This window comes from Peromyscus maniculatus, chromosome 4 (assembly GCF_049852395.1).
Source record: "Peromyscus maniculatus bairdii isolate BWxNUB_F1_BW_parent chromosome 4, HU_Pman_BW_mat_3.1, whole genome shotgun sequence".
Classification (NCBI taxonomy): domain Eukaryota; kingdom Metazoa; phylum Chordata; class Mammalia; order Rodentia; family Cricetidae; genus Peromyscus; species Peromyscus maniculatus.
Genome location: NC_134855.1, coordinates 39429729 through 39537408, shown reverse-complemented (window position 1 = coordinate 39537408; position 107680 = coordinate 39429729). Strand labels below are relative to the sequence as shown.

Here is a 107680-nt window from a genome sequence, read left to right as displayed (position 1 = left end):
AGCTGCAGGGCCGTCACAGACAGGGAAGACCAACTGGAGCCACGTGCAACCTTTAGCGGGAGAGCACATTTGGTCTCTCAGAATGTGCCTCCTTCGAGCAGGAGCTCATCCTGCTTTGCTTTCTTCTTCTTCTTCTTCTTCTTCTTCTTCTTCTTCTTCTTCCTTAAGGGGACTCCAACCCCCGGTTCAGAATTCAGATTCGCAGAGGTTAGCATCGTGGTTGGGGAGTCACGGTGTGGGTTAACTGAGCATTTTAGAGGCACAAATCCTTTGTATGGTCTGTCCTTCCTGAAGCATCTCAAATGATAAAGGTTCATTCCGATACTTTATGCTCGTCCGAGCCAACCTGAGAAACGCTCACCACTCAGCCATGACGGCGCCTCCCTTCCAGCAGAGAGACACGGAGGCCCTTGCAGGGTGGTGGCTACCCCTGCAGGGTGGTGGCTAACTCTCAATACAATACTCGCAACACCTGGACAGCAAACCTCACCCTACTGCCAGGCTCTCCACCCTACTCACTACAACTGGCTCAATTGTCAGTGTCTTTGAACCAGAAGTCTGTGGGATGGATTTAGCTTCTTTATGAAACTCAGTATAAAGTCAGGGGAAGTATACTTTGTGTATGTTTGTGTGTGCGCAGATGAGAGGGATTTTATGGAAAAAAGATCATAGCTTGACGGTCTAGAGAGCCTTGGTTGGAGTTCTAGCTAATTTAAGTGCCTTTGAGAGACTCATTTATTCTCTTTGGGTATAGTTTCCCCCATCTCTGACACCAAGAAAATTGAATTGGGCCATCTTTTAGGCATTGTTAATGTGAAAACAATTTTGAATTAAGTGACAACATCATTTACATACTCTTTCCAGACAATATCAGTAAGTTAGTTTTTCAGTGTATTCATTATAGAGCCTTTAATAAGAAAGGACACACACTCCAGATTATCTAGGCTTTCTAGATGGCAAGGGGACATACTCAAATGGAAGTGTGTGTGTGTGTGTGTGTGTGCGCGCGTGTGCGTGCGCGCGCGCGCGATTGTGGCCCCAGTTATCTATGAAGGGATTCCACAGTGAGGTGCCGAGTCTCTGAAGAGGTGTGAATGACTTAAAGACTTCCACCTTTCGCAGATATAGACATGCCCTAGATCTTACCTTCCTCCTAGTGTTGATCCAAGGCCCGTGGAAGGAGACTGTAATGAACCAAGAGCTAAAGCTAGGTAGTAAAAAGACATGGCGCCGTCATTCTGAACATTTGGGCATTTGGTGCACTTTGGAGTGTATGAATTCATCTAAGGGGCGTTCTGAGGCTGGAGGAAGTAGGCAGTACTGTTTGTATCAGTGGTGTTAGGTGATGTCTCTTTTCATTTGAGGCCTTTCTTGAACCACAATCTCCCCGATAGTCTTTCCCTAAACAGACTTCATTCACATTCTGAATCTGGTTTTTGTCTCACACATACTAAATTTTACAAAACAGAAAGAAACAATAGAGCTTATTAGGAAAAACTTGTCTTGAATAGTAAATTAAGCATAATGGAAACAGGCACATGTTTTAGCACGGTGCCCCCCTTTCCTACCAATCGAACATTTACATCTTTTTCAGTGCCGTGATTTTCCCCTGAAGTCTTAAGCTGGCACCACACACTTGCAGAGAAGGAGACTTACATCATTTGTATCTACAGAGAGAAATCTTTGTAAGACTGTATCCCAAGGGCAGGGCCTTCCAAAAGGAGTTTTCTGCACTCACCCCTACCCTGCATTAATCATCCTAGTGGTGGCTTTCTAAGAACCTACAGAACTAACTCAATTTGAAGACTGTAAATCAGCTGTCAGTGATAACTGGATTTAAAGTATGCCTTGCTCGCCAAGACCTGTAAATTCCGAGGTACACCTGACTACATGCTTTGTTATTAAAAGATATGCCCCAGGTGGAGGCATCTTCGAAACCAATATATTTTCCTTATAACTGGTGTCAAATTGATGTATATATTAAAAAAATCTTGGAAAATGATCTCAAAAAGGAAGTAACAGCCCAATGAGCCATATGTTCAGGGAAGCTATCAGGTTTCCATTGGGACCAAATTTCACTTCACCTTTCTGTCCTTCTGTGCAAATAAAAACTTATCTGTAAATATGCCATTCAAACAGCCATGCAAATTTGTGAGGTCTAGGGGCTGAGAGGAAACTATCCTCGGTCCATAAAACCCAAGCCGATGGAAGGTAAATAATTTTGTTAGCTATTTGATATGCATAAGGCAACAGGGAATTGAACTACATAAATTCACACTTTCTGATGCAATGCTTCTAGAGAGCTAGTTAACGAAGAAAAGGCCGATAAATAGTTAATAAATAAATTTTGATGTCGATGGAACCGCTGAGCCCAGGTTTACATTAATAAATGTAATTTTTCCCCTTGCTGTTAGATGGATTGCTATTTTAACAGATTCACGGATTTTTCCAAACGCAGGCTAACAGTTCAGCACTGCAGTCTGTGATGGGCGAAGGGCAGAGGTCTGTTCCATAGTTTTCTACAGGAGAAACCGAAAGTATTTCTACTTACTAACACAGAATACTTTATACAACTCTTTGTAAGAATTTTCAGTTTTCTACTTTTCAGCATTTTAGTTGATCCTAATAATTTTGCACTCATTAATTTATTGATATATCCGGGCGTACTCTAAAGGGTAAATGACTTATATTGAGCTCTTGCGTAGCTTTCCACATGATTAGAATCAATGAGAATTGAAAAACACCAAGATTCACTGAAGCCGTTTGATTTTATATTTATGTACTTTTATTATGAGACATTCCAATTGAAGGGGAAAGGCAATAATAGAAAGGGAATCTTGTGTATGCAATAAGCCTACGCGCAATTGTTTGTGTCAAGTTATGCCAGTTAGTAGAAAGTTAGTAGAAAAATAAAGTTATACTGCGTGGGTTATCTTTCAGAGGCTTTACTTTCATTTACCACCTATGGTTAGAGGAAAGTTTTATCATGTTAATTTAGGCACCTGGTTAGCAAACTAGCGCGGCGCTTTAGGAGAAACTGCCTTCGCATTCAGCTCTTTGTTTCTGGGTTCCGGCTAAGCCACTTCAGCCAGAGGGACATCAACGGGTTTAATCCTAAGAATAGTTGATGAAATGGTAGTTTAAGTGTTTTTCTGCTCAACCATCAACTCTGCGGGTCAAAGGAACCGCTCTGAACCCTCCGCTGGCTTCCCAGCGGGCCTCAACAGGTATGGCTTACTTCAGCCCGGTCTCGGTTTATGGTGGATTCTTAGGAGCTGCTGTTTAAGCCCAGATTCTCACAAGCCAGAATACTGGGCCAACCGACCAAGGAGGGACATAGTGCACCAGCTATGTCCAGGCCCCAGTCATCGGGTGCCTGGGGTCGGGGTCGGGTGGCGGCCTTTGAAAAGCTTGCGTCGTCCCCACTACGGTCCTAGGTGGTTCTTTCCGGGGGATTTGGCACAGAAGCCCCTTTAGCCTAGTCTTGGGGTCAGGAGGTCAGGCCTTGAAAGCACAACTCGTTGTAAGGCCCTCTCCGCCTTATGAAAGCGCACTTTCACAGTCGTGCGCAGGGCCGGGTGCTGGGGTGCGAGGGTCACAATCCGCAGCCTTTTGGGGGGGGGGGGCTTGACCTCTGCAACAGCTCAGGCGAGCGGGGCGTGGTAGCTCGCACCAGGCCTGGAAAGCCTGTAGGGTGAAGGTTCAGCTCGGGCCGGGGAACTTGGGCGGGGCGGGGGTGGGGTGGGGTGGGGGACTGGGGCTGGCTTGGCTTTGCTGGCTCTTTCTTCCACCCGGGGTGTCCCTGGGCCACGGACTTTGCTCCGGCCCCCTCGCGGCCCTGCGTGTCCGCTCCCCCGCAGGCAGGCCCGGCAGGCGTGCTCGGCGAACCTGGGTCCCAGGCGCCCCATGCGGGCTGCGCCGGGCCGGCCAACCCGGGTGAGGCTCGCCAGCGGCGGGGAGGACGCGCGGGAAAGCCAGGGAGCGGGAAGCGGGCGGCGGCGGGCCCGCTGGAAAGGAGGGAGCGCCGCAGGCGGGAGGACGACGCGCGGAGGAGGGAGCGGGAGGAAGGAGGGAGCGCGGCAGGCAGGCGGAGGGAGGGCTGATTAGCATGCAGCAGCGCTCGCGCGCCCGGCTCCATTGTTTTAACACCTCCCCTCTCCTCCGCGCCAATCTGTCACCGTTCAGCAGGCGAACGCTGCTGCCTCAAATGCTGCTCTTCTCAAATGAGACGGATAATTAGTTGCCCCGCACGAATGCCGCACTCTTCTCACCCCTGATTGCTATCACCTTCTTGCTCCTGGCAGTTTTGACACCTCGTAATCAGCCTGCTGCTTTTCTCTTTTCTTCCCGACTTCTGCTTCCCTCCCCCCTTCCTTCCTAGTTGATTTATTTATTTATTATTATCATTTTAAATGCAATCTCGGTGCCTATTTGGACGAGTGCTCCGCCGAGTTAACCTTGCGTATACGTGTGTGCCTATATATGCATATGTAAACTAGGGTGTGTGTGTGCGTGAGCAGGGGGCGGGCTGGCAGTTTTGCGGGGAAACACTGCTTCCACGAGGAGAGAATTTTCTCCTAAAGATATTTTTGGGACGGGAGGAGTTGGGGAGAGGGACGGGAGGAGTTGGGGAGAGGGACGGGAGGGAAGAGTTGGGGAGACCTCAATTAATGCTTTAAAGATCTCTTAGAAATTAACAAACTGGGGAGTCTCGGAATCTGCTGTCAGAAGCGTGTTTTCCCCTCTCCTCTAACAAGCACTGACAGTCTAATTACTGTAGCTACAAGCAGCTGTCGAGGCAGCAGCCCGGGAGCGGAGGCGCCACGGGATGAGCGCTCACCGCCGGCCCCAGCGCCGGGCCGGCCGAACCCGCCGAACCTTCTTCGCGCCGGCCCGACTCCGGAGGATGGCGAGGAGCGCGAGGCCGGCCCCCGGCAGCCCAGCCAGTCCTGCCAGCCCACGGCGGGCCTGCGAGCCAGCAGACTCCTTTATTGTCTCATATTTATAAAGTCTTTACCTTGAAGGTTAAAAGATGTGAAGAAGAAAGGAGGGGATTCGGGGCGGGGGGGAGTGGGAAGAAAATCTTTTAAGCTTCCATCCATCCCTTTTCTACCTCCAGCTCTCCCTCCCCCGGTGTTGGTAAAATAACCACGCAACCCGGGGCTGAGGGGGCGGGGTGAGCCAGGCTGGAGTGTAAGAAAGCAGATGTCCCCGCTGGCAGCAGCCTCAGCCTCCGGGGAAAGCTGCACGGGGGGGTGGGGGGGGGCATCCCGAGGACATTCACCTCCCACTTCTCAGGCTTCCCGCTCACAACTGCCTCGCCTCGGCAGGGGTGGGTTTTTTTTTCTTCTTCTTCTTCAGACTCATCGTTTTGAGCTTTCTTACCTGAGAGCTGTTCTTACCCGGCCACACTTAGTGGAAGCCTAGAGGCAGCCCTGGCACCAGCTCAGCGAGAAGACAGAGGGACAGACCTGGCGGGTGTCCATTCTACCTTTCGAGCTGCGGCTCCTGTCAACCTCTGCAGAGCAGGACAGAAGCCCCCTCTCTGGCGGCCCAATAGGGACTCTGCCCTAAGAAGCTGCAGCTTGGGGTACTGCTGGAATCATAAACTCCCATCTCTTACTGAAGTGGTGAGGACAGGCTGGCCTGAGAAGGGGGTAGTGGTCCACTCTGAGTCACTTTCTGGGATACAGAGGTTCTTAGCAAAGCCAGTAAGATGTCCACAGTGTGAGGGGAGAGGGGAAAAAAATCCTTTCTGATAGGTAGTGGGGTATGTATATCCTGACTGGTACATACAGGGAAGTTTTAATTGTGTGAGTGTAGTGAGGGGAGGCTAGGAGGATTGAGGGTAGGGGAAGAGAAGAGTCTTGGGATAATTGTCTAGGCATTTCCATTCAGCCTAGTGGCAACAGAAAAGATGTACATGCCTCAGAACCCTTCACAGTGAATACCTAATAACCGCCGTGTCACCTTGGTGAGGAAGATGTCAATGTGATGTGCTTGGCACCTTGAAAAGTCGAGCTTCCACTCTCATTCTTCCACTGGGCACAGAGGCCTGCTCAAATTCCCCCGAGCTAAACCTTCCAGTATGAGACATTGCTCAAGGACAGTTACATTTCTGTTGAAAGCTACAAGTCAATGCTTACTTCATAAAATGGAAACCGCGTCTCAACCATTTTTAAAAATTGGGGATGCAGCGGGGGAGGGGAGAGAAGCCCAAACGGCAAGAATCGTGAAGAATGAAAGGGAAGTCTCATTTTGAACAGTTTTCCAGCACTGCAGACTTGGTACCCCCTCTCAGACGTCTGGAGACCAGTGGCCATCAATCAGGCTGCTAACAATGAATAGCAAATCTCTCAACATGAATTTGAACATTTCTAATCTAAATTAATAAATATGGATTCTCCTTACAGGCTTTTGCATTTGTTCTCAATAAAAGGAAAAAAAATTTAGAATGCTTAGCTTGAAAGATCGTTTTAAAATTTAAAGTGACCTATTAATGTGTAATAAATGCTATGAGACATGAATTTTATGAACGTTCCCCAAATGTCATTTATTTATTTACCTCAGAAAAAGAGAACACTTTTAATTATCACAACATATGTAAATTTTAATATTTAACTCATTTAATCATGCATCTATACACATAGTAAAAATTAAAACCATGTGTATTATTTAAAAATGATCTAAAATGTTTAAATAATTTTCACTGGGTAACTAATGTCCGATTCGCTATTTAGATGATTATATTGTCTGCTATTCTCTATAAATTATATTATGTATTTTAAAAGAACATTAGCTGTAGCATAAATAATTTAAAAATTCAAGTGAAATCCTATACACAATACCCTATAAACATTTGGTATTACCAAATTTAATAGATGTCATGAGTCAAACAATAAGCGTAGGGATTTGAGACACAAATTATGATTATGTAACTCTAAGTCACATGCATAATTTTGAATTATTATAATAATAGTGTAAACATGAATATAATGAATTAGTTTTGTACAAAATGATCTCTTAAAAGATAAAATAACAAGTTTAGAAAAAAATTCAAATAATTGTGACACTGAATTTCTTTTATAAACCATCTTAAATTTAGCTTACAAGCAAGCATTCTCGAGCATTACGAATCCAGAATCATCACAGAGAACGTGATAGGTCTGTTTTCAAATGTGACTTAAGTCTCCCCATTAAAGTGTGAATTAAGATGCCGTAGGAAATCCCCCCTGGATGTAATGGACGGTGGGAAAAGCTCTTGACAGAATTCACACACTTGAGGTTTAAGGCGTTCCGAGTCTGTACCAGTTAGTACCACTAAGTCAGTGTCTTGGTTAAGAAAGGGCTTCCAAAAGGGCTGCAGGAAACAAACAAAAACATCTTTTGTTACTTGTATTTAAAATCAACTTGCATCAAATTTCAAATCCAAATATTTGAATGACTTTTGTATGAGCTTACATCTGAAATTCCCTATCTAATATGAAAGCAGATTTATTTTTCAGAGTGGTCATGACTTAACCACATACTCTTGAATTATATCTTTACATTTTTAAAAATACTGCAGCTTAACAGCAGCCATTAATATTCAGTTATCTCAATGGCAATAGTTTTGAAACACTGGCCAATACTTTAGATTTTATTAAGTTCTATGTTTTGTACTTTATAATAGGAACCTTAAATTGTAATAATACATGTACAAGCACACTTTTATTAAAGGCAATTCAAAATACAAATAAACAAATTACATATAATCAGCATTTTGGTTTCTTCAAAAAGTTTCTTTTAAACTACTATACAAATCCCATTTGCCAGTTTAAAAAATTCAAATGTTAAATCACTCAACAAACTTGAACCTGAGACACAGTCTCTTGATTTCTTACTTTGCTTGTTTTATTGTTTGGCCTCACTCTTTCTTGCAGCTAATAAAATAAAAACCTATCAATAGGTGTCCAAGTAAAGAACTATGGAAAACTGTAAATAAAAAGAACCACCTCCATTGTACTTATTAGCAAATAAAAACTTGTAAATATCTTTTTAAGAACCCTAGAATAATACTATGTAGGAATTAGTTTAATAGTAGGTACTTAATAAAAATGACATTGACAAAAATATCTTACTTTCCTGAACTGTGTAAGCCAGATTATTAAAAACTGATTCTTACCTTGACACAGCTAAATTAAGAGTCACTTCATAAAACCATTTAAAGAGACTCCTTTGTGCTCCAATTACTAATAATGTTTTCAATGAGACACAGGTTTCAGCACCTGACAGTTTTTACGCCTTTGACTTCACTCATCTAGTTAGCTAAGTACTGATATAAACAGCACTGTTAACTGAAGTAGCTGGGTTTCAAGGCATCACTATCTAATAGTGAGTACTGCAGGACAGCTGTGTACAGCGGTTTTAATATGTAAGCTCTGTTGAGGTAGGAAGATACATTCAAGAGTTAGAACAAACATCTTAGGATGTGGACTCAATCTATTTTCATGGGAAGTTATTGTTGACACAAAACTAACAATATTTAAAATAAATGTCATAAAATTTGGGGCAAAGTAATTTTTTGTTGGAAAATTTCCCTGATGAGAGAAAAGCAGTAATAATTATAAGTGGAAATTAGTTAAGAGTTAATTAGATTCAAATGTTACTGGCTGTAGTTTAATGAAAAAGTAAAAAAACACTCTAATGCAAAACTGTTGTGGCTAGTAATGAACTTATTACTTTAAATATATTTTTTATTAAGAATTATAAAACAGCAAGAAATTAGCTTAAAAGTGAGCCAGTTCCTAAATTTGGTAAGCCAATCTTCCAGTGACAATTTACTTTTGAAATCTGACAGTAGCTTTTGGTTCAGACTGGATCTGTTCTTGGAATTTAATTGGAACCCCAATTACTGACTCAGCAAAAGTAAAAAAAGAAAATCACACAGAACAAAAATAAGCTGATACATATTTTAGTCTTTGCTCTGAAAGCTTAAGTGAAAAATACTTATTTGGTAGTAATGATTAATATAAAGTAAAAACAAAGTATGGAACCAAAACTTCCTTTCTTACTATCTGTGGACCACTCAAGAACTGTACCCATGAGCCTCATTAATACAAGAGAGTAATGTTTAAAAAGACTCATTTAAATAAATATTTTTGCAAACTAAAACTGTAACGTGGCCTTTAAATCAAACCAATTTCTTTGCTTTTTCTGCCAAAATATCAATTATCTAACCTTATGCCCCATGTCTTGTGACAACTCAACACCAATTCCCTTGCATTTTTAAAGCTGAATACTTTTCCACCAAGTTGTAATCACATACCAGCTGTTTCCCTTGCTGCACTATGGAAAGTAAATGTACAATGCAGGGTGCCATCTACTGAAACATGAGTGCACAGACTGACTAGGAAAAGAACAAGCAAGAGAGAATGGAGGGGAATAACAAGCATTAGAATTGATGCAGTTCACAGCTCCACAGGAATTCCACTTGCAATAAATGAAATTGTTTAATTGTTTCATTTGGTAGCAACTATAGCTGAGACCATGATGTGAAATAAGTACAGGGCAGAACACAGAGAGTTAATAATTAAGACTTGTCAGACCCTAGTTTTACCTAGTACTGAAGCATACTCCAGTCTGACTGTTGCTTCCTACACGCTGTTTAAAGGCCTGGAACTAAGAATTCTTAAAGCCAAAGGAATTTTTTTCTATGAAAGAAAATCAAATGTTTGAAAGTTCTAATGGGGAATTTTTTTTTTCAGAAGCTTCTGTGTATTTTAACACTTATATACTTTTCATTTGCCTTCAGGAATTAAACAAAACTTATTTTTCTCCCTTTCTGTTAAAAGAACCTCAATCTGAGAAACAGGGTGGTAGGATTAGACTCATGGGCTACATAGTCTTCCTGCTTCACAAACAGGAAATAGACATTGATTAACTCAGCCAGGAGTCATTTCAAATAACTCATTACTGGAAAAATGTATAAGGATATCTGTTTATGTCAGGTTAGCAACCACACTACACCTTGCAGACCTATGCACTACTGTAACTGAGAAGGTAGCAAGTAGGCCGAATGACAGTTTATTTTGAATATTTGCTGCAAATATCTACTTATGGAAAATTACACACTATTATGTGTACATGTACAAGTTTTTAATATTTGATGAGTTTAATAAAGCATCCACTAGAATACTGATATAAATAAGTTGTGATTGAGGGAACAAGCATGTAAAGCCATGCCATAAATCTTGACAGAGTTTTATCATATTCATATTTAAAATTCATGTCCTTTATTACAGAATTTACATATTTTACTGAAAGCCTCAACTATGGATAGTCATTAATCTAAAATGGATGTCTGATAACTTAAAAGAGATTCGTATCTGTTCATGTATGACAAAATGTGTGTTCACACATAATAAAATATTTGTTAATGCAAAACAGTTACCTGCTGTGGTCCTCGGACAGCTTTTCCCGGGGAGTCCAATGAGGGAAAAGGTGCACCAGGCGGGTCCTGCAGTGGGAATGTATTTACATAGAACACATTATGCTCTCCAGCTGGCAAACACGGAGCTCTAAGAGTTGAGGATTTTGTTTTGTCAGTTGTTTTAAGGTTCTGTATAGCTGAAGTTATGGGGTCAATTCCCCGAATTTCAAATAGAGTTTCCTCTGTTTTACCAAAGTTTCCTGGGTTGTCTCTGACTTCCATATTAAATTTGTCCTGGCACATTGCCTCAGATATGGCAGGAGTAAGGATGCTCGGTGTCTCTGGAGTGCTGTGTAAGAAAGTAGAGTCACTGTCCATAGGTGGAAACTTGACATTCAACTTAGAAAGTGATTCCAAAGAGGTGTCCTCCTCTTCTCGGCCCAGTCCTCTTGGCGTAACAGATGCGATACACGGCATCCCTCTGTTTATATCATCTTTAGCCTGGGGCTCAAACAGTGCTGCTTGTTGATCTGTTTTATCAGTGCACTGGATAGGCACAGAGCACTGTGTGTCTGCGGGAAGAGGGATACAGGGGAACAGTCACACTCCAATCACTGAAAACACAAAGCTGAAACAGCTTTCGCAGAGGACTATTGTTTTCCTCTTGGTTTCTCTACCAACTGAAGACAACCGGTATTTTTATGTTCACTCCCATCTTCCTCGAGGATAACAGCGGTCCCCTGCAGGTGAACTGAACACAGCATACAGGCTGCAACTGGACTGCTTTGTCTTCTCCTATGTCTTCTGTTATAAGCTTTGCATCCTGTTCTCAGCTACACCGCTTCACACTTACAAAAATGCTTGTAGTGTATAGACTTACTTTGTAACAGAAGCTACAACTGTAAGCTTAAATATACATGTATACATATATACATACATACACATGTATATATAAATTAGAGCATTTATTATTTACTACATGAATTAGCTAATTCATTTCCCCTAATATCAGTGTGTTATTAAGTATAACTAACTGTCTACACTCAGTGGTGTCAGGGTCAGGAAAAAAGAAGACAGTGGAGGCAGAAGAGGTTGACATCCTGGGATGCACTTTAAGGAATTACATGTAAATATGGCTGGGTGTGGTGTTGCACACCTTCAGTCTCAGCAGTTAGAAGGCAGTGGATCTCTGAATTCCAGGCCAGCCTGATCTACATAGGACAGACAGGGCTATATGGCAAGACCCTGCCTCAAAAAGAGAAAACAAAACTATGTGTATATGTCATTTTCTCGGGGTTAGAAAGGCCTCTTTAACTAACAAGCAGATGTGAGGTAGGCAGCAGAGCTGCTTTAGTCCATCCATCTAGAAGCGATTTCTCCAACAAGATCTCTAGGCTACAGTCAGATGCTGGCAAGGAGAACTGAGGAACCAGTCAGAGTGACAGGGATCACAGCAAATTAAATGGAGATATGAGCTGCTAAGGGAAGAAAGAAGTCAGCAAATGCTGGCAGTATGGGAGGAGGCAAGCAAAACAGAAATGCAGACTTATGAATTCAGAAAACACCATAGAACTGAGCTGAAAAGATGGCTCAGTGGTAAGAGTACACATGTCCTTCCAGAGGACTGGAGTTCAGTTCCCAGAACGCACACTGGTGGCTCACAACCACCTGTAACTCCAGTTCCAGGGGACCCTACTTCTCTGGCCTTCACAGGCACCCACATTCATGCACATACCCACATACACATGATTAAAATTAAATCTTAAAAAACAAACCAACAAAGGCCACAGTGTAACAAAGGACCAGCAAGAGCTGTATTTCACAGTAGCAAAGCAAACCAAAACCCACCCAACAACTATCAAAGCACAGCCCATGTTCATGATCCTGACACACTGGAAAAACAAAACTAGCTCCACAAGGCCACTTCAAGAAGCCAATGAGCTTTGTAGTGTATTTGTTGTTTGTTTTTGTCTTCCAGACAGGGTCTCCTGAAGCTTGGGCTGGCCTGGAATTTCCGATGTAGCTGAGGTTAGCTCTGGATTCCTGACCCTCCTGACTCCTCTACCCGAGGGTTGGAATTACAAGTGTGCAGTACTATGTGTGCAGCCATGTATTTTATACAATGGATGAGTATTCATTAGTGAAGTCATACATTCACAAATGAAGACTTTATCAATGAAGCAGGCACAGAGTATAGAGCATACAAAGCACCTTTCACTCTGTTTATGTTAGTAGGCATTCAACAAATGCCAATTTCTTTATATTTCTTTGATCTTTGGGGTATTACGACACTTAACTGTTGCCGTAGCACATTCCAACACAAAAGCCTTCTGTTTGGATATGGTGTGCAGTACAATGCCTCCACCTTCTTTAGTTCATTCTGCAGCATTACCTACACACCTACATATCTCCCCCTTCCTCTCCCTTAGACTGCCTCATTATGGCACCCAGGGTTACCCCCAACTCTCAGTCCTCCAGCCCCAGCCTTGCCAGTACTATGGCTATAGGCATTACCATGCGTAGCTCTTTGCCTAACTCTGACTTGTCCTTCCCAGCTTGACCTCGACACTGATTCTCTGGGTGGCTCTCCCATGATGCTTAGGTGCTCTCAGGACTGAACACTCTTATGTTTGCAGGTAGACTTCCCTTCCCCCATTAAAGCAGGTTTCTATGACATCTGAAAGCATGTTCTGCTCCCTATTTACCCAGGTGTCCACCTACTGCCCAGCACACATATGATACTGCATTCTTTTCCTCACAGGACCTAGATTATAACCCACGTTTACTAGATACTCTGGCTGTGACTCATTGAGACCAAACTCAATTGTTTGGCTGTATTTCTTTGACCTTTGAGGTTGATAAAGTCCATTCACTCTCAAGTAGTCACTTGTCTTGGTTGCAGACTTGAGGGTGGCAGGAAATGCTAGGAAATAGGAATAAAATTCTGCAATACCTGAGGAGGAATATCTTCTCCAATGATTTTCAGGAGAACAAGGTAAATGCTTTAGACTCTGCAGCTGCTGCTAATGGCAACGACTATTAACACTGCTAGCACTTCCATGTGCCATGCACTAACTGTGGTATGTACATTAATTCACTTAATACTCAAAGTAACGCCAACTCAGGCACTATTATTATCTCTAATTTACATGTGAAGGAATGGATATGGAGAGGTTAATTCTATGGCTACCTTTAAGGTTGTGCAGCCAGTGAGTGCTAAATCTGGCACTAGGACCCAGGTAGTTAACTCCAGAGTGTTCTAGAATCATTATGTTAAACTGAACATGCTGGTTTCTACACAGAGAGGATCAAGCTGACAAAGCTGTGCTTGGCCTGACTTTCTTAACGGCTGACCTAATCCCCCTTCAAAGAAAATAGGGAAACAACAATCAGCTGTAATAAGAAGGCAGATATTTTCTTTTGGAATAGCTAGCTGGTATATGAGCTTAGCTACTTTAAAGTAATTTGAGTTGATTTGTACACGTGGTAAGAGGAGGATTCTAAGATTCCTATGACTATTAGAACTCTGAGCTTAGATAAAAATCAAACAAAGTCCATGAAAACACCTGTCACCCTAAGAGTCACACACTGAGAGACACAAGCCAGTGAGCATGTAGCATTTACAATTTGTTTCAATAACACTTACTTTTGCAAGGAAAACGAGTAAAATGAAAAACTTTAGATTTCCAAATTTACATATAGGCTGTTTAGACTGCCTTTGCAAATTATGAATATTGACAAAAGAGCCAATGATTGTCTATATCCCTAATCCTGTATTCTTCTTATCTAATAGCCAATGAAATAAGACCCTGCTTTTAGACTAATAACTCTCCCCTAGAAAATATTTCCTTAAACATACAGTTCTATCTTTATCTTTTCTCAAGGTTACTGCCCTGAGTGAATGACCAAAAGAGACATAGTAATGACATGTGTCAGAAACCCTGCACAGGTGTATGCAGTAATGACACATGTCGGAAACCCTCCACAGGTGTGTGCGGTAATGACACATGTGTTGGAAACCCTGCACAGGTGTGCGCAGTAATGACACATGTGTTAGAAACCCTGCACAGGTGTGCACGGTAATGACACGCGTGTCGGAAACCCTGCACAGGTGTGCACGGTAATGACACATGTGTTGGAAACCCTGCACAGGTGTGCGAGGTAATGACACGCGTGTCAGAAACCCTGCACAGGTGTGCGCAGTAATGACACACATGTCGGAAACCCTGCACAGGTGTGCACGGTAATGACACACGTGTCGGAAACCTTGCACAGGTAGGTGTATGTTCTAAACTGTGTCTGTACTCTCTCCTCTCTAATACACAGCAGTAGACAGTGGAGAGCTAGCTATACTGTAGGGCATAATATTTAACATTTTGTGTTTTGTTTGGCTTTACTCAATTTTGTTTGAGGCTTTACTCAATTTAATACAGATGTAAAACATTTCAAGAGTAATGTTTTACATATTATTTCTGACACAGTTAATATAAAGCATAAGAATAATGTTAAGCAGCTTTCATGAGGAAGAAATGGAAGTTAAACACTCAGTGTTCAGGTTGACAGATACATACTAAGAGCTAGACTTACACAATTTAAAAATGGTCAAAGTATTAAATAATTGATAATGGGTTATGTTCTCTGCATAACAAAGAATATATCACTATTACAATGTTTTGATAAGATGTTGATGTTCAAAGAGCATGCTTATGAATTCTAGATACAGCTAGCCTATTTTAAGTAAAACTGTTTATTTCTAGTGTCTTTAGTCTGTGTAAAAGAAACATTTCTCCTGAACATTACAGAATTAAGATGGAGAAATGAAGAGTTCCTTTTGAGAAGACAGAAGACGTGGGGACACACAGATTATCTCTATACACAAAGGTTGCCTTCCGCCCCCTCACCATTCACTGGAAATCAAGGCTGCTATGGCAAAAGCTATCAGTGATTTCAAGTGCTATGACGTGAGAGCCACAGAACAATGGGACCTTCAATTAAGGACAGACTCGTCATCACTGTTGCAACATCTCTCAGAGTGAAAACTGTAATCACACTGCTAGGGAACTGTCTATAGAATACCCCAAATTACAAGGGTAAAAAGAGAATCTATCATTCTCAATGATCATTCTACTTTCCTTTTGTTTACTGAAGTGTCTGGATGCTAGACTTAATTTCTGTTATTTTGTTATTAGTTTAACTACGGAAGCAACTACCAAAATGCCAGTCTAGAGCTTTAAAAAAAAGAAAAGAAACCTAAAAATCCAAAACACACACACACACACACACACACACACACACACACACACACACACACACACACACACAGAGGCGTGTGGCTCATGCCTACAATTCCAACACTTGGGGACTGCCAGGTGGATTCCTGCAAGTTTGAGGCCAGCCCAGTAGACATGGCAGGTTCCATGCCAGCCAGGTGGCAGGCTGAGACCCTACCTCAATAAAAACAAAAAACTAACACGTGTGCAAAACAGATGTTCCTAAGCGGCATTTTATATTTTTATTTTATTGAATTTTTATTCTGTGCTGCCAAAAGAACTGGTTCTGAGGAAATGTACACTGCACATTTTTATTCTTGAACTAGATTATCAGAAACTATAAGTAGTGTTTAATGACATCTGAGGCAGAATTTAGTTATAAACAAATGTGATGTTATAATTTTAGCTAGCTAAGTAGTTAGTAGTGTTGCTTTGAGGTCACTTACTGATGAGTTAATGTTTAATATGACCCCAAATAAAAGATATAGAGATGTATCTTACATTTTCAAGATAGTACTTCTCATTAAGTGGATTCAATTCAGTTAAACCTATACAGCACCATATACAATGAATATAGTAAAAAAGCAAGAATTCTATAATGTACAGCATAGAATTTAATAGCATATATTTGTTCAACCACAAGAGGCAAGATGCAGATTATTAGCCTTTCATAAGCATTTGGAAGTATTTTTATATTAAAAGTGAAATAAATTTCAACCAGTACAATTAAAATTACTATAAGATAATTGAATCTTACCAGTTGCAATGTCTGGTATGTGAAGTTTGCTTAAGTGGTCTTTCTGGGCTTTCGCCAGCAAGCAAATCCTATGAAATTCTTCCTTAAGGTCCCAGAAAGTCTTCTCTATATTATCCCTAAAAACAAATCAATATTTTAAAATGTAAGTTATAACTTCAAGTAATTTTTTTCATTGTAATTAAATATATACAGCGTAGTTTTTATGGGCTACAGAATTATGGAAAAGTTAAATGTTAAAAAAAATAGAGTTTAAATTTGTAGAAAATATCCTAAAAACAATTCTAGTATTTGAAAAGCTAGGCACAAAGCAAATGATAAAAGTGCTAGTTCATAAGTGCACTGCACAGTAGTTCATCTTATTCATATGTCACACTTATGTTCTCTGTAAACATATGAGTATTAATTATTCTTCACTCGGGTTCATATCAGGATTCATCCATGTCAAACAAAATGGCCACAATACAGGGCTTGCTGAAACAGGGTCCTGGTAGAGAATTCAGCTGTTTAGGTCCAGTTCCATTTGTAACTATGTGATGTGGTTAGGTCAGCTCACATGGGGGTCCACTCCAGTGGTTAACAGTCAACTAGTTGTTTTTTTTTAACAATTGTTAAACATTTCAAAAATATACAAAATGCTGTTTTAACATTCATAAGTCTGAAGTTGGCAAAGAAGGCTCTAGAACCACCTTTCCTGATGTGAAGGGCTGCTGAGGTCCTCTGAGGGGTCTTTTCCAGAAGAACCTTCTTGTCTTCTTACCTGAGATTAAACAAAAAATGATCACACTTTACACGCTTCCACACTCAAATGACAAAACACAACATTCACCTAATGAAAACCAATCACAGTAATGCGTGTTTTCTCTCTCACACACAGTACAAGAGGCTTTATTATACATAAAAAATACAATGGGTCTTTTTTTTTCTTTAAATGAGATCAAGGAAAATGAAAATAAAAAGCATGAAGTATTTTCAGTAATTTCTTTGATTACTGTCTATACTAATGGTAACTAAAGAAAATTTTCATATTCAGTTAATCAAAATTGCTACTCTGATCACCAAGCACCTCTATGCCCAGAAATTTAGGGGCAAAATATTTCTGACACTTTGTCCTTTGAGATTAACTAATAAATGCCTATATGTGTAAATCAATGCCCCTGTCTTTTGTTAGATTTTTTTAAAATAAGAAATGCAACTGTGACACAAGAATAACCAAACTACAGCTCCTGCTTATTTAATAAGCATCTAAAAGGTTTATAAAAGAAGATGCATTATGTATTTGGGCTGTTTGGATACAAGTCCTTGCCTTTCACTCCCACCTTGTGGCCTATACTGGTATTACACATATTCTGACACTGAAAACTGATATCCGCAGACCATATTGTAGTCATGTATTCTATGGCTCAGAGTTAAAAATACACAAAACCTCATATCTGGTAGGTTCTTTGTGCTTTCTGAAGCCATAAGCCAACAAATTCCTAAATCTGAAGAAGTCTTAATATTATATACTCATAAATTATACTGTAGCCCAAACTGTATAATTCCTAAATTCAAATTCAAGCCATTTTTACATTTATTTATTTTATGTGTGCATGCAGGAACAACTGGCAGGGGTCTGTTCTCTCCCTGCCATCTGGGTCCTGGGAAATGAATTCAGGTCTGCATACTTAGCAGCAAGTGCGTGTACTCACTGGGCCATACTGTCAGCGCAATCCTGAGTAACTTTTGGTTTTATTCAATTAATGTCACTGCTAGCTATTAGTGAAATAAAGATTCATTTTCATTATATTTAATTATGTGTAGGTGAGTGTGTGTATCTGTGCACATAAGTGCAGGTGCCCAGGGAGGCTGGATGCCTCAGATCTCCTGAAGAAGAGCAAGTGCTCTTAACTGTTCTTCAGCCCTCTCTACCAAAACTTGCACGAGATTATCAAATGTAATAACCAAGTCAAAGAAGAGGTACATTATGATAACAAAAATGCTTGATTATTTAATATTAAAATATAAAAAGGGATTATAATTAATGGAACAATTTCCTTTTAAAGATTGCCACCAGAGATCTGCAGTAACTATTTTACTAGGACCTAGAAAGAACCAAGAACGATGTTTAGCCAAGAACTGAAGGTGAATTACAGAAGTGGTAATGACAACACTGGACTTTCCAAACTCTGGTCTTTACATAACTAAGGGCGACTGGTTCTCAAGTTAGAAGAGGATTAAAAGCCAACTGCGACTGACTGGGAAAGAGGAAAAGAAAAGGTAATAAAACAATGATAAATTTTTGTTTGGCTTAGAAAATTATTGGTGCCAACCTTCTGTGATGTCTAGATTTGATAAAGTGAAAAAAAAAAATCACTGGGTGTACTGGCAGGGACAAATGGGGTACTCAGGTAACTCAGGGATTTCTATTAAATACCTAAAAATGAAAATCTTTTAGTTTAGGATAAAAAAATACAGCTTTTCTTAGTTTTGTTTTTAACTACTATTAAATAAAAAGCATTACTACATCAAGCAGTACACTGCAGTTTCTACCATTCATACTACATCTGTTACTACGTGGCAAGTGAACATTTTTCTCTTTGAGAAAAGCCTGTGTACTTTTGTGAAGTCACTGTGTAGTCTATGAGATCATCCTGTGTTAGCCTCCAGAGTGCTAGGGTCACAGTTGTGTACTGCCACCTCCAGCCATCATCTGAAAACTTTAGGATCCCTAGCACTGGATGAAGAATTTTAAAAAAGGGACCCTAGACCCTCAACATACTAGCTGGAAAATAAAAATGCACATGGGTTGCTGAAGATGTTCTGCGGTAGGGTTTAGTTAGAACGGGTTTAACATGCTAATGCCATTTCCCACTGTAACAATATGACACAACTCTCTCAAGATAATCATTATTTCTGAAAGGCTTTGGGACTAATGTAGCCGATGGCAACTTCAACACTTTCCTCAACACAGACTTTTCAATGTTCTCTCCCTCCTGCCAGCTCCCTCTATCTGACAGGGTTGTCTTATGTACCTTAGTTTGTCTCAGCCTCTCAACTACAGGATTGTATGTATGTATGTACCAGCACATCTTGCCTTCATGTTATCTTTCTTCATTGACTATTGTTTGCTGTATAGAGAGGAAGTTAACACCAGAAAGATAGAACATTTTTCCCTTGATTCTCAAATATTACTAAGTGGGTTTTACACTGTAGGAAGCTGAAATTATCTTAATTTCAAGTAAGAAAGCAAGAGAAATATGAACATTTTAAGACATTTTTATGTGTCAAGTCATTCAACAAATGGATTTATTTAAGACATAAAATACACAACAGCATGAACTACTGCAAGTCGTGTGTAACTAGTAAAGTGAGTGCTGAAGTGAGGTGCACATGTCTTACTCACTCTCCATGGGGATAAGCCCTCATACTGAATCCATTACAACAAACCCACCTGAAAGCTGAAATGTGAAGTGTTCTGAATACTTCCTGTGTGTGAACTTGGATAATCTTAGTGTTGGCCAATTAGTTTTTCATAGGTAAGTATCAAGTAAAAGCATGCATGTCAGAGCCAGAGTATTTGGTGATCCTTAAAGTGGAAAAAGAAAACAGCAGCTGCTATTCCATTAGTCCAAGACCCAGTTTACTCTTCATATAGGGATAACGGAAAGTTGGCTAGGCATGTGGCTCAAAGACAGAGCAATTGCCTGACATGCCCAAGACCCGAGGTGTGTCCCTAACACTGTCAAAAAGACAACGAGAATTGAAAATGGTTTTGTGTTGCCTTTCAGAAAGTACTACCTATCAATCCCTCTAAGAAAGAAATGTAAACTGAGCCATGCCTATAATCCTAGCACTTGGGAAGCTGAGGCAGGAGGATCTGGATTCAAAGCTAACCTAGGCCATGTACAGAGAGACCCCAGAGTAACATGACAGGCATTGCTAAGTATGCCACTGAGAACTTACCAAGATTCTCCTGCCTCAGCTTCCCAAGTGCTAGGATTTAGGCATGCCTCAGTTTACATTTTTAGACAAAGTCGTATCTTTGTTATCGCTGGTATAAAAAGTGGAAGTATTTGCATATTCTCTTATATTTAAGTAACCTAAACCTTAACAGGCTAATTTTATTTTTACTAATTTATTGTTGGGGATTGAGCCTATGACTCAAAACATTCCAGGCAAGTACTTTACCACCAGTGAGCTACATCTCCAGCCCTAGAAAACTAATTTTAAATAAAGAGTATAAGTTCTTAGTGACATACATAGCAATACCTGCCATGTTATGCCAGTTTTGCACGAAGTATTCCCTCTAAACTTAGTTGGGATCTTCACATGCAAAAATAATGTTTACTGTTAGGTGCTTGGGCAACTCAGTGGAATCAATACTAATTCATATAATTTCTGGATTATGTTCAAGAAGATTGTTCTTTTAAAACAGAAAAAAGAGAACTACACTTTTTTTTTTTTGGTGGTTTTTCAAGACAGGGTTTCTCTATAGACCAGGCTGACCTTTAACTTGCAGAGATCTCTACCTACCTCCACCTTCTCAGTTCTGAGATTAAAGGCATGAGCTACCATGCCCATGCCTGATCTTTTTTTTTTTTTTTTTTTTTTTTTTAAAGAGAAAGGCCAACTAGGAATTGGCTGTATAGACCAGGCTGGTCTTCAATTCTGCCTTAGCCTCCTGAGTACAGGTCCATGCTAAAAAACTACTTTCACTTTGAGCAATGTAAATCAAGAAACATGCCAAAAGGGAGGGAAGAGTTGACAAAGGGTGAAAAACTGTGAAGCTATGAATGTGAGCTGGGTAAAACTCAGCACAGAAAAAGGAAACCTGAGTAGTGGAAAAAGAAACAGAAAACAAGAGATTGCCTTTCATGTAGATTTCTTAGAATTTAAAGAATTAAATATGAAAAGACCAACTGAGGCTGGATATTTCCATATGAGTTTCAGATATAGTGAAACAAAATTCATGGAGACGACAAGTATCAGATTTAACTGAACTAAGGAAAAAGCAAAAACAAGAGAATTAAGACCCACAAAATAGGACCAGAAAAAAAAATACAGAAAGAAATGAGATAATATAAGTATAGAAATAGGGGAATTGTAATTGATCTGCACAAATCTATGTACATGTAAAATCTATGGTTCTTTCACCCTCATTAAAATTCCTGGAAATACAGCACATAAGAGGAGCAAAATACTAGGAGCTTGGTCTGCTGTACACGAGACAGTGTGCGAGGCAAACCCACTGCCAGTGTGGGAACAACTCCAGGGCAAAACGGGATTCATCCCAGTGTTCTGAAGGAAATGGCAAGAAAATAAACAATATAAAAATAAAATTAAATTACTTCCAAGTTCTTTACAAGGTTCTGGTTTAATATAAATCCACCAAAAATATCTATCAATTCAATGCTACAATAAAAAACACTTTTAAAAAGTTCAAAAATGCTTCATCTGTATATAACTATTATGATTTCAAATCACTAAATCACTTTGAAAATTAATACTTTCTATGACCTCATCTTTTAAGCCCTTCACTCATTACATTCTCTATACATCTTTCTGAATTATTTTGTTTAGAAATATTTTATTACTTTATGTGTATGGGTGTTTTGCCTGTATGTGTCTGTGCACTACATCCATGCCTGGTGCGTGTGGAGGCCAGAAGAGAACACTGGATCTCCTGGAACTAGAATTACAAATGAGTTGTGAACTGCCATGTGGGTGCTGGGGATCAAACCCAGGTCCTCTGGCTGGGCAGGCAGTGCTCTCAAGTGCACAGCCACCTCCCCAGCACCTTAATTTACCTTCTTAAGGAGTATAAGTATTATTCCTGGGGGTGAATTCTCATGTAAAATAGAATATATTTTATATATATTCTTAAGTAACCATTTAACATAAGATTTCTCATACCCTTCTCCCAAATGCTCCCTTACTATTAAACTGATCTGGAAAAACCCTTTACCTGTAATTTAATGTACACAGTACTGTGATGATCAACCTTCAATGTCAATTTGTTTGGATTTAGAATCACCATGGAAACACAACTCTGGGTGTGTCAATGAGGTGCTTCCAGAAAAGTAGGGAAAGACTCACCTTAAATGTGCTCTCCCATCTCATGGGCTGAGACCAGAGACTGAATATATATAAAGGAAGGAGAAAGCACAAGCATCCATCCTCCTTGCTTCCTGAGTGCAGATGCAGTGTGACCAGCACCAGGCATGCATGTGGTGCACACACATAATAACAAACCTGGTTCGTAAGTGTCCAAGACCTGATTCTATTATTTTGTGAATTAAGTTTTAAAAAATGTGAAATGATCTTAATTATGTAGATGCAGAAGAAATAAAAAACCCAGATTTGATGCTTTATTCTACTGCCAATGGAAAATGTAGATTAGATGCTAATATTCCCCATATTCTTATATTTCTTTTTTTATTTGGACAATTAAAAACTTGGACATAGTAATAAAAGATGCCAACTCTTGTGGTAGCAATAGTATTCATCTTTGTATTTTACACTTAATAAAACCATACTAAAAATACATAATAAAAATCTTTAAAAAATTTAAAAAGAATATGGAAATATGACTAATGGCAAAGAAAAAAAATCTTTCAGTGTGAGTCTCCTGTCCTAACATAGGGAGTCTGCCGAGTGAGCAGGAGAGTTCAGAGTGTAATGTATTAGGTGCAAATGAAAACTTCGGTGAGCCACCCCCTCCTCAACCTCCAAATTTTAGCAATGTCACTGAAGGGATTACTAAGCCCATTAAAAGAATGTCGAAATACCACATTAGGAAAATGCTGGAGATCCTGTGGTTAAACAAAGCTAAGTGGCTTTTTAGTATTCATTTCTGATCCACATACATTCTCTCTTTTAAAAAATTTATTACGTTAGTTTATACATTGTGTGTGGTGAGACTTGTGCATGCATGCCAGGGCAATCCTCTCCTTTCACCAAGTGCGTCCCCAGGATCAAACTCAGGTCATCAGATTTGGTGGAAGCATCTTTACTCACCGAGCTACCTTGCTGTCCCATTACATATATTCTTAAATCCAGGATGCATATGATAAACATGTACTCTACCACTGAGCTACATATCCCTCTACTCCACACTTCTACTAGATTACAGTTAAAAAAAAAATCAGCATTTGCTATGTGCTTACTACAGTGGATACAGATAAGTAACTGGAGATAATTTATAAGTATCACTTAATATATAAAAATTATCCAATAAATGTGAAGAGGAACAATGAGAAAACCATTGTGATCTTCATGCATTCTTAAAGCTGATGAAATGCTAGAATATTCTTAGTATTTCTCTTACTGAGAAAAAGGTAAAAATCATTCCTAACAGGAAATTACAATCTGTCTTCACCAGTGAGTCTCAACAAGAATTCAGGACCCTGTGAATGCCAAGAGCCTTTCAAGATATCTGTAATTGGAGAGAGAGTACTGTCATAGGCCTTGGGTGTCCTTGCACATGTCAAGAACCCAAGGCTCTGACTATTCTTTATCTGGGCATTTTTCTGGACTGTGTTTACAGACAGCCAACTTGAAAGAACACATAGTTTCCCAAAGATCCAGCTGAACTGGTGCTTGTTATAAAGGGCAAGATTCCCTAAGCTAAATGCTCCTTTCCACTAACATAATCACAGGCATCCATCTGGGTTCTCCTATATAAACCTCCTCCTGCCAGGTGGGAACAAGACAAATCTATTCTTGCTGCTTGCTATTTTACAGCTAATAAAGACATTTTTTCCTCTGACATGGTCTATGTTTTCTTTTGTATCTGCAAAGAGGTTAATGATTAAACTTACATAATGCTATCTATTAGCTAAACTATTTTCACAATAGCATTAAAATGGTATTTGCAAGGCTTACTGTATTGGCTTTACACTGATGGTACAAAAAGCAACTGTGAATGAAACTCCTGATGTCATCTTCAAGTGCAAGGGTTGTCTTAGGGGAAAAAAACTTGTGTAATGTTTGAGGCACAAGCTGAACTAGTCACTTTTTTAATAGAATGCTATTTTCACTTCCCAGAATGAATGACATGCAGGCTATGGTTAGTCAGACATTTTCTCAAAAGCAAATGAAGCGAGCCTGTCACTTTAAGAAAACAACTGACAAGACTTGTTGCCAATAATAAAATTTGAGCTTTCAAGTGAGAACTACAATTTGGAAAAGTTGTACCTGCTATAGCAAGCTTGACAGCTGCCCAATAGTTAAAGGCTTTTGTGGTGAGCTTGATGATTCTATCAAATTTGATTTTTAAATATTATCTAATAAGTTAACACTTGGAAGATCTATAATCTCTACAATCCAGTAAACCAATAACCTCCAAATGGCTAGCACATTATGTTATAAATCTATCTGAGTAAAAAGACAGTCAAAACGTAAGACAGACCACTGGCTCTTAGAGAGGTGAGAAGTTCACTGATGTGGCTTCAGATGGTTAAGAAACTGGGCCAGGGAGATGACTCAGCAGCAGGTAAAGGCACCTGTCACCAAGCCTGACTACCGGAGTTTGATCCAGACTTCTCCTGCATGTTGTTCTCTGACTTCCACATGTGCACCACGGGGCATGTGCACATACATGCCAACAAAACTGTAAAAAGAGGACCTGCCTCTTACCAAGTATTAGTGTATTATCAACAGCCGCTAAGAGCTTTCCTTTTACAGGCGTGTTTTGTACATGAGGCTGGATTCTTAGTATATAATTTAAGGAAGAAGACATAAAACAAAACCAAAATACAGCAAATTGAATGTAGGTGCATTCTATAACACTGAAAAAATCATACCTTCAAACTAGCTTTTAGGATGACAGATTTTAACACAACAGTAAGAGAAACTAGACTGCTTTGTGTGTGGCGGCGGGGGGGTTGGGGGTGGGAGGTGGGGGAGAGGGCTGTTCCTTATCTACTGAGGCTGTGAGAGAAAACAGCCTTTTCATGCTTTAGCATGAGGAAACCAAGGCTGGAAAGAATATGCCAACTCCATTTTACAGGCTTTACAATTAAAAAGGGAAGAAGGGTGATGTGAAAAAAGGGACAATTTGGGGACATAAGGGGAAAAAAGACAGCCATACTGAACATACTCAAATTTGCTTAAATGTTAGGGGAGATGTCATTTCTCATTTTCTTTTTCTAAAAATTATTATATATATGTGTATGTGTGTGTATATATATATTTGCATATACAGTATACTAATTTAAATTCAAGGAACTTATAAAACTTGTTCTACCCTCCGAATGACATTTGCTTACACTGAAAAGGGAAGGATTCTCTAACATGGCACACATAAGAACACATTTTTCTCCTCCAGGTTGGCATGTACCACTGTTGGCCAACTACACAGCTTCATTTCTGTGTAATAAGAGGGAAAGACAAAGGTGAGCGTTAACAGAACACAGGGATAATATATTTAATTATCTTTTCTGAGACAGGGTTTCTCTGTGTAGTCTTGCCTGTCCCGGAACTCACTCGGTAGACTAGGCTGGTATCAACTCAGAAATCTGTCTGCCTTTGCCTCCCAAATGCTGGGATTAAAGGCATGCAAACACCACTGCCAGGCTGACAATATTTTTAACATCTGAGTAACTGTCAACTTTATTGCAATCTCTTCTCTTAGAAAACTTATGATAGTACTATGCTTAGACAAAATAAATCAAATCTAACTTTCTGATGGAAATCACTTGGTGATTAAAGTTGAAAAGACTTGTTGAAAAGTCTGAATTTTAAGTTTTGTTTAAATGATAAATAGTATGTCTGCCATCTATCTGTATGCTATACTCTCTAGATAAAAAGCCTGGACTATAATATTATAGTGTGTGTGTGTGTGTGTGTGTGTGTGTGTGTGTGTGTGTGTGTGTGTGTGTGTGTACACATAGGCATGCAGTTTAAGAGACTTGCAACAGAAAATAATTTCTAAAGTATTGAAGGAAGGTATGGGGCCCAACACTTAGACAGATATCCCTGGAAATCAACCATAAGTCCAGAGTATGTAAATGCACACAATGCAAGCATGAAGATGTCATCCAAAACCAAGACCTGTCAGTCTAAGATTCTCTAAACTACAGAAGGCCAGAAAGCTTAACGGTGTTCGACTTCACCCACCTGCCTAAAGTGCCCGACATAAAAACTGGAGGAGGATGTGCTGATTGGTTTCTGTCAATTTGATACAAACTCGAGTCCCTGAGAGAAGGGAATCTAGATTGAGGAATTGCTTCCATCAGACTGGCCTGTAGGCAAGCCTGTGGAGACATTTTCGTAGTGATTGATGCTGGAGGACCCAGGCTACTGAGGGTGGTGCCATCCCTAGGTAGGGGATATTCTGGCTTGTATAAAAAAGCATATTGAGCAAGAAACAGAGAGCAAGCCAATAAGCAGTATTCCTCCAAGATCTCTGCTTTAGTTCCTTCCTCCAGGTACCTGCCTAGAGTTCCTGCCCTGGCTTCCCTTCATGATGAACTACAACTGTAAGATGAAATAAACCCTTCTCTCCTCAAGTTGCTTTTGGTCATGGTGTTTATCACAGCAAAAGGAAGCAAACTAATAGAGAAATTGGTACCAGGACCATAGTGCTGTGACAGACCTGACCATGTTATTTTTGGAAGAACTGTGATAGCATTTAGAACTCTGAGCTGCGATACCACTGAGTATTCAAAGCTTAAAAGGAACTCAAGTTCAATGTATGTGCACACAATGGGGATGGGGGGAGAGAGGAAGAGGGTGCATTTTCACAGAATTTGATTTATTTATAAATATTTTCAATTTTCAAAATTGCTTATAAAAAGTAGTTAACAACATGCAATGGTTTTTTAGTTCTCTAAAAATTATCCATTAACATTCTCTTAAAAGTCTATATTTATGTTATAATCTTTCAAATTCTTAAGATCATAGACCATGGTATTTCTTCCTTCTGAGCCTAATCATAGGACTCAGGAAACTGAATTCATTGTCATCATTTGATGGGGGAGACTAACCCTTTCCTTACCCCTTACCATTGTCATTTTCCTCTATTGACTGTGACCTACAATGCTTATGGATACTTAAATATATATATATATATAACACATTATTGTTTTTACTGCTTTATTCTTTAAGATACAGACTTACTTTTTTGTTCCTGGAGCAACTGACAACTTCTAATGAATAGAAAGAATACTGTGGAAGTGAAGGTATGTGACTCTAGTGACTAGGTCATAGAAAGCACTTTGCACTCTACTCTTGGATCCCTTCCTTTGAGCAAAGTTAGCTGCCAGGCTATGAGTAGACACCCATATGGCAAAGCCTCCTGCCAAAAGTTATGTGAGTGCGCCATCTTGTAAGTGCATCCTCCAACAAGTGAAGCCTTCAGCCGCCAATCCTTGCCTACTTTTGATTTCAACAACATGAGAAATCGTGAGCCACAACCATCCAGCTAAGTCACTCCTGAGTTTCTGATACACAGAAATTGAGAAAGTAATTTGATAAGATAAAAAGGGAGATTATGGAATCTACTTTTAAAAAGGAACTACTTGTTTTAAATAAGATAAGTAATGAAAATTTTTTGGTCTGAGTTTATCAGATGTTACTGGACTGGACATTGTTAATATATATAATGGAGTTTTTTGTCTGGATCTGTCAAATGTTAATGGACTAGACATTGTTAATGTAATCTTGACTGTATATTGCATATACTTATTGAAGATAGTTTTTCTTGTATTAGTTATAAGCTTTTTTAATTTTAGACAAAAAGAGAGGAAATGTGGTGGTATTGTGTTCCCCAAAATATTGTGTATTCTAATAAATTTATCTGGGGTCAGAGAACAGACAGCCACTAGATACAAAGGCTAGAAGATGGTGGCACTCACACCTTTAATCCTAGCATTCCAGAGATAGAAATCCCTCTGGATCTCTGTGAGTTCAAGGCCACATTGGAAATAGCCAAGCATGGTGACACACGCCTTTAATCCCAGAAAGCCAGCCTTTAATCCCAGGGAGTGGTGGTAGAAAACAGAAAGATATATAAGGCGTGAGGACCAGAAACTAGAAGCTTTTGGTTGGTTAAGCATTTGGCTGGTTAAGCATTTAGGTTTTTGAGCAGTAATTCAGCTGAGACCCATTCCAGATGAGGACTCAGAGGCCTCCAGTCTGAGGAGACAAGACCAGCTGAGGATCCAGCGAGGTGAGATATCTGTGGCTTGTTCTGTCTCTCTGATCTACCAGCATGGACCCCAAAAACTCGCCTCAGGTTTGATTTTATTAATAAGAACTTTTAAGATTCCTGCAACAGTAATTTGTTGTTTTTATGCTGTTAAGTTTTTTAGTAAGTTTAGGGTAACTAGTTATATGACAGACATTGAAAAAGATATGCAACTACCATGGTGAACAAGAGGTAAAAACCCAGTTATTCAAGTTAAATTAGGCACATTCTTTCAACTCTAAGTAGAGTACTGAGCATTATCTAATAATAGAGCCTTGTTGTCTTGACCTTTTAATGATCTTTTTAGAAGAAAAAGGACTCCTGCACACTCCCTTTTTAGGAACAGCACAAACACAGGCTGAATTACAAACACTTTTAATTGATTGGTTGAGTGACTGCAGTACTGGAGACTGAACCCAGGATGCATGCATGCTAGGCAAGCACTCAACCACAGAGCTACAGCCCTAACTCAATTTTAAGTTTCTTAAGTCAAACTTTCTAAAAAGGTCTCCCCCACTAATGTATCTCTAATTCCTTCATTTCATGTTTCATTTCTCGAGGCGGCTACACAAGTGTAATCTGCCAAAGTGTTCAACAGCCTCTCTCTCTTGCACATCTAACAGAAATAGTTTACAGACAACAACTCTTCAAGCCATCCATCAGACACAAGGACAAAAGGACTCTAGGTGGCTAGAAGCAAATCCTTCTCTTACTGGTTAAAGTGATTTCTGTTAACTTAGAAGGCCGACTGATTAGGAGTGTAACTTCTAGAAATAGACTAGTTTTATTCAAATATTATCAACATATTATATTATACCTTAAGGTATATCTTATCCATTCCTCTATGCTTTCCTAGTCTCATCATGCAGATATGTACTTTTACAAAATAGCAACTGTGGACTGCTTTCATTTTGGGCGGGGGAGCTAATATAACAAAATATTTCAAAGTTCTATTCCTAGGAAATAATTTCTCATCTGTATTATCTAAAATACCTGAATTTAATGATAACTCATTAAACACAGATCAATACATATGCAAATGCAAAAGATTTTAATTTCAGTTGTTTAATTAGCCAATATTTTCTCTAAGTTAGGACTAATTATTTTACACTTAATATATAGCCAGCTCTCAAATATGTAATAAATCTAAGTTATCCTTAAAAACACAATATAGAGGGGCTGGAGAGATGGCTCAGAGGTTAAGAGCACTGGCTGCTTTTCCAGAGGTCCTGAGTTCAATTCCCAGCAACCACATAGTGGCTTACAACCATCTATAATGGAATCTGATGCCCTCTTCTGGTGTGTGTATACATAGTAAATAAAGAAATTAAAAAAAAACCCACAATATAGAGCTATAGTAATAAAAGCAATATGATACTGGCATATAAACAGACATGAAAACCAGCAGAATAAACAGAGACCCAAACATGAGTACTCATAATTACAGCCATCTGCTATTTGACAAAAAGTGAGAAACATTCAAGAAAAGACAGTATCTTTAACAAGTGGTGCTGGGAAAAACTGATGTCCACATGCAGAAGAAGAATGAAATTGGACCTCTAGCTATCAAACTGGAAAAAAAAATCCAAGTAGATCAAAGACCTCAAATTTGACACGGGAAACACTAAAACTGCTAGAAGGAAGCATAGGTGGTGGCCTACAAGATAGAGGTGTAGGAAAGGACTTCCTGAATAGGATTCCACTTGCCCAGGAACTAAGGGCAATAATTGACCACTGGGACCTCAGAAAATTCAAAAGCTTCTACACAGCTAAGAAAACAATCAAGCATGAGAAGAAATCTACAGAATAGGAGAGAATCCTTGCCAGTACACATCTGCCAGAGGATTAAAGAATATACAAAGAACGGAAAAAGAAAAAAAAAAGTCATGGGAACAAATGGCCCAATGGGAAATGGACTAGTAATCTAAACAGTTTCCCAGTCAGAACAGCTAAGATCAATAAAACAACTGACAACAAATGCTGTGAGAAATGGCTGTAGAGAAAGAACTCCTATTCACTGTTGGCAGGAATGCAAACTGGGGCAGCCATTCTGGAAACTAGTATGGAGGATCCTCAAAGAACGAAAAATAAATCTACCATATGATCTGCTATACCACTCCTTGGCACATATCCAAAGGACCTGACATCCCACTCCACAGATACTTGCTCAGGTATGTTCATGGCCGTTCTATTCACAAAAGCCAGAAAATGGAAACAACCTAAATAATCAACAAAAACATGGGTAATGAAAACATGGTACATAGACACAATGGAATACTGTTCATATTAAGAAAAATGAAATTTTCAGGTGAATGTAAAGACCTAGAAAAGATTATGCTACGTGAGATAACTCAGACCAGTAAGACCAACACCACACATTCTCCTTCATCTTTGGTTCCTAGCTCCAAATCCTCAGAAGGGAGTATACAGCATGGAGTAACCAGAGAAACCAAAAAGTTCAAAGGAACCGTTGTGTGCTGGGGGAGGGGCAGCAGGTAGAGAATACAGGTAATATGAAATGGGAAAAGGAGTAACAGGGAGGGGATCCAACCAAAAAAAGAAAAAAAGAAACCCTCCTTTTGAAAGGGTGGTCAAGATAGTCCAAGTGACTCCCCAAAGAATACAGATGGAGCCCTTGGTTCTTTCTCAGGAGTTGAAGGTGGGTTGAAGACACCTCACCCTTAGGACACAGGACCTGGATGACTAGAGCTGGATCTGACCTGAAACCCTATCTCCTGTGGTCTCACTTCCCTGGTTCCAGAACATACTGTACAAGATGCCAAGGGCGGGAAGCAACTAAACAGCTGTAATACCTCTGAACCATGACAATTACCAGCATGGCAGATACACAGAAAGGCGCAGTAACTCACTCACACGTCAGTGGCCATCAACAGCTGTATAACAGGACTTAGGGCCACTCAACAGGGGGAAATCATGCCTGGTACTGGAAATCCAGCCAGCTTCCTGGGGCTAGTGAGGTCATGGACCTTAGAAAATAATCTACTATTGCTACTTATACCCACAGACAAGTGTAGGTCTCACCCCAAGTCAAAGTAGCTTCTCTCTACCGCAGATGGAAGCCATCACAGAAAATCACAACTGGGCACAGTGCAGAGATCAACAGAGAGTGGGGAGCCCAGCCCTGATGGACTCCTCTACACCACTGTCCCTGCATCTCTGGGGAACGCAATGGAAGAGGGGTGGAAAAACTGTATCATCTGGAGAACTTCTCTCCTAGGAATGGCTGCATAAACAAGACCGGAGCAACGGCAGTGTCAATGGACATGTTACCTTGTGAAGGGAAATTCTGTGGGGTCCCACCCTAGACAAAGAACTATAGGCAATTAATGACTGATGAAAGAGGGATCAGTAGTCTCTCTCAGGGATGAGCCCTGTTATTGGTTGTCCAACTCAGAATGGTCAGCCCTGAAACTGCATACACACAGAAAATGGAAATGGGTCAGCAAGTTGTGTATGTATGTATACACACACACATATATACATGTATAAAATCAAGGAATATATATATATATATATACATATACACTATATATGCATACACTATATCTATATATATTATAATAATAATCAAGGGAGAAGAAGCTATCAACCTGAGAAAGGGGGCACATGAGAGTGGTTCAAGGAAGGGTAGTGAGGAGGGGCTTGAGGGAGGGAAAGGAGGGGGAAGTGATGTAATTCATTTCAATTAGAAACATTTTGAAAAGAAAAATAAATATAAATATGAACATAAGAATAGATTTCTTGTTTATATATTAAGTATTCAAAAGCCCTTTGGATTGAGATACATAAAAGGAGAAATTTAAAATACAGTCTAATTTCATTTCTATCAAATGGTGATCGTACAAGAAAATGAAATTCATGAGCTATTCAAAGAATTAAAATATGGTGATCACACACGTCTCTCTTGTATTAACAAGGATCACAATGGTAAATCACTGAATTTATATTTACTCCTTACCCAGAGCTTATTTCTAGGTCTTTTCCATGGTCTGGAATACAGTATAATTTTGGCACAGTATTATTAATCCTTTGGAAATAGGCTAGCCAAGCAAAGGAAGTTGAAGGGAAAAACAGAAAATGATTTAAATCTAGGGTCATTTGTCTTACCATCTACCAGTTTAAAGTTGTATTACTGTTAGAATTTCACTTCATTAAACACTTCTGACACGAGGGGGATGGGGACCCTCCAGGGAGCCTCGAGAGATGGCTCAGCAGAGTGCTGAGTGCAGTCAGGAGGACTAAGTTCTGATCCTAGTTCACAAGTGCCCACCGCGGCCCCAGCGTCAAGGGAGGGGAGGTAGGACTGCTGAGTCTTCCTGGCTTCCAGCCTAGCAGAAAATGCAAGCCCCAGATTCAGGGAAAGACCCCCAGCTCTGGGGCTAGGGAGATGCTTCACTGGTGAAGATCATTTGTTGCTCTTTCAGAGGACCCAAGTTTGACTCTGAGGACCCACACAGTGGTTCACAACCATCCTTAACTCCAGTTCAGGGGATCTGATAGTCTCTTCTGACTTCCATGGGTACCAAGCACCCATGCGGTGTATATGAAGGCATGCAGGCAAAACACTCACACACATAAAACACACAAACAGACCTTACTAGTAGCAGAGAATAATACTGGAGGGTACTTGGTACACTCTTCTAGCTCCTGTGAGTGTATAACAGGCACATGCACCCATACACACCAAGAGCATACTAACATGCAGACATACACAAACAAACAAATCTTTAAAAAACACTAGGAAATATGAAGCTTAAGCTTTATTTTAAATATAAGTAATTATATTGAGATGGATATGTCATGTTTGTGGATACACAACTTTGTTTAAAATTCTAGTGGCAAGGGACTGGAGAGAAATGGCTCATTAGTAAATATTATGTACTTTTTTTTTTTTTTTTTGGTTTTTTCAAGACAGGGTTTCTCTGTGTAGTTTTGGTGTCTGTCCTGGAACTCACTCTGTAGACCAGGCTGGCCTCGAACTCACAGAGATCTGCCTGGCTCTGCCTCCTGAGTGCTGGGATTAAAGGAGTGTGCCATCGCCACCTGGCCCCTCTGTACTACTCTTGCAGAGGACCTGAGTTTGGTTCCTAGCACCTTCTTCATATAGCTCACAAGCAACCATAACTCCAGATCTAGGAGATTTAATGCATCTGGCCTCCATGGGTATCTGCATACATGTGCATACATTCACATATAGATACCCACATACACATTATTAAAAATAATAAAATGGAGGCTAGAGAGAGATAGCTCAGTGGTTAAGAGCACTACTGTTTTTACAGTGAGCCTGGGTTTAGTTCCCAGCACCCACATGGTAGCTCGCAACTGTCTATATTTAGTTCCAGGAGATCTGATACTTCTTCTGACCTCTGCAGGCACTGCATGCACATGGTGCACAGATACATACATGTAAAGTGAATTTAAAAATTTTTCTTAAAAAAAAAAAAGATTTCAGTGGCAGGCCATTGTCTAAGAAAGATGAGAGGAGGAAGATATATTGTATATCAGCATTTAAGTGCTGGTTTCTGTAGAAGAAGCAATGTTAGGGGCAAAAAAAATATTATCTACTTTCTTCCCATGCTCTACCCACTCAAACTGTGAGAGCATACAGACTAAATACTCTGCAAGTCTGTGAAGCCTAACTCTCTTAAGAATGAGTCTGACAATACTTCCTACCTTTGACTGCTTATCCCTCAGTGTTCTTACTTTATCATGTGGTTCATCAAGAGTCAAATTATTCTTCCTTCTCTCACTGTCTTCAAGCAAAGGAACATAGCCGTAACTGTTATCTGCAAGACAAAGCACTGTACATCAGTAGAAAGCTCTGGAAAATATAATAAAAATGAAGCCAGGCATGGTGGCGCATGCCTTTAATCCCTGTACTAGGAAGGCAGAGAGGCAGGCAGATCTCTGTGAGGTTGAGGCCAGCCTGGTCGACACAATGAGTTCCAGGACAGCCAGGACTACACAGAGAAACCTTGTCTTAAAAAACCCACAACCAAACGACAACAAAAAACCAACACACCAACCAACCAACCAAATAAACAAAAACAATCAACCAAAAACAAATCTAAATAATTTCAAAAGAATAAATTATAAGCTCTAGTTTTACAATATTCAATATTTATATAATATTTACCTTGGCAAGCTGCCCATTTAGAGTTTTTCCTTCCCACTAAGCATTTCTTTTCCCATGAGTCAATGGTAAAATATACAGAATTCAGAAGACTAGAATTAATTATGCTTTTCACATTTTACTTTATCAACAGTTAAACTCTTAGGGCTATTTTTTTGGAGGAGGGGAATAGTGCTTGGGATGAACTAGCTAAGTGTTCCACCCTAGTTACACTCCCAGGCCAATTAAACTTTTATACATCACTTTTTAGGTATGCTTTTCTTGTTTAAGATAATTATACTTGAGAAAACTCCTGCTTATAGACAATTAGGAGATGTAGTTATGACAAAAAGGAGCTGGAGGCTGGAGAGATGGCTCAGTGGTTGAGAGTATTGCTGCTATTCTAGAGGACATGGGTGTGATTACTAGAACCCCACGGTGGCTCATGACCATCTATGAACTCCAGCTCCAGGAGATCCAACACCCTCTTCTGGTCTTGGTGGGTACCAGGCACACACATGGTATAAACACATAAGCAGGCAAAACACCCATAAATAAATTCAAATTTTTTAAAATTATTTAAAAAAACAAAAAAGCTATCCATTTTCATCACTTGTGAACTGTTCTTATTAAGACTGTAATTTATATTTTATGTTTTTCTTTTCTACATATAAACTCAACTCAAACGATGTTTTTCTGTAGACATGAAATACATTATATTTACTTTGTACCTTACTATCTTTACTTTGCTGCATATCATGAACATATTTCCTGTTGGTAAGTTAACTATGATCACTGCTTTTCTTGGCTACAGAGTTGTTCACTGTAACTTAACTTTTGGACACTGTACCTTTTTGGATTACTTACTGGTTTATTGAAAGGACATTTAAAGGGAGATACACACAGGGCAAGGACTATGGAAGGGCCCAGAGCTTCTCACCCTTTTATCTGGAAGCTAGACACTTCCTCTGACTTTTCATCTCTAGATGTCTACTGTGATGTACAATGTATGTGCACCCACTAGCACTTACACAAATTGTCTTACAATGGACTCTTAGGGCTTCTAGTTTTATCTCAAAGGCACAGATGTTTTAGAAAGCTCTTTGCTATTCATTGGAAAAGTGCCTTCAAGGAAGTTTTAGCAATCTAGGGTTTCTGTCTGTAGAATACATGAGTGTTCACTTCCCCATGTCCTACAAGTTTCAATTAAATAAACATAATGTATATCTATACTATGCTTCTTGTATCAGAATAAAAAAAAAAGAAAAAAATAGAAAAACTCAAATTTTACCTTTTTTCTAAAGTGTTTCCAGAAACACATTAAAAAAGGAAGAAAGAAATACCTCGACCAGAATCCACAAGAAGTAGCTGTGATTTTAGCTTGTCAATAAGAGTTTGTTGAAATGACAGCTGTTCTTGTTGCTCGCGTATTCTTTGTTCATAGTTCTCAGTCTGAAGACAAGAAGAAACAAAACAAAACCCCAGTTAGCCTGATTCTCACCGACAGATGCATTTACTAAGCACAGGGGCTGCCTGAAGCCCAGGTAACTGAAAAGTCTATTCTTGAGTCACGGACTGGCCCAGGGATTTACTTGTGATCATCATTGTATCAGTGACTTAAAACAATCAGAACACTATACAACTTTTAAAAATTATCTTAGTTAAGGATTTCAGTCAAGAGATTGGCACTATGTTTTCTTGGTCTTTCAGTAAAGACAAACATATTATAATTTGAAATTTAATACTTGTAAATAAAAAAAGCATGAATGGTTAAGTAGATGCTGCATTAAAGTTATGTTTTAACAAACACACCAGTCTTAAAACAAAATTTTATGTCTTTTCAATAAACACTGCTATTAATTTTTAGAGTACAAAACTATAAAAGTAGCTAGAAGTAAAGATTATGAAAAACAAATATAAATTCTAAAAGTATAGTGGCCAGAAATAAGCACACGAGGGTTGATTTTTATTATATAAAAATATTATTTATAATTTTTTTTTTTTTTTTTTTGGTTTTTCGAGACAGGGTTTCTCTGTGTAGCTTTGCGCCTTTCCTGGAACTCACTTGGTAACCCAGGTTGGCCTCAAACTCAAAGAGATCCACCTGGCTCTGTCTCCCAAGTGCTGGGATTAAAGCGTGCACCACTACTACCCGGTTATTTATAGATTTTAAGTGGCATAATCTCCTTATATTTTTGTTCCACCCATCTTGCTATTTTATTATATTGGCTGTGAAAACAACAATGAAAATGACATATGTATTAGGAATATAGATATATAGATGTGCCAACCTTCAAGAAAAATCTGAAAATGTTGTATCACAATTACCTAATTAGTACATTCTTAAAAGCTATATTAAGAAAGCATAATATGAAAGACTTTGCCGCTTTCTACCACTGGAGGAACAAATGACTAAATATAAATTTCTTAAAAATGAAAAGGGTCCTAATAATTATAGCAACATTTGATATATACTAGATGTTTGATTTTTTCAAATGACTAAATTAAAAGTTCACAATTAATGAACTTGTATTATTTTCATCTTCCAAAGAAGCTTAAAGTTCTTTATAAATAAAGATCTGTTCCTTAAGTCTCAAATACAAATTTAAGAAATTAAAGAAAAATAACACACCCAAATAAAAGGTGGACTTTTATACACAGGACACTGCCAACATGAATAACCGACAGCAGGTAAGTAACCCCACTGGCATGTTAGCTTTGCATGTTGTGTGTGGGCAGTCTTATATAACTTGGCATCCCCCCCCCATCCAACCCCACAAATGAAGTTAAACACATGCTGATTATCATAAGCAGAAGAAAGAATTGATGATGAGTCTCAGCCTTAGAGAATTCAAGTTCTAGACACCGAACCCTAGATATTCAAGTCAAACACTGAGCCACGTTTCCCAGAATAAGACATCTTAGTCTTACACACATTGGCATCCAAGCTGCTGGAATGAGTGTGGTAAACTGACTATACAGAAAGGATGCCAACATTACAGTTAATCCATAATACCTTAAAATTATCTGGGCTACATACGCTTCCTGAGGTGAAAGAATCAGCAATATATTAAGTTCTTCCCTATGCACTTTATGTATTTAGAACATTTTTATTTCAAAAAACTCTACTACTTCATAAGCATCAATAAGTAATTTCAATAATTACCTATTTTTCACTATATCTTGATAGGTATATATATATCCTACTGCTGTTCAGTGAGCAAGTGACAAGATAAAAAAAAAACCTAGCAAATTAGAGATAGGCTGAGAATAAATGTCTAAATTATTCAAGTCTCAGCCCATTCTTCATCCATTATGCTCCTCCACCCCCAATTTTAGTGAAGAAACCAAAAGACCATGTATGTTCATTTGGAACCAACTCAGAACACTTCTGCCAATTAATTTTCATCTTCTCCTCTCCAGCTTAAAGACACACTTCAGCACATCTGTTTATAACATATTATAACAAATAATGTATTCAATAGCTGGGCAAGTTAATATATCAATAGCTATTTCACATAGAAATCTTGAACTATTTCTTAAATCAGATGATATTTATGCTGAAAGTGTAGCTGGACAAACAGTAGAGTGTGTCCTGGGCTTTCATGTAGTTATGGTGGTTAGAGTATTCTAGTCTGTCTACATGTCTGATGGGCAGAGACTATTTGTTACTGTAATCTCTAGTACCACACAGTGTCTGGTATATACTGTGTATATACCTCAATGCTCAGTATATATTAATTGAATAGCAGGCTAATTAAATTGTTAATTAAATATCTGAGAAATAGATATGCCTTTAAGAATGACCTGAAGGAACAAAAGGATAATGACCTTGCTTTTGATGCTTGAAAATTAAGTAAAGCAAGTTTACTTGTATATATATATATATTTTTAAAAAAACCAAATGATTGTGAATAAACAAATAGCACGAAATCTTTTTAAAGGATCAGAAAACCGATGCACAGTCACAGTATTTTAAAATATACAATTACAAAGCAAGTGCATTCCAGTACTATCAAAGACCCTGCAAACAGAAAACTCACTAACAACCACATTGAAAATGTACAACAGTAATGTCTTGTCAACACTTCTGTACAGAGCACAGACATGACAGCTAAAACAGACAGAAGAGAAGATGCTTTTGACAGCCAGTGTGTGTGAATGATTCTTTGAGTCAGATGGCAGCAACAAGTTACCAACTAGGAGATCTGCATGACAACTAACCATCCATCTGTATCAAACACCATCTGGCTAAGATGACTCTGGCTTCTGTGTACTTGACACTCCTTCTAATTCCAAAGACTAGCAAAACAAGTGGTCTATCATAATCTAAGAAGTAAACAGGTATATAGGTACTTGTGTCATAAAGGGTTGCGTATTCTTCCTTAGTGTTCAACAGCAAAACAGCATGATGGAGATCAAATGTATAATATTATATATGTCAATTTATCAACAAGGGTTATTCAAGCATACTCCAGAGTATCATTAATAAAGCAAAAACCCCATCTTAAGAATTATGCTGACTAGCTGGCTCAGCAGTTTATAGCACATGCTGCTCTCGCAGAGAGCTTGGGTCAGGTTCCCAGCATTCACATGGCAGTTCACAACATCTATATCACTAGTTCTGGGGATCCAGTGCCCTCTTCTGGTCTCTGCAGGCATCAGGCATGAGTGTGATGCATGGGCATATATGCGGGCAAAGCATTAATATGCATAAAAAAGTCTAAAAAATTAAATAAAAACACTTGTTCTTTTATTAAGGAAAAATTTCAGCCTGTCCTCTTCAAAACTAAGATACCATATTTTCAATAATTTTGGACATACAGCTGTTCAAATTTTCATAAATTTCATAAATATTAAGATAGAGTTCTGTTAATTGAATTTCTTCCTATTGCAGACATTGGATGCTTTAATTTTTCTATTTCTCAAGACAGTTACTTCCTATATTAAGCCATCTATAATATTTTACATTGGTCAAATATTATTTCTTCTCATGTTCAAGAGTTAATCTCAATATTCTGAAAAAACACTATAGATTTCTTCCAATGATTTTTACTATGGAATGCTGAGTGGGTAAAACATAGTCTCAATTTAAAAACATTTTAAATTGCTCCAAGATTAATGGATATGAAAGCTTTATTGAAGACTCTGCTTGCATAAAAAAGCTCTCACAGGGAGTGCCACAGTTCATGAAGGAAAATGAATATTACTTACATCAATATACTGCAGTTTAGACAAAAGCTAATAATTTATACACAATCTACGTTTAAAATGTCATACAACTTTAGCAAACTGAGTATCAATTTTACTTTTTTTTTTTTTTTAGCATACAAGATCATATATTTTGGCTAGCATGTAGTTCTCTCCTCAACCATTCTTTGTGTATTACTTTAATAAACTCCCCATTCCACCATCCATAGAGACTAGGACTTATCTAGGATATAACGAGTTGGACAGATCAGATTATCATTTGGCTATCCACTGATAGCACTGTCATCTACTTCTCAGTATGGTAAATGATAAACTGTGAAAACCTGGTTTTAAAGTTTTGGTTCCAGAGTGGGGAGTGCTCCTGCCAGGAGCCATACATTCCATTGAACAGGAAGCTCAGACTTGGCCTGGGGCCACTCTCGGCTTCTGACACTCTTAAGCCAACAGGCTAGGGAAGGAAACAGTGTTAGGTAGGTGGTTGATGCAGATTATCAAGGGGAAATTGGATTGTTTCTCCATGTCGGAGGTAATAGAGATTATGTGGAGTACAGAGATCCGTTAGGGTGTCTCTTGGTACTACCATATCCTGTGACTAAAGTCAGTGGGAAACTACAACAGCCCCTTGGGGAATGAAGATATGGGTCACTCCTCCAGGAAAAGAGCTAAGACCTGATGAAGTTCTTGCCAAGGGTGGAGGAAATACAGAATGGGTAGTAGAGGAATGTAACTACAAATACCAGCTAAAAGGCCATATGACCAGTTGTAGAAATGAGGATTATAATAAAAATGAGTGGTTCTGTTATATTTTATAAAGAATGCATTTGTACAGATATTAATGTTTTGTTACTCAGTTTTCCAATTATGTTATATAACATCAATTAAGAAAACATCAATGGTTATCATATTTAAGTCTGAGATGCTAAGATGTCCCCCCTTGAGGGACATTGCCACATATTCTAAACTTTTAATGTATTTGTGGTTGTATGAGGGACAGTTATATCATATTAGGTGTAATTATGACCTGATTATTGTTTTCAGATGGAAATTAAGCATGACATAAGGAGATACCATTGTGCATCAAGTTGACAAGTAGACTTTTGATGGTTATTCTGGGTTGTCAACTTGACTACATCTGTAAGTAACTAAACATAAAAATGTAAGGGCACATCTGTGAGTGATTTTTACTTAAATCAAAGTGGGAAGGTCCATTTCTAATCTGGATCTTTGAGGTAGGAAGACACACTTTTAACTAGCCGGACCTTTTGAGGTGGGAAGCTCCATTTATAAATTTGGACCACACCTTTGCTAGAAGCCTATATAAGGACAGGAAAAAAGGAAGCTTTTGCTCTTTGCCTGCTTGCTCTCACCTCACTATCAAGTCCACTCCTTCAATGGCATTAGAGCCTACTTCTCTGGGATTCTGGCATATACCGAAGATTAGCTGAGACATCCACCCTTGTGGAATGGACAACTACTGGATTCTTCGACCTTCTGTTCATAGGCAGCCATTGTCTGATTAGTCAGACCAAAGCCTGTAAGTCATTCTATGTATTTATTCTATAAGTTCTGTTACTCTAGAGGACACTGACTAATATATTTTACAATTCAATTTGCCCTCCCCCCACACACTTTAAGACCTGGGGTTCTATCAGAAAAATAAGCCAGATACGGTGGTTCAGACTCCCCAGCACTGGGGAGGCAGAGGCAGGCAGATCTCTGAGTTCAAGGTCAGTCTGGTCTACATAATGAATTCCAGGACAGTCAGGGCTACATAGTGAGATTCCCCCCATCTCAAAAATAAATAAACAAAAATAATCTTTACTGGAATGATGGAAAGAAATGGCAAATATAAAACACTGTTATATATTAACCTCTTTGTAAATGTTAGATCTCCTCTTAAATAACAAGTCAAGTCTCTACATATTATTTAGAATTGTGGGAGCTGTACTACTGGAGTCTCCATTAGGGTAATGGGGTTTGGGTCACCTTAGAGTGCCCTGCAGGGGCAATGTTTTGTGGAGTTGTCAGGGTAGATCCATCCAGACCCCAGACTGGTAAAGTGACCAGTGTGTAACTTTAGCTTGGGAGAATCAAAGGCATGTCATCCAAACCAGGAGATCTGTAGACAGAAAAATGGTGCAGGATTGCCTAGAGCCTTGAGGGTCCAACCTCCACCCTAGGGTGTATAGAAGATGAGACACGGACTCAAAGAAGATTCTCATGCGTCATGATTTAGTCTTTGCCCGGCTGGGTTTTAGATTTAGTCAAAACCTGTTATCCCCTTTTTCTTTCCCACTGTTCCCTTTAGAATGGGAATATCTATTCTATACTCGTTTTAGCATTGAGTATTTTCAAAATTATTTTATGTGTAAAGCTGTTTTCCTTGCCAGGTATTTCTGTGTACCACATGCATGCGTGTTTATGAGGGACAGAAGAAATCACTGGATCCTCTGGAATTGGAGAAACAGAAGATGAGCTGCTGTGTGGGTGCTGGGAGGCTAACTCTGGTCCTCTGGAAGAACAGTAAGTGCTCTTAACTACTTAAAGCATATAACTTGTTTGATTTTATAGGCTTACAACTGATAAGGAATGTGTTACAGGATGAACTATACCTTGAGTCTCAGCTATATCTGATTTAGATGTTTAAGCAAGACTTTGAACTTAAGATTTTAAAAGCTGTTATTAATGCATCAAGCCTTTGGGGAATGAAGGTATGTTACATACATGAATTTGGGAGTGGGGATAGAGGGGCAGAATGGCATGTTTTGAATGTGTCCCTGCAAAATTCATGTTGAGGAGGTAAATGGGCTACAAAGGGTTCTCTCAATAATGGGAGTAAGGCCTTCAAAAGGACTTTAAAAATAGTTCAGCTCCTGTGCCCTTCAGTAACTTCAGCCAAGTGAGGACTTGTGTTTATCCCTCATAAAAGATGCAGTTAATAAGAGCTACCTTCAAAATGGACTTTGGGCCCTCACAAGACATTTAGAGATGTTTTGACAAGACATTTCTGAGGATTAAAATCTGGGAGAAAAAGTCAGATATTTTAGATAATAAGGAACAGAAAATTATTTTATAGCTCAGAACTGACAATGTCTATAGAAGAAATAAAACTTAAAGCAGAAACCACCAGCAATCATTTTAATACAAGTAGCTTCAACAGAAAAAAAAATAGAATGAAATGTTTTATCTACTCTACATAGAAAATACGTTGATGTCTAAAGGAAAAAAAGTAGAGTGTTAAAGAGGTTATTTACAGCTTAAGTGAAAGTAATTTTTTGTTATAAAGTTTTTAGTGCTCTTATTCACATATATACTTAACATCGAACAACAATACTTTAAAATGTTTTTTTTATTTTTATTTTATATTTGTGAATATTTTGCCTGCATGTATGTATGTGTACCACAAACATGCCTGGAACCTGCAGAGGCCAGAAAGGGTGTCAAGTCCCCTGAAACTGGAGCTACAGAAGTTCTAAATTGCTATGTGGGTTCTGGGACTGAACCTAGGCTCCCTGCAAGAGCAATAAATGCTCTTAACTCCTGAGCTGTCTCTTCAGTCCCTGTGATAGTACTTTTTATATTTATATTTTGAAACAGGGTCTCTAGTCTAGGTTGCTGCAAACCATCAAGGATAACCTAGAACTGATCCCCTGGTCTCTACTTCCTAAGAGCTGAGATCACATGCACCACCACACCTTGTTTGTAAACTACTAGGGACTGAACCCAGTGCCTTGTGTATGATAGAAAAAATGATTCTACCACCTAAACTATATCTCCAGCCCACAGATGTATTTTGTAAAAAGCAGTGCCTGTAATAAAGTGCTTTTGTGCTTCAGATGAGTTAGTACTAGCCATTGCAAAATACTACTTATTGTATATTAATTATCAGAAAGCATTACAGAGTACCTATGATAAAAAAAGAGAAAATAGCCAAATTAATCTTATTTGTGATCTTTAAGCTCCCTGGTTAACAAACTGGATGACTTTAAATATCACACATCAGTTACCTTTCTTATCAGTATAAAGAAAAACCAAGTTATAAAATAGCATCAAGATTGTTCCTTTCTATGTAAGCCTGTTAATTTTCTTCTTTAGTCAACACTAAGCAAGAATAGACCAATTTATTCATATAATTCTTTTCAACAAAGAGACTATTACTATCTTCTGATCATATAATGAAAAGACTCTTGGGACAAGGTGTAGAGGTCCATTACAGGACGTTTTCTATAACCCAGTATTTATGATTTATAAATGGCAATCAGCTTACAAAACTGAAACGTTTTGTTTTATTACTGATTCTTCTGGAAAGATGGTCAAGAGAATTTACTTAAAGCTTTTAAAAATATATTTAGTTTCTCATAGAACAACAGCAGAAATCAGTGAGTGACGGGCAACTTGGTATGAGTAATAAAACAATTTCACATTATACAAAATAATGTAGTGTTTGAAACTCTGCATGTAACCTCGTCATAGCCAAAAGATGTGCAAGGACTGCTTATTATTCCCCCTATCTCCTCTCATTCTTCCTTTTTGAAATACAGTGTTTTGGCTGGCTATATGGCCACTATGCTAGAGAACATACTAGCATCCCTCCTTACTATTAGTTGTGACCATATCACCAAAATCGAGCTCTGCTATGTTCCTTTTTCATTAGGGGGAGAGAATCAGAAGTTGGGCTCTTTCTCCCAAACACACCATGCTAGGATGGTAGTAGCACTAAGGCAAGAAAAATGCCACAAAGCGCCCTGCCATTCTGAATATGACTTTTCTTTAGTAGGCATAAACTTGATTGCTGTAGATCACTGGTTTTTCCAGCTCTTACGATTTATTTTGGGTTCATCTTTATATATTTGATGCTTTCGTGTGGGAATGTAGGCCTGAAACTTTGTAGCCTCTCATTATGAATGTCTCTCAACAGGTCAAATCTCGAAGTGCTACATTAAAAAGAGCGGTTGTGTTCATTCACTTCTCGGCCATCACTGGTTCTGTTTTTTCTCTTACTCTGTAATCATTACTTACCACCACCTTTTATCACATCAAAAGTCATCTCTTAGCCGGGCGGTGGTGGCGCACGCCTTTAATCCCAGCACTCGGGAGGCAGAGCCAGGCGGATCTCTGTGAGTTCGAGGCCAGCCTGGGCTACCAAGTGAGTTCCAGGAAAAGGCGCAAAGCTACACAGAGAAACCTTGTCTCGAAAAACCAAAAAAAAAAAAAAAAAAAAAAAAAAAAAAAAAAAAAAAAAAAGTCATCTCTTTGCAGATGAGCCCCTATTTGCATTTCTAAGTCTAATTTTACTTCAAAGACCCATTTTCAGCTGCTTGCTGAGAATCTTTCCTAGTTGATCTGCTACTCCTTAATCTCACTATCTAAACAAATAAAACAACAATCCCCTTTACCAGTATCAACAAAAATAAAGTATTTTGTTTAAGGACACATCTTCAATCTCAAACTACCAAAACTGAAAATCTTGGAAGTGGTAGACCATTTTTAAAACCTCAGGTTGGACTTCAAAGCTTTTGCTCTTATTATTGAAGTTAGAAAACATGTCATTTTGTTACTACAGATTCTAAATGAGCTTGTTTTACCTAAAAAACTCAATATTACATCTCAAAGTATATAGAAGACAGAAAATTAGTGAGTTATATTTGGTAATTTATAGAACAAATGACCACATAAGAAAATCTCCAAAACGCTAAAACATATGTAGGCAACAGCCTTGTCTGAGAAACACAGTTTGCATCTAAGAGCACACTGACCCTTGGCACGCTAAGAGGGGAAATGAACTGCACAACAGATGTTTCCACCTCAAGGGTCTGGGAATGTGCCGTTTTTTAAGATGTAAGACTTGTTCTTTTCACATATATTTTTCTAGCAATACTTCCTTGTCTTTGTTCCCTCTGGTGATCTATTTACAAAACATTGTATTTCCTTATAAACATGGTTTAATGATTGTACATTATCTTTGCACACAATTGCTGCTAATAAAATCTCAGTACCGGGGACACCACATCCTTCGAGCTTTTCTTTGGGTTCCCTTGCCTTGAACTACTGAAAATTCACATTGTGGACTCTATGTCTTATTTCATGGACTGAGCTCTGCTACCCATGGTACATAGTATTTTCCCCAAAAAGATGTTACAGGAAAAGTTAAGTTTAAAAAGATAATAAGCAAGGTCAAATATGAAACCCAATCCAGAATGGCTATTTTATTATACTACAGATTATGTGATGGCTAATAAATTTCAATTTTAGCAGCTGACATATCACTTCAAACTAAGGACAATTATATTGTTTTCCAAGGATACAAATACTTCAAATGAACCTGTGTGATATTGCATAGATCCACAAGACTGGACAATGAAGCAGGATGTGGGACAACAGAAGGACAAACACCATCCCAGCCTGTCATTTAGTTCTGGACCATCCACTACATGAAACACAGGGCATGTCTTTCTTTCCAAACTGTTACTATCTGACATTTTGGTCATTCTCTCCTATTCCTCAGCTTTGGTTCTTTCACACAGCTTCTCTAAATCCTATTAGTCCTACCATCACTTTAGGAAGTGTTCTACTTCCTCAACCCATTCCAGCTACCTACTTCTATGACTTGAGCAGACAGGATTCTACACTGTGTTTAACTGGTAACACAGTCTTTTCACTCTTACAAATGACCTCAGCCATCAAACACCTTTTCACTCTTAGTAGCTTCTTTGTAGTTTCAGCTCATGTCTCAGGGTACATAATTTACATCACTTCTGTTTGTGCTTATAATTCTTTCACTCTCAATCCTGAATTAGCATCTTAATGTGTAAGCACACCACTTAACTCCAGATCTTATCTACAGCTGCTGAAAAATAACCAGCAAACATATACACTGTTATTACTAAAAACTCAAAATAATTTGAATATAACATTTTTTTCTTATTTCTTACTCTCAAATCACTTTATCTAGTAGCTGACACTATATTTCAAAGGAAAAATTTTTATGACAATCCCTCTTTTTTCTACCACTTCCTCCAACATCCACGTGTTTATCTTCATATACTCGAGGGAAGTGTGTGTGTGTGTGTGTGTGTGTGTGTGTGTGTGTGTGTGAGTGTGTGTGTGTGTGTGTGTGTGTGTGTGTGTGTGTGTGTGTGTGTGTGTATGTGTGTTGGTCTTGTTCCCTCCAGTCCTGGGAGAACATTTGTTTTCTATTCCTGGCTGGGTTCTAACCTAAGCTGTTTTTATTTTCAAAAACAACCCAGTGGCTGCCTTCCTTTTACCTTTTTTCTTGTACTTTAAATACCTGGTGGCCCGTATGCTAGACAAAGCCTCATGCCTCTTATACCTCATAGGGACTTTGCTTTGTTAGTAGACAAGTAAGTAAAAATAACAAGAACAATAAAAATTTCGTACAAAAATACCTTGATATAATATGAAAGTAACACATGCACATGTTTCCCGAAAAAATAAGCAAGTAGAGCTCGAAGAGCAGCAGAGGCTACTTTTAAATTTAAGACATCAAGAAATCCCTTGAGGAGGTGGCATCTGAAGAGAGAGCTGCAATCAGTATGGAAGGAAACCAAGGCACTAAGGAAGAACCACCTTAGTAACAGCAACTAGAGAGGCCTAAGGAAGAGGAGGATCTGACATTTTTCAGACAACATGTGTGGTAGGAAGACTGTTAGAGAGGAGAATGGCAAGAGAAAAAGTATCTATTAGGGGCTAAATGTGTCTCTGTACTGACAGGCAACAGTGAGGGCTTTTGAATTTATAGAAATCATTGCAAATTTTTGAGGTGGAGTATAATATAAATACAATTTAAGCAATCTTTTTCAAAGGATCATGCAGACTGTTGTGTAAGGAACTGAACACAGGACAGGAATTATTCTTTCTACCTCCCTCCAGCTCTCTGTCTCTCTTCAGGTCACTCATCCTAAAAATAGAAAACACTTCTCTAGCCTCCACAAGCTTGTGCATCATGTAGTTGGATGTCTTTTTGCTTCCTTCCCCAGTTCTCGGTGTACTGTGTTCCCCTCTCCACTAACAACCCTGCAACTTCAACAACTTCTATCCACAGCCAAACACAAGCCACCGTCCGCTCTCCTCTTACCAGGTCTCTGGGCACCTCACTGGCTAACTACTCGACCCTTCCTGAAACCCTTCCCAGTGGCTCTTTTACTTTTCTTCTCTAATTTGTTCCTTGCTTTGTAGACTATTTTTGTTGTTGTTAAGTCTCTTTCATGGCCCCCTTTTGTGCTTCTTTAAAATCCTGGTGTTTTCTAGGTCCTTTGTGTCTCTGAAATGCTTAAACTACATTCTAAACCTGTCTTCTCTTCCTTTCACCCTAACCTAATCCTGTTCTTTAAATATTCCTTCAAGCTAAACATGCTAACTGAGAAACACCATTGAAAATCACGCAATCTTGCCTGGCGGTGGTGGCGCACGCCTTTAATCCCAGCACTCGGGAGGCAGAGCCAGGCGGATCTCTGTGAGTTCGAGGCCAGCCTGGGCTACCAAGTGAGATCCAGGAAAGGCGCAAAGCTACATAGAGAAACCCTGTCTCGAAAAACCAAAAAAAAAAAAAAAAGAAAACCACGCAATCTTATTCTAGTTATAGTCTCTGTCTTAGTCACTGTTCTATTACTATGAAGAGGCACCATGACCACGGCAACTATCAAAGAGAAAGCATTTAACTGGGGGCTTGCTTACAGTTTTAGTCTATTATCATCACTGCAGGAAGCAGATACTGGAGCAGTAGCTGAGAACTTATTCTGATCAATAGGCAGGGGGCAGGGGCAAAGGGCAGGGAAGAGAGAGAGACTGAGACTGACTAACTCTAGGCTTGAGACCTCAAAGTTCCCCCACATACACACACTTCCTCCAACAAGGCCTTCCCCCTTAATCCTTCTAATCCTTTCAAATAGGGCCACTCCCTGGTGACTAAGCATTCAAATATATGAGTCTGTGCAGGCCATTCTTATTCAAACCACCATAGTCTCCAACATAGAACTCCTTGTAGGCCTACAGAACTGTAGTCATACCTATCCATCAGACGGTTCGTCCATATGTTCCACAGGTCTAAACCTAAGAATCAGAACTGAATTATGTATCTTATTTCCCCGTAGCCAAACTCTAAGTTCTTCATCACTCTTGATTTCAGTCATCAGCATTAAACTAGTCATTCTAGACTCCACTGCCATTACCTTCATAAGTGACCTATATTCAGGTGCCACCTGCTTTCTATCTTATCTCCCTAAGAAATTTTAGGTCACCAGGTGGTGTTAGTGCATGCCTTTAATCCCAGCACTTGGGAGGCAAAGTCAGAAAGATCTTTGTGAGATTGAGGCCAGCCTGGTCTATAGAGTGAGTTCCAGGATAGCCAGGGCTGTTTGGGGGGGGGAGGGAGGATTTTAGGTCTTTTCTTCAATTCACCCATAACTGCTAATTCAGTCCCTTGTTTTGAATTCTTAAAATAATTGCTATTCATTTTTTTCTTTTTCTAAACCAAAGTGCAATAAATGTACATAAACTTACTATCCAATATATGTTAGTAAAAGTTTAATACATTACAGTTATTAATACATGAATTTTACATTAATGTACATATTGGAATTTATAAAGTATGACTAGATGATTGCCATATTTTTATATAACTTGCACTTAGAACATATGTAACATGTCCTCAGTATGTTTACTGGGCTCTGACAGTGTCAAGACTTTTCTAAAGCATATAGTTCTTTAGTAACTTTTCACTGAATAAAGATACAATGCATACTACTTAGTCATAGTCCTCATGATGGGCTGTTGTCTTTGCAGCTTCTTTTCCTGTAATACATCATCATTCTTGATGGAGTCATAGGACCATCCTGTAGGACATGCAGGCTACCAAACTCTCCCTTACTTCTTGTTTTATGCAGACACTCAGACATAGACACAAGTACACACACGTGTGTGATCCCTATCTCCTAGCTTACTATGCTCTTCCTAATCTTAGTCCAACTGAGAATTCATATTGTGCTGACCTGACTCACAAAGAAAGAATTAGATGCCTTTTCTCTGGGCCACACACTACCTGCTTGATCTTTTCTGTAATACCTGATAATAGGTCAGGTGATAGCCAGTGACGCTCTTTTCTGTTTTTTAAATTATACATGAATAACCATTTTATTTATTACTTATTTGAACTTTTAAAAGTTCCTAAAGGTATAAATAATGTTTTACTTATTTTAGTATTCTCAAAACTTCATCATCTTATTCCCTAGTTCTTAGCCACCCTAGAACACAAATAGAACTGTTGTCTCTTAACAAGCCTAATTGTAAAGGAGGAAGAATAAAATGTGGGTGGTTTTTTTTTTTTTTGCTAATTTAAATCATTTTTTAAGGCCCTGTCATATCATGCTCCTCTTCTTCCTAGCCACTTAAAATGAGAAGATTTAGAATCTTTAGTTCACTCAATAACAGTATTCTTTTGCAAACGATGAGAAGATTCAAAAAGAATAAAGATGGCTTTCGTAGGATTCAGGAAGGTATATATAGAAATGTTTAATAGCAGCTGGATCACCTAGAAAGGAAGACATTGTGTAGGTGACATACTATATTTACTGAAAGAACAAAGGATTTCATGGATAGCATATTTCTTTTGACTTCAAATTTTCATGAAAATTTTTTTCATATGTATCTGTATGTGTGGTATGTATGCTTATATGTTCATGTTGGTGGTCACATGTGCAAGTGTGTGCATATGAAGGTCTGAGGTAGATGCTGAGTTTCTTCAATTACTTTCTACCTTATTCATCCAGGCAGGGGCTCTCAATTGAACCTGAGAGCTTGCCAATGTGTCCAGTATGATTATCTGGCTTCCAAGAGTTAGAATTACAGCCAGATCACTATGCCCACCCAACATCTACACAGGTTCTGGGAATCAAATCCCTCCCTCATGCTCTCATGGCAAGTACTTTAAACCAGTGAGCCATCTATCTGTCTGGCTCCTCAAGGAAACTTTTGTTTGTTTGTTTTTCCAGACAGGGCTTCTCTGTATAGTTTTAGTGCCTGTCCTGGATCTTGCTCTGTAGACCAGACTGGCTCGAACGCATAGAGATCCGCCTGCCTCTGCCTCCTGAGTGTTGGGATTAAAGGCGTGTGTCACCACTGCCGCCTGGCTCCTCAAGGAAATTTTTAACCAGAAGAATCAGTGTAAGATTCGTGACCTCTAACTGCCAATGGAGGAATAAACTAACATTCCTCCTAGTAGATCTTTTGGCTGTTATTTTCATAAAGGCCTACTTGCAAAATTGGTTCTTTTATATCTGGGAAACTGGCTTTTAAAAACATTCCTATGTGGTAAGACTAACTGCTGAGTCAGCTTATTTAGACAGCATAATAACATTTATGGTGGATCTACTTTCCCTGAGTTTGGACTTCTGATGACACAGTATATCTATGAAGCCAGCTCTGAATTAAAAGATAACAACAGCTGGGCGGTGGTGGCGCACACCTTTAATCCCAGCACTCGGGAGGCAGAGGCAGGCGGATCTCTGTGAGTTCGAGGCCAGCCTGGGCTACCAAGTGAGTTCCAGGAAAAGGCGCAAAGCTACACAGAGAAACCTTGTCTCGAAAAACCAAAAAAATAAAAAAATAAAAAATAACAACAAAACCCAAATAACTGTGAATCTTACGTGGAATTTCTTATGCTTTGTACTCATGTGTCAGAACTTGGAAGCTGGAGGGAAAGTGTACAGAAGACTGAACAGATTCTGCTAGACTCTTTCACCTATCTTTTACCATGATTCCTCTGGTTATGAACTCATGCCACATCACTGTAATCATTTATCATCTTCCGTTCTATTTTTAACTGTCATAAAGAATGGAAGACAGTAAATTAATAACAAACTTAGTTCAGTACACGTTAAGACTTTAGTCTTCCTGTTACCCAAATGACAACATAAAAAAATGCAAAGAAACAATGCAAAACTGAGAAGCAGTGATAAAAGTCTTTCAGCCATAAAATGACTTTTATAGTTACTTCTTTCTTATATAAAATAGTGACATTTAAAAGTTACATATGGAGAAACAATGTTCTATCTTTCTTAATCATAATCACTTTAAATCAAATCAACCTTTCCCATAGGACACAAAATGTTTTTAAAAGGTAACAAATAATAATCTCAATGTTCACTCATTACTACACTTTTGTGTTTTAGTAATTCTAGTTCTCCAAATAGCTTCCAACAATCTAACATTCTCAGTTCTCAACCTCAATTTACCAGAGAAACAATCAATTTTCAAATCCCAAACCACATACCTTTTGCTGTAGCTCTCTCAGTGCTGAATCTCTATCCATGCATGCTTGTCGGAAGGCTTCATATGCTCTATTGAGTTGCTCACCAATGTTTTTATCCATTCCTCTTTGTCCTGTAGCATCACTATAAAGGATGATAAGAATGCCAACTCTGGAAAATATCAGAACAACTTAGATAGTTATTAAAGTTATACACATTTTAAAAATGCTTCCTAAAAAAAGCCCTATAAACATAGTGCTAGGTGATATCATGGTTTACAAAAACATAAAAGTTTTACCTGAAATCATAACATAAAGTACAAAATCTACAGTATTAAGTAAAATATTCTTTACTAATATTCCAGTTCTTAAGTCATGGTCTAGTTCATGAAAATCCTGCTTTGGGAATAAGAACCTGTAAATATCATCCAAAAACGGAGAAATATAAATGAGCATTTAATTATTAATACTTTAGTATAGAAATGTACAACATGATTAGTAATGTGGGAAGGGACTTTTTTTTACTAAATGGATCGTTACTTCTACTTATAAGGTGAATTCTTGCTACACTGAATTAGAGCAAAACTAAATAGATAATAAATGTTTGTGGATGGAGTTCACACTGTTGTTATCACAGAGCAATTAAAATGTGTGAAAATGTTCTTATTTTAGAACAAAATCTAGGGAGAGCTGCTGTTGGATTGTACATTAAAAAAGAACGCTCACATCCCCTCAGTCTCAACTCCACTCCCTATTAGTTTCCTAACTTCCCTGCTGCTTCTCGACTACAGAGGATTTTCTTGGAGGAGGTAATTTGGTTTTATCATCTCAGTTTGCCTAACATCTCTAATACATTCCTTGGCACTGGGCTGAGAGCTCCTTAATGATTCTGACTCTTCCTGTGCAGGAAAAAAAAAAAAAAATCCAGAACCTTTCTTTTAGGATTTTCTAAAAGCCACAGGAGACACACAATTCTCTATTGGTTTTCAAGGATAACAAACTATTTTTTGAGGGGGGGGGGCTCTTTACAATATTGAAATTTTAAAACATTTACTTTATGAATATCTGCGTGCATGTGTTCACACACGGGTGTTACAGCACATATGCATAGGTTAGAGGACAACTTGCAGAAGTCTGTTCTCTTTTTCCACTATGTGGGCTCTGGAGATCAAACATTTAAATCATTATATTTAAATATAATTCACATAAAACAAAATCTAACATTTTCAAGTATATACTAGGGCATTTTGCTATGTGGTACAACTGGTACAATTTTGTGAATTTTTATCCCTGACAGAAACACAGAACCTATTAAAAGCTAACATCAGACGGGTGGCGGTGGGCGCACGCCTTTAATCTCAGCACTCGGGTGGCAGAGCCAGGCGGATCTCTTTAAGTTTGACAGCCTGGTCTATAGAACGAGATCCAGGACAGGCACCAAAACTACACAGAGAAACCCTGTCTCGAAAAACAGGGAAAAAAAAAAAAAAAAGGAACAAAAAAAAAGGTAACATCAATTCCTCACCTTTCCTAGAAAATAATTGGTGTTTGAATGGATTTGCCTCTTTGTAACATTTTATATAGATGAAGTGACGACAGCTAGGGCCAGTGGTAGAGAGCTAATCTAATACATTCAAGACCCTAGTTTAACCCATAATCATCATAAAAATAAATAATGTAATCATACAACACAGGGCCTTAATGTGCGGTTTCCTTCACATATTTTTTTCTGAGGTTCATCCATGTTGTAGAATATAACAATGATTTGTTCTTTTATACAGCTGAACATATTCCAAATATTGTATATTCACTGAATGGATATATAACATTTTGTTTATCCATGCCTCAGTTGCTCGATATTCAGTTTTTTTCTACTTATAGGCTACTATGAATAAAGCTACTATGGACACTTGTGTATACATTAAAAATTTTAAAAATATTCTGTTATGTATAAAGGTGTTTTGTTTGTCTGTTTTTTGCACGTATATCTGTATACCACATGTATGCTCAGTGCCCAGAGGTCAGAAGATGCTATCAAATTCCCTGGAACTGGAATTACAGATGGTTGTGAGCCAGCATGTGGGTGCTTCGAATAGAACTTGGGTCCTAATGAGCAGCCATTATGCTCCAGTCCCATGTGAAGGTGAATTTCTAGGTCAAATGATAATTCTATGCTTAACTTTTGGGGACCATCAAATTGTTTCCATAATGACTGTGCAATTTTACATTTCCACTAGCAATGCACAAAGGTTCCTGTTGTATGGTATTTTGCTTGTGTTCTGACAAATAAAGCTTGCCTGGAGATCAGAGGGCAGAGCTAGCCACTAGTTAACCATAGAGGCTAGGCAGTGGTGGTATACACCTTTAATCTCAGCACTTGGGAGGAGGAAGCAGGAAGATCAGGAAGATCAGGCCACCCTGGGCTACAGGAGATTGAATCAGTCTAAAAGAGAAACAAAGCCATGGTGGTGCATGCCTTTAATCCCAGCACTAAGGAGATGGAGACAGGAATATAAAGTGGGTGGAGACAGGATTTTAGGGTCCATTCAGTCTGAGGATTCGTAGAGACAGGATTGTCCCCATTTGGTCTGAGGTTTTCTAAATATTATCCTTATATTCACAGCTAAGTATCTACACTAAGATCTACCCACCCATATCAGAGAAGCTTTGGCAAGTGAAAACCATCACAGAAAACCACAAGTGGACACAATACAGAGATTAACAGATGGTTGGGAATCCCTGGTGGATATATGTACAACACAAATCCTGCCCTTAAGGCTCAAAGAACATCTTAAAAGATGGGGCGGAAAGAATGTAAGAGCCAGACGACTAGGAAGTCCTCTGTGAGACTGCCTCCTAGAAATGGCTGCCTAGCCAGGCGGTGGTGGCACACACCTTTAATCCCAGCACTCGGGAGGCAGAGGCAGGTGAATCTTTGTGAGTTCAAAGCCAGCCTGGTCTACAGAGCGAGATCCAGGAAAGGTGCAAAGCTACACAGGGAAACCCTGTCTTGGAATAAAAAAGAAATGGCTGCCTAAACTAAGTAACAGCATCAACAGACATGCTAATGAAGAAGGGGCAAAATCTCCCAGGGGTGGGGCGGGGGGTGTACAACTCCTAGGCAAAGAACTACAAGCAACTAATGACTGCTGAGCAGGAGAATAGGCCTCTCCAAGGATGAGTTCCTTAACTGGTTATTGTTGTGTGACAGATTTTTCCTGGGGAGAGTCAATACACACAGCTATTCACCCCAAATAGGAAGCCTGTGAGCAACCAGAATATGGATCCCATCAAAGTTCAGCTTGGTAAAATCAATGAGTTTTACTGTGATTACTTACAGGAATATGGGTGAGGGGTTATTTAAAGGACCAGAAATGACATGGTGACACCAAAGCCTACCCCAGGAAGGGTGATAGCTCACAAAAGCTGGAAACCTGAAGCATACTACACAGCCTACAGGCAGCTCAACGGGTTGGAAGGTGTTCCTTCCAGGTGGCTCAGCCGATTCCTTCTTCCAGATTGCTTGGCTGGTCCCTGCTTCTTCTAGGCTTTTGGGCTGGTCAGAATCTTCTTGGAAGCGTGGCTAGTCTGAAAGTGACTCTTTCAGTAGTCTACTGTTTATGTGCTTTTGGAAAGAGTAGACTAGAGAATCTGGTCAGTTTCGGGGACTTCCTGAAGCTACTTTGAGTTGTTTGCTTCATATCATAATGGAGCTTCTTTGTAGGATGGAGTGTTTGACACCCTCCCCCCCCTTAGAAATCCTGTTATTTCAGCTCCTTGTAAATAATCTGTCCCAAATAACCTGTTGCTTTACTTTCCTTTATATCCTATGTCTTAACAAGTTGTCTTATGAGATTAACCTCAGAGGCAACAGCTACATAATTATCCAATACTAAGTGGTCAGCCTTGAAATCATAAACACATAAACAACAAAAAAGGACTTAGTAGGTTGTATATTTGTGCACACACACATGTAACAATAATCATCAAAGAAAAAGAGGCCATCAATTTAAGAGAAAATGTGGGGAGGAACATGGGGAGGGAGGTCATGGGAGGTACTGGAGGAAAGGTAAGGGGTTAGTGATATAACTATATTTTAATTAAAAATATTTTTTAAAAAATGGATGGAACATTAGCCTGATTAAAAAATTATAGTTGTCCCACTGGGTATGAAGCAGTATCAAATCGTAGTTTTGGTTTTCCTTTCCCTTACGTTTAATGATAACAAACATTCTTCCACGCACTTTTCAGCCATTTATCTTTGGAAAGAAGTTCCATTCAAATCCTTTGCCCATGTTCTAGAAGCCTTATTTTCCTTTAAAAACTAACACAGACCGTGGAACAGCCAACAAACAAAAGATCACTGTGTACAGTATATGACCCTGGTGATTTTACGGCATTCTGGGTTTTTCACATGCGTGAGGCAGAAACACTGGGGCTCTGCTCTGCATCTGGGGTTTCTCTTTGTGTTTCCTCTTCTCTTCTGGAGATGAACGACTGCTTATGAGAGGAATCATCTCAAGCAGAAACCATCACTGATGAAAACAGCTCCGTTCTCTTTCTTAACAGTGTTCTTTGGCACAAGGCATTTTAAACCTGAATGAATTTTAATTTACATAATAGTTTTCTTTTGCTGCTTGCAATTTCTTTTAGTGCCATATCTAAAGAACTGTTGCCTAATCCAAGAACACACACATTTTCACCTGTTTCCTTAGAAGTGTTTTATAATTTTAGTGTTTACATTTGTTCTTTGATACATATAAGCTAATTTTATATATGATTTGAGATAGTGTCTAGATTCAATTTTTAGTGTGAGGATATCTAGGTGTCCTGAAACAGTATTTATTGAACAGGTTATTCTTGTTGGGCAGTGGTGGTACATGCCTTTAATCCCAGCACTTGGAGGGCAGCGGCAGAGGCAGGTGGATCTCTGTGTTCAAAGCCAGTCTGGTCTACAGAGTGAGTTCCAGGACAGTCAGGGTTATACAGGAAACTCTTGTCTTGAAAAACCAAAACCAAAACCAAACCAAAACAAACCAAACCAAACCAAACCAAAACAAAACAAACCAAAACAAAACACAAGAACCAAAACAACAACAAAAACCAAAATCCAAACAAAACCCAAAAGATAAAGAAAAAGGAAGGTTATTCTTTTCCTCCTGAATAGCCTTAGCTACCTTGTTGGAAATCAATTGCCTATGTGTCAGTATTTGGTTTGTGGTGATGATGGAGGTTGAACCCAGGAGTTCCATGGTAAGCAATGAGCTCAGCTATAATCCTAATTCCACAATGCTGTTTTAAATACAGAGGCAAAACAATACTTCAATACTAGCAACCAAATCCTATCATTTAAAGATACTAAGTACATTCCTAAGTAACTTGTCAGGCTTAACAACAATTTCTAGGTTTGAATTGCAAGGATCATAATGGTAATTACTTTCTGAAGAACTAAAGGAATTGTGATTCTCCACTTGCTCTACTTAGGAATTTAATTCCCATTGATACCTCTGTTAGATGAAAAAGACAATCCTGTTAGGATACTTAATGTGGCTAGGATGTTTCTTACACATAGATACTAAAGAAACATATGCAGTTAGCATTAACATAAAGTACCACTTTGAGTACTTTATTTAAGTACTTTCTCATTCAAGAGGTATTTAAAGATATGCACTCGGGGCCCTTACCACGCCTGGGAGTTCTTTCTCACTTCTCCCATGTTTGCTCCGTTTTAAAAAAAGTATTTAAGACTGTTTACAAAAAAAAAAAAAAAACAGTTAAAATAAATGAGGAAAGAAAAGCACAGGTAGTCACAAAGACTATAATATACTCAAATACAGTAATACACAAGCACAGAGATTAGAAGTTAGAAGTCACGTACAAACAGCAATTTGCCAATGTAAACCACACCTCTATTTTAAAATCTGGGACACAAGAGCCTTGAACTGGGATTCTATCAGGTTTAATACTCTGTTCTGTTATTTTGGCTAACCCTTAATTATTGGTCACTAAATTTTTGGTGACTCAAGTTTCTTTCTCATCAGTACAAAAAGATGTTTGGATGAGTTTTTGTTTGTTTGTTTGTTTGTTTGTTTGTTTGAGTCAGGGTTTCTCTGCATCGCTTTGCATCTTTCCTGGAACTCACTTGGTAGCCCAGGCTGGCCTCCAACTCACAGAGATTCGCCTGGCTCTGCCTCCTGAGTGCTGGGATTAAAGGCGTGTGCCACCGCCGCCCGGCATTGATGAGATTTCTAAGTAACTTACTTACTCTACAGTTCTTTACTCTGAATGAAAAATGTATGTCTATTCCATCAAAAAAGCATATTCCGTTTTTTTAAAATCTAAATGCTATATTAAAAGTACTCTCATATTTTCTTCATATGTAAGTAAATCATGGGGCATTTTCAACACTCTAGGTTCTTGAATGATATCATATGAATGTCATTAAGAGGAGCTGCTAAGTAAATTCCACATGGGCACATACTACTTGCTGAAATAAAAATATAAGCTGAGGAATTAAGTTTTGGTTGATACAAATAAGTAAATGTTACATTTTATTCAACCAAGAAGGGAAATGTGTGCTAGATTAATGACATTGACCATAAGAAAAGGAAGCTCTCTGGGAGTAGTTACATGTAAATTACATTTTGGTGTGCTTTTTGAAAAAATTATCACTCTTCAGGAAAATACTTTTCATTTGAAGTAAACATGCTCAAATCCAAACCTCATAATCAATCACCTTCTCTTAAATTATGTTTTTCTAATTTTTAGCAGGTACTGATGAGGGGACTATATTCTGGACATTCACAAATGGCTATAACTATCAGAAAGCTGTCTTTTTCATTTATTTCAATTTTCAGCTGGATGGACTCTTGTGGTGGTAAGGCTCCCAGAAAAGGTAAAACAAGAATTAAGACGCTCAGCTCCTTGACACTGAAGTTGCTAGATTAGGTCTGCACATCTCATACTTCAATTGTTCTATGAAGAAGAAACCATTTGTCTTGGTTAACTACTGTTCTGTGGTTTTCTAAAAGAGAAGAGATAAGCTATATCCAATTCAGTATTTGTAAGACTTCATCTAATGGAGTTTTGTGCATTTGTGTGTTAGAAAAGAAGAATGAGCTGCTAAAGAACTAAAAAGATAAAGGTTCAAGTAAAAGGAAAATTTAAATCAGAAGAATTGTGAAAACTTCATATAGGATATAACAAAAGTGGGTCCTAAAGATTTCAGAAGTACAGAATTAATAGCATTCACTCTGAAATAGCAAAGGCACAAAGAGGCTGTATTTGGTGACTGGAGTATTCTATTTATGAAAGTCTAGTGCAGAGAGTATGAGAGAGGGAGATTATAGATATGGTATTATTAAGTCATCATGAATGATTGTGGTGCACTGCAAAAACCCTAGGGTACATTACTCATTCATAAAGCCCATGATTACAGTGACATTAGCTGCAGAAACTTCAAACATACTCAGGTAAGAGCAGACTGTAGTAAGCACTAAATGTCACTAAAAACCTCAGGCTTTAACCTGTTGAACCAAGGGTTTAATGAGGGTTTTCAAGCAGGGCAAGGTAGACTTAATTTCTCCTGTCCTTGATTTCAAGAGGGCAAAGGGAACTGGCCATGTACAGCCTATTCACTGCATCGACTACACCCAACAAGTACCCAGGAGCAAGGCCATTGCTGTTGTGAAAGCGGCTCAGACCTTTCAAAGCTTAGTCCTTAGCAACCGCTGCTCTTTTGGAAGGAATGAACTTTCAGGAGATAGAACCCAGGTGGGGGTGGGCCTTGGAGTCGGGTAGTCTGGCCCCACTTTTTTGTCCTCTCTGTTTTCTCACCAGATGAATGTGTTCAGGTATCTCACACTTGTGCCACTAGCCCTTACCATACAGCTGTATCCATCTGAAACTATAAGCCAGAATAAGCCACTGCCCTCTTAAGATGCCTCCTGTCAAGCATCTTAGTATGGTGGTATATCTCTAATTCCAGCTTAGGAGGATGAGGCAGGGGACTGTCGTGTGTGTGTGTGTGTGTGTGTGTGTGTGTGTGTGTGTGTGTGTGTGTGTGTGTGTGAAGCCAGCCTGGGCTATACAGTAATATCCTATATCCAAAAAACAAGCAAGCAAGCAAAGAAACTGAATAAACAAAAAGTCTGTCATATGAAACATAACAGAGACCGAGTCACCAGGGACATTTCTGAAGTATCTTCAGCAGCACCTATGTGCCCAGACTACACATGAAGCTTCATTAACTGTTAGTTTTGCCATTCATTGTAAGATGGCTAAAGAACTGATTTCATAAAGCATGGAAATACTTCTGCACTCTGATTTAGAGTTACCACCAAAGCTCATGCAAAGTACTTAGTCTTCAGACTAAAGAAAATTTATCATCTATAAAAATAAAACAAAACAAAATCCCAATTATATAAGGCAGAAAGAAAGAAAGAAAGAAAGAAAGAAAGAAAGAAAGAAAGAAAGAAAGAAAGGAAGGAAGGAAGGAAGGAAGGAAGAAAGGAAGAAAAGGAGAAAGGCAGAAAGACAGACAGACTGGGTGGCAGCCAGGAGTACAGATTAGCAAAGGAAACAATGTGGGGATAGTCTTTAGAAACTACAGCTATATTCTAGATGAATGGGAATAGAATCAGAGATAAGTGGACTCGAGATATTTCAAAGGTAAAATTAACAGGATTTTTAATGGCCAACTTGATATGCATTAACAGATAAGAAGGCAGTACCTGGTCACTAGTGATCCTAAAATAGTCAGACAAGAAATGGGTGTCAGGATGTGCATTCTACTCAACAAAGTACACAAGATGATTCTGTTGCAGATGGTCCATCAGTAATTTTGCAGAATATTAAAAAATAGTAGTGAAAGACACAGGGGAGAAGAAGAACATTTGGTGGGGGTGGATGGGGAAGTTGAGAATATAGTGAATTAAATTTTGAACAAGAATGCTAGAAAAGATAATTAATGAGGAAGAAAGAGCCAATTGCTAACTTAATTAGAACTAAAGGATAAATGTTTTTCCCACTGTTTTTATTCCTTGTGTCTGTTTTGAATGTCCTGACACTGGTATACCTTTAAACAGTCATATTCAAATATTCTCACCAAGAAAATGCAGAAAAAATTCTATTTTAAAAAGGAAATAGCAAAGAGAGAGAAGCAGAATTTATTATTACATCACTTTGTATCACTAACAGTTATACTTTTTTTTCCCTCTTCCACATATAAACCAAAAAAGACAGGCCTACTTATTTATCTATAAGATGCTAGAGGGAAATCTTGGAAATGCATAAGACTTGCACTGTAACATAATTCTATGATTTTCTAAAAAGAGATTATTAACAAAATAGGTAGTAATTGTAGATGTAACCAACCGTCTTATTAAATAAGAAACACAGAACCAATGTAAAGAAGAAAACCAAGAGGTCAGAGCTCAGAGCTAAAACCTTACCCTTCCTCTTGCGGTGCTCCTACCTCTCCGAAAGAGACCTACTTTCTGTGTGTTTGTCCTTAGATAGTCTTTCTGTTCTGCCTTCTCATTGGTTGTAAACCCAAAACACTTGACTGCCTCATCACTGCCTGTATGTACAGCCCTCCAGGTCTTAAAGGCGTGTGTCTCCAATGCTGGCTGTATCCCTGAAGACACAGAGACTTACCTAGCTCTGCCTACCAAGTGCTGGGATTATAAGCGTGCGCCACCACCGCCACGCTCTTGCTATGGCTCTAATAGCTCTGACCCCCAGGCAACTTTATTTATTAACATACAATTAAAATCACATTTCAGTACAAATAAAATACCACCATAAGTAATGCAAGTCTGTTAGATAACCTTTACATAGTTAAACAACATGAAAAATAAACCTCTGGCAGAGTGCTTGACCACATGACTTATTTATTTTTTATGTGAGTGTATGTGCATGTGCAGGTCCTTGACACTGAACTAGATATTACTTTAGCTAATAAGCACTAGCAATGCTCCTAAAAGGAAGTATGCTCGGCCAGGCTGGGCCTTCTTGCATGAGTGCTGGAGACCTAGCGCAGGTCCTTGTCCTTGCTCAACAAGTACTCTTAACCACTGAGCCATCTCCTTAGCCCTTGAATGAATGTCTTTTAAAAATATCTTTTCTATTCTATCAAATTTATGACCATAAATTACAACCAGTCAGGGTTTTTTTTTTCCAAAGTAGTAGTTTGCATCTATCTTATGATCTTAATATGCTGGGCATGGTGGCACACACTTTTAATCCAAGCACTAGGGAAACAGAAGCAGACAGATGCAGATCTCTGTGAGTTCGAGGACAGCCTGGTCTGCAGAGCGAGTTACAGGACAGCCAGGACTACACAGAGAAATCCTGTCTCAAAACACCTTAAAAAAATTAACATGAAAATTTTGAAAAATATTTTTAGTAATCTTTTAAAAAATCCTCCAAACAAAGGAGAACAATATAAGAAATGCCATAGGCTGTACAAGATTAATTATGGAAAACTGTTTCTAAACTAGTACCTAAAATCTTAGGAGTCAGCAGATTAGCCTCCCTTTCCAGCATCCTGAGTCACTTACTGTATCAGAAGAAACGGAAGGGAGAATATGAGAGAGAGAGAGAGAGAGAGAGAGAGAGAGAGAGAGAGAGAGAGAGAGAGAGCGCTCTTCTATACAAAGACAGTGAAATTTCAAGGGATATAGCTTTTCTCAAAAAGGCCTATTTTCCCTTTAAATCACAAGTTTAAAACTGCTGAGCAGCATTTAGCCTTGAGAATATTACATCGACAAATAGGAAGAGGCAAAAGCCTTGTAATTATAAAGCCGTAACCTGCATGCTCTTAACCACTGGCATAGTTCTTCATACCTCTATGTTTAATTTCCCTGAGGACACCAAGAGGCTGTTGGGCAAATGGTTGCAAGTCATAACTTGTTTTATTAGAAGCAATTGTGAGAACTCCAATGAGAAAGTAAATACGGCTTCAGAGCTCTCCAGATCTCTATTTCCAGTCATTCCCAAGATATTTAGGGTGTGACTTTAAATGTATAACGTACATTTAAATCTAGATTCAATATTTTTATGCTGTGTAACATACTTTTATTACAACTGCTGAATATTCCTGATAAGCCCCATCTGCCCCAAATCGTGGGGTAGCCTAACAATTTTTCAGATCTCCATCTATGCCACAATTACCTAACTTTTTACCCTTTCTTCAGGGCCATAGCAGTTTTTCGTAAATATGAAGATTCAGATCTAATAAATTTTAGCATTTTTTTGTGCAATCCTACTATGGGGAAGCAAAGTTGACTATCGTCTACATTGACCCCATTTATATCTGAAAAAAAGGTAAATGGTATAAAACTGATTACAGACAAGGTTAGACTACAATGTGCTTAAAACACACTGTCTCCAAGACAACTTGTATGTTTAGATATCTCTCTATGGACCTTTCCCTGGACCTCATTCATCTGCCCATTTCAAAATGTTTGGGATATGGTTATGGATTTCTTGTTAATACATTAGAATCATCAAGCAACAGAGATCAGCAAATTGTATATAAGACTTCTTAGATGATAATTCTCTGTAAGGGGAAAATGTGACACATTTTAAATCACTGTCATGAGTCATGTCATAGCTGGAATAATACTGTAAAACACTACATAAACATGCACCAGTGGAGGAAAATGGATTTCATAAAGTACATCTCTATATATGATCTGCTTTCTGAACTGTTCCTGAATAATACAGAATATGAAAACTAAAACAGCAGCTGCTAAGGTAGAAGACTTTCTGATTAAAAAACAAGTATTTTGATGCTTTGGCTGATGGCTCAGAACAACAGCACTTTATTGATCTTGATTCTATGAAATTCCCATTGCTTTTCAGAGTGTAAACAAATGTTTCATTATAATGGCATTATTGTGGAGAAAGTGGAATGTGACATCATTCCTTCTTTGACCAAGCAACAATGATCCTCTTTACTTGATGCTTCCCTTATCAGTACATAATCACTGCAAATCCAATTAAAATTTCAAACTGTCTTTAGATAATTGAGGACACGATCCCAATGGCATGTCTTTAAAATCTAAGCATGGAGCAGGGCAATTTCCGTCATTTGTTTGACTTGCATCCCAACAATGAAGAAAAAGTAGTCCTCTAAACATAAGACGATGGCACAAGAAATGTCAGGCTATTCCTCATGGGACACTACAAGGACTAGAATGCACATATATTTGCTAGATGCTTCATATAAACCACTTGCTTTACAAGCGTTCTGCTGCAGGAACACATGTATTCTGGTACTTTGGAGATAAGAAAACAGAATTTCAAAAGGGTACATAAGTTATTTAAGGTCACAGAATTAGAAAATGGAAGAACTGAATAAACCCAGGGTTAGGATATGAAAACACAATCTTCAGTTCTTTGATCTTAACTTAGATTTGGCTGTCCTGGAACTTATGTATAAACCAGGCTGGCCTTGAACTCAGAGATCCACCTTCCTCTGTCTCCTGGGACTAAAGGTGTGAGCCACCACTGCCTGGCCTAATTTAGTCTTTATTTTATCAAAGCAATACATATTTTAACCTATTGAGTCAAATAGCTCTACAAGGTTTAAATGGACAATAGTCCTCTGCATCTCTTCTGAATTTCCTGCTTCATCTTGGCAATAACTCTTTTTGTCTGATTATCATTTTCCATGTCTGTTTTTTGTAAGATTAGCATTCAGCACTTACTGTAGTTTATTATAACATTATTTACTGCTGAACTATATGAAATCCTATGGTTGCTTTCATTTCCTGAAAAACGTTTCCTTAAAAAACTTTCATTTTACTTCCTATTACTGTATCAAAATTCCTCTTTTTTTCTGTTTTCTGGAACTTATATCCATCACAAATTGAGACTTGGTAACTTCATTCCTCCATCCATCCTCCAGTTCTTGAATTTTCTTGACCTTGTTTTCAATTTTCTTATTTTTGTCTTCTTTTCTGAGACTTTTATATATAGATGATGGATCTTCTGAACTGGTCTCTAATGTTCTTCATCACTACGATTCTTCTTTCTCTCTGGTTTATGGTTTTGGTTTGTTTGTTTTGAGACTGGGTCTCACTATGTAGCTCTTGCTGATCCAACAACTTCTCATGTAGACAAGCTGGTCTCAAATTCAGAGATCCATCGACCTGCCTTGCCCTCCTGAGTGCTGAGATTAATGGCATATACTACAATGCCTGGCCTACCCCCATCCCCCTTTTTTCTTCTCTGTTGTATTTTGTTTTCCTACAAGACAGGGTTTTGTTAAATAGCTCAAGCTAGCCCAAAGCCCTCAGATTTGCCATCACCTTTCTTTAGCTTCCCAGGCTCCTAGCCTTTGAAAATAAACTTCTCATTTTCAGGAACAATCTTACAGTCTGCTTTCTCTAGAACCAGAATGCTGCTAAAAGAGTCAGCCAATCCTGGAAAAGCCAGTAAAAACCAAGAGTAAGTAGTGGTGCTTTAGAAGCTTGCTAAGACTTTGGAATATAGGTGCTAAACAGTTTCCTACCTCCAATATCCCAGTTCAACCAGACCAGCTGAAAAATCATGGGCTTAATGGTAAAAATTCTAGCATATCTACCCTAAAGTGATACATAACACTTTAAAGTCTACTTTGTGCATTTGTGGGGTGAGAAACAAGTGTGGGAGAGTTAGAGGTAGGGAAAGCCCCCGGCTGGGTTTCCCCAACTGCTGAGACTATTGAACTTCAGGGTAAATGTTCTGTTAGGGTTCACACTTGTGGTGAGAGGCCAATTCAAACCTAATGCAGTTTCAAGATGGGGAAAGGAAATCACCTTAAAAACATCAACCTCTTCTACTTTGCCCTAGAAGAGAAGGGCACCTGTCTTCCCCAATTCCTTCTGGGTATGAATACTAAGAATTCACATTCTATTTCAGAAAAGTTGCCACCTGAGCTGGGTAAAAGGTCAATACATGAAAGAAACATTTTATCCTTTCTGTATCTCAACCATAGTTCCTCTGATTTTAGCATTAGGAGCAAAACCTAGGAAAATCTGTGAATAACAATACATATACATAAGTGAGACAGTCTCTATTCTTAGTCTTGGATGGGTTAGGCAGACCTTTCAAGACATGTTTTCCTTACTCAAAAGAAAATGGTAGGCAGAGCTAGTTCCAGGACAAGAGCTACACAGAGAAACACTGTTCAAAAAGAAAAAAAAAAGAAAGGAAGAAAATAGTAGAGAACTGTCATTTCTAATACTAATGATCATTTACCACTTCCAGAGCTATATTAAGAGGCAATCAGCCAATTTCTCAAATGACAGTTTGCATTTCTAGTCTTACTTTTCATGCCGTAAACTTTGGCTATGGATATACTCATAGCATGCCACACTAAACAATTTCTAAATTCCAATTAGGCAGCTAATACAAAAGAAATTTTATTGTAGTTCCAACAGTGTCAGAAATTTTTGTTCTGCATTTTTTCTATAATCTGATTAGCTAAAATTATCAGGATAAACAAAATGGGACAACTAGTAAGTTGAATCCAAGAACCCCTGAGTAACACTGGTAAATGTTAGAACCTGGTGAAAATGTATCTTCCAAGAAGGAAATATTTTGTAGAACCACACCCATGAGTTTCAGCTTTGCTTCACTTCCTTGTTTTCTCCAAATTACATGGGAAGATATTCTAAAAACTGTGCTGGGGATTTTTGTCACCATGTAAACACCACAATGTGTACTTAGACAAACCTAAATAGTATAGCCTACTACACATCCAGGCTGTATGGTACAGCCATCATCACATAAATGGTCCCTCTGACCATCAGGAGTATGACTGTACTTTCTTCTCCCAGACTCCTTATCAAATGCCAGGGGCTCAGGTGTATAGTTACAGAACAGAACATCAGAAGAAAACCTGGCCATGTGACTTTCTGTCTCTGAACTAAATATAAATATGGCACTACTCAGTAGGCTGTGCTCAGGCACATGAGTGATTATTCTTTTGTGGGTTTTGTGGGAGTAGGGGGAAAGTGAGAAAGAGAAGGGGAGAGAGGGGGGGAAAGGAGGGGAAGAGAGAAACAGAGACAGAAACCCTCGCCATGTGGTCTAAGGTTTTGAATTTGTCATTCTCCTGTCTCAGCCTGCCAAGTGGTGGGATTACAGGCAATGCGCCACCATGGCATACTTCACAAGTAATGTTCAAGGGTCTCAGTAGAGGCCAAGTTAGAATCTAGAGAGAGAGGAGTGAGAACATAAAGTTTTATATGGCTCATACTAGTCTGTTCTCATAAGTCAAATAAATCAGGGACATTCATAGATGAGAAAACTACAGAGAATGTTTATATTCAGTATGTAATATGTAGAGGATAAGTTAAAACTATGTGGGGAAGAACAGCATAAATTATTACCTACAATTTGTGAGATTTTATCAAAAATAACTTTTTCTTTTATTTTTTAATTAATTATTTTCCAGCTTGATCACAGTTTCCCCTCCCTCCCTCCTTTTCTCCCATCCCCTCCATCAATCCCCCATCCACTCTTCCCCTTTAGTCTTCAGAAAAGGGCAGGCCTCCCATGTGTATCACCTAGCCATGGCATGTCAAGTTGCAGTAAGATTAGACACCTTGCCTTGCGGTGGTGGCATACGCCTTTAATCCCAGCACTTGGGAGGCAGAGGCAGGCGGATCTCTGTGAGTTCGAGGCCAGCATGGTCTACAGAGTAAGTTCCAGGACAGCCAGGGCTGTTACACAGAGAAACCCTGTTTCAAAAAACCAAAAAAAAAAAAAAAAAAAAAGGCACCTCCTCTCCTATTAAGGCTGGACAATGCAACCCAGTAGGAGGAAAGGGTCCTCAAAGCAGGTAACAGAGTTGGAGACAGCCCCTGCTCCCACTGTTAGGAGTCCCACAAGAAGACCAGCTATACAATTATAACATATGTGCAGAGGGCCATGCAAGCTCTCTGGTTGGCAGTTCAATCTCTGTGAGCTCCTATGAGCCCAGGTAAGTTGCTTCTGTGGATTGAAAGAAATAACTTTAAAATGTTGAGAAATGTCATTATCAAGAACTATAAACATTTCTAGTTTAGAGACAGCAAATATATGAGGCCATGAAATTATGATATAGAAAATGCTATGTAGTAAACAGTCATTAAGAGTAAACTGTTTAGCCTAGTGAGTGGTGCATGACTTTAATCTCAGCACTTGGGAGGCAGAGGCAGGTAGATCTCGGAGTTTGAGGCCAGTCTGGTCTACAGAGTGAGTTCCAGGACAGCCAAGGCTACACAGAGAAACCCTGTCTCAAAAAACCAAAAAGAGTGTAACTATTTAGCCATCCTGGAATAATAGGTGATTTGCTGACAGACTCAAAAACTTTTCTTCAAGCAATTTAAAGTAATAGGTCCTTCATACTGAAAAGATGGAAGTCTTTGATTTCCATCTTTATAGCAATAAGTCTGCAGCAAAATTAGTTAACTGTATGTGGTCCATTGCTCAATAAACAATATCCCATATTTCATTCTACTGCAAATATTTCAAGGACTCCTACTTTTAACTTGCTAAGTAACCAATAAAATGCAATTCTTATTAGTTTTCTTAGTCTAATCAATTTCAAATAATTCCCTACTTCAATGATTAAAAGTTAAGACTTTATTTTCACTGTTAACACACTTTAGTGTGTATGTGAAGGAAAAATATTGGTGGTAAGTAAAAGTTATTATAGACTATTGACACTTGAAACTGTTTACATTCATCACATATTATCTATCATTATCATTATGGAGATTTTATCTTTGAAAGAAGAAAAGTCAAGTTATGGTCCAGGATATTTTTCTGTGAGAAAATTAGCATTATTTATTCCCCCAATTTCTTTTCCTCAAAAATAAGAAACAAAAATCCAAAAAGTCTCTTTAAAACTACTGTCATTCTGAGCCCTGTGGTACAAGTTTGCAATCCCAGCTGGCAGGAAGGTTGAGGTAGGAGGATCTTAAGTTCAAGACCTGCCTGGCCTATAGTGTGAGATCAAGGCCAGAACTTTAAAAACAAACAAACAAACTCCTGGAATAATCCCAAATAAATGGGGACATCAATCATAACAAGAGCAAAGAACTGACTTACTAATTTTGCTCAAACAACACTGCACACAAAACAAAAAATGAAGTAGGTAGAAGAATGTTATTGAGCAAAATACATTGCTTTTTTTTCTCTTTTTTTCAATTCTGCTATAAAAAGAAAAGGTGTTGCTTTTGCACAGGCAAGTTCTATACCCCGAAGGAAACTATCAGCTTCACTATATTGTCTTTAGCTTCTCTGTTTTTCTGGGAACCTTATTTAATGGTAATAACAAACTGTCATTGTGCTGTAGCCCAATCTCACAGGCAGTTCCAAAGGAAATAGGTGAGAAAATATATACTATTTAATATGATGTGGAAAGCACCAGGACAGTTCAGGGCAAAGGTGGTGTGTTGCCTATGCATAGAGCAGAGCTTTAATGATTGATAACAAGCCAACCATCATTACAAAAGATGTCCTAGTTAGGATTTCTGTTGCTGTGATAAAACACCATGACCAGAAACAACTTGAGGAGGAACGGGTTTGATTCCATATCAATGCCTATCATCAAAGGAAGTCAGGACAGGAACCCAAACAGGGCAGGAACCTGAAGGCAGGAGCTGAAATAGAGGCCATGGAAGAGTGCTGCTTACTAGCTTGCTCCTCACGGCTTCCTCAGTCTACTTTCATATAGCACCAACGCAGGTGGTACCACCCACATGGGCTGTGCCTTCCTACATTAATCACTAATTTCAAAATGCACCACAAGCTTGCCCACAGGCCATCATGGTGGCATTTTCTCACTGATGATTCCTCTTCCCAAATGACTCCAGCTTATGTCAAACTGACATAAAACTAGCCAGCACAAAAGCCCACTTTTTAACTACTAGTTTATTGTTAATACATAAATAACGTTGTTAACTTTTGTAGAACTATTCAATCAAAGAATTATTACTGCTACATGTATGTACATGATGTATGAGGACTCTGTGGAGTCAGTTCTCTCCTATCTTATTTACGTGGATACCAGGGTTCAAACTCAGGCTGCCAGGTTTGCAGAGCAAGGATTTGTACTTGAGCCATTTAGTTAGCCTTAGAATAATTAACTTGAATTAAAACAACAACAAAAATCTATACTTATTTATATAGAGGTTGTGGGTATGTGTGTGTGTGGAGGTGGGGGAGGTGTATGTCCCAGCACATGTGTGAAAGCCAGAGAACAACTTGTAGGAGTTGGTTTTCTCTTTCTGCCATATGGGCCTGGGATCAAACTCAGGTCATCCATCAGACTTGGTGGCAAGCTCCTTTATTCCCTGAGCCATGTAGTTGGCCCTAGAATTATTAACTTTTATAAATGGCCATTTCAGACAATTTTTTTTTGTTACTTTCAAGAATCACCCTTGGCAGGTAATGGAATTTAGCAATACATATCTGTAAACTATGGAGGTTATGTCATGACATCCATGAATACTACTTTCATGAGAATGTAGGCATTATGTGAATGGCTATTTGGTTATTTTCATTTATGACTAAGTTTTCTATGGTAAAAATAATTACAGGCTGGAGAGTTGGCTCACTATGTAACCCACATAGAAAGCCAAGTTAAGTAGAAGGCACTTATAGCCTAGCATTCCTATGGTGAAATGGGAGGCAAACAGGAGAAATGACCTGAGGCTGGGCCAGCTAGCCTGGAGTACACACAGATCAGTAGAAACAAGAGACCCTATCTTAACAAGGTAGAAGGTGAAAACAGAAAATCCTGAAGGCAGTCACTCCTGACTTCCAAACGTGTACCATGGCATACACACATTTGTTCTCTTGCTGTGGGATGGTCTGTATGTCAAATCTGTTGCTCTGATTGGTCAATAAATAAAACACTGATTGGCCAGTGGCCAGGCAGGAAGTAGGTGGGACAAGGAGAGAGGAGAATTCTGGGAAGCAGAAGGCTGAGGCAGAGAGACACTGCCAGCCACCGCCATGACCAGCAGCACGTGAAGACGCCGGTAAGCCACCAGCCACGTGGCAAGGTATAGATTTATGGAAATGGATTAATTTAAGCTATAAGAAGTTAGCAAGAAGCCTGCCACGGCCATACAGTTTGTATGCAATATAAGTCTCTGTGTTTATTTGGTTGGGTCTGGGTGGCTGTGGGACTGGCGAATGACAAAGATTTGTCCTGACTGTGGGCAAGGCAGGAAAACTCTAGCTACTCACTCTCTCTCTCTCTCTCTCTCTCTCTCTCTCTCTCTCTCTCTCTCTCTCTCTCACACACACACACACACACACACACACACACACACACACACACACACACACAAATGAAAACACAAATAAAAATGAAATCTTAAAAAAATTGACATGTTTGAGGGTTTACCATATAACAAATTTTTTTAAACAAAATCATATTCATACACAAAGGTAAATAAAAATCACCTGCTGATACAAAACTACTGTTTTCATGATTATAGTTATTTATCTTTTGTTTCTAACATCTTGTTTTTTCATTTTCGAGACAGGGTTTCTCTGTGTAGCTTTGGAGCCTGTCCTGGAACTCACTCTGTAGACCAGGCTGTCCTCAAGCTCATAGGGATTCACCTGCCTCTGCCTCTCGAGTGCGGGGATTAAAGGCATGTACTACCACTACCCAGCTGTTTCTAACATCTTAAAGGCATAAATATTATTGGGTGATTTTTAACTCATTTGTGTTCATTTATGTCAAAAGAGGTTTGTGCTTCTATCTTCTGTCTTAGTTATTGTTCTATTGCTGTGAAGAGACATCATGATCAAGGTAACTTACTAAAAAAAAAAAAAAAGGCATTTAATTGGGGCTTGCTTACAAGTTCAGAGGGTCAGTCTATGACCATCATGGAGTTTGGAAGCAGTAGATGAGAACTTTAAATTCTGAGCCTGTTGAAACCTCAGAGCCCACCCCCTACAGACATACCTCCTCCTCCAAGGCTACACCTCCTAATTCTGCCTAAACAGTTGTTCACCAAACTGGGGACGAAGCATGCAAATACATGAGCCTATGAAGGCTTTTCTCATTTAATCCACATTTCCTTTAGAATTTATACTGCCATTTCTCCTCTGCTTGCTATAGTGAACTTCAATAAGTAAAGGAAAAGAGGAAGCTATTAGAATAGGTAAGAAAAATGTCTTCTAAAATCAAGATTATGAACTATATTCAGAAAAGAGTAACACAGGACAACCTTTTAGGGTGGATAGCTAATGCAGTCTTTTGAACTAGGTGCTGTATTTAACAGATGTCCCAACAAACTGAGGGGTGTTAGAAAAGGCAAGAGCACCTGGTTCTAAGCAACTGAAAAATATGCCTTTCAGACCTTTGTAGTCTATGTGTCACATTTTTCAATCCCTAAGCTTTAAAAAGATTAAAAAAAAAAAAACCCTCATAAACCTGTGATAGAATATACAGACCTGACTAGCCTGGAACTGGCTATGGAGACCAGACTGGCCTTGAACTCAACAGAGCTCCTGCCTCTGCTCCCCAGTACTGGAATTAAAGGCAAGTGCCACCATGCCTGGCTTTTCTTTATTCTTTTCAGACAAGTCTCATGTGTCCCAATCCCCCTACTTTAAAAAATAAAAGAAATTTTCAGTCAGTTGGGAAAAAAAACATTAATTTTTTTTTACATTTATTACTGTGTGTGTGTGTGTGTGTGTGTGTGTGTGTAAGTCAGAGGACAGCTTGGGGAACTGGGTCTCTCCTTCCACCATGCTGGTCCTGAGGACAGAATCCAGATGTCAGGCTTTGTTGCAGGCATCTTTACTTGCTAAGCATCTCATCCACTTAAAAACTGAATGTAAGAAACTATTTTGGGGAAAACATGGCTACCCACTTGTAGTTTGGTTTCTGTTGCTATGATAAACACTATGACCAAAAGCAACTTGAGGACACCTAAGGGGTTTACTTAGGGGAGTTAGGGCAGGACCTCAAGCTGAAAGTTGGGGGTGAAGGTTCTGTAGGGCACTGCATCCTAGCTTGTCCCCCTGGTTTGCTCAGCTTGCTTTCCTATAAAGTCTGATGAAGCCCACCTGCCCAGGGATGACAGTGCTTGGAGTGGGCTGGAACTTCCCACATCAACCAGCAATCAGTCTAGAAAATGCCACACAGACATGTCCACAGGCCAATCTGATGGAGGCAGCATCTCAAATGAGAATTTCTCTTCTCAGGTGTGTCTAGGCTTTCAGCATGTTGACAAAAACTATGATACCACTCACTAGAAAAATTATCTTCAGCATACAAAAATAATTTTAGATGTTTAAATGAGTAAATTATTAAAAACAGATAACATAGGAAATGATTCCAATAATTTGTGAGAGGACAGTAATCTTGGATTTTATAAAACATAGGTGCTTAAAGCCAAATGACAATAGTTTAAGTACCTGGCATCTATCACGAAGGGTTACTATATCTGTTTCTTCCTGAGCGCTAGGACTAAAAGCATGGGCCACCATGTTGGGCAACAACTGTATCTCTTTTTAAAAAGGCCTCAAAAACCAACCAACCAAACAAACAAACAAAAACGAAGACAAAACAAAACAACCAAAAGACAAAACAACAAAAAACAACCAAAAAACAAAACAAACAAACTTGGAAAAAAGGAACAAAGTAAACAATGGTATATCTAGAGAAATGTCATTGTGACAATAATGCACCTAATATTTTACCTATTATACATTTAAAAAAAAAACCTCTGCTGGGCGGTGGTGGCACGTCTTTGAACCCAGCACTCCGAGGCAGAGGCAGGCGGACCTCTGTGAGTTCAAGGCCAGCCTGGTCTACAGAGTGAGTTCCAGGATAGCCAAGATTGTTTCACAGAGAAACCCTGTCTCAAAGAAACAAAAAAACAAAAATAAAACTAAAACAGCAGGTCACAGAACAGTATGCATAGTCTCACTTTCATAACGGAGTAAAATAACATGATTATGCGCCTTTAAGAGATGTGGAAGGCTTTGTCTTACATGATCGTAAATGATTTAGTGGGGTTTCACATTCTACTGTATTATTTGAGAGTTTATGGTCCCTCTCAAAGAGAACAAAATGATTTTTCGTAAGAAAGTGGTGCTTGTTTTTCTGCTCCAAGTCGCCAACAGCAGGGCATTATCTTTCCTTCAACTCTGCATCACTTCACTTTCTATACCATCATTTTCTTCTTTTATGATAACTTCTCCAAAGCGTCTGTGAGAGAAAAGACACCCAGGAAGGCTACTCAGTGCAGCCTGCCTAACAGTGAGAGAGCCCCAGTCCTCTGGGGGTACAGCATCTCCCCCCCTTGTTCGGATTTCTTGACCATCACGTTTTTCTGGTGGATAACTCGTTGTCACCCGGCTTACACCGCGGCGGGGACTGTCTGGAGGACTGGTGCCCAATGGGTGGCTACTTCTGCTCTTTGCATCTCAAGCCTCCCATTCTCTCCGGGACCCGTGGGGGAAGTTACTCAACTTCTCATTGACAAGACTCTGATGACACTCCACGGGAAAGCCGAGAAGGGGATTGGGCAACTCCCGGGATACACAGAGAGAACCTAGTAAGTGTTCGACAGCATAACCGCCAGGGCAGCCGCTTCTGCAAGCCAGCCTCAGTCCCGCAGGGCAGTCGAGGACCCCGGGGGTCCCCACCCCACCCCACCCCACCACCGCGGGCCGTGTCGCGCTCATTTCCCGCCCCTGGAAGCAGCGCTGACGGCGGCGGTCACCCAGCCGCGGCGGGGGTTGGGGGGACGACCGTCGTGGCGAAGCCGACCGAGGTCACGGGCCGGGGAAGCCCCACAGGGTCAGCTCGGGGGCAGGGACCGGAGCTTTTTCTCGAGCTCAAAATCACCCGGTAAACTCGCTGTGGCCGCAGCTCCGCTTCTCCGGGGCGACCTGGCTGCAGCGCGTCCCTCCCGCTCCCACACCCCCGTCCTGCGTCCTCCGGCTCGGCCGACCCAGACACCCGAACTCCCAGTTTTTACTCACAGGGAAGGGGTTCCGCGGCGCTCTCTCACGCCACAGGTCGCCGGTGCCCGGCCGAATGACTACAGCCGGAAGTTGCTTTCCGTTCCAGTTCAGAGGGCAGCGGCGGCTGCGCGCCGAGTCCTCAACGCTTCACCTTCCATCCGCAGGGCCAGGCCCCGCCCCACGCCCCGCCTCTTGCAGAAGCCCCGCCCACAACGCCCCGCCCTCGCCAAGCTCCACCCCCGCCAGGCCATATAGGAAATACATCTGTTAGCGAGGGAATCCTTTATTATATTTAAAGGTTATTTCAGTGTCTTAGCTAGAGTTTTGAGCAAACCACAAAATAACTAGTAATATCACCCTTTATGTAGGTTAGAGAAGCACTCAGAAAAACTTGAGATATTGTGGAATTCCTGTTTAGAGGAGGTAGGGAAAGGGCCAGGAATCTGCATGTTTCCACCGGAGCCCTTATGTGAATGTAATTAAGTGAATCACTTAATTATATGTATTGAGAAACACTACACATACACATCAATTTGGTGTTTCCCCCATTAGTAATACTTCCCAAAGAACGTACTTGCTAAACAAAGTTCAATTGTTGGTAAATGGGAGTAGAAATTTATTTTAAAATTTCCCATGGATTAAAAGTTTCTCATTATTCTATTTCCAGACATGCTTGAATGGTCTGAGAGAGACGTCTCAGATGGACACAGCGAGGAAAACATCTTTTCTTTGTTAGAACAAGAGGATCGGGTTCTGGCTGCCACCCCCACCCCCTTTGTTTCCTCTACCTCTGGCACTTACAGGCGTTTTGTTTATTTAGGTCAGTAAGTCCAAGGATTCAAGCACTTGTCAAGTGCCAGCTGTGAGCCTGAGTATTTGGAGCAACTTTTAAAAGTCAAAACATAGTTTAAAAGAATTTCAAAACTCAGCATAGGCTGTGGTGGCCTGCACAGAACCTGCGCAAAATCAAGCCAATCAGCTTTCTGCAACGGAAGCCGCGGGGCTCACAGACCTGTATCACTAATTGAGGTGCTCTGGACAGTGGATCGAGGGGAGGAGGGGCCAGTTTTCTTTAAGGTGTGACCCATTCTCCTTTGGATGACCCGTTATGGGTGAATACACACAGACAACACAAAGTGGACTTGGCAGTCACTTGAAAAAAAAAAAAAAAAGGACACGAAGTTGGGAGAGGGGGTGGATCTGGGAGAGGTTGAGAGGGATATGATCAAAACACGTTATATGGAATTCTATAAAAACATTAAAATTTTTAGCAAACAGAAACTTCTCAATATAACGTTTGAATCAAGTGGTTTCTTTTTGTAATAGGTAATACGTTAAATGAGATACAGCACTGCTTACATTAAATGCTTTGCTTTTTCTAGAGCAGGCTTAGGCACAAAACAAAATTGAGAAGAAGGGCTAGAAATTTCCAATATGCCCTTCATCCCCACATATATAAGCTTGTACAATGTCAGTATCCTCAGTACTGAGGTTGAAAAAGCTGCTATAAACAACAATGTACTGGTCTTTACTGGAAGAAAATAAATTATCAGCTGTTTAAGGTAAATGCCAGGAATGTGGGGGACAGTAAGTATATATGCATTTTGTTACGAAACTGCCAAACTACTTGTACTCCACAGAGGGAAGTTTCTGTCCCTGCCAGCCCTTGCCAGCATTTAGTGTTCTCAGGGTTCTAGATTTTGGCCATTCTAACAGGCAATGGTGTCTGATTGTTTTAATTTGTGGCTTCTGGGGGAGGAAGAGTGGCTGGCCACGTGGACTTTCTCCAAATATGCTTACTTGTCATCTGTTGTTTTTTAAACGTGGTCTTACCCTGTCACTCTGGATGGCCAGGAAAACTCTATGTAACCAGGCTGACCTTGAACTCACAGACATCTGCTTGTTTCTGTTTCCTGGGTACTGGGGTTAAAGGCATCTAGTAGTGTCTCCCCTACATTTTTCTCTAACAGTTTTAGAGTTCCAGGTCTTACATTGATAATGTAAGGGCCACCTGATCATGTCTTTTAAAGAGCAAAATTTCAAGTTTTAATGACGTCTAACTCATTCAGTGTTGATTTCGAGTATATTTGAAGCTGCATTGGGAAATTCTTATTGAAATTATAGAATTAATAATACACACGGAACACAAGGCTGAATGCATAGGCAGTTTGAAATACAAATGGGCTACAAACTTTGAATACGGAAAAATAAGCATGTCTTAAATACATATTTTTCTTTTTCCATTCCCATGAAGAGAAGTGACTATACATGAGATACGAGCTTGGATAGGCATAGAATCATTTAAAATAGATGATTTTTATAATAAAAACAGTGACATATATTTTTTCTTCCTGTAGTGATTATGCCTTTCATCAGAAACTAAATATAGTATATTTAATGAAGATTAAACATATAGTGTTGTGGACATCCCTAGGTAGAAGAATGAAACTAGATCCATATCTCTCACTTGCACCAAAATATCAACTCCCAAAGAACCAAAGACTTTAATGTAAGACTTGGAACTGTAAAACTATTAGAGAAAAATTTAGGGGAGATACTACTAGATCTAGACACAGGCAAGAACTTTCAACGGGACTCAAGTTGCTCAGGAAATAAGGCTAACAATTGACAAATGGGACCTTAGGTTAAGTAAATAGAGAGATAGCCTACAGAATGGGAGTAAGTCTTTGTTAGTTGTACATTTGAAAGTGCATTCATATTTAGAATATACAAAGAACTTATGCCGGGCGGTGGTGGCGCATGCCTTTAATCCCAGCACTCGGGAGGCAGAGCCAGGTGGATCTCTGTGAGTTCGAGGCCAGCCTGGACTACCAAGTGAGTCCCAGGAGAGGCGCAAAGCTACACAGAGGAACCCTGTCTCGAAAAACCAAAAAAAAAAAAAAAAGAATATACAAAGAACTCAATAAATTAAACAGGGAAACAAGCCAGTCGATAAATAAGCCAATGAAATGGACAGTGCTCAAAAGATGAAATACAAATGGCCAACAGACATATAAAAATGCTAAATGTCACCAATTGTCAGAGAAATAAAAATTATAACTATATTGGCATTCCATCTTACCCTAGTCAGCATGGCAGCCCTTCAGAAAACAAAAACAGAATGCTTGCTGGTAAGAATTGGATAAAAGGGAATCATTATACACTGTTGGTAGGAATTTAAATTAGTCCAGTCACGACAGAAGTCAATATGGAGATTTCTCAGAAAACCAAAAGTACATGTGACCCAGCTACAACATTCCTGGGTATTTACCTGAAGAATTCCAAGTTGATATATCGCAGAGACATTTGCTTGCCAATATTTATTGTAGCACTGTTATTCACAATATCAGTTATGGAACCAAACAAGGTATCCAACAACAGAGAAATGGATAAAGAAAGTGGATTTTTTTTAGTTTTAGGTTTGATTTGTAGTTCCAAGACTTAAAATAAATACATAAAATCATGTATATGCACACACATACATGTTTATATGACGCAAAAGTAGAAGTGAAACTATGGAGGAGAACTAAGGGGCAATGGGGAGGGAGAGGGCTGAGGAAGGGAGGATGGGAGAGTGGGGGGGTGGAAATATGCTCAATGTACAATCCATGCTTTATGAAAACTTTAAAAACTGTATTGAACTAACATCGGTAGAATTATTTTTTTGTGTGTATGTGTATGCAGTGTACATGTGCATGTGTGCACGTGCATTGTTGAACACTCTATATCCAAGTGTGTGAAGCCAATAATGAGAGGAAATGAGCAGACAGAGCTGGAAGTTTGAGCCTCGGTCGGAGCTTACTTTTTATACCTGATTTCTATTTTAAAGGACCAATAGTAAGTTTTATTTACCCAGGCATTCTTTTCATAATGAAAAGTGACAGTCTGTGTAAGGGGTCTGTCTCACTTCAGCCCAATACCCATAGTACCAAAGTTGATGAATACCAGTTTCAAGCCGAAGAGGTAGCTGTGAACTGTTATGGTCTCCCAGTTCAAGATCTGTGCTGAAGAACTAGTAACAGCCAGATAGAAAGTGAGAACCAAGGGGAATCCACACAGCCAACCAGAAAGGGCTACACTAGGCTTCAAGTGAGTAAAGGCAAGCCGAGTGGCATGGCACACACAGTTAATCCCAGTATTCAGGAGGCAGAGGCAGGCGGACCTCTGTGAATTCAAGGCCAGGCTGGTCTCTATAGTGGATTCTAGGATAGCCAGAGCTATATAGTGAGATCCTATCTCCAAAAAGCAAAACAAAAGCCAGGGGGTGGTGGCGCATGCCTTTAATCCCAGCACTTGGGAGGCAGAGCCAGGCGGATCTCTGTGAGTTCGAGGCCAGCCTGGTCTACAGAGTGAGATCCAGGACAGGCACCAAAACTACACAGAGAAACCCTGTCTCAAAAAAAACAAAACAAAACAAAACAAACAAACAAACAAACAAACAAAAAAAAAGAAAGAAAAAACCAAAGCAAAATGCAAAATAAGTAAGCAGAAAACAAAGGATGCCTTTGAGAAGCTTATGCTGCATAAAGAAAACACAAAACAGTGAACATTTTGGAATGTGATTTATAGGCATGGCAAATAATAAGAATTTTTTTCACATATATATACTCTCTGTTCTCAGTGTCACAGTCTGTCCCCACTGCCACCCTTTATTCAAACCACGGTCAATTCATAATTATCTTAATGACCTTATAACTATTCTCACATTTTCTCTTGCCAAATTTTAATGTTAGCATGTTCCTGGACTTTTTATCACCTAGAGTCACTCTATGTCATCTCATCACATTAATGTAAAATACAAACTATAAACCTGGAATAAGTATTACTTCCATGTCTCTAGACAGTATTCCAGCACTCAGGAGGTGGAGGCAAGAGAATCAGATATTCAAAATCAGCCTTGGCACATAGAGAGTTTGAACCAACCTGAGCTACATGAAACTTTATCTCAGAAGAAAAAGAAAAAAAATCCTTATTTGGGGCTGAGTATGTAGGCTGTTGGTAGAGTGCTGGCCTCACATGCGTGAGACCTTGTGATTTACTGCCGCACCTCATGAGCCATGTGTGGCAGTGTACACCTGTAGTTCCAGCACTCGGGAGCTAGAGGCAGGAGGATGAAAGGTTCAAGGTCATCTTCAGATACAAGTTCTTCAGATACTAGTTCAGCCTGGGCTACATGACACCTTGCCTCTCAAGGAAAAATGTAAAGAGCCCAAGACAAAATGAGACTCTTGGATGTATGAAGACAGTAAGAAGAGAAGCCAGGTTACAGTGATACGCAACTGTAATCTCTGGTGGAGGCCGAGGCCAGCAAGTGTGGGGCTAGTCTGGCTACAAAAGTCTATCTATCTATCTATCTATCTATCTATCTATCTATCTATCTATCTATCATCAATTTATCATCTATCTATCAATCTATTTCTATCTATATATCTCTATTATAAGTGTATATAGATATATAGATACATCAAAAGAGAAGTGTCATACTATCTGCAAGCAATTGTTAATATTAATGGCAGTTTGGTGGCTGGGCAGATGGCTCAGTGGTTAAGAGCACTGGCTGGCTTCCCACAGTAATGCATGGTGGTGCAAAACAGTGTGTCAGGTGATTTCCAGGAGTCTGTAAAACTCCAGTTTCAGGGGATCTGATGCCATTTTCTGGACTCCAAGGACACAAGGCACACACATGGTGCATAGACATACATGCAGTCAAGCAATGATACACATAAAACAAACATTTTTTTAAAAGAGAAATTAACAGCAGTTTTGCTTTGACAACCAACTGAAAATACAGGAGGAAAAGTGTCAGCTAAGAAGTCTATATCCCACCACTCAGGAGGCAGAGGCAGGTGATCTCTGTGAGTTTGAGGCTAGCCTGATCTACAAAGCAAGTTCCAGGACAGCCAGGGCTGTAACACAGAGAAACCCTGTCTCTTGAAAAACAAACAAAAACAACAGCAAAAAGAATTCTATATCCAGCGAAACTATCCTTCAAAAATTAAGAAGAATAAAGCCGGGCGGTGGTGGCGCACGCCTTTAATCCCAGCACTCGGGAGGCAGAGCCAGGTGGATCGCTGTGTGTTCGAGGCCAGCCTGGGCTACCAAGTGAGCTCCAGGAAAGGCGCAAAACTACGCAGAGAAACCCTGTCTCGAAAAAAAAAAACCAAAAAAAAAAAAAAAATTAAGAAGAATAAAGACACTTTGACGTTAAATAAAAGCTGAAAGAATTTGTTGTTAGTAGACTTGCTATAAAGAGCAAGAAAGGAAGTAATGGAGGATGGAATTTTTAAAATCCCACTAGAATTGAAACCATATAAAGAAACAACGTTTTTTAGTACAATCAGTCAACTACATAAGTACAAATTCCAGCATGATTCAGTTTTTGTTTATAATTTCTCTTTTTTTATTTTCTTCACGAGCATACGATATATAGAGATAACTTGCAAGAAGACATAAAGGAGGGAGTAAACTAATAGAATAGTTTATGGTTGTTCCTAAAACTAAGTGAAGGGTTCACAACACGCCCCCACGGTCGCATATACCAAGCGGACACTTCCGCCTAGCCAATTCCAGGTCAGGATAGGCATTTCCGGGTCAGGGCGTCTCTCGTAACCAGGATACCCGGGGGACCTGGACACCTCCGCCTAGCAAGTTCCAGGTCAAGATAGCCATTTCCGGGTCAAGGTGTCTCGCGTAACCAGGATCCGAGATGTTACATGGCCACGTAAGTGCGCAACGTGACCATGTGATCTACGCACACGCGTGGAGTAGTGACGTGACCTGGCCACGCCCCCAGCCGGTTTTAAAGCGGAGCGCCATGTTCCCAGTCCCCCTTTTTCTCCACGCACGTGTCTCTCCCACAGGCCTGTGCACTCTCTGTCCCTTTAACTCTAATAAACTCTTATAAGCGGATTCTGTCGTGTTTCGTGACACTTCCTTGCAGGGTAAGAACACAACGCGGCTAAATAACTAACACTAAGTCTATATTAATTTAAATTATTTTAATCTCCATGTGACTCCTAAGAAAACATCTCTTAAAAATACATAAGAGAAAAAAATCAGAAGGGGCTCAAACAGTGCAAAGAGTCAGAAGGCAGAAGTAACAGAGGAAGTAAGGAACGGGGACAATGGTTTATGAGGGCACGCAGAAGCACTTGCTAGTTGAGGGGATGGTGTCTGTGAACCAACTTACAAGGATGATTCAAGCAGTACGGGAAGGGGCTCCTCTTGAGGAGACGGACTCCTGCAGTCAGACAGTGCCCAAGCTTACCAAGCCCTTGTTAGCTGCTGGGTCAGGCAACAGATGACAACAAACATTCCAGAAAGTTGCCCGCTTGCATTCACAGAATAGTTTAAGGAAGGTGACAATGACGTCAGGACATCTCCAATGCAAACAAGAAGCGACTGAGAAGGTTGCTGACCAGTGGAGCCACCAGATGAGTTGAATCACTCTTTGAAACAGAATGACATCTAAGAACGTAAAAGCAATTCTTTGACACCGAGGAGGAAATATCTTACATCACTCTGCTGTGAGTTTGATTTTGTGTTTTTGCTTCTAAAGTTAAGTTAGAATAATTAGTACCAATGCATGATTTCTTCTGAAAAGAAGCTCAGTGGCTGAATTCTGGAAATACTTCTTACAACAGACTAGCTACATTTTTATTGAATTTTAAAGTTGCTTTATTTAATTTGACATTAAAGCAAAATTAAAAGATGGCTTAGTTTTTCTCTTGAACTTTTCATGTCACCTTGTCTAAACTGATCCTCAACCAAATACTTAGTAATATTTAAAATTCATAAATAGGCTTTCTATTATGAATGCATGGAAATGACTGATGTTCCTTTAAAGATTTTTTTCTTTCACTAAGGTGATATTTAAATTTCATGATAAGACTGCTGATAGGTAATACCTAATTTTTTCTTTTCCAGTAATTCAGAGGTATTATTTTTATTTATTGTAGCAAATTCCTCCGTGAAAACTAGCAAATAGCATCAGATCTGAGCAGACTGAGCTTCTTGCCTTGCCCTGGGCTGGTAGGATTTCTTTATTGTCTGTTCTCTTGATTAAGAGCCATTGGTGTACTTTTTTTTAACTTGGCTAGTCATTAATAAATTCACTTGCATGGTGAACTTTATTTCCAAATACAATGTCACTTGAATTATTGTGATTATAGATTAAGGTAGTGCCATGGTAAAAAATATAATGTTTGAGGACATTTACTTATATGTTCATTGGACTGTTTTTTCCCAAGTGACATAATTATTCACCTACTGTTCAGCCTGGGAATTTTTACTTTGCTTGGATTTTTAAAAAAGAAGTATGGCATAAGAAATGCATACATCAAGTAGCAAACGGCAGAAGTCTTTTCTTATTAGTGATCACTTTAAAAGTAGATGGAGAGCAGAGCTTGGCCAAATATGAACAATCCAGCATAATCAAATAATCAAACTACATGCTGTCTAGAAGAGACTTATTTTAGATGAAAAGACACAGATAGATGAGAGTGAAAGATGTGGACTCCAGAGTTGGCTCAGTGGGTGAAGAATTTGCCACGCAAGCATGAAATTCCAAGTTTGAATCCCCAGAACTATGTAAGTTATATGTTGTAGCACACATCTGTAATTCCAGCACCTTTGTGGGGAGATGGGAGATGGAGACAGAGTCCCTGGATGCTCAGCAGCCAAGCAGCCTGGTGTACAGTGGTAAAGAAAACGAAACCAAACCAAGGACTCCTTTCTCAAAGATGGAAGGTGAGAACCACTAGCATTCGAGGGTGTCCTCTGACCTCCACAGGTATGCCATGATGAACATGCACATGAATTCACGAATAGAAATACTGACACCCACACACACCAACACACATATTGTACACAAACACACAAAGACAAAATAATAATAATAAAAGATGAAAAATATTTTTGCATTCAATAACCAAAAGAGAGATGGGTAACCGTACTAATATTAGTCAGAATATGCTTTCAGTAAAAAAAAAAAAAAAAAGAAAGAAAGAAAGAAAAGAAAAAAACACTTGTATAGGAGACATACCATAAGATTGTATCACCAAAAAGAATCATTCACCAAGAAGATACAACAATTATACACATAATAGCAAAGAGGGCCCTAAAGGAAATGAAAAGAACATTTCCAGAGTTGGAAAGAGAAATAGACTACAATAATCATTGGGGACTTTGTTATGCCACATTTGATGATGAATAGAAAAACAGACCAGAGAGGGAAAAGACAACTTGGAATACTACTATATGCCAACTAAGCCAAACCAACATAAACAGGGCACTGTGCCAACAGGAAGCAGACACACTCTCTCAGCAAATGGACAAGGACACTTCTCCAGGATAGAGCAAAAGTTGCCCGCTCCAAAGTCTCAATGTATTTCAGAAGACTGAACTCATTTGAAATACCTTCTCCAACAAAGATGGCATGAAGAAGTCAGTAATCCAAGGAAAACTGGAAAAGATATAAATCTGTGAAAACTGACACATTCTTAAGCTACTAATGAGTAAAAAAGGAAATCACAAAAGAAAGTAGATTTTGTTAGAGATGAATGAAAGCAAACATTGCAACACATGAAAGCTCATACAGTAAAAATCGTGCTCAGTGAGACCTTAATTCCAGTGTATGTTGATATTAAGGAAGAAGACCAGGGCCTGGAGAGATAGCTCGGGGCATAAAGTCGCTCACCCACAAGCCTGACCACCTGAGCTCCATCCTAAGCACAAACAAGGTGAAAGGAAAAAAACCATACTCCCTCAAGTTGTCTCAGATCGTCACACACAGTAAATAAAATGTGTCATCAAAAAAGAAAAGAAAAGCAAGCAAGCAAACAAGGGGTGGGGAGCTAGGAGAGAGCACTTCCTTACAAGCATAGGAACCTGAACTTGACCTCCAGAATCCAGGTAAACAAACAAGTAGGGCATGGAGGGGGGTCTGTAATTCCACTGAGAGCGAGTCAGAGGCAGGTGGGATAAAGTAAGACCCTGTATACTTCAAAGAACTAAAAGAGAAACAAATTATCAGGGGAATGGGATTAACAAAGATTAGAAGAGAGATAAGTAAAATAAATAATAAAAAAAATTAAAGACTCAATAAAATAAAAAGATCTGGATTAGTTATAACCGCGCTAATACAGATATCACTAACAGGACACCGACTTGAAGGGAGGAAGTAGGATGATATACAGGAGTTTATAGTTCCTGCTTAACTTTTTTTCTTTCTTTTTTTTTTCCAGAGCTGAGGACTGAACCCAGGGCCACTGAGCTAAATCCCCAGCCCCTTAACTTTTTTTTTCTAAATCTAAAATTGTTCTAAAATAATTCAACTGACTTAAATCCCTTTATATTAAAAAGAAAATACAACTGAAATAAAAAACTGTAAGGTAAAGTACATACTCAGCTTGCATAAGGTCAATCCTTAGTGTGCCCCACGTCCACCCAAAGCAGACCTCCAAAGCCAAACCAAAAAAGCCCTCCTGATACTGTGAAATTAGGCTAACGTGAAAGTGACATATAAACAGTTATCAGATGTAGTTAAAAGATCCCTAGCCTTAAATTATTAGAAAGCAATAAAGGCTTAAAAACACATAACTAAACATACTCAATCAGGAACTGAGGAAAGTAAAATAATCTTTAAAATATCAGGAAAATATTATCAAAGATAAAACCAAAAGATATTTTTTATAACGGCAAGTATAAAATGTCACAGGGATTAGTTCTGTGATATGACCAATCAATAAAAAAGGGCTGGAGAAATGGCTCAGAGGTTAAGAGCACTGGCTGCTCTTCCAGAGGACCTGGGTTCAATTCCCAGCACCCACATGGCAGCTCACAACTGCCTGTAACTCCAGTTCCAGGGGATCTGACACTCCCACACCAATGCACATAAAATAAAGTTAAATAAATAAAAAAAAAAGAAAGAAAAAGAAAAAAGAGAAAGAAAATAAAAAAAATGAACACTAAGAAGGGTTACAGAAATGGAAAAAAAATGTGTAGGATAATATCATGTTTGTCAATACATTTGAAAAATTGATCAGAAGAATTGTTTTAAAAATAATTGTTTTCGCCGGGCGATGGTGGCGCACGCCTTTAATCCCAGCACTCGGGAAGCAGAGGCAGGCGGATCTCTGTGAGTTCGAGGCCAGCCTGGGCTACCAAGTGAGCTCCAGGAAAGGCGAAAAGCTACACAGAGAAACCCTGTCTTGAAAGAAAAAAACCAAAAAAAAAAAAAAAAAAATTGTTTTCAAAAGCCTGCACAGGTTCAAGCCAGACAGGCTCCCAGCACTGAGAGGAGGAAGTAGGCACCAGCTCCCACTCCTTCCTAGCCAAGAAGCTATCTCTAACTGATACCCAATGCAAAGGAAAAATCAGTTTTCTCCAATGAGGTCTCACCGGGTTTAGTAACAAAACAAACTCAATAGTATTTTTGTAGACTTTTTGTATCCTTTTGCTTTGTTTGTACATTCTTTTGTTTTATTGGTCTTTTTATTGTTTGTTTTGATTTCCATTTGTGTGTGTGTGTGTGTGTGTGTGTGTGTGTGTGTGTGTGTGTGTGTGTGCTTGTGTGTGTGTGGGAGGGTTGTGTGTGTGTTTCTTGGGTTTTATTTTTGTTTGTTTTAGAGAGGGGGAGAGAAACAGGGTTAGGTGAATAGAGAAGTAGAGAGAATCTGGGAAGGCTTGGGGGAGGGGAACCATGATCAAAATACATTGTATCCCAGCACTCTGGGGAGGCAGAGGCAGGCGGATCTCTGTGAATTCGAGGACAACCTGGGTTAGAGCGTGAGCTCCAGGAACGGAACCCTGTCTCAAAAAACAAAAAAACAAAACAAAACAAAACAAAACAAAATTTCAATTAAAGATTACTTTTCAAAAGAATTGTCTTCAAACAAAATCTAAACAGTGTGAAAAAAACAGCAAGATCAAAAACAATAGAAGACACTAGAAAAGGTTGTAAGGAATGACTTGCCAGCAGACGTGCCAAGGTCTAGGTTGTGGATTGGTTCCTTAGACGTTTCAAGGAACAGATCATGTGCGTGAAACTTGTTAGAATATGGAGCATTTGGGCATTTTTTTCTGGTTTTACTTTCTGAAAGTAAACTTTAGTATAGAAACTCATCACTGATAGGTTCCATAAAATGAAAATATAGATAAATTTAATGTCTTATGAATATGAATGTGAGAATTCTCAGTAACTCACAAACATGTGCTTTCCAGTACATATTTTCTTAATGTAAACTAGACATGAGATAATCAATTTGGACACACATTTTGCATCCCCTCTTTGGATGTGACTTTCGAAAGCTGTTTGCAGGAACCATATGAACAGCTGCTTTGTTTACAGATCCGGTTGCTCTGCCTGGATAGGGCTCCTTGGCTTAGAACCACATTGTTTTCATTCTTTTCTGTTAGTTTGAGCTGTGAACTGAATTGTGAAGCCAAAATGATAGAAGAGAGGCGTCTAAGCATGTGGATTGAAGAGAAAAAGGAAATGTGTAGGCTTGGCTTGGTTTGATCAACCAATTTATTATTTTAATCTGAGAAATAACAAAGCACAGTTTCTAATTATAATTCAGCTCTGTCACAGAAACATGCACAGCAGCAACCTGATTTCTGCTAAGTCTTTTAAAAAAGCAGATCCTTGCTTCATTAGAAATGCTAAAATCAGATAGTTGTCTCTGATGTTACCAAAGACATGGAATATTATTTAAAAATTATATTTTTTATTGAATGCACCCTTAATAAGCCAGGATATTGATAATTATTATTATTTTTTATTATAAAAGCATTTCCTTCAAACCAACAGCCAATCTCAATCTTCATATTAACCACTAGGGAAATTCCCCTGAGATCAGAAATTTAACAGTCGACTGCTTTCTCCTCTGTTATGAAGCCCTGATCCAGAAATGCTAGCTGGTATGGTGAGAAAACAAGAAGGAGGAAGCCTGTCCAAGTATCCTTTTTGATCTAGAAATCACATGTAAATTATGTAATTTAGAAAAAATAAGAGATGGATAAAATGACTAGATAGAATTATGAAATAAAGATGTTAGCAATAGTTAAAACATACCAGAAAGAATATTCTTATATGGATAATTCCTCTACTGTGCACATAAGAAGGAGACAAAGCAAACTGACTTGGAACATATTCTACTGTTTACATCTACAATGTATAATGCAAAAGACTCCGAATGTTTACCGAAGCCTCAACACATAGAAAGTCAGGATGTGCTGGGCTGTGGTGGCGCACGCCTTTACTCCCAGCACTCTGGAGGCAGAGCCAGTAGGATCTCTGTGAGTTCGAGGCCAGCCTGGTCTACAGAGCGAGATCCAGGACAGTTCCAAAACTACACAGAGAAACCCCGTCTGGGGGGTGGGGGGAGACAGGATGTTCAAAGACAAGGTTTTATACTACACGGACAATTATTTCCCTTTAGTGCACACATTTTCTAAAATTCCAACCAGATTTTTTTTTCCCCAGGGGAATTTAACAGATTTGTTTTGAGTCATCCTGTTAGCTATAATAAGAAATGTTTAAGAGAAATAATTGGACATTGCTCTAGAACTCCTTTGGCTTCTGGGCATACATTTTAGGCACAATGAGTTGACATACAGTTTCATATCCCAGAGGCAGACTAGTGTGTTAGCTATGTGCTGACACATGAAACTGTATTCCTTGGGGGACCAAAGAGATGACAGTGGATGAGTGAGAAAGGAGAGTTTCCAGCAAGGACATGATTATTCTGTGACTTGGATGAAGTCATTTTCTTTTTTCCCCATCCTACTACAGCTTGGGTTAAGCATCTCAAACATAGTTTGAATATGGAAAGAAGACAGTGGTGATAAAAAGCCAGGGAAAATGAACTGATATCAATTTATGTTTAAACCTTGTCTCACTATGCCGCTGAACAAGTACCATTGAAAATATGCAATCATTTTTTTCTAGCAGACACTCTCACTGAGTGTCTAAAAACTACTATGACAATACTGATAATAGTTCTTGATATTTAATCTAGAGTTTTCCTTAAGAAAATCATATTATATAATCTTCAATATTAACTGTGGTGATGAAAATGAAAGGTTTTTTTTGATAACAAAGTAAGACTTGATTACTATAATTAGAAATCCTTATAAGGCTAATAACTGATGTCGTAAAATATTCATCATCACGTATTTCTTATGAGAATAAAGGTCAGCTAATTTAATATTTGAATAGACACATTTGATCATGTTGGAATTGATTTTTTTTAAATATAAGCAAAAGGTATGGCTACACATACTTTTAATTTACTTTCAACTTAGACAGCCAACTTAGGCCAAATATCTCTCAGTCTTTTGGTATAAGAAAAAAAATCACTTCTTGGGAAGGCTTACATATCAGATACAAACTTTTAAAATTCATTTCAATTAAAGTCATAAAAATATTCTATCTTACAAGTTAGGGAAGAAGAAAAAGGGTCACAGTGTTCCTTATTTCTAACTGTAACAGTGATGACAGAGGCACCCCTAACTCGTGTCAGGAGCTGCTTAGCTGGCTGGTACAGAAGTGGAACTGATCTTGCCAGAGGTAAGGCATCCCAACCACCTTGCTATGCTAGGACTTAATAGGAATTAGTAAGACTTGATTACCTTGTTTCCAGGATACAGGTCTCCCTTCATAGACGGATTTTCTTTAAAGATGTAGGCCGGTACACGTTCTGGAAGTTGTTTGCACCGTCTCTACAAATGCTGCCCAAACTGTCCTGAGCTCTCCCTTGTGTTGAACTGGGGACTTCCACTGAAAAATCCCCAGACTTGAAGACTTCCTTATTTGTAGCTATCAACAGCCAATCATGGCAAGATATTGAAATGAAGCAAAAACTACCAGAAAATGTTCTGAAACCACCCGTGACTATAACTCTGACTTCCTTTTGAAGAAATGATATTTTACCTGAGTAGTTAAGGCATTAAAAAATTTTTTAGAAATTATAAACATGAGTTTTTTTTGGGGGAAGAAGTATTTTTTCATGTAAAAAGTTTTAAAAGTAAGCTTATTTGGAAAATGTCATTTTAGTTTTTGAGTCACATTTGACTCCAGGTCATTGTATTTATAAATAACAGGCAAAAAACAAATTTGAGTATATTTTTCTTTGCTTTCTGACTTACAGAGGCCATTTGGATGAAGCCTAGTGAATAAAATAGGGTATATCTTAAGATTCCAGAGTGTGACCATAGATACTGATAAGAAAGATGAAGCAAATAAGATTCTTTAGACAGAATTTCTAGTTTGAGACATAGGTCACTGTTTATACAGATGAACACATGTTCTAGCACACCGGGGTGGGGGGGGGGAAGGCGGGGGGGGGGGGGGGGGGGGAGCGGGGGGGGGGGGTGTTTCTCTCAGGCCACGTGGAACTAAGCTGTACATTTTACATGCAAATGGAAGGCAGCAACATTTGGACATTTTTCTTTGTTATAAAATTTTAGAGCTGGAAATGTAGACACCTTCTGTTCCATTTCCCTTTTATTACAGATGAGTAAACAGTGGAGGATGAATGCTCAGGGTCACAACATTAGAAAGCAACAGCCTCTCAAAGGGATCTGAATTCAAGCACAAGTTCATACTTCCTGCATTATGCTCTCCCACAGCAAGTCCAGGAGCTGGAACAAGACTGGATCCCGCTGAGTTAAGAAGTCTGTGAAGACATCCCCCAGAATTCCAGTTAACAGAAGCTAAAATTTACACTTTCTGATTCATAGTCTAGTTTCTTTGCTGCTTTAAAGCACTATCATCTCTGAAATTACAAATTAAACATATTGGAAGGAATGCTGTATATAGTGAATAATTGCATATTCTCTAAAAATATTTTTTTAAGTTTCTAAAGTGCTGAATAAGCATGTAATTAAAACTGTTCTCATAAAATACACAGTGAAGCGGTTGGTTTTTTTTTTTTTTCAGCACTATGTTCTAGCAATCTTACTGATGAAATATCGGCCATTAAACATGCTTTTGTGCAACGGAAAAACTAAAATCTAGCAATGTAAGTACAGCGAAGTGAAATATCAAAAACTTAAGATAGTATTGGTGTGAGGGAATTTACTCCTTAAGAATTTACGGCAGTGAAGCAAGCTTTTAGAAGCACAGCTTTTTGGAAAAGTGGTGCTCCCATATTGACTGGGAAATAACCCCCTTTTTTTGTTCTCTCCATCCTGTGCCCCTCCCTCTATTATTTACTTTGGCCATTGAGTTTGGCTGAGATCCAAACTTCTGAAAAAACTGGCTATTCCTGGAATATTGGCCTCAACCAGGTGGGGCGTTGAGAGAGGCTTCCGAGACCATGGTATAGAGGCTAAGTTAGAGATGCTTTTTAAAGAAGTTATGTGTAAGTGTGTGAAATTAAAAGCCTATGACACCATTGACTAGTTCAGACTCTCTGCAAGGTAACTGGGTATTTCACCTGTGGCCCTTATTGACTCCTCTGCCCTTTCCTGTCCCCCCCCCCCCATTCTACCTTTTTAACCTCTCAGAGAAAGTCCAGTAGGAGAGGGAGGAACAGATGGGCATGGGTGGCAGGGGGGAAATGGGTGTCAACCCCAAGTTAGGGATGCAGGCAAAACTTAGGTTCCGACTCAGGCAGACAAATGGCCAAGATGTCGGTTAACCACAGCAGCAGCTGTGTGGGGTGGGGGGGCTCTCAGTGTAAGTCTGTGTGCAAGGTCTCCCCATGAAGAATCCTCTGTAGCTGTTCTTTCCCTCTAGCTCCAAGAAAGCAAAAGGTAAGTTCTGTTTGTTAACTGCTAACTAAGATTCAGCTCTGTTAACTGCTGTGATTCAGGGAGACTCAGATACCTGTGAATCCAGCCAAGAAGTTAGTTAGGCAGCTATGTGGCACAGGAGTAGATGCTTAATTGAGATATTTCACCTAGGTTAGCACACCGGGCGCCTGGAAGATCAATGCTCCTGGCATGGGGTTTCTGGGAGTAGAAACATCTTTCTTGCCTCTGCTTGTTGATAGGTGAAAGTGCTAAGATTTTGTTGGTCTATGGCCACAGTAGGACTGACCTTGGGGTGTAAATTACCATCACAAAGCAAAAAGTTGGTGGTATCTGAAGAGACAAATGATACTCTTTTAGTAAGAAAAACCAAGAAAAAAAAAACCCTTCTCCAACTTCTATAAACTATGTACAGAGTTGCTGAGCATGTGAGTTTACAACTTCCTATAAATTTATGCCAAATATTTATTTCTTAGTGGTGATACTTACATTTAGTATCTGAAGGGACTCTAACCTACCCAAGCATGGTAAACATGGCTCTGGCAGGCCTTGCCCATCTCCCCATTCCCTCTGCCTTGCTAAAAACTGTTAGATTACATTCCTAAGCTAGCCACCAAGGTCTGTTCCCTTATTTGGCCACTTCCTCCTCCCAAAGCTGACTACCAAGGTCCAGCTGTCAAAGTATTGAAGTCCAGCAATCAGAAGTCCCCTTTGGCTCATCTAATTGACAAAAAACACCTCGTCCTAACACGGGGTTTCCCTCTTGACCTTTATAAACCGCCATTTTCCACATCTGTCTCCACTCTATCCAGAGGCGGTCATTTGTCTTTTCCCCTCCATTCCCGCCCCGTCTGTCTCCTGTCTTTCTTTGTCTCTTATCTGCCCTTTGTCTCTCTAGGGCAAATGAATCTCCTTTGTGCTGAGAACTTGGACTTGGGCTGTCCCAAGCCGACAGGGATCCTTCCAGTATCCACATTCAGCAGAATGTGGGGCCAGTGTGAATGGATAGTGAATATGAGAACTAACTTTACTTGTTGCAATTCTTCAAAAATATGGTTTTTTTTTCTTGGCCACTTTCATACATGTATGTCCTTTTAATGAGTCATTAGCCTGTTTTATGGTCCCCGTCCTACTAAAACCCTCTTCCTCCTAAGAAGTCCATCTCCTGCCTTCATGTCTTTGTTCAGTGTGTGTCTCACCAGGATCACCTGAATGAAAATGGGCGGGAAATTCTTTACAGAAGCACAGGCAACTTGTCAGTGACTCCATCACTAAAGGAAGTGATGTCTCTTCCTCCAGCCACCATGAACTGTCAGTAGTCTCTCATGAAGGGATAGGGTCTCATTAACTCTCCCCTCCTTCATAATGAAATGTCAACAAGCCAAATCTCGTGTAAGCCTTGTGCAGGTTGCCACAGCACCAGTGAGTTCGTGAATGCCCCAGACACACCACATCCAGAAGAACTGTGCTCAGCACTCTCCCCCAACCTCCTGCTCTTACATTCCTTCTGACTTCTTCTGAGATAGTCCCTGAGCTTTTGGTAATAAGAAAGAGTGTCACAATTCTTTCTTTTTTTTTTTTTTTTGTTTTGTTTTGTTTTGTTTTGTTTTTCGAGACAGGGTTTCTCTGTGTAGCTTTGCGCCTTTTCCTGGAACTCACTTGGTAGTCCAGGCTGACCTCAAACTCACAGAGATCCGCCTGCCTCTGCCTCCCGAGTGCTGGGATTAAAGGCGTGCGCCACCACCGCCTGGCTGAGTGTCACAATTCTTATATTTAAACTGTAATCCGGACTGGAGAGATGGCTCAGAGGTTAAGAGCACTGGCTGTTCTTCCAGAGGTCCTGAGTTCAATTCCCAGCACCCACATGGTGGCTCACAACCATCTGTAATGACATCTGGCTCCCTCTTCTGGCCTGCAGGGATACATGCAAACAACACTGTATATATAATAAATAAATAAATCTAAAAAAAAAAAAAGCTGTAATCCAATTTAATGATTGGTCTTATATCAGTGCTTATTAAATTGTTTAATAAACATTTTTACCTATGTCTTGAAATCGGGGTATCAGGCTTTGGAAACAAGTGCCTTTACACATTGAGCTATCTCACCAGCCTGAGTTCATGAGTTTAAGAATGCAAGCAAAGGATGATGTCTCGACTCATTGAGAAAGATGAAAGTAGGATATGTTAGTCACTTCTATGTCATTGTGACCAACATCTGAGAACATGGGTTAAGGAGGAAGGATTTCTGTAGACTCAGGATTACAGAGGTTTCACTTTATGGGTGCTTGGTTCTGCTGCTTCTGAGTGCTTGTATGGTGAGGTAAAGTGCAATGTCACAGAGGAGACAGAGTGATACCAACAAGAGCCAGTCAGGGACAAGGTACCTCTTTTAAAGACACACAGTGACTTACTTTTTCCGAGCAGGCTCCTCTCTTAATATTGCACCACTAAGGCACAAATTCATCAGTGGGTTAATCTGTTGAGGAAGACAGAATCCTTATAATCCAGGCCCTTTTCAAATGCTCACCATCTGGCAATCAAGCTCTTAACACATAGGTCTTTTGTGTGGGAGCACGAAGGATACTTCATAGCCAAATCGCTGCAGAACAGAATAGCACTTTGTGGGCAAGGAGACAGTTATTAGGCCGGGAACTGCTCATGAAGAGTAGGCACTGAAGAAGTAAAAGAATAAGGGTCAAAGTTTTATTTCATATTTTTCTATAATCTCAATGAACTTACTGTTTCTTTTAGGTTAGATTTATGGCTTTTGCTTGTTCTTATTGCCTTTTAAGTAGGTTTAAAAAAAACTCCATTTGTTTTTTAATATTATAGAAGAGTATTTACAGTTTTGATGACAGACATGATTTTAATATTCTTGGCACTTCTTAAAATAAAGTTTTTGATGTAAACCAAGTGAGCAGCTAAGACATACTTTAGGTTTATTTTTTTTTTTTTTTTTTTTATTTTTTTTTTTTTTTGGTTTTTTGAGACAGGGTTTCTCTGTGTAGCTTTGCGCCTTTCCTGGAGCTCACTTGGTAGACCAGGCTGGCCTCGAACTCACAGAGATCCGCCTGGCTCTGCCTCCCGAGTGCTGGGATTAAAGGCGTGCGCCACCAAAGCCCGGCTTAGGTTTATTATTTTGAGAATGGCAATAAGAGTAGAGTCTTAGGCTCCCTAACATTCTGCCATCCCCATGTATTTGACAGCTAGCATTATTGGCTAGCCAAAGGAAAAAAAGCTGTTGTGATAATGAACCAAAGACTGACAGAATCAAAATCTAGAAATAGTTGGACAAACTTTTAGTGACTGGCTGACTTCAACATGAAGTTTAATAGGAACAATTATAAAGTTTCTAGTTACTGTCTCTACCATCCTACAAATAGAAACAAAAGGAAAAGGTTGCTTGTGCCTAGGAAGGGTTGATGAGACTCAATTTAGGGACAGACACATAAAATTGACTTGAGTGTTACTCGAGGCAGTCAGGTGGAGGCACTAAGCAATACCCCAAGCTAATAAGGGCCTTGGAAAAAAGGAAGCATGATTCCTGCTTTCCAACCCATCTTTCTGATCTCCGAGACCAAAGAAAAAGAGCTATTAAATACTCATCCATGTCACAAACACATGATTACAGAAAAAGGCAATGCTTTGTTGGAGAAAATGGACAGGAAACAAGTGTATTCAAACACCAATTAAATTCCTCAGGCTAGTGAACAGGGGCAATTAGAAAACAAATTTGGTTTATTATTAAAAAAAACAATATTCTTATTTTAGAAAATAAATAGTTCACTTCAGGAAGCAATGAGTTCCTTCTTTCTGCACAAATACATCAAATACATGACAAATGGTGATTGTTTGGGAACATTGAAAGGGGATTAAAATCTCCATCGACAATGACCAAAAAGACATTTACTATGGTCCTGACACAATTCCAAGCCCTTTACACATATCACTTCATTTAATTTTTATAAGTACTCTATGATGAAAGTACTATTCTACAGATCCAAAAATAGATACATAAAAAAATGAACTAACCCACTCAAGTACAAATAACCAGCATGTAGAAGCCCTCACACGTGTCTCCAAAGTCCATGGTTTTAGCAACTATCTATAGCACAGCTGGAGTCTACTTGTCTAGTGTCATGCACTTGAGCACAGATTCTATCATTCAATCATTCAACCACTCAATAACAGCATAAAATCCTGGGGGTCTGGGGTCTGTGTGTGAAAAGGAATTCAGATGTTTTCTCTGACATTTTTGATTACTTCATACCATTCTGGAAGGTTCCAGACAGATACAATAGTAATCAACTGAGAATATACCACTTTCAACCTCTACTCTGCTGTGGAATAGAATATTTGTTTAACTATGTAAAGATGTGTTGCATTTGTTAGTGTTGCAGAATAATTGTTTAACTATGCAAAGATGTGTTGCATTTGTTTATGCTGCATTTGTTTCGTCATGTAAAGGTGTGTTGCTTTTGTTTATGTTGTATTTGTTTAACTACATAAAGATGTGTTGCTGTTTCACCTTGCCTGCCTAAGGCACCTGATTGGCCTAATATAAAGCTGAACAGCCAATAACTAGGCAGAGGAGTGATAGGCCTGGGTGGTAGCAGAGAGAGAAAAAAGGGGAGCCAGCAGGGGGTTGGGGGGTAGCAGCCAGACACAGAAGAAGCAGGAAAGCAGGATGGACAGTACACAGATGAGGTAAACAAACCTCAGGGCAGCACATAGATTCATAGAAATGGGTTAATTTAAGTTAAAAAAAAAAAGGCTAGCTAGAAACAAGCCTAAGCTAAGGCTGAGCATGCATAAATAATAATACGTCTACATGTCATGGTTTGGGGCTGGCTGTCCAAGAAAGCCGGCTACACTACTCTATCTACAAGTTTGGTCTTGAGATGGGCATGTGATCATAGTACAGTTGGATAAAGCAAGAGAGTGGTGAGGGGAGGAGGTGCTGCAGAAGGGGTGCTCTGGTTAGGAACCGGAGGAGCAAATTAGGCTCACAGCCTCTTCTCCAGTGCCACTTGAGGCAAACTGAACTGCCCTGGATGACGTAATGCTGTTACTTCAGGAAAATGGGAATGCGCATTTTGATTTCTCTGTTCAACTTTTTTCCCCCATTTCTAATCTGTGACAGACAGTTTAGCCAGTCTTCAGAGTACAAGATGAACTGCTTATGTTTTCATTACAAATCTGTAAGTTGACAGACTCCCAATTAGAAAATTAGGCTTTTTGTTCTAGAAGGGTCTGTTTCAAGCATTAGATGGCCTGCTTTCTCTTTCAGTACCTAAGGCATCAATTCATTTAGACTATAGCCAAATAGTGCTCTTATTTTGACCTGTGCACTGGAATTCCTGTTTGATGATAGTGAGACCAACCAACCAAATGTGCCTCAGAGGTACTTTCTTTCTAAACCAAGAACCTAGAAAAAGGCTTAAATAATCAGGATGAAATAGAAATTACTGGCTCCTGTTAATGAGGTTCAAAATTTATAAATGACAGAAAATGTATGCCTGAAGTATGTTTCTCTTGGATTGATAAATTGATGAAATTGAAATTGCGGTGAGATACCTAAAGTCATTGATAACTTTCCATGTGAGTACACACAGCATGGTAATTTAGTACTTATCCAGCATCTAATATTAGCAAGATTCATAGTTCATACTTGTAATTCTCTGTAAACAAGGAGCTAGAAAAATATGTTAGCATGTCGGTGACCTCTAAGGCACAACAGCCGTGAGAGAGAAATCAGATGCAGAGAAAGCTGCCGAGACAGGAAAATCCATGGCTCTGAGTTTTCAATGACTTTACTAAAACAAGTCAGACTCCCGAGGGAGGAGAGCTGACCTTTGAAAACCGTTCAGCTTGCTGACACCATGATGCTGGCAGGATTCACTGGCTGAAGCTTGCATAGTGATTTCAAGGTTCTTCAGTGTATCAGTTAAGTTCCTTTTAAATTTGATTATATCTAGTAGGATGCCCGATCCAGAATAGAAGATTCAATAAACATAGGTTCTGAGGAAAATCACAAGTTACTGTTACCCGGGAAAGGTCCAGGTAGAGCTAAACGTATAGAGCAATTGCGTCTGGGGCATGCTACTTCTCCGGGTAACCTGGCTGAACTCATTTACTTCAAAGAAGAGGAAACCAGACAGGAAAGGACAAATTGATTTGCCCAATATCAAACAGCTCACTGATGGTGCTGACAGGTTTGTAGAGGCATTAAAGATCTAAGTTCCCAAGTGCCTGACCATTTGTGACTTTGTAATCTGAAGACAGTGGGAGCTGCATATAAGTGTGAAACACACACACTATACAAATAAATATAATAGTAATACTACTAATAATAAAATTTAAAGGAAGATGCTGTTACAGTTTGGAGACAGGAAGATCCCTAGACCTTACTAGTCAGCCAGACAGCAAAATAGTGAGTTCAGGAAGATATTTAGGTATAGCAATACTGACATCTGATAGCTGATTAAAGCCCTCAGATGTGAAGTTTGCTTTTGAGTTTTGTTTTACTTGGAAGATTTAATGCGATGATCTTTCTAAAATTTGAATTACAACTCATTTTTGTTTTATTTATTGTAATCAAGATGATAGGCTCATTTCAAATAGGTAACCGGCAGAGCGTCCAAGTATCTCTGGTTCTTTAAATATTTGAGGGTTTAAGTAAACATTTAAACGTTTGTCCACCCACAATAAAGGTCTCCTCCACCCCCTGACGTCAGTCAGTGTCCAACTAGGAGACAGAAACCAACTGGTAATTTGAATGGGAAATTTTAATGTGGCACATTATACCAGGTGGCACTCTACTAAGAGTTGGCAATAACTCTTAGTAGAGTATTCTACTAAGAGTTAGTCTACTAATTATTCCAAGTCTCTGAGAGAGTATCCAGACTGTGGTCCATGCGGCACTGAAGAAGGTACATTTCTAGATCACTAGGACGCAGGAAGTTTGCTTGGCTGGTCACAGCAGGAATGCTCTACATGTGCCAGGTACACAGTGATCACTTCCCAAGGGCAGATGGGCTGAGCCTGGCCAGTCGACTCTAGGGATACCTGTGAGGTTGGTTGGGAAGTTGTCTTTGGAAAATCGCGCTGACATTTTCACAAGAAGCCTCCACATTCAGACATTACAACTTGGGATAAATGGTACTAGGTAAACCCACACGTCCAGGTGCCAGCCTTGACAGGAAAAAGAAGCGAGTGGAAAATAGGAGAAAAAGAAAGAAAAGCTTTGCTCCATTTCTAGGGTCCCTGCAGCTCCCATACTGAAAGGGATTAAACTTGTGTTCACTGCAAAGAAAACTTCCGATGTTTCAGCGCCACCCACACTGCATTTGAAGAGCAAACAGTAAAGATGGGCTTGGAGCAAGAGGACTGTTGGGAGGTCTTTGCTGACTGGTAAAGGCTGCAGTCTCCTTCATGGCCTGGGAGTTTGTCTCCATAGCTCGACAACATGGGGCTCCCTCCCTCCAGCAGAATTTCCTGCCTCTACCTGCCCTTATCTAGAGAATGTCCCTGGGCCTGGAGGACTGACCTTATATGAAAGCTGTCTGTAAACCAGATGCCTGACTTATATTTAGCTTGACCCTCGACATAGATTTCTGTTACTTGTACTAGGATCCTTATGGTAGGAGTGTGCCATTTAATGCAAATTAGGGTTTGTCCCCAGGCTTCCCAATTCTATATATTGCTTATACTCTGGAATAAAGTTGAGCTAATTCATGGAAGTCTATCTCCTGGAGAGCTGTCTCTGTTCTTGCTCATAGGCCAAGTACAAAGCTTTCTGTTGCTGCTTCTGCCTCTTTGCCCTTTCGGACTGATGGCCGATAGGCCGAGAGGGAAAGAGGACTCCCACAGAGGACAATACATATTTAGCGGGCACACTTTTGTATGTAGGGGGATTAGTTCTCACTACACCCTGCTAGGTCAGCATTCAGCAATAGCACTTATTTAAGTGTACTGGCTATATTAGTTGAAGTTGGAGAAACAAACATTAACTATATTTTTTTTTCAGGTTTAGCTCCACAAAAGTCTTATTACTTCCCAAATCATCATGATCTGATGTTTGAAATAGCCTAGCTCTTATTTGTAATGTAAGAAAAATCCTGCTTGTACTGCTTTCCCCATCAGTAATCTATGCAGAGTCTAGTGATGTATATAGATAGAACAAGATAGTCTGGTGCATGGGCATGTTTTCTTAAGGAATTACTGCAGATCATGTGGTCAGACCAGTTTGATGTGTCGGCTTTGGGACTTGTAATTCTTTCAGGGTGGTTCCAACAAGGCTGGGAAACAGATAGGGCGGGTAAATGAAGATGCTTTTGTAGGCTAGGGTGAACAGAGAAGATATAAAAGATATATCTAAGGTCTCTTACGGTTTCTTCTCCAGAGAAAGTCTGACTGACGCAAGGCATTTTGCTGAGCGTTCATTGGCTTCTGGCCTTTTGTGTTCTTCATTTTGAAATAATGACCTGATTCTGATCTGCTATGGCGTGGCACCCTTTCACAGCCCATGTTTCTGAACTATTGCTGCTTTACTCTTGAATTCAGTGCATGTTCTCAACTCCGAATGCACAACCTGAGCCGGATTCTGCTCCTCCCTGGCTTGAATTCTGTTGTCTATGGCCGTGCCTTTACCTAACTGTGTGATTTCACTGCCTCTGCTTTCACAGCTTGCCTACCTGTAAACAGCCCAGAAGTCAAGGTTTTATATTTAAAAGCCTTTATTTGTTCTGTTATCTTTACTGTCATTGATGCCAATTTTAAAGCATAATTTTGCTTCCTTTATCAAGATATTTCCTTCCATTTTTAGATTTCATGTTTTTATTTGTGTGTGTGTGTGTGTGTGTGTGTGTGTGTGTGTGTGTGTGTGTGTGTAGGGGTGTGCCACATGGACGTGGGTGCCTTTGGATGGCTCGTAGTTGAAGTCACACGTGATGGTGAACCGCCCGCCCGACATGGGTGCTGGGAACGAAACTCTGGTCTTGCAGAAGAGCAGCAAGTCATCTTAAAAACTGAGCTGCCTCTCCATCCCACTCAACACTAACTCTTAAACGATGGCAGAATTGCCAGGCGGTGGTGGCGCACGCCTTTAATCCCTGCACTTGGGAGGCAGAGCCAGGCACCTCTCTGTGAGTTTGAGGCCAGCCGGGTCTACAGAGTGAGATCTAGGACAGGCACCAAAACTACACAAAGAAACCCTGTCTTGAAAAACCAAAAACAAACAACAACAACAACAACAACAAAAGATGGCAGAATTAGGCCGGGCAGTGGTGGCACACGCCTTTAATCCCAGCACTTGGGAGGCAGACTCAGGTGGATTTCTGAGTTTGAGGCCAACCTGGTCTCCAAGGTGAGTTCCAGGACAGTAAGGACTAAACAGAGAAACCCACTAAACAGAGAAACCCTGTCTTAAAAAACTAAAAACAGAAGAAAAGAAAAGAAACAACAGAAAAAAAGAAAAGATGGCAGAATCAAATCCTGACGGAGATTCAGGATCGCGTTCCTTCTTTAGGTACGCACACTGTGTTGGCTGCTCATATATGCAGCCCACACTGTATAAAACTGTCTGCGGCAACTTGATAGAGATGAGAGGTTTACATTCCAGAAGAACTGAAAAAATATGCGGCTTTTTCTTTCTTTTTTTTTTGGCTTAGAGTCTGACATTTCTTCAGTTGACAGGAGAGAGGATTGCCATAACTTGGAAATACAAGAATCTATGGATGTGGACCCTCAGGTAGCAAAAGGAAGAGGGGGTGGGCAAAGAGACTGGGCAAGTGGACTCCTGGGACGCCTGGCTGTCTACTGCACAGAGCATTCACAATGTGGTTGAGCTTGGTACTGATTTTCAAGCTTGATGCTGTGGCTCGGATCTTGAATACTGTGCGTTGTGTCTGCCCATTCCACCCTGCCTAAGCCCACACATTAAGAAACTACTTAGTTTCCAGCCTGGAAAAAAAAAGGGGGGGGGGCGGGTAATGATTTTGAGAGGTGTAGCCAATGGGAAGTACTTAGGTCAGTGTGGGAGACTGGAAGACTTTGGCCTCTTCCTCTTCTTTTCTGCTTACTGGATGTGTGAGGTGGCAGTTTTGCTTTGTGGCATCTGTGATCAGACAGATGTGCTGCCCCAGCTGTCTGCATTTAAAGTATTACCCCAGTTGGTTGTTATATGCAGTCAGCATCGCAAACTCTGTGACATCCTGTGTCTTTAAAGACCTAAAAGGCGGTCCAGGGAAGTGGCAGAACCAGTTCCACAAGGCTGTCCTCTTACCTGGACATGGGCTCTCTGGAATGCTTGTGTGTACCCATATACACACAATTAAAATAAGTAAAATAAAAAAATTAAAGTCTTGAACTGGAAAAGTAAGTATTTATAGCTCACAAAAAGCCGCTCTACTGCAGCACAAATAAATGCTGCATAAATGAATATGAAAACGATACCAAATATTTAATTGTAAATATTTTATGTATATTGAAGTATTTCTAGATATTCTATTTATATTAGAAATTAGGATGAGGGAAGCATAAATTCAAAGCATCTACCTGTCTATTTTTAGAACCACAAATAAAATACTGTGTTGTCATCATATTTAAATTTCCTGTAGCAAACACACTCAGAACTATAAATTGGGAGTAAGACTCAGGAGGCCTGGATACGCCCTGTGACCTCCCGCTAGTGATTAACTGCTGTTGGAGCTGATGGCTGTGTGGGTGAAGGTGAAGATGGGTGTTAATTAGATTGCCTTGAAATGGAGCAGCTCCACAAAAGGCTAATCTTGGAAACGTGGAGATTCTTTTTATTACCTTAACACCTAGTTTGCAAATTTCAATGAAAGAAAGGGGCAGGAAGCTAGCTTGTATTGTGTACCTCTTCCAGGCTGGGCTATTTTCCTTTTATTTTCACAATTACCCTGTAAATTTGATATTTTTCAGGTGACAAGGCAGACCCAGGGACAGTAACTTGGTCACAGTAAATAGTAGATGTATTAGTTGTCAGGTGTGTAGTTGGGGTTCTTTCGGGAAACAGAACGGAAAGAATGAATTGATCTTACAAAGGAGACTTATTAGATACACTTACAGGACAGTGACCATCTGCATGATGCCAGCTTTCTACGTGCTGGAGGGGCTGAGAACCCACAACCTGCTCATCCACAAGACTAGATGCTTCAATTTAGTGCTGAAGGTGTGAAGCTCCTTTGGTTTGCAGTCCACATTGGAAGGCTGAAATCTGAGTTCTAGTATCAGTGAAGGATGGTCAGAGTGGCAGTCACGGAGCACATGCGTTCACCAGGAAGGATGAAAAGGGCAGGCGAACACAGCTCTTCTTTTTTCCTCAGTCCTTTTTGTTTTTGGGTGGCCATATGAAGGTGCTGCCTGCTCTGGGGCAGGGTTCTTCCCCCTCAGTTAGGCCTCTCAGGAAATGCCCTCACAGACTACCCCAGAGGCTTGTCTCTTGGTTGACTCCAGATCCAATCAGATTGACAACAAAAGTTAACTACCAAGTACCACCTCAGGTATATCTGTCTGCTGTGTGTGTGTGTGTGTGTGTGTGTGTGTGTGTGTGTGTGTGTGTGTGTGTGTGGTGGACTTCATATGCATGCTGTGTTTCTCAGAGGGCAGATGGGACTTTGCATCCACAAAGATACATTCTACACAAAAAGATGGATGGCAATTATTTAAGAATGGACAAACGAATATTTTTTAACACACACACACACACACACACACACACACACACAAACCAAAACAAACCAAAACAAAAACCCCACAAATGAACAAATGAGTTACGTACAAAATACATTTTAGGTAGATATTTATCTTCAGTCATGGCAGTAGACCATGCTCCCTGTTTCCCAGCATCTCTCACTATCCTCTGTGTATTCTTTGGCTATTTACATTTTGCAACATACTACTTCTTTCCCTGTGTAGCTGAGGAGCCAAGTGCTGACCCTGATGCCAGATACCCTGCAAGCCTTTTAGCTGCAGCTCCTGGCCTGGCCGTCTTAGTTTAGGCAGAGGGTCAGATTAATTGAATTCTGAAGATGGCCAACAGAGCTCAGGGAGATGCGTTGTGTTTGAACCTGTTTAAGTCCAGTTAGGTAGGACTGGAATAAAACGGAAGTTCTGTTGAGGCTAGAAAGAAATAACTTAAAATACACCATCTGGGAGAATGTGAACACGGCAGAGGTAGGGAACTTACTTTCTGCTCCAGACAAGCAGTATCAACAGAAGACAGGTCTAATTAGAAGAGAGGATTTACTAGGTTGATTTACATTGATTGGCATGGTTTAGATCAGACTGGCCCCCGTGAACTCATATGTTTGAATACTTGGTCCCCAGTTGGTGTAATTGTTTGGGAACAGTTAGCTGGTGTGGCCTTGTTGGAGGAGGTCTGTCACTGAGGGTGGGCTTCAAGATTTCAAAAGACTTGGACAATTTCCAGTGTTCTCTCTGCGCATGGTTGTGGATCAAGATGTGAGCCCTTGCTATTCCTTTGCTCTGCCATCATGGACTCTGACCTTTATACTGGAAGCCAAATCAAATGCTTTCTTTTATAAGTTGCCTTGGTCATGGTGCTTTATTACAATAGAAAAGTAACTAAGACGGTGAACAAAGGCTGAACAGTCCCACAATGGTTGTAGGCCTGAGAGCTAGAGACCAATAGCTTCTTAGTCTTAGAACTAGCAGTCTCAGAATAAAAAAAGAACCAAAGATGCATAGTTGGTGCAAATTAGCCTTCAGAGGCTGAAAAATCTGGTTAAGCAGGCCATGGAGGCAGCAGGCAAAAACAAACAAACAAACAACAACAACAAAAAAACCAATCAACTAACCAACCAAACAACAACAACCAAACAAACAAAAAAACCCCACCTATGTAGTAAGTTGAGTAGAGATGGTCATGTAGGAGCCTCCCACTTCTTTTGATTTTTCTTTTGGCGGGGGGACAGGGGGTTTCGAGACAAGATTTCTCTGTGTAGCTTTGCACCTTTCCTAGAACTCACTCTGTAGCCCAGGTTGGCCTCCAACTCACAGAAATCCACCTGCCTCTGCCTCCCTAGTGCTGGGATTAAAGGTGTGTGCCACCACCGCCCGGCCTTTTGATTTTTTTATTCCATTCTGGAACCCCCAACCTGCTGAAGGGTGTTGCTCTCATTTAGACAAATATTCTCCACTTTGTTTCCTGACCCACATGCCAATCATCTCTGGAAATGCACTCACAGATACACCTAGAACTTGATTATGAATTTCTAGTTATCTTTTAATATAGCCGGGCTGGCAAGTAATATTCAGCTTCACAGCCACCTTCTGCCTTTCTCCTCAGAGATTTGGCCATAAGAGCCTTTTTCTGCTCCGTCTTCCTTGAAGATGGGTTATAAGTCACTGCACAGGTGTTCTGCTTTATACACAAAGGGAAAGAAGCTTGGAGAGAGAGGCCAAGGAAAATCTGAACGAGGAGGTTTTTCTGAGCACCCTGTACCCTGGTTATTTCCTTTACATCAGACCTTTTATTCATAACTGCACAAAAAAGAAATGTTTTTCCCTGCTCTTCCTTTCTGAAGCTCATGTCACACAAAACTTATTAAATGAATTTGCATAATTTTCCCTTGTTAATCTGCCTTCTGTTGCAGAGCTGTCGGCCATGATCTTGTGACGGATGAGAAGCATAATCATTCTATCTCTATAGTTCTCACATCTCAGTCAGATTCGCTCTGGCTACACTCTCAGAGTTAACGCCATAGGTTCCCAAGACTGTATTTCTGAATTTTCAAAGGGACTGAGTGCCACAGATCATTTCCAAACGTTTATTCTGGGGAGTCTTACCCCTATAATTAAGACTTAAGACTAATCGAATCATTTATGTAGCTCTTAAAGGGAAGTTTGGCAGAAATTCTACAAAATGGACGTTTGAATATCAATTTCTAAAATGAAAGCTGTAGGTCTGGTTAGTCTGAACTACAAAAAGTGCCAAAACAAACAATTTTATAAACTGTCACTGAAGAACTGATGAATTGAAGATGGGACAGTGACAAGGACAATGTTTGATGGGGTAGGAAAGCGGAATGGGTGTATGATACTCATAGGTCATGTTCTCATTACTGAATGTGGTGGGAATAGTGATTGTTTTCAGTAAGAGCTAGCTAAATGGAAAATAGAACTTTGTTATTAATATTGAAATTAACTCACATATTACTTTGGGAACTTCCCCTTCTAATTTATCCTTGATCGACTTTCTCTTTTTTTAGACTTTATATGAAAGAAATAGTAATGATGGTGATAATATTCATGATTTATTAGACACACATGTTCTATGCATTGCATTAGATATACTTGTATAAATTAACTCAGGCTCAAAGCTTATTAACAGGACCTATTGTGTCTAGATGGTACCGACTTTCATATTTTTCTCTATATACTGAAGGTACTATGCTGTTGCCAGAGACACTGACATCATTATTACTGAATTTCCCTGGAGCTGTAGTGTGCACAGCAGATTCTAGAGTTACTTTTAAGCAGGGAAACACAAGCCATGCTCTGTTCGCAGACTGTGCACTAAAGAAATAAAATGCTAGGGGCAATCTTGGCAGGGCCTGAGCTAGCGTCTTTGTTTGCAAGTACAGTCAAAAAAAGCACCAAGAAGGCGAATGAGTTTGTATTCAGAGAGCCTTGGTTAGACTGAATGCTCGGGCAGGCACTTTTGATGGGGTGGAAAAAATCAATCAAGGAGCTTTAATGACAGACATATTGCAGATTTTTTTTTCTCCCAATAAGGGAGTGTGTACTTCCTTCCAGGTGTTGCATCAACAAAGGAACAGATCTGGTGAGCACAATTCTGGCTGGTTATTAGCTGCCACTCAGCCTCTGCCGCAGCCTTTGTGTTGTGTGAGCAACATTTTATGGTACTCCTGATATGAGGTATGAAAGGATTTCATCTTGAGATTTTCTATTTTGTATGTTTACAGCTAATAAATAGTAGAGAGGGAAAATCTCTTTTCCTAACTAGAAACTCTAGAAAGAATAGCAACATCCAATTTTGATAGGTCAGTCAGTGACCTTTGCACTGCAGAACAAAATTTACTATGAATTCCGAGGTTGGGCCACAAGGTCTGTGGGTTTTCAGAGAAAGAAAGTAGAGGTATTTTCTGGAAAGCGGATTACTGAGATTTCACTTGAGAGTCAGCGAATGACTGGCAGGTGCAAACACTTGAGGCCTGAAGAGGCAAGAGGAGAGCATGTGATTCCTAGACTGACATGTGTCTTTAGGTCTTGGTAGTAAGTGGCTGGATATTAGTGGGAAGAAAATGGGACATGTGAATATTTTAAAATATTAATATATTAATATTTGCACAATCAGAAGTCAATGTAAACAGATCCAGTCACCATCATCCATTGTTTCATAGTTTCATAGTACCAAGACTTGTCAGGCCAGGCTGCAGCTAGGATTTCTGAACTTAGTCACATTCTATTTCTTCAGCTTAAATTATACAAGCGCGCGCATGTGTGTGTGTGTGTGTGTGTGTGTGTGTGTGTGTGTGTGTGTGTTTTCAAGACAGGGTTTCTCTGTGTAGCCCTGGCTGCCCTGGCAGCTCTGTAGATCAGGCTGGCCTCCAACTCAGAGAAATCTGCCTTCCTTTGCTTCTTGAGTGCTGGGATTAAAGGTGTGTGTAAGCCTCAGTAGTACCATCTATCAAAGGGGTTCATGATT

The 107680-nt window shown here is 39.5% G+C and overlaps 1 protein-coding gene and 1 long non-coding RNA gene across 6 annotated transcripts; one reads left to right on the top strand and one right to left on the bottom strand.

Moving 5' to 3' along the window:
* Nucleotides 1-6527: 6527 nt before the first annotated feature.
* Nucleotides 6528-89973, bottom strand: Tank (TRAF family member associated NFKB activator). Of its 5 annotated transcripts, none has more exons than XM_006984624.4 (9): nt 75221-75354; nt 74225-74441; nt 52241-52388; nt 36087-36195; nt 34305-34417; nt 17125-17195; nt 16439-16554; nt 10433-10983; nt 6528-7360 (listed from the first exon to the last, which is right to left on the bottom strand). In XM_006984624.4, exons 3-9 carry the CDS (start codon nt 52337-52339, stop codon nt 7184-7186), a joined length of 1236 nt encoding a protein of 411 aa, XP_006984686.1. In that variant the 5' UTR covers nt 52340-52388; nt 74225-74441; nt 75221-75354; the 3' UTR covers nt 6528-7183. The 5 variants fall into 5 exon arrangements, with proteins under 5 accessions (XP_006984686.1, XP_076425674.1, XP_076425673.1 ...); XM_076569559.1 differs by having other exon boundaries at nt 34335-34417; XM_076569558.1 differs by lacking the exons at nt 74225-74441; nt 75221-75354 and adding an exon at nt 89837-89973.
* Nucleotides 82175-91001, top strand: LOC143272874 (uncharacterized). The gene is made up of 3 exons (XR_013050489.1): nt 82175-82728; nt 89697-89774; nt 90720-91001. It is a non-coding gene; the product is annotated as an uncharacterized LOC143272874 (long non-coding RNA).
* Nucleotides 91002-107680: the final 16679 nt, after the last annotated feature.

Bases quoted from the DNA above. Each gene is read 5' to 3' on its own strand.
- Tank (XM_076569558.1), bottom strand. From the start codon at position 52,339: ATGGATAAAAACATTGGTGAGCAACTCAATAGAGCATATGAAGCCTTC. The intron at 34,418-36,086 runs GTATTTCTTTCT...TTTGTCTTGCAG, and splicing joins TCTTGTGGATTCTGGTCGAG to ATAACAGTTACGGCTATGTT. The intron at 17,196-34,304 runs GTAGGAAGTATT...GTTTAATCTCAG, and splicing joins TGAGGGATAAGCAGTCAAAG to GTAAGAAGACAAGAAGGTTC.